General features: G+C 38.9%; 7 protein-coding genes across 12 annotated transcripts; 3 read left to right on the top strand and 4 right to left on the bottom strand.

Moving 5' to 3' along the window:
• Positions 1-2406: 2406 nt before the first annotated feature.
• Positions 2407-14887, bottom strand: eif4a2 (eukaryotic translation initiation factor 4A2). Its single transcript, XM_079614373.1, has 11 exons — positions 14788-14887; positions 13972-14029; positions 11184-11316; positions 10798-10937; positions 10157-10325; positions 9833-9942; positions 9294-9437; positions 8867-9004; positions 8518-8607; positions 3159-3238; positions 2407-3076 (listed from the first exon to the last, which is right to left on the bottom strand). Exons 1-11 carry the CDS (start codon positions 14814-14816, stop codon positions 2932-2934), a joined length of 1236 nt encoding a protein of 411 aa, XP_079470499.1. The 5' UTR covers positions 14817-14887; the 3' UTR covers positions 2407-2931.
• A 1069-nt stretch (positions 14888-15956) lies between these two features.
• dcun1d1 (DCN1, defective in cullin neddylation 1, domain containing 1) lies at positions 15957-26399 on the top strand. 3 transcript variants are annotated; one of them, XM_079614374.1, is made up of 7 exons: positions 15957-16065; positions 16704-16917; positions 18164-18332; positions 18419-18549; positions 18641-18723; positions 19337-19433; positions 24890-26399. In XM_079614374.1, exons 1-7 carry the CDS (start codon positions 15988-15990, stop codon positions 24964-24966), a joined length of 849 nt encoding a protein of 282 aa, XP_079470500.1. In that variant the 5' UTR covers positions 15957-15987; the 3' UTR covers positions 24967-26399. The 3 variants fall into 3 exon arrangements, with proteins under 3 accessions (XP_079470500.1, XP_079470502.1, XP_079470501.1); XM_079614376.1 differs by having other exon boundaries at positions 16013-16165; positions 24890-26062; XM_079614375.1 differs by having other exon boundaries at positions 16057-16362; positions 24890-26275.
• A 984-nt stretch (positions 26400-27383) lies between these two features.
• Positions 27384-48619, top strand: ccdc39 (coiled-coil domain 39 molecular ruler complex subunit). Of its 3 annotated transcripts, XM_079614172.1 has the most exons (25): positions 27384-27674; positions 27779-27898; positions 28011-28157; positions 29175-29333; positions 30224-30316; positions 30442-30570; positions 30677-30868; positions 31461-31564; positions 31650-31782; positions 32659-32853; positions 32964-33128; positions 34805-34942; positions 35282-35490; positions 35679-35802; positions 36642-36801; positions 37177-37283; positions 39799-39939; positions 40544-40723; positions 41768-41856; positions 42038-42206; positions 43372-43559; positions 43746-43826; positions 44323-44403; positions 45961-46058; positions 48086-48619. In XM_079614172.1, the coding sequence occupies exons 1-20, from the start codon at positions 27582-27584 to the stop codon at positions 42201-42203; spliced, it is 2844 nt and encodes a 947-aa protein (XP_079470298.1). In that variant the 5' UTR covers positions 27384-27581; the 3' UTR covers positions 42204-42206; positions 43372-43559; positions 43746-43826; positions 44323-44403; positions 45961-46058; positions 48086-48619. The 3 variants fall into 3 exon arrangements, with proteins under 3 accessions (XP_079470298.1, XP_079470297.1, XP_079470299.1); XM_079614171.1 differs by having other exon boundaries at positions 42038-43559; XM_079614173.1 differs by lacking the exons at positions 27384-27674; positions 27779-27898; positions 28011-28157; ... (11 more) ...; positions 36642-36801; positions 37177-37283 and adding an exon at positions 37984-39202 and having other exon boundaries at positions 42038-43559.
• Positions 48620-48731: 112 nt separating this feature from the next.
• Positions 48732-56536, bottom strand: LOC306999474 (uncharacterized protein). The gene is made up of 5 exons (XM_079614174.1): positions 56192-56536; positions 51850-51958; positions 51523-51639; positions 49301-49379; positions 48732-49217 (listed from the first exon to the last, which is right to left on the bottom strand). The coding sequence occupies exons 1-5, from the start codon at positions 56287-56289 to the stop codon at positions 49126-49128; spliced, it is 495 nt and encodes a 164-aa protein (XP_079470300.1). The 5' UTR covers positions 56290-56536; the 3' UTR covers positions 48732-49125.
• A 3544-nt stretch (positions 56537-60080) lies between these two features.
• Positions 60081-74335, bottom strand: LOC306998384 (Y+L amino acid transporter 2). Its single transcript, XM_079612411.1, has 10 exons — positions 74141-74335; positions 72814-73322; positions 68337-68462; positions 67579-67723; positions 64669-64792; positions 64458-64561; positions 64276-64372; positions 63616-63765; positions 63324-63507; positions 60081-61684 (listed from the first exon to the last, which is right to left on the bottom strand). The coding sequence occupies exons 2-10, from the start codon at positions 73319-73321 to the stop codon at positions 61590-61592; spliced, it is 1533 nt and encodes a 510-aa protein (XP_079468537.1). The 5' UTR covers position 73322; positions 74141-74335; the 3' UTR covers positions 60081-61589.
• A 1956-nt stretch (positions 74336-76291) lies between these two features.
• On the bottom strand, positions 76292-100053 carry ripk2 (receptor-interacting serine-threonine kinase 2). Its single transcript, XM_079612410.1, has 11 exons — positions 98907-100053; positions 94874-95027; positions 94563-94718; positions 93412-93569; positions 90327-90376; positions 87476-87637; positions 82533-82618; positions 82263-82355; positions 82058-82157; positions 80675-80893; positions 76292-79753 (listed from the first exon to the last, which is right to left on the bottom strand). The coding sequence occupies exons 1-11, from the start codon at positions 99095-99097 to the stop codon at positions 79377-79379; spliced, it is 1746 nt and encodes a 581-aa protein (XP_079468536.1). The 5' UTR covers positions 99098-100053; the 3' UTR covers positions 76292-79376.
• Positions 100054-103662: 3609 nt separating this feature from the next.
• On the top strand, positions 103663-110099 carry LOC306998795 (sorting nexin-16). 2 transcript variants are annotated; one of them, XM_079613134.1, is made up of 7 exons: positions 103663-103955; positions 104597-104683; positions 104800-104945; positions 107952-108021; positions 108144-108280; positions 108941-109042; positions 109201-110099. In XM_079613134.1, exons 1-7 carry the CDS (start codon positions 103719-103721, stop codon positions 109304-109306), a joined length of 885 nt encoding a protein of 294 aa, XP_079469260.1. In that variant the 5' UTR covers positions 103663-103718; the 3' UTR covers positions 109307-110099. The 2 variants fall into 2 exon arrangements, with proteins under 2 accessions (XP_079469260.1, XP_079469261.1); XM_079613135.1 differs by having other exon boundaries at positions 109222-109996.
• Positions 110100-129176: the final 19077 nt, after the last annotated feature.

Below are 129176 nucleotides of genomic sequence, written 5' to 3' on the forward strand. Positions count from 1 at the left end.
TAATAAAGATATTTAATATTTTATGGGTTGAGTATTATAAGTTGTGTAATACTTTGGGTCGTAGGGTTTTTCTTAGATTGACAGCATCCAGTTGAACCAAATCCATTCCTGGCTTGAATGAATAGCCAATCTATTGCAGGACTAATTGAAAACAGAAAAAAGAAAGTAATGTTCTCTCAATTTCAACTGCTTATATTTCCAGACAGTTTTTTAACATACAAGTATGAAGTAAAAATATTCAACAACAGACCAAGTTTCACAGACATTTGATGAACCGAATGGATGAACGAAAGTAGCGGCGAGTGTGCCACCAGATGCTCTACAGTGAATTTCATTCTCACAATCTTCTGTCTATCCGGTCTCCCTGTCTCTGTGTAGGCGTCTTACATTAGTTCATTGCTCTGTTCACATCTGCATTCCTTATGTCTCCTACATCACGGATCGTTCTCCTGTTTGTCAGAGTCAGTAAGAAGGTCTCTTTCTTTAGTGTCCTAAGTTATTGTAGCTGCGACCTTAACTGCCTACTGCCTGTAAACTCTCTAACGGACTGTTCCACGGTTTAACCCTTGTGCATTGTTCAAATTCCCATCCTTTCGTTATGTTCGTGGCTGAAAACAGCCACTACTTTAAACTGCTGTAAAAATTGACCAGATAAATATTTTTTTGCCATTTTTTTTGCATAAATCTATTAATCAACATCAGTCCTGTTCAAAACTACTAAATGTTTTTAAAAAAATCAAGATTTTAACTCTTTAATTGCCAAATTACAAACACACGATGTTATACAGCATGAGTGTTTTAGAAATTACCCTAAAACTTTCCATCATGCCACATTACGCTCTCTTGAGGCTCACGCCAGTCTGTCCTCCCATGCATCATTCTTCTGCTAATCATTAAACAGTTACTTCCAAGGTGTGGTTATGCATAATTTACAGGGAGCAGAATACATTGCTGTGCTGCTTATTTCATGCTTGTGTATATATAGAATACAGCTTGTATAAATATTTAGTTAATTTGTTTGGCATAAGGGACTGGTGTAAAAGTCCAGTCACACCCCTTTAGACATAAGGGGTGTTAATAGTTATCAATGACAATATTTATATCTAGGGATCATGGTGTGTTTATAACGGATCATATCAAGATCAATGGACTTGATTGCAAACATGAACAGGCAATCCATCTAAACGCTGGCATTTGATTTGAATGAGGTGAGCGGCAGGCAAAGTCAGTGTCAACAGTAAGTTTTGATTGCATGCTTTTCATATTTCAGAGATAATTTGCTGTCCTTCTAGTGGATTACTTTTGCTTACTGGACACTTGAAAGCTCAAGACTTTGTGACATGTCCTCTGTAACCACACACAACAAATGGGCTTATTTGCTATTCAAATGTGTTCAACAGGATGCGCTTCAACTTGAAGGAACTAAAGATTCCCGAAGAACATAAATCCCATTGTTATCAGGCGAGTGATTTATGCACATAGACATTACATGGCCAACAGTATTTTATACACCTAATCACAAAATCCCAATAGTTTTTTATCTTTTGGATTGCATAAAATATCATGATAATCTTGACCAATAAACAATTTCTATGAATGCAAGCCTAAATACAATCAGCAGAATGAAAAAAGCTCGAGGATATTAATTACAGCAGTCTCATGACAGCTCTTCAAGACAATGGAACAGGAAGTGCCAAAATGCTTACTCGTTTGTGGATTTGGGCCAACAAGAATATTCAAACCGGTTTGTCTCTGCCCCGATTCCAGAACGAAAGACTGAAAGTGCCCGGAGCATGTTAGTACATGACAGGAAACCAGGCTCACATACCCAAAATATCCAACCACAAATGAGGAAATCACTCACGGAAAGTTCCCAGAAGCGGAAGTGTAAGGTGTGGGCATCCACATACCTCGACAGAATGTGGATCTGTGTGTTGAGCAGCCCTCTGTAGTGATGCAGGGATTACACCAAAACACGGTAGATTTCCCTAGAGTGTTTTTCCAATGTATGAGTAAAATAAGGTATTTAATTATCACAAGTTGATGATACTTTGACGATTTGGTCTACAAAGTAAATTAAACAGTTTGTCGCAGTACACTAAAAAATGCTGGGTTGTTTTATCCCAAATTTGTGTCAAATATGGACGAACCCAACCATTGTTTTATAACATTTAATAACCCAGCATTTTGAACGAAGTGTAGGACAAAAAGTATCAAGTTGTTTACCACAGGCTTTATTTTACTCACAAATTGAAAACCCCCATAGGAAAACCTTGAAGTAACCAGCAGCAAATTAGTCTTCCGGGTTCTGACGTCATCCCTGCACCACTATTAATCCAAGCAGAAATGAGGTTCAAAATAGCAGTGATTTCTCAAGATTCAAAAGACATGGAAAAACGATTCATGGACAGAATAATCATCCTCTTTATTGTCAAATGGGTCAAACACTATGAAACATCGAGTGAAGGTGTTGAGACCCACCTTTGAAGAGGACTTCACAAAAAGTAGTACTTTATAAACAATATACATTTATATTAATACATTCCACAGAACTAAAAAAAATGCCTTTATATTACTAAAAAAGGTTGGTATGTGAACCGTTTAAACTGCACACATATGTTAGCATAACATAATTAGCAGACTTAATGCAGCACTTATATCTTTTAGTCCACAAGTAAATTACTAAACGATGAAGAACATCTAATACATACATTTTAAGCGTACTAGGGAAAAAATACCTGAAAAAGAATACATGTAAACCCATGTTTTGTAAACGCCACCACCAGCAAATACTGATATGGTTGGAGTCTACAACCGTCCACACAGAGAGTCAATGTCACGTATCGAATTCGTAAGTTTTCTGTCTTCCAATAAAATAAGCGTAAATGGAAGTGATCATTCAACAGCTATCCGCATTCAAATCTCCAAAGTTTAAATCAGGTCGGCGACGTTCATGGGCATCTCCTCAACAGTTGTGTTGTAAAACGTCTCAATGTCTCGAAGAATCCTTTTGTCTTCTTCAGTCACGAAATTGATGGCTACGCCTTTCCTGCCAAACCGACCTCCACGGCCAATCCTGAGGGGGAACGATTACAGCGTAAGAATCAACATTACGTGCAGTCAGAGAGAAAGACGTCAACACCTGCAGGTTTACTCACCTATGGATGTAGTTCTCTCTATTAGTTGGCAAGTCATAGTTGATAACAAGAGAAACTTGTTGAACATCAATTCCACGAGCCTATGGAACAGATTTTAGGATTACTAAAATGGACAAATTTCAGATGCACAAAACTCTTGATTGAAGGTTTAAGCCTATAGGTGATGATACACGGGGCAACTTTGAGCAATGTTGCTTGGACACTTTTCCCATTGAGTACGGGCAACACATTTCTACCTGATAGGCCGTGGGCCGTCTAATACCTGGTTGCCCGTTGACGGCAACATTGCTCAAAAAGATGACCTGTGCATCAATCTTATGACATTTTCTACAGCCATTTTCATGGTAAAATCTAGGTTAAAAAAAGAAACCTATGAGTAGTCAAAGTCATTTATAAGTTGAACACCAAGTTTAATTCTGGAATGACTGTTAACCTTCAAGAATATTAACCTGAGAAAAATATTTTATCCTGCTGTCTAGAAATAAATAAGTCCTTAAATGTCATTACGCAACACTTAGTTCATTAATCACTTTGTAATAGGGGTGTTGAAATTAATTGTTGCATCGACACAGTAATAGACCATAGTCTACTGACGCATCTCCGACATCATTCGCCACATAGGCGTTTCTCACACTTGCGTAAAATGGCGGAGGTAGGCGAAACACAAAAGAGAGTAATAAATGCACCCACTAATTTGATATTTAAAGCATGAGGCTGCAAGTGTGGGCGAGTGTGTATGAGCGAGTTTCATGCGCTTTTAGTGTTATTCTAAATGATCCTGTCGTCTGCTGTGTTCAGACTAAAGTTGGGTTTGATTTGTGCTACAATCACGAAGTGTAGCGCAAGTGTTGAGTGTCAAAATGTCAGCTACGAGCTGAAGAGGTCTTTGCAACAAAAGGTGTTGCATATCTAATCGACAACCTGCCATTTCTTAGAAATGGTCCCGCTTTCTCTGGCCAAAAGAATAAGACGATAAAAATGTCCTTATATGGCATAGAGCTTTCTTATAAACATAACAGGAAAACAGCAGAGTAGGGTGTGAGTGAGGTGTAAAAAGGCAGCCTGCACTAAGTAAGGTCGTCTCACAACCACAATAATTTTCACAACAGTTCCTGTGTGAGGACCAGTGTTGGGTGTAACGCGTTACTGTAATAATATTACTTTTTTCAGTAACTAGTAGTGTAAGGCATTACTCGTCTGAAAATGGTAATATTATTACAGTTTTCCCGAGCTAGTTACTTGCGTTACATTTGCCAGTAGCACCATCACACACAAGGCACACAACACAGAGAACAGAAGGGAAAGGGGGGAGGAGGGCGTGAATGGAACAGTGATTGGTCTGGGTTTGGCACGAGGAATCATTTACCATCACCGATTGGTCGACACCCGGCAGCCAGCCGCAGAGCGGCACCCTCAAAGACAGATAGGGGAAAATGCGTCAACAACGGCAAGCTCTTTTCAGAGGAAGGTTCCCAGCAACAGAAAGCTAGTTTCGACGGGTGGAGATTCAGTAATTATTTTGAATATGTTCAACGGAAAGAAAATAACTTGACGGTGAAGTGCACACTCTGCCCGGGGAGAAAGCTGCTCTCCACCGCTTCCGACAGCACGGACACATCAAGCTCGTTGCGAAGCCCCACAAGCAGCAAAAAGTTTGGACGTGTTATCCCATACGGAAATGTAATATATGCACATATATGAAATATATACCATATATATGCCCATATGTAAAACCTATTCGAAAATGGAACAATTGACAAAACCAGCCCATATATTTTATGTATGTATAATAGTGTTTTTTTTACATACATGTCACATATACAATCATCAGTTTTCAAATAGAATTTGTGTAGTATTTGTTTTGTTTTTATGAGCTGGTCAAGAAGAGGTAAAATAATAAATACATTATTTATAAAAGATTCGAAAATGAAATGTGGATATGTAGACTTGATCTGTAGACTTGAAATAAATAGTTAAATAGTAAATAGTTTGGCATATATAATAATTTAACATTTCCGTATGGGATAAATTGACAATCAAATTTATTGATTGTTTGCACCAGACGGTGTTTGTTAAACATTGAGGAAATTAATACTTGTTTTTTGTACTTGATTGATTGCACAAGTACAGTTGTTTGTAGTTATTTGTGCTAGACAGTGCCAGTCTGTTGTTGGCGTAATAAAGACCCTTAAGAACACTCCTCCTTTGTATGTTCTCCCTCCATCTGATGCGTCTCAGGCAATTATAAAGTAATTAAGAAAAAAAGAAATGTAACTAGTAATATAACAAGTTACTTTCTCCAGGGAGTAATAAAGTAAAGGCATTACTATTTTTGAGAGTAATATGTAATATATAATATTACTTTTTTGAGTAACTAGCCCCAACACTGGTGAGGACGGGTGCTAAGATAACATCATCACTAGCAAAGTCATTACAAACTGTTTATGGGCTTATGTTTCTTTACATGGAGTTATTGATGGTTTTGTGTTTCTGTTGACTATGGTGCAGTCCCTTATGATATCGCTTCTTTTAGTAGGATGAAAATAATCTTATTTAAATTGTGAATAAATATAGGGAAAGCGATCAAAGAGCAATCTTTCCACGCAGCGCGAGTTTCTGGACACTTGCCAAACTCGTTATGAAATCAATGACGCTGTTACACTGCACAACGAAGCTCTTACTGTATTTACATCATCGTGTTTGCATTGGTGAAAGCAGAGAGAGTGCAGAAACTGCGTTGCAATAAGATCTTCATTCTCGCGATCAACAACAGACTGTCATCTGCTCAATGATCACCACGGCAACATTTTATGTGATGGGAATAGATCTAAATACTTAAACTTCTGACGATTCGTTTATCTCGATAGCTGTAATAGTAAAAACGTATAATAGCTGTAGTAGAAGTATTCGAGAGAGTTTCACATGTAATAAGTAGCCATTTCATATGCAAGCATGTCAGCCAATCACAGCAGTGGCGGGTTACATTGAATCTCACAGACACGCCCCTTCAAACAGAGCGTTCAAATCAGAGGCTAAAATCAAGCTAGGAAAAATGCCTTTAATTTATAAAGGACTATTTTTTAATCTAAAAAACAAACATTATAAGGGCAACCCAGGAAACATTATAAAATAATAAAATAACACCATGTCATGGGACATTTAAGTCATTTACATTTTAGACGATATTGACTTGTTTTTGTTCCGTTTCAGCAGCGAAAAAAGTAGAGGTCGACCGATTCATTGGTTTTGTCGGCAAATCCAGACCGTTTTTCCTGGTTGCGTCCGTTGCTGAAGCGGCTGAGAAGTGTGCGCAGTCTTTACGCAGAACGAGCGCTGAGAAGAAACTGCTGGCATTATACAGAGCGAGAGCGGCCTCTAGAGAACAAATAAACTATCACTGGCTGGCTGAGTTATTCATGTTAACACATGAGGTAGCGCACAGCACGGAGATTACAAGCTGCACGGAGAGCGCTGACACTTCAGATGCGCTTTTAAAACACAGACAGCGAAACGGTAAGAATACAGAACACTAAAGTACATATTGCCATATCATTATAAAGTAATTCATTTGTTGACTAGATGCTGCATTAGCAGAGAAAGAACAGAAGTATGTTTGTCATCGAGTCTGAGAGGAATAACATTAGAAACGGCTACCTCAAGCGATTACAGCAATGTGACAAAAACACACGGAAACCTGACCCAAATGTTTTATGTCGCAATTGTTACCATCTATTTCCATTAGTTTATATCCAGCTGGTCACTTATGCATTCATTAGCCGGCGAAGTTAAAGCTAGTGACGTGATTGCTTTCTCAACATTGATATGTTCATGCAGTCGACAGAAACAAACAAATCAGAGACGCAACCGATTTCAGAACTTTATCACTACAATACTTTGTTATTTTAATTAGATAATCATCAAGTATTCTAAAATCTAAGCAAATAAAGTGAGAGACTATAGCCTACATGTAATATAGGTCTACATTTATGTAATTTTAATGCTCTGGGCTTTGCAGATATTTAAATATGGCCATCTTTAAGCATGAAATGGTAACACTTTACAATAAGATTACAATTTTAGAATTAACTAAGGTTAATAAATGTTGTAGAAGTATCATTCATTGTTAGTTTGTTAATTGCAACATTTACTTATACATTTTAAATTTAGTTTAAATTTTTATTTTATCTAATACCTTAGTTAATGTACTATGAACTAACATGAATGATCAAGGTACAATTGTATTGCTCAAATATTACTACATGCAGTAAAAATGTATATTGCATAATGCATATAGTTCATGAAAGCTAGTTAACAAATGGGACTTCCAAAGTGTTACCTATGAAATTTACATAGGCTATGTTGCTATGTTTCTAGGTTATAGCATTTATAACAAATAAAATAAAAATACACATTTGACCTGTAATATTTAAATTATTTTCTTTAGAGTTCGTTCTGTACAACTTCTCATTTTAAAACATTCACATTTATATATTTCTTTCATTTAGCACATTTCAGTTCAGCACTGTTTTACTTGGTGATATGTTTGTTTTTAATCCCAGTATCCATTTAAAAAAATATCGGTTGAATAATCGGTTATCGGCATGTACGGTCAAACCTAAATATCAGTAAAATCCACTATCCGTCAACCTCTAGACAAAAAGTTCAAAATAAAGATCACAGCAGAGCCATAATGCATTTCACAGCAACACTCAACCATGTTTCATTACTGAATGATTCAGTTTTGAACGAAGCGGGTGAGTCAAAGATTCAATGACCCATTCATAAACATTTGAACGATTCTTTTGAATGAATGACTCAATGAATCACTCATTAAGACGGTCTCCTGCCACCCCACCTAGTGGTGGTTTAGTGTTATGTTTAAAAGTATCCATTTCTTATTTGTATATTCAAAAAAATCTTATAACATTTAATGCAGTTGTAATTTTTCAGTGCAAATGATTTAATGATCATGCCCAACCAAGGGTAACAGCCCTATAGTGTCTTATTCTAATTGAATGAATTGATCAAATTTAGGAATTTAAAATGAAAGATGAAGCATACATTTAAGATTAGGGGGAGGGGAAATGCCCTTTAAACGGTGTATATATGACAATATGCAGGTTTAAATATATCAAAGCTGATTGAACACGGATGAGAATATTGCTTTAGACTACAACTTTGGTACAACTTTTTTACTCTGACAAGTTAAGAAAGATGTATTTGTACGAAGGACAAGCACATGAAAAGGCTTAATGTCAAGCCCTGATATCATATCATTACATCATCATACTGTAATAACTCAATTCATGAAGCCTAGATTGACAAACGTGAAATTGTGAAGATAAAAAGGCCTACTCACCAGCAAATCTGTGGTTATGAGCACTCTGCTGGAGCCAGACCTGAACTCTCTCATGATTATGTCTCGCTCCTTCTGATCCATGTCTCCATGCTGGAAGACACAAAGACTTTAACTTGGACGAGCCAGCATAAATGCCACGCTTGGTTACAAGATATGGATAAGTATGATCAGTTGTTTTTAAAAGTGTCTCCATAAGAGGTCAGTCCCGAAAGATGATGAACATCATTTCATACTTAATCCAGCATTAAACAATGTGCCAATATCTAAGCTCAAATCACTGGCCTACAATTAACTGCTTAAATTATTATTTTTTTGATTAAAACAATGTGCATGTACTTCTTGGACCTACCAGAGCAGACACAGTGAAATCTCTAGCATGCATCTTCTCGGTCAGCCAGTCAACCTTTCTTCTCGTGTTCAAGAAGATAACAGCCTGGGTGATCGTGAGGGTCTCGTAGAGGTCACACAGTGTGTCCAACTTCCACTCCTACAGGAGTAGTGAATTAACATTAGCAGAGCAACAGTGCGAGGAATCATCTACATCAATATCCTGAGGTTCATGACGTTTGTGGCACAAAATCTCGAGACCTTGGACACCGGACATTAAGAAAGAGGTCCTTCCTAGACTCGTTTCCGACCGTGTGCTTTTTCTCTACCTTCTTTGTGATTAACCAGTACTAGCATAAACACCAGAGCGAGACCCGAAGGCCTTGGGCTGGTGATTTTAGCATGGTGCTTTTTAAAAGAAGGGACATTAGAGACAACCAGTGCCTCACCTCTCGTTCTACATTGATGTAAAACTGCTTAATACCCTCCAAAGTCAGCTCCTCCTTTTTCACCAGGATGCGGACAGGTTCACGCATGAACTTGGTGGTCACCTCCAGCACATCAGCAGGCATGGTGGCCGAAAGCAGCACAACCTGACAACACAAGCAAGCAGTTATAGCATGAACAAAAAAACCTATATACAGTAGTGCAATAAATGAAAGATTATTCTACATTTAATATAATTGGTACATTTTATTATCAGCAATACATTTTTATTTATTTTTAATCCACATGGTAAAAAAAAAAAGTTGTATTATTTCCAGTTGAAAATGGATGTATTGTCGCACTGGACCTTGAAACATAAGCCACTGGACATTAAGAAAGAGGTCCGACTCAGTTTCATTTCCGGCGCAGGGCTACTGCTCTTCTTCCACATGATACTCTGCTAGCATCATTGCATAAACCAGGAGAACCTGGACTCTGCAATTTTAGCACAGTTCTTTTGAGCGGAAGACATTCAGAGTCGGACATCAGGGCAGTGACTTACTTGTATGTTTGTGCTTAATTTCTGGAAAATCTCATAGATTTGATCCTTGAAACCACGGCTCAGCATTTCATCTGCTTCATCAAGAACAAACATCTTGATCCATTTGGGAGCTGTTAACGTAAAAAACAGACAAAAATAAAACTCTTGTTTCTGACTGTAATTCAAACTTTTAATAAAAGCATTACATGGCTCGCAACCATGTTGGTGAAATGTATGATCAGTTGTAAAGTTGTAAATATCTCCATAATAGGTCAGTCCCGAAAGATGGTAAGCATCACTTCATACATCATGCATGTTTTAGCTTAATTAGCCTTCGCTACTTACACAGGTACCTCCTGTTCAGCATGTCAAACACTCGTCCTGGCGTGCCAACAACGATGTGCGGAGCCTCCGCCTGGAGTTTCTGCATTTCGTTCCGCACGTTGGTGCCTCCAATGCAGGCATGGCAAGAGGCGCCCATGTAGTCACCCAAGGCCAGGATAACCTTCTGAATCTAGCGACAAACACGGATAGGGTTTAAATAAAAGAACCGCTTTATATCTGTACTGACGTGAGTCAGTGTGCACTAATGATGCCAAACAGTGGACAAGTATGATCAGTTGAAAAGGTCATCTCCATAACAGGTCAGTCCCGAAAGATGAAAGCATCATCTCATGCTTGTCCATAGCTTGTTCCCAGTGAAATCACCTGGCAGTCTAACAACATTAACTAAAAATCTTACAGTAAACACTCCTGGCCATTACAGAAAGATTGATGAAACATACTGGCTGAAGCACTAGCTAGACAAATACTTCCTGCCGAATAGTTCATCAATTTGAGCAATTATAAAATAATAAAAACCCACATTTCATTATTTTTGTAGCAGGAAGAACAGCAAAAGTGTACCTTGAATCGGGCTACTGCCAGAATATGCCGCCTTGGTCTGAGACACACTTAAGTTTATGGTGACCTCAGGTACAGCATACCTGCTGAGCGAGCTCTCGGGTTGGTGCCAGGATCAGAGCCTGAGTTTCTTTCTGCTCAATCTCCAGCTGCTGCAGGATGGAAATGGCAAACGTGGCAGTTTTACCAGTCCCTGACTGGGCTTGAGCGATAACATCATAACCTAACGGAGAAACAAATATATAAAGAAATCACGCTAATGCATAACGCACCAATTTAGCACACTAGAATTTGACTACTAGACAAGTGCAGTGGTGGGGGTCCACAGGACATGTTTGGGAAGCACTGGTCTAGACCACAAAGAGATGAGCACTACGCAAATTGTAATGTGCACATGCACTTTGTGTTTTTTGAAAAAGCATGTTAAGCAAATGTCAAGTGTAATTGATTCTCATGAACTTGTTTGTACCTTTTATGCAAGGGATTATGGCTCTCTGCTGGATTGCCGAGGGTTTCTCAAAACCATAGGCGTAAATTCCACGGAGAAGAGTTTCCTTCAGGCTCATGTCATCAAAATTGTCCGTAATCTCGTTCCAGTTGCTCTGTAAAATAATGAGAAGGAGATTTCAGTTACAGCCATTACACACATCTAAAGTGGCAAAAAGCTCATTGTTCCTACTGTAACCTGAAAGGACAGGGGCAATATGCTGCCTTAAACACAAACACATTAAACAATAGGAGCACATGAAAAGTGGGATTTTATTTAAGACCCAACTTTCTGTTTTAGGGTATATTCATTAAAGAATTGGTCACAAGTCTTAAATGGGAACCAGCTTGATGTTTGCTGCCTTTAAGTACTCAGAAATGTCCTACTACCTAGAAGTCATAATTATGAGTCTGTCGCATTCAAGTGCTTTAGGCTGTGCCTGAAATTGCCTCCTAAATAGGCCACTATTTGAGGGGACAGCCATTTGTTGCGTCCGAAACCATTAGTGGACTTTGAGTGCACTACTTCAATCCCACAATGCTCAATGGTCAAAGAATACCCATAATGCACTGTAGGGCTGTCACTTTTGAGAAAAATCAAATTCGAACGGATATCAAATACCAGCCTATGTATTCGAATATCTATTCCCATCCGCAGCCCCCCCCCCCCCCCCCCCGCGCGTGCAAAAAAAAAAAAAAAAACGTCAATCGAAACTTTACTAACAGTTTGACAGTCATAAACAGGACTCCCAAAATTACACTTATAGGACTCATATCTGCAAATAAACCTTGCCTTTACATGTGCATCTGCACGGTGCCGACCGGTTGTGCAGGAAAGTATGCAGTCATACGATGTTGGACGCCGGGCGATGCTCTGGCCGTCTGCTGCGTTTCTGGGGCTGTTTAAACCTGGCCACTTCATGAGTTTTCTCAGATCGGATAGCTATCAAAACGATTCCATTTACACCTGGTCACATAGGCCTAAATGTGGTTTAAACCGGATATAAATCCGATCTTCAATTCCCGCGCTATATGCAGATTTAATGGATTTAATGTCACCGAAAGCAACATATGAGCTGCATTTTATTGATCATCAGCTAACATCAAAGACTGCAATAAGAGAGAGCGGCAGCCCTGGTAAGATCATTTCGTTTCTTTACTTTTAATGAAGATTATTATTATTGTGTGTTAAAGTGTCTGCGACTTACTTTCACTTTGATTTGCGATAGTTTGCACATTGGCTTGGCGCTTGATGAATAGATCATCTGCGGTGATAACGTTACGTGTTGCAGCGCGCCGTTATATCTGACTATAACATAGTCACACGCTTTCAAAATAACACGCTTTTTTAAAATAAAAAGCAAACGGTCTTATCATAGACTGTAAAAAATGCGCTAGACATGGCACTTTAAAAACCGAATAGTTTATTTGAAGTTCGATTACGGTTATTTCACGTCATGTTCGAATGCATATTCGAATATCGAATAAAAATTGACAGCCCTAATGCACTGAATGAATTCCCACTTCTGACCAGAAGATGCATCATCCATCCACTGGTCCAAATGTGGTTACAGCGTGATATACAGGTAGCCTATACCTTGTTTTAATGAATAAATTGTCTAAGGTTATAGTTACCATGACACAGTTCAAGATTTTAACCGCAAACACAAACTATGCAAAGCGGCAGCCCTTCGGCACACTCAGTGTTCGAATTCACTCACTCTCTCAAGTGAACTATATTAGTGGAGTAGTGTAGGGAACAGGGAACGCGGGGCGATTTCGAACACAGCCTTAGTGTCGGAAAGAACAATAATAAAAGGACACCAGGTTCATTCTAGCCTATTTCTTGGGGAAATTAAGTGCTTTCACACTAGCACTTTTGGTACGCACCCGGGTTTGACTGTCATCAGAGTTTGGTTCACTTGGATGTGAACAGTTTTGTGAACTCGGGTGTGCACCAACGAACCTTTCCAGAGTCCACATCTGGGGTGTGGTTTAGTAGGAACTCTGAGGTGACTTAACCCGCGGACAGGGGACGTCGTGATCAGAGCTGCGTTTTTGTTGTGTCGTGGGTTTCATGATAACCGAGATAGAATGTAGACATACAAGTTTTGTGATGGAAAGAGCAAAAAGGAGGGCTAAGAGACAAAATATCCAACTTGTGTTGATGCATATCGAGGCTAAGACAAGAACACAACAGCGCAGACAAAGGTGACAGCTAAATGCCGTTAACATTAGCTTTTTAAAAATGGCGGGTACGGTTTCGTATGGTATACGTTCGACTAATCAGCATACAGTTACTTCAATGACAGTTCCTATAGTGCAGGATTTGAGCCTACTCTGAAGTAGGATAATTTAGTTCCCCCAAAAGACGTTCCTATAAATTCATTCCCAGGTCCTGCGGTGAGAACGTGTCAAAAAGTGGGTACTTCCGCCATTAGTTCCTGGAACCATGAAAAGGTTCCTCCAGTGAGAAAGCCGCTAATGTTTCGCTCCTCTGACCTGATTAAACCGCTCTAGTTTGAATTTACTTTTACGGTGTTTAATGAATATTTTGAAAGTGTCAGTTTTGGATGAATGGACTTTTAATGGAGAAACAGCTTAAAATATTGTTGTTTTCAATTTGAAATGAGTAATTGATGATAATTTCCTTTTTGGGGTTAACTACATACCCCTTTAAGGTAGCAAAATGTAATGATTAGTTCAAAAGCTTTATATCAGCCAGCCCAGATATTTATCCACCCCTCCAGACTTCACTAAATTGTACAAACCTCGATGATACCATCAGGCTCCATTCCTTCAGGCCCCCCATGGTCTCGATCTCGTGAGCTATAAGAAAAAACAGCATTGATTATTACCAGCGGTTACTGGAGCTGACAGTATTGAACAGCTCGAACCTCGCGCGCGCCGCTGAGCGCACGTGGCTCGGAGTTAACGGTCAAAGCTACACATAACTAACGTTACTTTAGAGAATAATCGGTAGTTTTCCGTGATAACGACTCGTTCATGGTCTCCCTTAAATCCTACGCCCAAATTTGGTCTTATTTATTTGCTTACAGTACAGTGCTCGTCAGCTTTAATGCGTTAAGAGCAGCCCATACTCGTAACGTTACCAATTATTTACCTCCTGATAATAAAATGGCTAAAACAAATACAATAACGTTACATCGCCATTACAGAGTCTTATGACAAAATGTTAAGGAATTGAACGCAGTGAGAATCCAAGGCCTCAAGCATGGAGGCCACGAGTTAGGCTAGATTTCAGGGTGGGTGTGAAGCCTAACTAAGGTGAGGCGTTTTGATCCTTAATAACGCCACGTATGTGGATGTACATATTCATACTTCAACAATGAAGTGTGAATAATAACCATTTTTGTCACGTGAACACTGAATACCTGAGAATAAGTTACGCATAACGTTAGTAGTAAAGGCGGTAGTTCGCTGTGCGGCCTGCTTAATAATATCACACGGGCCGTGTCAAAATTCACAGCACCAGCGCAATAACTAACTCGAAACCCCTACATTTCAACAATGCACACATTTATGAACATAAAATGCATAAAGACTGGGTTTTAGAAGGAGTTTACCTGTTGTAATCAGCAGAACCGGTAGACATGGTCCGTTCGCGACTTCGGCCTTCACTCGGAAAGGAAGAGCATGCGTATCTCTGGCTATTTTATCTAACCGGAACCTCTTTTTATACATTTACAGTGAAACTACCAGAACACTAAATCAGCTACAGCTCATTTACGTTTTATCGACGCCGACACGAGATGCAATTCGAGTGGAATAAGTGTTAATATTAGAAGTGTTTATCTGTGTTATGTCGAAGTTTATCGGGGACTATATGAAGAAGCGCAAGGATATTGCACCATTGATAGGGTGTAGTAGAGTCGCTACGGGGTCTCCACATTTCTGGTCTTAATATGGGACTGACTTAAAGGGATAGTTCACTCTAAAATTAAAGTTCTTTCATCATTTATTCACCCTCAAATGGTTCCAAACCTGTATGATTTTTTCTTCTTCTTCCGTAGGACACAAAAGGAGGTTTTAGGCACTGACATCACTTTCATTGTATGAAAAAAAGCTAGTAGTAGGCTACAGGTTTAAAAAAAACATAAGAGGTGAGTAAGTTAATGGTGACATAATTTTATTTAATCTTAACTATGCCTTTTTAGTCCACTTTGTACTTACTATTATTATTATTATTTTACTATTTCCTCTCTCTCCAAATGCATCGAACAACAGTGACTAGACCCGTTTTAAAACTTAAGCCATTTTACTTGTAAATGTCTCTGTGTGCTGAAAATGTGCATTCACATATCATTTTATGGATTATTTTACCTCCACCAAACAAAGAAGTCATGGACAAAAAAGGGGGATAAATCAATGGTTTCATTTTCATATGATGTGATAAAAGAAATCAACCCACTGGTCATTATTGCTGCACTATTTTGAAACACATGACTGTTATTTAGCTCAGATTATATTATACTTATTATAATTATTGTATTATACATCTATATTTAAATATAGAAAATTAAAAGAAAGAAAGAAAGAAAGAAAGAAAAGTCTGCTGAGTAAAGTTCAGAATTTAGTTCAGTCGCCTATCTAGAGAACAATATCAAATATTCTGTTTATTCATCTAGGCCTGTATATAACATTACAGTTCAATTTCACATCGGTGGATGTAATGTTTAACTTCTGCAGATTTCTGATTATGAAAGCAGTATTTGGTGTCTGACCCAATGCGGTGTCTCTATGGGGAACAGCTGACTGCGGTACAAATGTCACTGCGCATGAGCGGAAGTAGTTGCAGGGTAGAGAGGGATAGCGGAAGAGGGAGTCTGGAAATCACAAACATGGTAAATGTAAAAAAAAAAAAAATACAAAAATCAAAAAACTATTATTTTACTAATTTGCGTTACAGTCACAAAATACCTATAAGCCGCTGCTACGAATCCAGTTGAGTTATTATGATATTTTGACGACGACATTCCTTCAAATGTACCTTGCAGGATAGTTGGTTTATTGATGAATTAATTTTTAGACAGCTCTGCAGAGCAGGTAACGTTAGCTTTGAAGCTAGCGAGGTCAAAGCTGTTGGCCAGCAGAGATGTCAAGATCACGTAATAAATGAGAAGCCGGACAAGTGGACCACAGTAAAGGATTATTCGTTTTTTAATCGCTTACAAAACCTTGTGCAAACAGTGTGAAATGCTGCTTAAAAAGCAGTTAAGGAGACAAGCGTCTTCGTAGAAGTATTCGTTGCGTATATATATTTATACACTTGTCAGTATAGAGCAAATAAATAATTTAAATTACCCTCGATTAAATATAGAATTATAGGGGAAGATATGCCATGTGTGATCCATATGCCATTGTGACATTGACTCTGATTGTGTGTGTACATAACATTAGGATATGCTGCTGTTCTAGTCACTGTTGATTTACAATGTCTAACTGAATCTACTTTTATTCTTCTCCTCTACCCCTATTACAGAACAAGCTGAAATCCTCTCAGAAGGATAAAGTTCGCCAGTTCATGATCTTTACCCAGTCAAATGAGAAAACCGCTTTGAATTGTTTGTCTCAAAATGATTGGAAACTAGACGTTGCTACAGACAACTTTTTCCAAAATCCCGACCTCTACGTACAGAATCTAAAGGGAACACTAGACCGGAAAAAGTTAGAACAGCTCTACAATCGGTACAGAGGTAAGAATATAGCAGAACATGTGTGTGTTTTTAAATATAGCCTCTTAATATCACCAAGGCTGCATTTATTTGATTAAAAATACAGTAAAAACTGTAAAACTGTGAAATAGTATTACAATTTAAATTAAGTGGTTTTTGTTGTAATTTATTTTTAAATGTAATTTATTCCTGCGATGTCAAAGCTGGATTTTTCAGTCTTCACACTTCAGTGTCACATGATCCTTCATTATAATATGCTGATTTAAGGATCAAGAAACATTTCTTATTATTGTCAATATTAAACACAGTTGTGCTGCTTAATATTTTTGTGAAAACTGATTTTTTTCAGTATTCTTTGATTAATAGAAATGTCAAAAGAACAGCATTTATTTAAAAAAAAATCGTAACATCTATTGATTTCATAAATGTCTTTACTGTCATTTTTATCAATTATATGAGCCTTTGCTGAATAAAACTATGATTTTTTTTGGTTCCACTTTTTTCGATAGTCCACTTTAGACATTCTACTAACTATAAGTAACTTTTCAACTACGGTATATGTCAACTAACTCTCATTAGAGTATTAGTAGACTGTCAGTAGACTGTTAGGTTATGGTTAGGTGTTAGGGTTCGGGTCAGGAGAATAAGTTGACTTGTAGTTGCCAAGTTACTTATAGTCAGTATAAGTCTGGTCATCTGTTGGGGGAGCATCAAAATGAAGTTTTAGCAGATATTAAGCATACAGTCTATTAATAATCTAATGACAGTTAGTTGACATGTAGTTGCAAAAAAATGCTGGGTTGTTTCAACCCAATTTTGGGTCAAATATGGACACACCCAGTCGTTGGGTTACATTTTTAAATTACATTTTAACCCAACGTTTGGGTTTGTCCATATTTGACCCAAAATTGGGTTGAAACAACCCAGCATTTTTTAGAGTGTAGTAGAATGTCTGAAGTGGACTATCGAAATAAAGTGTTACCATTTTTTTTTTTTTAAATCTTACTTACCCCAAACTTTTAAATGGCACTGTAACATGATTTCAACAAAAACATTTTTATAACACTGATATAACACTGAAGACTGGAGTAATGTTGCTGAAAATTCAGCTTTGATGACAGGAATAAACTACATTTTAAAATATATTACAACAGAAACCAGTTAATTTAATTTAAGAAACTTATCAATAACATTAAAAACCCATAATGTTTTTGACCGTGTGTGTGTGAATATAGTATTGTATTTAATCTTGTATTAATTTTTACAGACCCTCAAGATGACAACAAGATCGGTATAGATGGAATCCAGCAGTTCTGTGATGACTTGGGACTTGATCCCGCCAGTATAAGTGTACTGCTAATCGCTTGGAAGTTTCGGGCAGCAACACAATGCGAGTTCTCCAAACAAGAGTTCATGGAGGGAATGGCTGAGCAAGGGTATTTTTTTTTTAAATCACATCAGCGCTCTCTAAATCATTCTTACCATTCACTGCATCAACTGACTTTGTCATTGTCTTGTGAAGGTGTGACAGCATAGAGAAACTCAAAGCACAGCTGCCTAGGATGGAGCAAGAGTTGAAGGACCAAGGGAAATATAAAGACTTCTATCAGTTCACATTCAACTTTGCTAAGAATCCGGGACAAAAGGGCTTAGGCATGTTTTTGGGTTCATTCTCATTTGTTACTTTAATTTTTTGCATAGTTATCTAGTGTTTTTTCAGTTTTATTGTTTTGTTTTTCTCTAGACCTAGAAATGGCAATTGCATACTGGAATTTAATATTGGCTGGGCGTTTTAAATTTCTAGATCTATGGAACAAATTTTTATTGGTGAGTATCGTTCTGTTCCTGGCTGTAAGTTGACTTTATAAACCTGAAATGTGTATTTTTTGCCCCACTGGCATCACCAAACTAAAATATATATATATATATATAGATAGTCTTGCACTAAAATCACTACAATGATGTTCGTTAGGATATTTCAATAATGACATTCCTTAATTATACCTTGATTAATTAATTAATTCATTGTTAGACAAAAAAAGTTAAATCTGTGATTGTGTCTGAAGGCTAGAATACAGTACTCGACTTTTATAATCTGAACAGATTACGAACTCACGAAACATGCGCTGCATTGCTAGGAGACACAAGACAATTGAAAACAATATGTATAGTCTGAAGATTAAAAAAATTGGAGTTTGAGCCCAGCATGCACTATGCAATTTTCTGTGAAATCTGTCGACTCTTGACTACCAAAAATAGACAGACTGGCTCTGACTTCCAGAAACTACCGTTGACGCGTCCAGACTGAACATGGGGGCAAAGATCTGGGCAAAATTTGTGTAGTGTATTCCAGCCTTTAGGCTACTAGTAAATAAATAATGTGTTTAATCACTAAAAACTGGATGATAACTCTTTGTGTGCTTTGCTTTTCCATTTGCAGGAGCATCATAAGCGATCCATTCCCAAAGACACATGGAACCTTTTGTTAGATTTCAGCACGATGATCACAGACGATATGTCAAACTATGATGAGGAGGGTTAGTTGGAACTTTTTTTTTCCACAAATTTAATCTGTGTTTTCTTTTGTTTAGATAACTAGTTAGCATTCTCATGCCTGGTTTCACAGACAGGGCTTAGATTAAGCCAGGATTAGGCCTTAGTTCAATTAGGACATTTAAGTAGATTTTATAAATGTGCCTTAGAAAAAAAACATTACTGGTGTGCATCTTGAGACAAAACAATTGTACTGACATATTTTAACTAATGTCAGTGCAAGTTGCTGTCAGTTAAAACAGCTCAAACATGCATTTTAGACTGGGACTAAGTTTAGAGGGATAGTTCACCTAAAAATGAAAATTCTTGATATCAAAAATATAATTTCACGTTTGAGCTTCAGCAAGAACCAATGAGGTTCATTCTCGTGTTACGCAGCACGTTTGAGCTTCTGCAAGAAGCAATGAGGTTCATTCTCGTGTTACGCAGCACGTTTGAGCTTCTGCAAGAACCAATGAGGTTCATTCTCGTGTTACGCAGCACGTTTGAGCTTCTGCAAGAACCAATGAGGTTCATTCTCGTGTTACGCAGCACGTTTGAGCTCCAGCAAGAACCAATGAGGTTCATTCTCGTGTTACGCAGCACGTTTGAGCTCCAGCTAGAACCAATGAGGTTCATTCTCGTGTTACACAGCACGTTTGAGCTCCAGCTAGAACCAATGAGGTTCATTCTCGTGTTACGCAGCACGTTTGAGCTTCTGCAAGAAGCAATGAGGTTCATTCTCGTGTTACGCAGCACGTTTGAGCTTCTGCAAGAACCAATGAGGTTCATTCTCGTGTTACGCAGCACGTTTGAGCTTCTGCAAGAACCAATGAGGTTCATTCTCGTGTTATGCAGCACGTTTGAGCTCCAGCTAGAACCAATGAGGTTCATTCTCGTGTTACGCAGCACGTTTGAGCTTCTGCAAGAACCAATGAGGTTCATTCTCGTGTTACACAGCACGTTTGAGCTCCAGCTAGAACCAATGAGGTTCATTCTCGTGTTACGCAGCACGTTTGAGCTCCAGCTAGAACCAATGAGGTTCATTCTCGTGTTACGCAGCACGTTTGAGCTTCTGCAAGAACCAATGAGGTTCATTCTCGTGTTACGCAGCACGTTTGAGCTTCTGCAAGAACCAATGAGGTTCATTCTCGTGTTACACAGCACGTTTGAGCTCCAGCTAGAACCAATGAGGTTCATTCTCGTGTTACACAGCACGTTTGAGCTTCTGCAAGAACCAATGAGGTTCATTCTCGTGTTACACAGCACGTTTGAGCTTCAGCAAGAACCAATGAGGTTCATTCTCGTGTTACACAGCACGTTTGCGCTTCAGCAAGAACCAATGAGGTTCATTCTCGTGTTACGCAGCACGTTTGCGCTTCAGCAAGAACCAATGAGGTTCATTCTCGTGTTACACAGCACGTTTGCGCTTCAGCAAGAACCAATGAGGTTCATTCTCGTGTTACGCAGCACGTTTGCGCTTCAGCAAGAGCCAATGAGGTTCATTCTCGTGTTACACAGCACGTTTGAGCTTCAGCAAGAGCCAATGAGGTTCATTCTCGTGTTACACAGCACGTTTGCGCTTCAGCAAGAGCCAATGAGGTTCATTCTCGTGTTACACAGCACGTTTGAGCTTCAGCAAGAGCCAATGAGGTTCATTCTCGTGTTACGCAGCACGTTTGAGCTTCTGCAAGAGCCAATGAGGTTCATTCTCGTGTTACACAGCACGTTTGAGCTTCAGCAAGAGCCAATGAGGTTCATTCTCGTGTTACACAGCACGTTTGAGCTTCAGCAAGAGCCAATGAGGTTCATTCTCGTGTTACGCAGCACGTTTGAGCTCCAGCAAGAGCCAATGAGGTTCATTCTCGTGTTACGCAGCACGTTTGAGCTTCAGCAAGAGCCAATGAGGTTCATTCTCGTGTTACACAGCACGTTTGAGCTTCAGCAAGAGCCAATGAGGTTCATTCTCGTGTTACGCAGCACGTTTGAGCTTCAGCAAGAGCCAATGAGGTTCATTCTCGTGTTACACAGCACGTTTGCGCTTCAGCAAGAACCAATGAGGTTCTTTCTCATGTTACGCAGCACATTTTAGCTTCTGCAAGAGCCAATGAGGTTCATTCTCGTGTTACACAGCACGTTTGAGCTTCAGCAAGAGCCAATGAGGTTCATTCTCGTGTTACACAGCACGTTTGAGCTTCAGCAAGAGCCAATGAGGTTCATTCTCGTGTTACGCAGCACGTTTGAGCTTCAGCAAGAGCCAATGAGGTTCATTCTCGTGTTACGCAGCACGTTTGCGCTTCTGCAAGAACCAATGAGGTTCTTTCTCATGTTACGCAGCACATTTTAGCTTCTGCAAGAGCCAATGAGGTTCATTCTCGTGTTACACAGCACGTTTGAGCTTCAGCAAGAGCCAATGAGGTTCATTCTCGTGTTACGCAGCACGTTTGAGCTTCTGCAAGAGCCAATGAGGTTCATTCTCGTGTTACACAGCACGTTTGAGCTTCAGCAAGAGCCAATGAGGTTCATTCTCGTGTTACACAGCACGTTTGAGCTTCAGCAAAAGCCAATGAGGTTCATTCTCGTGTTACGCAGCACGTTTGCGCTTCTGCAAGAACCAATGAGGTTCATTCTCATGTTACGCAGCACATTTTAGCTTCTGCAAGAGCCAATGAGGTTCATTCTCGTGTTACGCAGCACGTTTGAGCTCCAGCTAGAACCAATGAGGTTCATTTTTGTGTTACGCAGCACGTTTTAGCTTCTGCAAGAACCAATGAGGTTAATTCTCATGTTACGCAGCACATTTTAGCTTCTGCAAGAGCCAATGAGGTTCATTCTCGTGTTACGCTGCACGTTTGCGCTTCAGCAAGAACCAATGAGGTTCATTCTCGTGTTACACAGCACGTTTGCGCTTCAGCAAGAACCAATGAGGTTCATTCTCGTGTTACACAGCACGTTTGAGCTTCAGCAAGAGCCAATGAGGTTCATTCTCGTGTTACGCAGCACGTTTGCGCTTCAGCAAGAACCAATGAGGTTCATTCTCGTGTTACACAGCACGTTTGAGCTTCAGCAAGAGCCAATGAGGTTCATTCTCGTGTTACACAGCACGTTTGAGCTTCAGCAAGAGCCAATGAGGTTCATTCTCGTGTTACGCAGCACGTTTGCGCTTCAGCAAGAACCAATGAGGTTCATTCTCGTGTTACACAGCACGTTTGAGCTTCAGCAAGAGCCAATGAGGTTCATTCTCGTGTTACACAGCACGTTTGAGCTTCAGCAAGAGCCAATGAGGTTCATTCTCGTGTTAAGCAGCACGTTTGAGCTTCTGCAAGAACCAATGAGGTTCATTCACGTGTTACGCTGCACGTTTGAGCTTCAGCAAGAACCAATGAGGTTCATTCTTGTGTTATGCTGCGCGTTTGAGCTTCAGCAAGAACCAATGAGGTTCATTCACGTGTTACGCAGCACGTTTGAGCTCCAGCAAGAACCAATGAGGTTCATTCTTGTGTTACGCAGCACGTTTGCGCTTCAGCAAGAACCAATGAGGTTCATTCTTGTGTTACGCTGCGCGTTTGAGCTTCAGCAAGAACCAATGAGGTTCATTCACGTGTTACGCAGCACGTTTGAGCTTCAGCAAGAACCAATGAGGTTCATTCACGTGTTACGCAGCACGTTTGAGCTTCTGCAAGAACCAATGAGGTTCATTCTTGTGTTACGCAGCACGTTTGCGCTTCAGCAAGAACCAATGAGGTTCATTCTTGTGTTACGCTGCGCGTTTGAGCTTCAGCAAGAACCAATGAGGTTCATTCACGTGTTACGCTGCACGTTTGCGCTTCAGCAAGAACCAATGAGGTTCATTCTCGTGTTACGCTGCACGTTTGAGCTTCTGCAAGAGCCAATGAGGTTCATTCTCGTGTTACGCAGCACGTTTGCGCTTCAGCAAGAACCAATGAGGTTCATTCACGTGTTACACAGCACGTTTGCGCTTCAGCAAGAACCAATGAGGTTAATTCTCGTGTTACGCAGCACGTTTGCGCTTCAGCAAGAACCAATGAGGTTCATTCTCGTGTTACACAGCACGTTTGAGCTTCAGCAAGAGCCAATGAGGTTCATTCTCGTGTTACACAGCACGTTTGAGCTTCAGCAAGAGCCAATGAGGTTCATTCTCGTGTTACGCAGCACGTTTGCGCTTCAGCAAGAATCAATGAGGTTCATTCTCGTGTTACACAGCACGTTTGAGCTTCAGCAAGAGCCAATGAGGTTCATTCTCGTGTTACGCAGCACGTTTGCGCTTCAGCAAGAACCAATGAGGTTCATTCTTGTGTTACGCAGCACGTTTGAGCTTCAGCAAGAACCAATGAGGTTCATTCTCGTGTTACGCTGCACGTTTGAGCTTCAGCAAGAACCAATGAGGTTCATTCTTGTGTTATGCTGCGCGTTTGAGCTTCAGCAAGAACCAATGAGGTTCATTCACGTGTTACGCAGCACGTTTGAGCTCCAGCAAGAACCAATGAGGTTCATTCTTGTGTTACGCTGCGCTTTGAGCTTCAGCAAGAACCAATGAGGTTCATTCACGTGTTACGCAGCACGTTTGAGCTTCAGCAAGAACCAATAAGGTTCATTCACGTGTTACGCAGCACGTTTGAGCTTCTGCAAGAACCAATGAGGTTCATTCTTGTGTTACGCAGCACGTTTGCGCTTCAGCAAGAACCAATGAGGTTCATTCTTGTGTTACGCTGCGCGTTTGAGCTTCAGCAAGAACCAATGAGGTTCATTCACGTGTTACGCTGCACGTTTGCGCTTCAGCAAGAACCAATGAGGTTCATTCTCGTGTTACGCTGCACGTTTTAGCTTCAGCAAGAACCAATGAGGTTCATTCTTGTGTTACGCAGCACGTTTGAGCTCCAGCAAGAACCAATGAGGTTCATTCTCGTGTTACGCAGCACGTTTGAGCTTCTGCAAGAGGTTTGTTTTCGCCTGTCAAGCAGTTTCGGTTGAGCTTCTGTTTATGTTCGCTGATCAATGTTTATATGTGAATAAAAGCCTAAATTGAATCTGTTCATCATATAAAGTGATCGAGTCTCATCGGAAAATATGGCTAAACTGCTCAATTCATATGGATTAGTTTTACGATCTCTTTATGAACTTTCTGAAGCGTCAAAGTGATAGTTGCGTAGTAGACTGTCAATGAAGGGACTGAAAGCTCTCAGATTTTATTAAAAATATCTTCATTTGTGTTTCGAAGACAAATGAAAGTTTTACGAGTTTGGAATGACATGAGAGTGAGTAAATAATGATAGAATTGTAAATTTTGGGTGAACTAAGCCTTTAAGCCTTGTCTAAACCAGGGGACAAAGTGTAATGTTTATGGCTTCTTTTAATCCAAATTTTAATCATGCGAGCAATGTTCAAATGAAAATGAATCTCCTATTAATGGTATATCTGATTTTTCCCATTTTTTTTTTAGGAGCATGGCCAGTTCTTATTGATGATTTTGTGGAGTTTGCGCGGCCGTACATTGGCACCAAAAGTACAGCTGTATAAGTACATTCCTTCTGAGGGCCGCCTGGACCTCACAGAAAACAAACAGCTTCTGCTGAGCACAGAGGACTGAACGGAGATCTGCATTGCCTTTTCCAAGCCCTCAGGACTGAGACATTTATACAAACCAGAGACATTAAAGGCATCTTTTCTCTTCAGGCTTCAGTTAATGGTGGTTTGGGCTTTTATCTTTTTGGGGCCATTTTTGTTGTTTTGTTTCGACTTCATACAGGATCTTATTCAATCTCTGGGACTTCAGCGGTCTCATCCAGATGAAGCAGTTTGTCGAACAAGCTGTCACAGATACAGTTAGGAAAAGTCAAAAATCTTAATTTTAATACTCCACGTGCATTCTTGCTTTGAATGTTTGTTTCTTTCCATTTGGTTTTTATGAAAATTATACGTTAACGTTCTTTAATTGTTCTCTCTATTTTTTTATAAAACAGTAGCTGGTGTCTTGAGAGCCAGTCACATTTGCTTTCTTTTTGTGTTTTATTGTGACTCAATGTACTTTTTCTGTTGATATCCAGACAGTGATGATTTCACTTTGCTTGTTTGGTTTCGATTAAATCAATAGGTCATAATAACTGAGAATATTATATTTTACAATCCTAGTAATAATATTAATTTGAACATTACCTCAGTTGTTCTCCTGATCACTGACTCCATTTGATGTATTGATATGCTGTGTTTGCAGTTCATTCAGCACTTTGATAAGTCACATAATCCATACAATAAAATCAGGTTATAGTTGATGAATAAAGTCAGATGGCCTTGACAATATTTTTTGTGTGTGTAGTTGTCAGCGAATGTTGAAAAATGAATGGCTTTCATTCTTTTGTGGACTTATCTCTAACCCTACAAAAGATTGCACTGAAGAATATTGGTAACCAAACTGACTGGATTAAAAAACATTTAAAGGAATTTATTTTCTTTTATAAGAAAGAAACTCATGCAGGTTAAAAAACACTGTTTTCACTGTTAAAAAACACCATCACTTCTGGATTTAAATCAGTGTCTATTTTGATATTTCATAGCTTGTTTCTGCCACTGAATAAAAAAAGGTAATTGGCACTTTTTTTCTTGCCATTCTGACTTTTTTCAGAATTGCATGATATAAACTCGCCACTGCGTGTTATAAATTTTAAAAAAAATAATCTGAATTGGACTTTATAACTGGGTCATTGGTATTCTGTGCCTTTTGGCCATCATAAGATGTAGAAAATCAAATTTTAAAATAATATGTTTGTGATGATAGGGTGATGTAAAATGCATTTTTTATTGAATTATTTGCTGACTTTATGAAATTATTGATTGTTAAACTGATAATAGGGTGGTTAAAATAATAACAGGTGGACAAGTGGTATAAAGATGTTTCCAATCTCTCGCATACAACCAGTTACAATTTTACCTTGTTTTGAACTGGATTTAGATGGAAAACAATATGTAAAACATTCCCAACGAACTTTAAATGCACTACATCAACTTTAAACATTACTTTCACAATCACTATATGTACGCTCTCAGTGTCTACTCTGTTAGCTCTCCAGGTAAAACATGTGGACACTAACAGTGAACATTCTGACATAAAAATCAGTCACTGCACCATGTCTGAGCAAAAAGAAGCTAACATATAAGGTTTATCTAATAAAAACTGTATTTTTAAAAGGGTGGAGGTAAGGTTGACCACATCAAATTTGAAAGATAAAATTAGTAAAAAAAAAAATATAATAAAAAATCTCACTAACTTGCCCAAGTTGTTTTACCTTCAAAGAAGTGATGACTGCTTTATTATGTGATGTCATTTATTTTTTTACAACTTTCATTTAAAGGGAAAGTAGTCAAAAACTACAGGGTGGAGTGGTCAATAAATTTAAGGATAATCTAAAAACCTCAATTATAATTGTTAAAATAAATGTAATAATTTAAATATATATATACATTAGAGAGAAACGTTACTGATATACCCGACAATGAATGTAAAGAAATTAGGAAAAAATCATGTAAAGTAAGTGTTGTATTTATCATGAAAATAGGATACATTACACAGGCCTAACTGTGGGCATAAGAAAATATGTGGTGGTTCAAAATGCAGTAAAATATTATATTTTTTAATCAACTAACGTTAAACGCTTAGAGCTCAGATTGTGTTATTCATTCACAGGTTTAAAATGTATATTGTTCAACATTTTAAGTCAGTAAAATCATGATCTTTACTGGGGACAACAAAGCACCGAAGTCTTAAATCTTCAATAGGGGCTTTTAATATGGAAGCTCGTTTCCACCATTGAACAAAAATAAAAAAGGTAATTCTGACCTTTCCACCAGTCTGACTTTTAACCAGTCCACAATTCTGAGTAAACAAAGTGAGAATTGTGAGATAAAAATTTACAATTATCTTTTCTCTTTTTTTATTCCGTGACGGTAACAAGCTAAAAAAAAAACTGCTGCATTAGTTTGGCGTCACCTGTAGGTTGAATGCGGCACATCTATAGTTGGTTTCGTTGCTATGAAACGAATCTGGTAAACACAACGATAAACCACGGCGTTCGTAAACGTCTGGTAATCTCATCGAGCCGTTTGCGTTTTGTTCCTGAACGTCTCTGAAACAGAGCAAAATGTCTAACGCCCTGTTGTTAGCAGAAGTTGGTTGGGACACGGGTTTCGCCCTCCCTGTAGCAAATGCAGAGAATAAAGCATTACAGGAGGAGGTGAGTAAGAGGTGTAACTGATAAATGACATGTCTGAATAACTGATTGTAAGAGGTGTGTGTGTACCTAAATTTCATTTTCTTAATTTCTTCTTCTCTCTACAGCTTCAAATGAAGCAAAAGGAGCAATTGAATCTTGAGAACAAACTGAATAAATACAAAGATGTTATAAATGCTTTGACCGAACATCTCAAAAATCTAAACCAAGAGCTTTCTCACACTCAGGTAACTTATGAGATAATGGCAGTAGAGGAAGTTGATTCTTCCTGTATTTTCTGGTTTTGAACAGTAAGGCTGAATGTGTAATGCTTGAGCGGGATTGTTCGCATGTGTTCAGGCTTTGTGCAAAGCCAGAGAGAAGGAGACTGAATCTGAGGAGCATTTCAGAGCGCTGGCGGAGAGAGAGACAGGTCGCTTGAAGCAGGAGATCACTGAGCTGGAGAATCAACTGAAAACACTGAATGAGAAGAAGAACGCACAAGAGGTTACAGCCGACCCACACCTCATCCATAATACATGACCTGTGCTTACGCATAAACAGTCTCAAAGCAACCATATAAAGAAACCATCATTCATTGGTGTTTCACAAACTACAAATGTAAACATGTTTACACACACTACAGTTCAAAAAGTCTGGGGTCATTAAGATTTTTCAAAAAGAAAGTACCGGTAATACTGATATCCAGCAAGCACCCATTAAATTAATCAAAAGTGACACATTTATAATGTTACAAAAGATTTCTATTTCAAATGAATTATGTTCTTGTGAGCTTTCTTTTCACCAAAGATACAGTTAAAAGTAGCACTGTTTCCACAAAAATAGTAAAGGTAGGGTTGGCAATTTTCAAAGATGCTAGCAATAGCGAGCTAGCTTTAAAGCTAGCATAAGATCCCACCCTCCCTTCAGAGCGTCTCCAAAAGTCACGCCTCCTTCAAAACACATGAACACGTACAGCAGGGAGCAAACAAAAGCGGTGTGAGAGACGACGTTAAACTACCTCATGTCTCAAAGCACACAACATTACAATAATAATGAACATAAACAACTTAAAGAGCACTTACCTGTACCACCTGACTGCTGCAGCTTCATTTCGCCGTTGATGGTGTCGGACCAAATGCAATGATTGGGCGAACATTTTATGGTCCTACGCCTTACAATACATTTAGACCACTTAATTTAGTGATTGCAGTCAGGATATGACAACACTTTCAACCAGCATAACAAAAAATGTGTCTGGAACAAATCTCTGACCCTGCCTTTAAGCAACACAACGTTGCTGATAATAAGAAATGTTTTCTGAGCAGCAAATCAGCCAATGAAAATGATTTCTGAAGGACAAGGAAGACTGGAGTAATGATGCTGAAAATTCAGCGTTGCCATCATAGCAATGAAATACACTTTAAAATATATTTAAAAAGAAAACAGTTTCATTTTGAATTATTGTTATTATTTTTTAGAAAGGAACACAATCCTAATGTAATTCTGTCAATATGTGCACAGAACAGCATCTTTAAAGCCACTCAGAAGCTGGAGGAACTGAAGAGTCAGCTGAACTGGGACCAGCAGACCCTGGAGGCCTGGCTGCAGGAATCGGCACACAAGGATGAAGACACCATGGCCATCATCAAGTACGCCAAGCAAGACGAGAGCAGGATTCGAGTGAGTCTGTAGTACCAGCTGTTTGAGTTGGGTCACTTTGAAAGCCAATACTGAGCTGTCATAAGGAAAATGTAAAAGTACCTTGGTGAATCTCACAAGTCCTGCCAAGAACATGTTTGTATCATATCTCGCCCTGGACGAACAAGTGAGCACAGTTGAGCGACAATTGCCAAGGACCAGATGATCTTTAATTTGTACATTATGATAATTAAAATTTAGGGGACAAATGTTCTTAATTGTAAAATGTGATATTGTCACAATAAGCTTTAGTTATAATATATTTAATATCAAATATTTAATTAAAATAAAATGAAATGTATAACATTAATTGTATACAATTATCATTGATATACTATTATAGCTTTTTTTAATATTTTGAATTTGAATTACATTTTATTGTACATTTTTATTTTAGTATCATTGAAATACTATTTATGGCTTTTTATATATTCTTTTTATATTTATATTTTAGGTTAAAAAAGTTGTGTTGTGTTTTTGACATTTGTATTAGTTTTTAAAAAGATATGTCTATATAGTTTGTATTATTGTTTTATTTTTGAATTTTAGTTAATTTAGTTATATTGGTTATTTTAGTACTTCAACTTAAAATAAATGAAAATGAAAAATGTTGCCTTGGCAACTAGCTGAAATAAAATAAGTTTAAAAAAAAATATTTAATATATTTTTATTTCAGTTCATTTTAATATTCATGGTTTTAGTTAAAGACGCTAATATCATATTTTAATTAAAATTCTAATTTTTCATGAAGATTCACTCACTTGTATGGCAAGTATTTTAGAAAGACTTGAAAAGCAGTATGCTAAGCTACAGTTTGTATTGCAGAATAACTGCCATGTCTGTGCTGATATAATATCTGCTGTCTTCATCAGGAGCTGACACTGAGCATTGAGAAGTTGACTCTTGAAGCCAACCAGAAGAGAAAGACCCTGAACAGTGAAATCACTGAGTCGGTTACAGCACAGGTGATGGATATTTTTCTGTGCTCCCTTACATTTCTCCGTCGTCAGAGGACATTTTTGTGCTTTGAGCATGCCATCATTCTCATAGGCTTTGGTCTTTGCAAATGCACTTGTATTTTGGGATCCAGATCGCTTTGGACAAGACAGCCGAGAGCTTTCGTCAGGCTCACATTGAGAGGCAAGAGATGATCGACCAGTGGGAGAACACCATTGAACAAATGAGGAAAAGAGACCAGGAGATACAGCAGTGTGCCATGGTAACCTGAAGATGGCGCCCTTTTAATACTAAGACATCATTACTATATATCTACCATTCTGAAAATGGTTTATTCAACTTTGATTGTAAATCACTCTATCTTCTAGTTGCAAGCGGAGGTGAACCAAACGATAAGAGAGAAGAATGATTTGGTCAAGGAGAGGAAGGACTTCATGGAGCGCGAGATAGAGAACAATAAAGAGCTGGAGAGGAATATAGGCACGGCTGAACGTCAGGCGCTTCGACTCAGACAGCATCTCCAGGAAGAGGAGAGGAACGATAGACGTCTGCAGGATGAGGTGAGTCCATTTTTATACCAGAGTTCCCTCAAAAATGAAAATCCATAATTTACTCACCCTCAAGTTGTTCTAAACCTGTATGAGTTTCTTTCTTCTGTTAAACACAAAAGAAGATAGTAGTTGGTAACCAGACATTTTCTGGTCCACATTGACTTCCATAGTCGTTTTTTTTTTTTACTATGGAAGTCAATGTGGTCCAACAATGGGCTGTTTGGTTACCCATATTCTTCAAAAATATCCCCTTTACAGAAGAAAGAAACTCATATAGGTTTAGAACAACCTAAGGCTAATGGTGAGTAAATTATGACAATCCCTTTAAAGACAAAAAGGTTGAGATCCACTGATCTAGCCCCATCATACCAATGCTGTTTTGGTACCTTAACAAAATGTATATGTTTTGTTCTTCAAAAACAATGGGTTACTACCATACCACAGTAGATTATATGGTTATCATGGACATTATACCATTACTGTACTAGGGTACACAGCCACAGTACATCTTTGTAAGGGTAGGGATTTTTTTCATGTTAATCAAATGCAAATAAAGATATGAATTTGGCGAAACCAATCAAATGTGGTGTTTTGCTCTCAGGTGGAGGTTCTGAAGGGAACCTTAGAACGAACAGCCACAGATGTGGAGACCACCAGATCTCAGCTAACCAGCATGAAAAAGAACATTCAGAACAAAACAGCAAAGTAATGCTTTTTCTTTTCTCAGACGACTGCTCGGTCTTCAAATATCCAATTGATTGTAGTAATATATAAAGTTCTGTTGTTATAGGGTTGCAGAGGTAAAGCTGCACATTGCTGCTCTGAAGGAGAAGCTGCTGGTGGTGATGGAGGCAGTGCTGGATGGTGAAGAGCAAGCAGCACAGATGGAGGAACTGCGCAAAGACCAGGAACAGAACATTAAAGTGAGTTTGACTCTGACTCTCTTTGACTTCACAGCGATTCACTGGCAATCTGGGCATCAGACATCTTCTGTTTTGCTATACACTACTATACTCTATTTAGTATTAGTATAGTTTCAGAAATGTTAGTATATGTATTGACCACTCAGTGTCCAGGAGAATTATCTTATTGAAGTATTATTTTAGTATTATTTATATACTATTATAGTTTTATTAATTTTGAGTTAGCTTGTATTTTTATTTGTAGTTAAATTTTTAGCAATTTTGTTATGTGCTTTTGTCATTTTTTTATTCTTTTTTAAATATACATTTTTATTTAGGTTAAATTTATTTTTAGTTCAGTTTTGTTTAGTGAGCGTTTCAGCTCATATTTATATTTTATTTTATTTGACCTTAATTTCAATTAATCAAACTGTTTTTAATAGTTGTATTTGACGATAGTAACCCTGGTTCACAGTTTTGGACAAACAAGACACGTGATTTACTGTTATGGCCAATAGCTCATAAATACCAGATATTAAAATTCTGTGCTATTTTGTCAGTAAGTTAATAAAACACTAAAAACTCAAATGAATTTGCAGAATTATAATGCACAGTATGGAAAATGGATATTCATTTAGATAGCCTATTTATTAAAGATTACATTTAACCACTATAGTGCTATTATGACATTAACAAAGTGAGCGTTATATTTAAAAATAGGGGAAATGAGAATTACAATTGATTAATGCGCAATTAAATGTCCAATATCAACCCATACCTATATTCTTAAAAAAAAAAAAAAAAAAAAAGATTTGTTAAGCCCGTTTGTGATTGACTTGTTAATGAAAGTTATTATAATCTGTCTGTACTTGGATTAATAAAGCGTTAATTGTGTAGGAGATCGATGCTCAGCTGCTCCGGCAGAGAGAGCTCATGTTCAGGAAGAGTCAGGAGTTGCAAGGGCTGCGTGAAAAAGAGAAGAACGTCACAGCTGAGATCTGCGCCACCCGGGCCGCTCTCTCCAGCCTGGAGAGCAGACTCAGCAAACTGGACCAGAGCTTTCTCAAACAGCAGATGATCATCTCCAACCAGGCAAGAGAACAAATACTTATCATCTAATTCAATTTGTCAGCATGCAAGCGGGATGGTTGTTTTCTGGAAGCTGACAGATGACTCGAGTGTCGTTCTTTGGTTTGGTCTAGGACTTTCAGATCCAGATGCTGGAGAGGAAGACTTTACACTTGCAGGGGAAGGTGAACACAAAGGAGAAGGAAGCTCTGGAGAAGAGGGCTTCTGATCTGGCTGAAGCTCTAGAGGAGAAGAAGAGGACGGCCGCCACACTCAACACACAGCTGAAGAAACTCCAGGTGAGAGTGTGTGTCTCTGCTGTTATATTGATTTCTCAGAGCTCTCCTCAGCGCTGGAGAACAGCTGTTTTCAGTAGGCACACAGGTCCGATTCACAGGTGATATGTCATAAATGTGTTTATTGATTGATTACTGATTTCTGTTTTTTGGTATTCTGCCCTTTGAGTTGTTGCAATTAAAAACAATGCACCTTATTTCTATTTCTCTCAATCTTACATTTCCTGCTGTCCTTTATGCAATATAAATATCTGGTTCAGTCATGAAACTCTAGTGGGCGCAGGATGATGGGTCCTTTACATGCATCTGCAAGCAATCACATCATTACCGCATGGCACAAGCTGATTGGCCTCTGCTGATCCTGCAGCCAATGAGATTGCTTGCTCAACATTTAAATAGTCTGGTTCAGTGTTTGCTGTAGGCTAGTCCTGTATCGTGCTATCAGAGTTCCTCTGAAACCCTCCACCTCCCCCAGCTCCACCTGTCTGGATCTGTTACGGGGTTTATGTCTATATACGCAGCAGCGCACCAGCAGATCTTACATTCTCACACCAGCGAGTCTGTGTATCTATTATCAGCAGCAAGTCCATACTTGCTCTGCAGCAGCATCAGCAACATAGCAGATCTAGTCTGCCAAGATAAAATACGTTAATATTGCCATATTCAATAACATGCTAAACCTATTCAGAGTTGTCATGATTGAAATATAAAGTTGCATATAACTAAGCATAGTGAACTACTGACCTAACAGATTTAAAGTAGTATGGCAGGTGTTATTTGTGATATTTCAAGACAAAATAAAAAAATAAGAAGAGATAGATTATTTAAAGCTGATTAAACCTATTTTAGGAACATAAACAGTTTGATTTGCATTGCACCTTTATTTAACAATTAAGCAAAATGTCTAAATATGTCTTATTTAAATGAGTAATTACTGATTATATATATATATATATATATAATCAGTAATTAGTACTCATTTAAATAATAAATATTTAGAAATTTTGCTTAATTGTTAAATAAAGGTGCAATGCAAAAAAAAGAGACATTTATAATGTTACAAAAGATTTATATTTCAAATAAATGCTTTTCTTTTCTACAACTTTAATAAATTGTATTTAAAATATATTAAAATAGAAAACAGATATTTGAAATTATAATATTTCACAATATCACAGTCTTTGCTGCATTTTTCATGAAAGAAAATGCATCCTTGGTAAAGGAACACGCCGAGTTTTTGGTACTTAAGCTTATTCACCGTATCCCCCAGAGTTAGATAAGCCCATACATACCCTTCTCATCTCCGTGCGTGCCGTAACTCTGTCTGACGCACCCACCGCTAGCCTAGCTTAGCACAAAGACTGGATGTAAATGGCTCCAGCTAGCATACTGCTCCCAATAAGTGACAAAATAACGCCAACATTTTCCTATTTACATGTTGTGATTTGTATAGTCACAGCGTGTACAAATAACAAGGTCACATGAGACACGCCATCTTCTAACCGTATACAATACTGGGAACTATATTCTCAGAAGGCGGAGCACTGCTACTTCTGCGGAGTGATTTGAACAAAACTTTTGAACTGTCTGTTGCACATTTATTCTTTTGATTTTGGGGTGGAACGTGACCTGTTTTTGGACCTGTGTATGGATGCTTTTAATGGTGCATATATTCTCAGGATGATATCCGCTGCATTAGGAAAGACGCAGAGAAGAGCGAAGCAGAGAAGAGAGATCTGACCTCCAAGATCCACGAGCTGGAACTCTTCATCGACATCTCTGAGAAAGACCAGAAAAAACTCAGGCTCAATAAACAGGTCAATAACTTGAATGTCCATCACTGATAAATCCACCAAGTATCTGTACCAGGCCACAGTATTTCACTAAATTCAAACACTCGTATGAATGTGAATTTCTCTACTTGCCAGTTTGCATGCATTCAAATATTTCTCATTTAACACATTTAATGGAATTTCCATTCAACAATTTCCCCCCTACCATCAGCACTTGCTATCAGCACAACTTATCAATTTTGAGATACATTATTTATCTATTAATCTATCAAAAGCAGTTTATAAAATATCAGCAGTAAACAATGGTAGAGAACAAAACGTTTGCTCTGTTGCACTCGTGTGGACGTCGTCTTCCTCCATCAGGACAGTATGGTGGAGAAAGGTCTCCTGAAGATGGAGGTTCAGCGGCTGAGAGGCCTGCTGTATGACAGAGCAGATGGAGTGCTGACTCTGGAGAAGAGACGTCTACAGCTGCAAGCGGCCATGAAAGAGAGAGAGGAGGAGATCCGTGTGTACCGAGAGATGCTGGTTAAACAGGTCAAGCTCACCGAGCAGGAGAGACAAGGGCTCAGGTAAAAAACACACTAGCCAATGATAAATTTAGATTTCATTACTTAGTGTGGCTTTGAAGATACATTTAAACTATATATATATAAACATTGAAATAAATGAATAACATGAGTTGATCTACACTGATGCCATATGCAGTATTTGACTCAGCATTTTTCTGCACTCTGTTGGTTGTGACAAATGGGCTCAGTAATGCGGTGAACGAGAGAATGTTCAAAATTGACAAGATGAGGAAGAGGTATGAGATCCTGACTGTTTCCATGGCTGCACCAGAGGGAGAGGAGGATAAATCCCAGGCCTACTTCATCATAAAGGTATCATACCACTATTGTTAATAACATTGATTATTGTGCACAAGGTAGAATCACAGTAAAATAAGTAATATTATTTCATGCATCAGAATCCCAGATCCCTTTTTTAATAATAAAAAACATTCTTTAATGCTTTATTTTTATGTAGTGTTATTTCACATAAAAAACAGTATACATTATCATTTAAAAGTTAGGGGTCAATAAGATTTAATTTTTTAAAGAAATGTATACTTTTAGCAAGGAAGCATTAAATATATCAAAAGTGACAACGAAGACACTTATAATGTTACAAATGATTTCTATTTCAAATAAATGTTGTTCTTTTGTATTCTCTAATCATAAAAGAATCCTGATTTTTTTATTTTTTTTTGGTTTCCACAAAAATATTAGGCAGCACAACTGTTTTCAACATTGATAATAATAAGAAATATTCCTTGAGCACTAAATTATTCTTCATATTAGACTGATTTCTGAAGGATCATGTGACACTGAAGACTGGAGTAATGATGCTGAAAACTCAGCTTTGATCACAGGAATAAATTACATTTGAAAATACATTAAAACGGAAATGTTATTTTAAAGTACAACACTATTTCACAATATTACTGTTTTTACTGTATATTGTTGATCAAATAAATGCAGCTTTGGTGAGCACAAGATACTTCTTTCAAAAGCATTAACATTTAAACATGGTTTCATCAAAAACAAAGAAGTGGAGCTTGGGTTTTTGCATTCAAAGCATTCCCAACTCCTGACTACTCTATCATTTTTACTATATCTGAATGAACATTACAACTCCATATATGTCACAATAACTAATAAACTCTGTACTTTTTCTGAAGGCAGCTCAAGAGAAAGAAGAACTCCAGCGTCAGGGGGATGTCTTGGACGCCCAAATCCGCAAGGCAGAGAAAGAGATCCACGCTTTGGAGAACACACTGCAAGTTGTCAGCAGCTGCAATACAACCTACCGCAAAACCCTGACCAAAGTCACAGAGACCAGTAAGTATTTCTATATTAAACCCCAAAACATAGTCTTACTCAAACACTTGAACAGCTTTTTAAAACATTCTTCATCGCTAATGTCACCATGTTATTCTAATTTTAAAGTGGTCTGTTAAGTTTGTTTGGTTACCTGAAGTATGAGGAAAATAACAGCTGTAGCTATGCACGAGCAACATTGATATTATCTGGTACAGGTACATGTTATCAGATTCAATATTTTCAGCTTATACAAGCAAACGTCACTTTTTCGTGGTATACTGTAGATGTACTCTGTAGGTTTTATTTGGCATGTAAACAATATCTGTGATGTTGCAGTGTATATAATCGAACAGAATTTAGTTGTGAGCTGAGCAAGTGAACCTCTCGCTGTAGGTCCCGCACACCAGGAGAAACTCAAGCTGGAGGAGCAGAGGCGAGCAGCCGAGGACAAATACAAATTCAAGAAACGGCAAATCCGAGAACTGCAGGAGGATGTCGAAGTAAATATGTGTTGACGTAAACATTCTTCAAGACAGACAATGCGGACAAAACATCTATATAAATATGTGAAGTATAATCTCTCATGATACAAAAATATATTTCCTAACATTAGTTAATTGATCTATTAGGTATCATGGAACTAAAAAAAAAAAAAAAATTATAATTATATTTTTAAAAAAATTGTTGTTGTTTCGTTTTTATAATTGGGTCATTCCTGCAGTTAGTTTGGTCGGAGCAGGTTTGGTGAAAAAAAGAAGAAGTTAAAATTCAATGAGATGTTTAATCTCATTGAATTTTAAGAGTAAAAATGCAGTATAAATGGACACACCAGGGTGACCATGTTGTGTTTGATGCTATTAGATAAATATTCTAAAAATTAGGAAACTAGAAAAGTTTATGACTTAACACTTTGTTCTTGAAGTTGCTTTCCCTCCAAGGAAATTATGTCACTTCTAGCAAGTCATGTGATTTAGGCCATATACTGTATGGACTAGGGTTTTAGAGACAAACTAATTTAACGGTTTACGCCTTTAAAAAAAAACTTATGTATCACAATACATATATAAATATTTTATGTCAAAGAGAATATGTAAATGTATATACTAATATATATATATAAACTTTTTATATTCCTGGATACTAATCATGATTTTTGTGTGGGTGTGAACAATTGTTTTTATTGAACAATCAGTTAGTTAATATTAAATACACAAGAAGGCTAATCAATAGAACTAGAGACAGGTCTTCATTACAGCAAGATGGTCTTTCTGCTGGGCCTTAAGCATGTCGCACCTCCAACGGTGCCTTAGGTGGACTATGCATGGCAGAGGCGTCCTTTTCTCTGAGGCAGGCCTAAACCTGACCGCATACCACACGATTTTGCTGCAGGGTCTTCAGCTGGGGACCACCGCTCATTGACGTTTCGCCCCTTAACCCAGAACGTCTCATGGTGGCGGGGCAGTGAACAGGGACGTCTCCCTGACACCCCCTGCAGCAAAACCTAATTTGATATTACTCCCCAAGCCTTGTCTCGTCGTTTCAGCCAGAGCCAGTGGCTTGCTTTCTCCGCTTCCTCAGAGAGCTCTTTGGTGGATCTGCTCAGTGTGGCTCCCCGTAGTCCCAGGTCCTTGAGCAGACGTGATATTGATCTGCCCACAAAGCCTCTGGCTCCCACCTCCACCGGATACAGCCTCACACTCCATCCACTTTCCCTGCACTCCGCAACCAGGTCTGCATACTTCGCCTTCTTTCTCTCATAGGCAGCTTCCAGTCCCTCCTCCCATGGAACTGTCAGCTCGATCAGTATTACTAACTTCACAGCTTCAGACCACAGCACCACGTCTGGTCTTAAGGTGGTGCTGCATATCTCCTGTGGGAACTGGAGCTGCCTTCCCAAGTCTATTTCCATCTTCCACCCCGCCCCTGGTGTTAAAAGCTTGGCAGGTTGTCTCTTGCTGGTATGCATTGCGTGTTCCCCCTGCCTAATGAAGTGGATCCTGCATCGACTCTCTGATGGACTATGGTTGTTTGCCTCCTGTCGACTTTTCTCCAGCACCTCTGCCAGTTTTCTGAGCACTTGGTCGTGCCGCCATCTGAGCCGCCCCTGTGTCAGTGCTGTTTTGCAGCCCGACAGAATATGCTGGAGTGAGGCATTGATGGTCCCGCAAATGTCACAGGATTGCTCTGTTCCAAGCCATTGGTGGAGATTTTTAGGGCTCGGGAGAGTGTCGTACGTTGCCCTAATGCGCAACATAATCAGTAACCATAGAAACAAACAAGGATCAGGAACAACACAGTCAAACAGAATAGAACCAAACCAAAAGACAATATGACTAACATACTTGTGACAGGGGACAGGCAAAACCTATGCAATCATTTCCAATGGATCATCTGATGATTTGTGATTTTTGAGGATAATGTAATTGTCTCCCAAACTTGATCAGAAAAAAATAACTTGTATATCACCAGTGATGTCCTTAGACCAAGTAGTTGCTATGGAAAGTAGTTTGTGTGAGTTTTTTTATGAGAGTGGAGTAAATAAATGAAGCAGAGGTAATAGAGTTTTCAGATGGAAGGATTGGCTTTCGTAAAGGATGCACGGGCAATTGTGGATTATTTGTGTGTCATTATTTACTGAAGCTTTTTATAGTTTCTTGTTATTAGTTTAGTAATTCATTACAGGGATGTGTAATAATATGTGTTACACAAAGACTGGAAAAAGCGTTTCTGTGAAGAGTTATCAGAACTGTAAAGTGTTACGAGTTGTAACCAGCATATGGAAATAGACAGTATTTGTATGTACCCTATAATTCAAAGTGTGTACTTTCACTTTAATATTTATGTTACTAGGTGACACAAATATTGTTTGAAAAACATCATTCACATCGGGTCTAACAAGTTTCTGTAAACCTGTTCTGTAAAAATTTAAAAACATGTTAATTAGCTAGGTCAGCTTGATTCAGTAATGTTAAATAAAATAAAATCATTGATGATGGCACACTTTTCACATTTCAGAGCATGTCCAGGACATTGGAGGGCCTTCTTCAAGAGGAAGCCGATCAGAACGAGAGCATCGAGAGGAACCAAACACATGTTCTTTCTCTCAACAAAGACATCCTCTCTCAGGAGGAGAAACTCAATAGAGCCGCCAAACAGGTCTGCCATACGCCCTCACATACCCTACAATCATCCAGCTTTATCTTTTCAGATCCAATAGTAATTAAGTTTATAATAGTCAAGTCACCTTTAACACTTACAAATCCGATTGTTTACTCTATACTGTTTGACAACATGTCCTGCTAAGTACAAAGTGTGACAACTAACTCTGGTCTATCCTATACAAGGTTCTGTCATGAAACTCATGGCGCAGGCTGATTGGTCATTTATCGGCAGCCCTCATTTATACATTTTAATTCATTTATATTATTGGCAGCCAATGAGTTTCAACTTTCAAATACTTGGTCAGCATATTTTGTAGCAGTTGCAGCGCCCTTTCACAAACCCTCCTCCTTCCCCAGCTCCACCTGTATAGATAAAGGATCACATCTATTAACATATTAACATGATATGACCAAACATATTAACATGGCCATACCCATTACCATGACAAACACTCTGTGAGTTGTCATGACGGGAATATATTTTTATATGAAATGTATATATGGCCAGTAATGACGGATTATACCCATATTATTGTTATTATCCAATATAAGACAGAGAGCGCCTGATCTCATAATCTCATCCTATTTTTGCCTCACAGTGTGCCAAATATACCAGGGAAATTCGGTCTGCTAAGAACACCAAAGAGAAGACGTTTGAGGAACGCGACATAGAGCTACGAGAACTCAGAGACTTTAATAAAAGCCTTAATAAGATGCTCCTAGAAGCCATGGAGGAGGATCAGGACCTGGCAGCTACAGTACAGATACGTTTTATGCAGGTACAGCTTGAATGGAAAAATTACCCATCGTGATCTATAAGCAACATGTAGTCATTGAAAAAAATAAGTGAAAAAACATGTAATTCATTACAAATCGAAAAATGTAATTAATGCTTTGTCTAAGTGATACAAAGTGGCAGTAAGTTCAAGCTAGGATAAGTTAACTGCACTTTTCAAATTCTTTGAATTACCTCATGTTGAGTAAAGTTAAAGGGTAACTGCTGCCAAAATGGAACCTAGGCTCTTTTTGTTTATCTACCCGAGTCAAACATAATTAGAATGGAAACGCCACTTTTAAGATTGACCGTATTTTCATTCTAGGTCAAAATGCCTTATGAATGGGAGTGCATGGATCACTTCTATGATAGCATCAAAATCGCTATTTTTAAAACACTAAGAAGGCTCGACACAACATGAAACTGTGCTCGAAGTATCACCAGGGGCTCTACACATGAACTCCAGCATTGAATTCATTGTTTGTGTACACAAAGCGATTTTGATGCTATCATAGAAGAGCCCCATGCACTCCCATTCAAAAGGCATTTTGACCGAAAACAAAAATACGGTCAATCTTAAAAGTGGCGTTTCCATTCTAATTATGCTTTTACACAAAAGTTTGACTCGGGTAGATAAACAAGAGCCTAGGTTCAATTTTGGTAACAGTTACCCTAAAAATATAAATTTTTGAAATGATTGTGATAAGTTCCATCTACACTACTGTTCAAAAGTTTGGGGTTGGTTGGTCATTGAACATTTTGGGGTTGAACATTGCTAATTAAACCATTCGTTAAATGAATTTTAATATGTTGCAATATTACAGTTTCCTGTATTTTTGATCAAATAAATCCAGCCTCTGTGAGCCTAAGAGACTTCTTTCAGAAACATGAAACAAATCTTACTGACCCCAATTGTTTGAACAGTAGTGCATTTTTACAGTGGGGTCAATTATCAGAGGAATTCTTGAGATTATTTTACTCATTACTTGCTTTGTTGCATCTAAAAGAAGCTTCTATTGAACTGTAATGGTTGTGTTCCTCATTGCAGGCTGGCCTGACACTTCCCTCTCCTGCTTCCACTCCATCCAGCCGTCTGAGCTCAAAGATCAGCTCAGCGCGCAGTTCTGCTTCACATCGGTATTCACATAATCATGCTTTTAACCGCAAACTATTGCGATTTATATTCCACGCGTACAGTACGTCTGCTGCTATTACAGCATATTTATCCAGTCAAGTGTGACCGTTTATACCAAACAATTGTGCATGACGTGGAAAGAAGTCCTGAATGTTGTCTTATGTTGCCCCACATGCGTTTCAGATCCTCAAATCTTTCGGCCTGCAGTAGTGCCAGAAGCCAATCTGTCCCGTCCACCCCAGTGAAGACAGTGGATCTGGGATTGGGCCTGTCCGTCACGTCCCCGCAGGGATCTCTGCCGCCCAGCGCTGCCAGCAGCAGCAGGAGCAGCAAGTGCAAGAGCCCTTAGACTGTGAGGAACACCGTGTGTCTGTCAACCAGGAAGTTATTGTTTTTAATTATACCACCGTTATCGTTATTCCAGTTTTACCCCAATGTTTAATTTATTCCACTCAATGTTATCGTTAAAATGACTTTGGCTGTTTAAAATTCACTTTTGTGTGTGTGTGTGTGTGTGTGTGTGTGTGGTGTGTGTGGTGTGGTGTGTGTGTGTGTGTGTGTGTGTGTGTGTGTGTGTGTGTGTGTGTGTGTGTGTGTGTGTGTGTGTGTGTGTGTGTGTGTGTGTGTGTTTTATTTTTTTCCTAAATTTGTTAATACTTCAGACTTTACTGTTGGTTATACACTACCGGTCAAAAGTTTGAAATAATTAAGACTTTTGTAATTAATGATTTTTTTTTAAAGTCTCTTATGCTCTCACCAAGGATGTATTTATTAAAAAAATATCGTAAAAACAGCGTTATTGTGAAATATAATTACAATTTTAAAGAACTGTTTAATACTTTAATGTATATAGATTTTTAATAATTAATAAATAATTATTTATTATTATTAACTTGAATTAATATAAAATAATGTATGGTAAAATGTAATTTATTCCTGTGATGTCAAAAGCTGAGTTTTCAGCATCATTACTCCAGTCTTCAGTGTCACATGATCCTTCAGAAATCATTCTAATATGAGGATTCGCTGCTCTGTCGTTGTTGTTGTTGTTATTATTATACAATGGTACATAAATAATCATCATATTAGAGTGATTTCTGAATGATCATGTGACACTGAAGACTGGAGTAATGATGCTGAAAATTCAGCTTTGATCACAGCAATACAATTCATACAAAACAAAGTTAAATAAAGTTTTTTAAAATTGTAATTATATTTCACATTATTACTATTTTTACTGTATTTTTGACCAAATAAAATGCAGCCAAATAGACTTCTTTCTAAAACATTAAAGTCTTAATCATTCCAAACTTTTGACCAGGATTGTAGACTTTTTTTACTTCATGGAATTGCAACTGCAGGTCTTGTGATTGTGTTATGTGGCAGCAACAAAGAAAGAAACAATAAAACTCTACATTCATTAAATGTTTTGGCCCACGATGAATTGAATTAAAAGAGCGAATAACTTCCTTCTACGGCCTATTGTGTTTGTGTCGGCAATGCTGGGGTGTGTCCAGTCTAAGTAGAAACCCGTGAGACCGACACTTCAATCGACGCCCTCATACAGCCTAAACCTGAAGAGTCACTGACCGTATCCATACACACTCTTCCAAAAGGATCATTTGCAGAACCAAGGAGAAAATGTTCCACCTCATCTTGTTGGTTGGATTTCTGTGTTTTTCTGTGGGAGAGTCGACCACTACTGGTAAGTGACTGATCAAACTCTTACACCTTCTCAAAATGACAAAAATACTGGAGAATTAGGCTACTCATACATTCTGCTCATTTTGCTGGCAAAGTCATATATGTTTGTATATAAAGTCGTATATATTCACTCAAACCTGTTCTGTTTGATTAATGTCGGTTATTGTGTGTTTAATGGCACTCACAGGTGCTCCTATAACCACGGAATTGACTGCAGACACGACAGAAAGCTGGACAATGACTTCTGCGCCATCAACACAGCAGCCTGGTACAATGCCATATTTTGCTAGCCTTGTTTGTTTAATACAGGGGTTTTCAAAGTGTGGGTCCACTGACAGTTTAAACCAGGCCTAGCTGCACTTTTGATGATTTGTGCACAAACAATGATAAAAGTGAGGAGTTAAGAGTATGACATTAGTGTGTGTGTGTGTGTGTGTGTGTGTGTGTGTGTGTGTGTGTGTGTGTGTGTGTGTGTGTGTGTGTGTGTGTGTGTGTGTGTGTGTGTGTGTGTGTGTGTGTGTGTGTGTGTGTGTGTGTGTGTGTGTGTGTGTGTGTGTGTGTGTGTGTGTGTGTGTGTGTGTGTGTGTGTGTGTGAGTGGGGTGGGGGCAAGTTATGTCAAAAGGGAGGCCTGCTGTCTTAGACTTTGTAAACCCCTAGTTTGATATAAAAAAAAAAACATTTGAATCAGACTACATTGTGTCAGTTGACTCAGCTGTGGATTTAAAGTAACTTTTTAATTTTGTGTGTTTAATGGAACTCACAGGTGCTCCTATAACCACGGAATTGACTGCAGACACGACAGAAAACTGGACAATGACTTCTGCGCCATCAACACAGCAGCCTGGTATTTCACATAAACTTGTTACTAGTGAACTTTAGTTTAAAGGGATAGTTCAACCAGAAAAAAAAGTGTCATTTACTCACTGTGGAACACAAGAAATTAAAGGCCACCTATTATGACATTTAAAATGTTCCTAATGTTGTTTAGGGAGTCCCCAACAACAGTTTTACGTGCATGCAATGTCAAAAAACACTTTTGTTGTCGTATAATATGCATTTATTTTTACCTGATTTGCTCACCGACTCCCAAATGATTCGTTCAACGACTCGTTTTTCCAAACCCCGCCTTTGCGCGACGCTAATCTGCGTTGATTGGTCAGATGACCCAGCAGTGTTTACAGAGATAATACTTATTGTTTAACACGGAGTACAATGATGCTTTTATCAATTAAATCGTGTTATAATAATGATTATAGTCCACTGCTTTGTAGTTTGTAGTAAAAAACTAAAAATAAGATAAATAATTTAATGTTACGTTAGCGAGCATAGCCCAGAGTTCATATTGTAAAAGCACAATCAGTCTTTGTTTGCATTAGCCCGATGCATAAACATAACGTTTTTACACACAAAAAATGCAGTTACGTTACTACGAGGTATTACTCTATTCTTTAGACAACTCCGAAAACAACGACAAACACTTCACATATCTCAATACAATTGTCATTGAAGACCTAGAAGCTAAACGGTGCTTACACAACAAACAAAATAATAATTAAGCATGCTACATAAAACATAAAAGCAACAATTATTAATAACACTTACAGGTTGTGATACGGAGGAGGAAGCTGATGCAAATACACTTGGAACTGAACCTTCCTTCAATATCAGCCGGCTCGCGAATCCAAGTTTGATTGCATTTAAAAAGCAATCGTCTTCAAAATGACGCGAACAAAGCACAAGGCTCGGACTAAACTTCTGTGGTATAGTTATATGAATTGTAGCCACTTAGTCTTCAAATGCTCCTCCTTGGACAGATGAAAAAAGTTGGCTTTTGAGTCGCACTTCAGAACACAGCGTCTCGTCGCCCTGATGTTTTCAAGTTTTCCCTGGCCTTGGAGCGCAATAAGTGGGCGTATCGTATTCAAATAACTTGACAAGTTGACGTCATCTAGTCAGAGAAAAAGCTTCGGTCTTCTAACGATTCATAAAAATGACTCAGAGTCGACTCTCACTTTTGAAAGACAATAACTTTATATACGGTGCACTTTCATATTTCAAACTTTGCAGGATGTTTTTGTTCACTTAGATCTATGTTACACACTACATGAAAGGTAAATTTCAAAATTCCATAATAGGTGCCCTTTAAGAAAAATTATAAACTGTTTAATAAAAGTCTATGAGGTCCTAAACAAGACTGACTTTGAAACAAAGTCATACAGATTTGGAATGACATTAAGTTAACATTATGACATTAACATATGACATTATGTTAATGACATTAACATTACTATATTAAATTATGATAGAACTTTCATTTTTTTTGGGTGAAATATTGCTTTATTGCAATTTGGAGATTAGTTACATTTGTAATATATGACGTTGTCAATTTTCTCATATACAGGCCCTTCAATAATTACTGGTTTGAGGTTAGCCGTCAAATCTGTGGTTGATCTGTCCAATAACCCTTATTCACTTGAGATGGAGCTCATCGTGCGTCAGGTAATTCTTTAGTTTCTTCACCTTTATAAAAGTAGGCTATAATCTATAGAATATAAAGTATTACAGTCAGTGGCCCAGAATTATTTTTACACATGAAGGGGACGGTTAAAATTTCCAGCCCAAAAGTTCACCAAAACCCTGCCCACTCCAAGAATAAAAACGCCCAAAATGTAGCTGCCAAAATAATGTAATTTTATTGCCATGTTATGAGGTTGATAAGCACCATTTTATCTCCTTAAAATAAAATTATTTTTTTTTCTCAATTTCCCAGCAAAACGTATCAAAACCGGGCAATAATTAAGGAGAATGAGCAAATATGACTAAAATGTCCAGGTGGACACTGTCAAAACGGCAATCAAGAAATGAACCGATGACTTAAACCCTTTTTACCCGCACAATCAAATTCAAAACCGCCCAATCTGGCAACACTGCTGAGGGGGGTGTCTTCCGGCGGGAAAGTGGCGTCAATACATATATCCTCTATATTCCATAAAACATGGAAGTGTCAATTTTGATTTCATGGTGACTTTAAAGGTGAGTCACATTAGTGAAAATTGACAGGGGAAAAAAAGTGTGTCGATGTATGAAGCATCGCCCACACAAAAGTCACTTTCAACCCAAGTAGCTTTCTGTTGGTCAACTCGGCATACTTGATTCTGATGCAAAAGTCAGCACGGGGAAATCTCTCACCCTCACGCAAAATTCCTGATCGCACAGATTTCTATTGAAATTACTTAATTTCGGTCCGTGCACCTTTGGATAATTTAACGGTTTCTTCATTATTCCGTTTTGAATCCCGTCAATGTATCACATATTCAGCCATTCTTGTGAACATAAACTAATCTCGTAATTATTTATATTTTTATTTTTGTTTTCATCACACTTTGTTAATTTGACAAATGGAAATGCAACAAATCCAAAACGGATTTTACAGCTTGAATATAGGGGGTTTTCACTACACGTCATCAATCTGGAAGTCGGCCATTTTGGAGGCACTGAACGTAAACAATGCCACTGAACTGAACAGACTCGCAAATTTGGCTGATTATTGCTGCTGAAAAATTGTCGAGTTTTGGTCTGTACTAATCGGTCGCATCGGGAAAAAACATTTCGAGTTCTATAGACGGTCAAAAGTTAAAGAGAAGAGTGCAAAAAACTGATAAAAGAAGCCGTTTGTGGTTGAGAGAGGTACTGTGGTACAGCATCAGTCACATGTGTAAATAAAGCGTTGACTATGGCTAAAATGTTGACTATGGCTACATTCACACCATCAGTCCAAATCCGATCATCTTTGTATCCGATTGGAATTTGATCTAAAATTATGTCCACGCTGTGTATCGCAACTGTTCAGATGCGATGTGTGTGTCCATGCAGCTCTTTGGCAATATGGCAATGACGTTGCGTTGATGGAGGGGTTTGCATTTGCAATAGAGATGTTGTCTTATTTAAATTTGACAACATGGAAATGTGTATCTGCTGCGCTGGACTACTGTGTCTTAGTTAAACCTGCGGCAGAACTGTAGAAGGCTGGTATGTACAGCTTTTTTTCCGCGCTTTTGTCTGCGCCGGTTTCAAAAATAATAATTTTCTGCTCGTCCAGCACTTCGGGTTACCGCCCAGAACCCGAAAACCCTCTATTCAATCTCTACATGGGCAGGAATGAAACGCCCCTTTCCGCTGGTTGGTCAACCAAACATCAAACCGTGAATGAAAGATAGCACATTTGAAAACAAAACATTTCACAAAAAGACATTAATTAGTCACATCTCTCGGGCATTTAGAAGAGAACTGACTTTATAGCCTACATCAGCTAAATATCACAAATACACCGGTTATTAAGCCTACTTTTGAATGGCTCATTATATTAAATAAAATATTTTTTATTTGTACTGTACAAATAGTTCATTGTACAAAAAATAGTACTGTACAAACACTTCATTGTTTTAAGTGTTTGCACTGATATGAATAGGCTATTAAACATCAAATTAGGCCTCAATAAAGTTCTGTAATGCTCTCTGTCCTTTCAGATCGAAAGTTTCATTCCTCCTCAACAAAGAGCAACGACGTCCATCACAGTGAGAAAAGTCCAGAGAGGCTCCTCGAAACACGATTAATATTGTCAGCTATAGTGCTATAGTATTCAAATTGTTAGTAAGGTAAAGTTATAACTATCGTTTTGTTCTTTGTGTATATGTCTTTTAATCGTGTGTCATTTTAAATATGTAAGATATGCTGTTGTGAATCAAATCTCTCTCTGGACAGCAAATAAACAGTTTTGTTTCAGATAACACATTTTATTTTTGTTTTTATATTTTTTTATTTTTTTATTAGATCTGTCTTATTTGATCATAATTTGATTTCTATGTATTTCTCACATTTACATTAATTTACTGAAAAAACAAACTTGCCACCATGATGCTAAAGTGTTCTATGTGGTTGCCAGGGTGTTTCTCTGTGGTTGCTAAGCAAATTTAAGTTGCTAGGGTATTGTGGGTGGTAACTAGGGAGTTGCTCGGTAGTTGTTTACAGGCCAAATCAAAATCCAACCTGCAAGTCCCTTATAAACCTCCCTCCTATACTGATATTGGATATTTTATTGGAGACACTTCCTAAACCCGATGCGCCTTACGATCATGTTGTAAAATATCAAATAAAATTACAATGACAATGGAGAAATTTGGAACAAAAACAATGTTTATTTGACGTTTTGTGTGCTCATTCCACACACCCTAATTGGGCTCAGGTGCAAGACAACAGAAGTAACAATAATAGAAAAAAGAAGCGTGATGTCGGCACACTGAATTGACAACTCAAAAAGCAACTTTTATTGAAAGCGCAACGTTTCGACCGTCAGATATCATCAGGCACAATGATGGCACAATTATTTGCCTTTAAAACAATAATGCATTTGGCTGATCCGTCAAGCATTGGTAACAACAAATAGCTGTAGAACTGTATAGGAGAGATTGCAGAAATGCTAAAAGCTTCACTTGGAGAATAAAGAGCCATTCATAAATGTTCCGTGGTCTTCGTCAGTGTATTAACTCGTAACAAAGACCGACAGATCTCAGTAGATGGTGCAGTTGGCGGTCGAGTACTCCAGACAGATCCATTCATTGGTGTACATCTTATAGCCCTCAGCGTCCACCAGCCCGCTGCCTGCAAATGCACACACAACACTGCATGACTGCACAAGAAAAAGCTAGATTAAAAGCCGTCATAGCATGAAGTCTCAGTCTCACCCTCCACGAGGTTGTAGAGGGTGCAGTAGGTTGTGCCGTTGTCTTCCAGCCTGGCCCACGCCTTTGAGATCGCATATGCCTGTGGCAGTGGCAAAGAGGAGAGAAAACAGGAAGTCAAAAGTATGAAAATCCTTGAGAAGGAATAGTTACTTTGTGCTTCAGCAGTTTTCAAAAGCGAGAAAAGAGCTGACATCAACATAATAATAGAATATACAGATTCAGTGGCAAGAAACCCAAACTCCATTAGGTGACAGAATGGAGAGAAAAAAACCTTGGGAGAAACCAGGCGCAGTTCTCTGGCCAATGAACAATCACGGTGTCATTGTGATTCAGGCTGCATCCATTCAGGGATCGGGAGCATTCAAATATCTATTGGAGGTACTAAAATCTGAGCGGGTTGCAAAATCGTCAGAACATCTGTATGGACATATACTGCCTAAATCAGGGTTCCTCAAATACGGTCCTGGAGGATTTGAGGAACCAATTGAGGATCGGTCCAAACCCTGCCCTGCAGAGTTTAGCTCAAGCCCTGATCAAACTCTTCAACCTGTGATTTCCTAATGATCCCGGAGACCTTGATTAGCTTGTTCATGTGTTTGATCGGGGTTGGAGCTAAACTCTGGAAGATTTGAGGAACTCTGGCCTAAATTTTTTTTGAAGATACCAGAATTTTACCTCAAACATTTTGAGCGCTGTTGAAGGGATTCTTAAACACCTCTGATTGGCCATTGTGTTGATGCGCTCAAAATATATGTCTGTGATTGGCCATTGTGTTCACGCACTCAACATATATGTCTGTGATTGGCCATTGTGTTCACGCACTCAACATATATGTCTGTGATTGGCCATTGTGTTCACGCGCTCAACATATATGTCTGTGATTGGCCATTGTGTTGACGCGTTCAACATATATGTCTGTGATTGGCCATTGTGTTCATGCACTCAACATATATGTCTGTGATTGGCCATTGTGTTCACGCGCTCAACATATATGTCTGTGATTGGCCATTGTGTTGACGCGTTCAACATATATGTCTGTGATTGGCCATTGTGTTCACGCACTCAACATATATATCTGTGATTGGCCATTGTGTTCACGCACTCAACATATATGTCTGTGATTGGCCATTGTGTTCACACACTCAATATATATGTCTGTGATTGGCCATTGTGTTCACGCGCTCAACATATATGTCTGTGATTGGCCATTGTGTTCACGCGCTCAACATATATGTCTGTGATTGGCCATTGTGTTGACGCGTTCAACATATATATCTGTGATTGGCCATTGTGTTCACGCACTCAATATATATGTCTGTGATTGGCCATTGTGTTCACGCACTCAACATATATATCTGTGATTGGCCATTGTGTTCACGCACTCAACATATATGTCTGTGATTGGCCATTGTGTTCACGCACTCAACATATATGTCTGTGATTGGCCATTGTGTTGACGCGCTCAAGATATATGTCTGTGATTGGCCATTGTGTTGACGCGTTCAACATATATGTCTCTGATTGGCCATTGTGTTCACGCACTCAACATATATGTCTGTGATTGGCCATTGTGTTCACGCACTCAACATATATGTCTCTGATTGGCCATTGTGTTCACGCACTCAACATATATGTCTGTGATTGGCCATTGTGTTCACGCACTCAACATATATGTCTGTGATTGGCCATTGTGTTCACGCACTCAACATATATGTCTGTGATTGGCCATTGTGTTCACGCACTCAACATATATGTCTGTGATTGGCCATTGTGTTCACGCACTCAACATATATGTCTGTGATTGGCCATTGTGTTGATGTTGAGCGCGTCAACACAATGGCCAACCAGATGTGTTTAAGAATTCGTAAGGGAGATTCTAGTATCTTCACATTTGAAACATTTCAGAAAACTTTTGCGTTTTACTGTTTTTTGTTAAAATAAATTCCACATTGAGCACAAGCCTTCTTTCAAAAAACAAAGAGCTAATGATTTTTTACACAAAAAAAGTGTTTTTGCTAGCTAAAGTACTTTTAATCTAGCAACAAATGTCTTTGTGCCAAAGCAAATTTGTTTTGGCACAAAATTACATAAATGTCATTGGGAATGTCGAGTTTTTGCGTGACCAGACAAGCTTTACAATACATATTTATTGTTATTAACCCCACTATCTCCCATTTGTTCTTGATGTTGTGAAATGAAACATTGGCAGCAGAGCATTTTACCGTCACTCGACAGACAGATTCTTCGGTCGCCACTAGGTGAAAGGTCAGGTCCTGCTTGCTGGTCCACTGTCTGGAGGTGTGTTTGGCTACGATGTGGAAAGGTGTGGCAGAAACCAGCTGAAGAAGACAACAGTTCACTATATTTGTATATAGTTCTTGTGCATACACAAATCTCACTGAATTATTACAATAAATGGCAAAAAGATCAAAAACAATTGGATGTTTTTGTGAAAACACTTGCATGCCTAAGCCTTTTGCATACTCAACCTGTACATGTCAATACAAGTTTAATACTTAGGATTAAATATAGCAAACAGATGCTCTTACTTCATACAGGCATCTCTGTCCAACAGTCATACAGCCAGACATGCCCCTCCACTCCTTGATCTGGTTCACCAGACTCACAAAAACGTCCTGGCACGGGATCCCGAAGAGCCTGACGAATAACCAGAGAGCTTTCAATGCAATGTCATGTGTTTCTAGGTGGCGTGAATTTGTAAATTGGATTGTGGATCTGGTGCGTGACTAAAAGGACAGAATTCAGACATACTACTTGCATCATGCATATCAAATGATCTTTATGAAAGTGTACAGTATGTGGAGGGTCAGTCACTGAATAATTTGCATGGTGGATGATAGAGATAAAAGATCAAAGCCTTGTGATGCTAGTCATAAGTTTACGATTTGTCTTGGTTTTTATGCAGCTCAATCATCATAAGAGTGTTGATTTGTCTTAGTAAGAGTGTGATTAAACTTTTTTTTTTATTCCAAACATCATCAACAATGTAAAATTAACTGGAATCTGCAGGAAAAAAAACATTTCAGAAAGACTTTTACTCAACTTCATTTTAAACCCCTTGTGAAATATTTGCTTGAAAAATGTGCTTGTGTATAAAAACAAAATGTATTGTAGATTTTGTTATATGGTGCATATGGTTCATTCATTCTGAAGCATAAGTGTCCAAATACTTTTTGTCACTGTATAAAATATATCTATATATGCTATTGTTAGTCAGTATATAGCTAAAAACAACATTCTCAGATCATGAAGTACTTTAGACTCCAAAATAAAAAAAATCAATACAGAACAACATGATTGAAATACAACAGGAGTGTAAAATGTGCCTCATAATAACAGCGTCTGTGTATACTTAACATTAAAGTTTTCCCCCCTGGAATCACAGCCCTAAAACGATAGGACAAAAAATCCAGTGATATTTTAGTATTATTTTAATATGTCGAATAATATTTTTAATGAGCTTTTATTTTTATATTTTCATTTTTAGTTTGTTTTAGTAATTTTGCTGTAAGTTTTTTATGTCCTTGTTACAGTGTAATTATACAATTAAGAACTAAGTAATATTAATTAATTATAAAATTAAGTATTGAGTAATATTAATCAAAAGCGTGTACCATAGGGTTAGAGTTAAGAATGTGCTTTGGTTTGGGGTTAAGTTTTGGGTGTAATTCTGCACAATTTTGTGTTAAGTGTAACAAGGACACTGAAGTAGTGTTATCATTTAAAAATCTATATATTTAAGACATTTATGTACTTCATCTTAAACTTCGATTTTCATCTAATATTTATATATTTTTTATTTCAGTAATCAAAAATATTTTTAGGTAACAATAGATATATGCCTATTGTGATAGTATTGTACATTAAGTTTACTGAGGTTACATTTATTACGTGTTAGACTATATCAGAGGTGGACAGTAACAAAATACATTTACTTAAGTACTGTACTTAAGTACACTTTTTGAGTATCTGTACTTTACTTGAGTATTATTTTTTCTGGAAACTTTTACTTTAACTTCACTACATTTGAAAGACAAACATCATACTTTTTACTCCACTACATTTCTGTCAAGGTCCTTGAGTAGAAAGTAGTAACGTCAGGGATGATTTTTTTTAAGTACTTTTAAAAATGAGTACTTCTGTACTTTTACTTAAGTAAACGCCGGTCTTTACAACTTTTACTTGTAACGGCGTAATATTTGACCAGTATCTGTACTTTTACTCAAGTAAGGAAGTTGTGTACTTTGTCCACCTCTGGACTATATTTATACTGGGTAGCTGTTCCCCATGCATTTGAGACAGGGGTAGCTGCAGCTTGGAGTAATGGGCGTGGCAAGAGGTAGGGGCGTGGCAAGAGGTAGGGGCGTAGTAAGAGGTTTCTCATTGGTCAAAAGAGTTTCCTCCTGGCAACTGCGTTGGCCAATCAGCAGTAACCATAGTTATACGTCATTTCCTTTAGCTAAAAAAAAGGGGGTCTTCACTGCGTTCTATGTTCTATTCTGACAAAGAGTTTGATGGCTTCTGTTCTATGGACTGCTACTACAGTATGAATCAGTGAAGGAATGAGTTTTGACTTATAACACAAGCCTTTGATGACATTCTATTGACTTTTCAAAAAATGAATTGTAAAAATGACAACTGAATAAATGTATTTTGTATAAAATGGTGTTTGTTTTGCTTAATTGATTAATGTCACTTAATAGTTTATTAAACTGTTTTAACTTCATTTTATAATTATATGGTGAGTGTTTGATCAAACATGTACAGTATATATGCCTTTATACTGCAAAAACATTTGCTGTACCATTATTATAAAAAATAACATTACTTTTAGTTTGTATGTACTTTAAATGAAAGTTCAAAACTAGTATGACTTTAATCGTGTCCGGAGATATTTTATCTTTAAAATAATAATTTAATTAGTTTTTTAATTATATTTTCATTTGATTATTTAGTTCAAGTACAGACATTTCAAGTATAATGCAATAAAAAAAAAGATTAATACAAGGCATTGTAAATACAGCTCAAAATGTGTAAACCAGAGAATAACAGTAAGTATAAAATGCACATAATATAAATAAATGCAAAAATAAAAGTCTATAATATCAAGGTATTATAGATATTTTCAAAAACTTTGTTTTGTGATCTCATGTTTGAAAGGCTTTCAAAGTATACTGTGTGATGATCAGTGTTATAAAAGGTAAAAGGGTTTCTTTTATTTTTGTCTTATGAATATAAAACTTCGCCAAAATAATTGAATTATATAATTTAGTTTTTCAGAAAAATATGGGTTTTGGAAACAAAGTAAAATGTCATGAGGTTCTCAATTAAGACAAATATGTTTCTCAAATCTATTTTAAAGTCAGTCCAAAAAGAAATAGAAAAACGGCAATACAAAAATAAATGTTCAATATCTTCAAGTGATGTGTTACAAACATAGGTTACAAAAAGTGCATTTATCACACACAGTATGGATGTTTTTTAATGATTGATCCTATAAAAAGTCGCGGTGGTGATGACGTCATGTAACCCGCGCCATACAGAAGGTTTCTTAACGTACTTTTGAATGTATTCTTAATATCATTATTGCTATTTTTACAGTGAAAGAAATGTATTTGGTCTTGTATAATTATTTGTGTAATTATAGTGATTAAGTTTATGGCTCGCTTTTATGCGGATCAGGAAGCTTTTTGTGTCCAATTGAAAATACCGTACGGCACGCCCCATTCCTCATGGCACGCCCATTGCTCCAGCCTGCAGTTACCTCTTACTTGATGCATTTACCGGTATGTACTTATTACAGTAATTGCAATGAGTAATAAGGTACTAACCCTGAACCTACCCATAAACCTAACCTTAACCCCCGCAGTTACCTTATATTACCAGCATTCTTAGGTAAGTAGTGTACCGGTAATACAAGTAAGTCGATGTGCAATTACACATGCAGAAGGAGCATGTGAGACCCGAGGGCAGGTTCCAGCAGACCAATCATTTTTGGAGAGGTACATGTCAGGGTACGCCGTGGTATGCGTGCTACACACACCCTACGAGCGTGAGTTCGATACAGAGGTATAAATTAGGCTTACAACTGATAACCACACATACAAATCTTAAATCCCGGTCACACCACGGACGATAATGATAAAGATGTAGTTCTAAAAATCGTTCTACGTTAAAGAATAGCAGCTGTCCAAACTACAATAACCAAAATAGCCCAGAGAAACGATATCGTTGGAATCACTCTTATTCCCAGACAGTGGGAAAAATAAAAATATTGAGAGCCAATCAGAATCCACCAGACTTGAAAGAGCGCGAGCATTTAAAGTGACAGACGACAAAACTGCTCGCACACTTAGAATAAACAGAACGTTTTGTCTGCATGTGTGGATGCTAATATAGACCTTTATTCAGAGCAGCGCCATGACAGGTATGCATGCGAGGCTGTAAAAAGCTGTGTAAAGCTCCTAGATTACTTATTTCCCATAGCTCATATTATCTGTTTTTTGTTTTTTTTTTGTCTACTGAAATTCCTTTGAAAGATATTTTGTAGTGTTTCGTCAGCAGAATAAGTCAAAAACACATTAAATAACAGTACAACCCGCTGAAGAGATGTATGTCTATCCCTCACATGCAGCCTCGCTTTAATTCCCGGTAAAAATCAAAGATGGCGCTGCAGTGAATAAGGTCTAGTTATTGTCATAGTCACCACTCTTGGTGTGAACGGGCCATGTGACTGACAAGGAATGACCCACTTACTTTATATTACACCTCTATGAGTGCAAATACACTGACAGCAGCTGAAACAATCTTTTCAATATATGTGCACAAAGGAAAAATAAATAAAATAAAACTCGTCAAGCGGCATCTTACCATATGATTCTGCACTGAGCGTGGAGCGGCTCCCCGGTTGCCATCAGACTGAACCCCAGGGTCAGGGTGAGAGCCAGCAGCAACGTTCTTGTTTGCATGGTGAAGATTTCTCAGAGGTCTGTGCGTCCTGGCGATGAACAGACAGAGACGTGCTTGAGTTTTATAGCGGGGTCTGATCAGAACTGTCATGTGGGCTCAGATGGGAAGTGGAGCCACAGCATCGATTAGCCAAGGCCACGTCTCGTGAGCTCCAGAATCTGAAGTGTTTGGCCATTAAATGTGGGCCCTTCTGTCTAATTAGAGATGCCACACATGTGTTAGTCTGTTGTAAGTCAGCTGATCTGTGTTTGACACAGATTTGTGCTCAGAATGAGTGTGTTTAGTAATATGTGTAACTTCTGAGGGATGATATGCCTTTTATTTATGCTGTACACATAAAGACAGACACAAACAGCCATTCATATCTATGAACTATTTGAAACAGTAAGATATTCATATAGTAATTTCAAAAAGATTCTTGGTGTAGACAGCAACAACTGAACAAATCTCTTTGTATCAAATATGAGCTGTAAATGTATTCAGTGTGTACTGTTCAAAGAGGTTTGTGGTCGGTATGTTTTTATTTTTAAAGGATAATTCCGGTATTTAACACCTTGAGTCTATATTGTAGTTTGTTTTGGATGAACAAGAGTGGTGGACAACATTTTTTTGACAATGGTTCCTCTCTCGAGTTTTTGACTATAAAAGAATTGGCCATGGACCCATTTAACATTGGAGTCAATGGGCATGTCCGAAAATGTAATTAAAACAGCCAATAACGTTCGTTTACAAAACTGTGCAACTCACCGAGTGGTTAGTGGTGTTCGTTGATGTTCCAGAAACAAAAAGTGTTGCGAAATACAGTTACTGTCGTGTTTTATTCGTCATTTTGTAAAATCCCATTGAATTCTGTTGAAGGACTGAGTGCTCGTTAATATAAATGCGCTACTGGAAACGGAAAGGGGGCTGTTTACATTTGGTCGATGTAGTCTTTTTGCTCGCTTCCGTTTCTCATAAGGCTAGCGAGCAGAGCAACTGTGCTCCGGGAGAGTAAGCGAAATAAACAAACAAAACCTTCATTAATTGTTACTTGTAATATGAAGTTGAACTCGACTGTGACCGTGAGTGTCCCGCGAGACATAAACATCGGTTATCGCCATCAAGTGGTCGGGAGTGTGCTAACGCTTCAGATTCAAATATTGAGCGGAAGTTACACGGTTGTGAAGTGTCTGAAAAAATAGTTCCACTATAGCAAAATAAACGGATTGGAATCATATATTGCGACGATATATTGTTTATAATCTTCAACGAACACCACTAACCACTCGGTGAGTTTAACAGTTTTGTAAACGAACATTATTGTCTGTTTTAATGACATTTTCGGACATGCCCATTGACTCCAATGTTAAATGGGTCCATGGCCAATTCTATTATAGTCAAAAACTCGAGAGAGGAACCATTGTCAAAAAAAATGTTGTCCACCACTCTTGTTCATCCAACACAAACTACAATATAGACTCAAGGTGTTAAATACCGGAATTATCCTTTAAGAAATTAATAATTTTATTCAGCAAGGATGCATGCATTGATCTAAAGTGACATTTTAAAGGCATTTATAATGTTACAAAAGATTTCTATTTAAGTTCATTCTGTTCTTTTTAACTTTCTGTTCATCAAAGAATCCTGATTTTTTTTTTATTCACAAACATTAAGTGGCACAATTGATTTCAACATAGATGATAATAATTAGAAATGTTTTTTTTTGGCAGCAAATCATCATATAATAATGATTTCTGAAGGATCATGTGACACTAAAGACTAAAGTAATGATGCTGAAAATTGAATAAATTACATTATTAAATATATTAAACTGAAAAGATTTTAAAATAACTAGTAATATCTCACAATATTACTGTCAAATAAATGCAGCCGTAGTTAGCATACAGTAAGAGGCAAACATTGAACGATCTTACCAACCCCAAACCTTTGAACGGTAGTCTATGAATACAAATATATAGTCCTATATGCATTTTTTACATGCAGTTACATAAAAGGTACATATTACCGCAAAAGAGGTGGTAATTTGATTGGATGTCATTTATTTGAGCTTTTACTGCAATACCGTTTTCCTGTATTTACACTAGAGGATATGTATTCTGCCATGCTAGGTTTTAAAGCTCAGCATTTTGTTCATGTACACCCTCTGTCACCCCATGAACGTGATTTCACCAAATAAAACATGTTCCTGGATCAACATTCCAATCAACCGATCAGGTTTGAGGAACAAGTTTACAGCTTGTGTGAAGTAATCAAGGTTTTTTACATCAGTTTATTGCCCTATTATTTCCCTCCCAACAAAATATGTTGATCCAGGAATATGTCTGTCTTGACCCGCCTCACGTGCCCCCAGGGCCAGGGGTAAAGCTACCCTTACAAGAAAATGTGATTCATGAGACCAGGCACGTGAGTGAGCCCTGGGCGCCCGTGACCCTGTTCAATGATGCCGGTCCAACGGTTGTTCTTCCTTGCACACTTTTGGTAGGTACTAACCACTACATACACTCTAAAAAATGCTTTGGTTGTTTCAAACCATGTTTGGACATGTAAATACGGACAAACCCAACCGTTGGTTACAATTTTTTTAATTACATTGTTAAACCCAACAGTTGGGTTTGTCCATATTTGACACAAACCGTCGTCTAGCTCAGTGGTTTTCAGTCCTGGTCGTGGAGATCCACCGCTCTGCACATTTTGTGTGTCTCTCTTAAGGCAAGCTCACAATACACGACTTCTGGCTAGATTTTACTGTTTGAGATAGATTTACAAGGTCTGTGACAACAACCCCAAACCGGTGCTCGTTGCGGTCGCTGATGCTCGTCAAATACTAGCATGTTGATGCGATCTGATTCTGTCTCGTGCAGTCACGGACGCTGCAATATTTTCAAACCAGTTTGATATTATCACCACGTGATCTAGTCGAGTGAGCGATTAAACAACTTGGTAAACTGCTCTAATGAAATCATGCACTTTAATGTACATGAATGCAAGGCAACAATTTGATCATACTTGTGAATAGTAATATACTAACAAGAAATAATATTTTAAAAATGTAAATAAGTGGGCTTTGCGCTATACTTAAAGATTATGATCAATTTATTTACTATCAGTTTTTGCTGAACTGACATGATGGACAGCTTATTTTCTGCCCAATCTTTTTTTCTGCACAGACTTGGAGCGTGAGCAGGAAATAAAAAGGTTTTCCATTGTTGGTTTGGCCACCAGGCCAATGATCTTGTAGTTTGTGGACCTTATCGGCATTGTGTATTATGAGCGCTCCTAATGCCCGGTACACATTGCAGGATTTTGGGAAGTCCCAGACGAAAGATGACCAATCGTGTAGATTTCTGTGGGCTCCTAAACTTTGGTCCTGCGTCATACAGTGAGAGAGGTTCAAAGATGGCCGTTGTCACGGTCTTGCGAGCAAAAATAGCCTGCGATAATTTTCTGACATTGTCAGAAATATAGCATTATCATCTCAAAGTGTGTTTGCTGCTACGACCTACATCTACAAACTAGCCAATAAAAATGCGTAAACGCGTCATGGCGCTAACACTTAAAACTACTTACCTCGAGCTCCATTTGCAAAATTGGCCTCTTTTCCCAAACTATGACCGCGTCCATATTCTCCTCTTTCGCTTCTTCCTCTTTTTTTTCAGCACACATAAAACCACAATTGCCAAAGTGCAATTCATCGCTCTATTTGTTAACTATGCTGATGATGTTTTATTCTATATACTATCTTGCGTTGTAGACTACGATTCAATAGGTGTCATCATCGTACAGCCTTCATATATATCATACCCAAGTTTATTAGATCCATATCATACAGTGTGATTTGTAATGATTTTAAAGGATTGCCAAAGTCTGTAGGCACAAGACGACAAACGACAAGTTTGTTGTGTAGTTTGATCACCACTGCGATTCATGTAGTCTTATAGCTCTGTAGTGTGAGCTTGGTCTAGCCATCACTATTTGGCCTTTGTCAAAGTCACTCAGATCTTTATGCTTGTCCGTTGTCCTACTTCCAACGCGTGGAATTCAAGAACCGACTGTTTACTTGCTGGCTATGTCCCACACATTGACAGTTGCCACTGTAACATAACCAATATTATTCACTTAACCTGTAAGTCATTTTAATATTCTGGCAAATCAGTGTAAATTCCCACTGAATTCAGAAGTATAAAACAGTCACTGCGAGGGATTTTTCACATTATCACATCTGCGATTAAAAGGACAAAACTGTTTGAAATGATCTTGAGGTGAATTCTGAAGGCACAATTGAAGGGATAATTGAAAAGCGTGGATAGTATAAATGGATGAAAGTCGAACATACACTGGCAGAGGTGTGAGACAGGTGGAAATGAGACAATTTCCTAAAAGGTTTGGATTGTCTCATGTTGTTCTGCATTGTGCGACTGCGTCAGAGGCTAAACTCATCTCTCACAATCACCACCCTGACATCTGACACTGGAGCTCCCATACTGCCATAGTTTTCTCTATTTTTAGCTCTAGCCATCTGGAAAAAACACCAAGTCATGGTGTGCCGAGCACAACGTTTTTCAAAATCATCCTAACATTACAACCTTTAAGGTTTCAAATGAAACCTGTAAGGCAGAAAAGCAGATCAAAGCAGATCACGGTCTCATAAACTATACGCGAACCCTCGGGACATGTTGTTCAGTCATGTCTAAGTGATACTTCCTTCTTTCAATTTCAAATCAAGGGACATCAAATACAGACAGTGTAGTTATCATACAGAAAAAAAGCGCAACGAAATCAAATCAATCATATTGAAATTCTTCCGTTTCGTACACAGAGAAATGTGCATTTTTATTAAAAGAAAGTCCCACCAGTCTCTGTCGTCTCAAAACAGTTTAGGTGAGTTAACTATCCAGTTGTCCAGTTCGTCTTCATATTCCAGCTCTTTCTCCTATTTTTTCTGGTCAAGACTCAAATCAAAAGCAGTCCCAATGTCTCCCAGAATCAAGCACAATCCTCTTCAGTCCGCGGCGCACAAGGAGCTTCACTGAGACCTTGACAGAGTGGCAGACATAATTCATTTTGATTCGCAGTTATTAGTGATCCTTGAAGAAACACTGAAATAGAATAAATCACACATTGTGCTTTTCAGTTACACTGAGCAAAAGAGGTATCTCTGAGATATCGGTGGAATTTGATCTCTACGAGTACTAGAAGTTTTATAAATCCATGAGGTATTTGCTTTTGACAAATAGTTTTTCTCTGTCCCTGTGATGCAGAGATGGAAACCATGCTCCAGGCACATCCTCTTGAGATATGGTTATTGAGTCTTCGGTTCTGCCAACTTCTCTGGCTCCATATCCAAGTCGGTTAAGCAGCAGTAGCACATGATCTGAGCATATTTGGTGAAAGAATCTGTCACAGAGGAAAGAGAGAGAAACATGTTTGTGGGGATAAAGAAGCAATAGAATCACACGAAGAAAATGTTTTATATATATATATATATACACATAATAACAGTAAACATGATATGTCAGTCACATAGCCTGCCTTCTTTCAGACTAGAACATTTTGTGATGGTACGATCTCATAAAACATTTCAACGAGTCTGTATTTGAGGTCCGTCTTCAGGCCAAAGGAAAACATCCATAACCTCTCTTTGGTTTTCATTTAAATAATAGATTCACACACAAAAAAATAATATTAATTAAGCAGAACTGTGAACTTGCATGAACAATAGTCACATGTTTGTGTTGGTGAAGTGGTGGCTGGTATGGTTGTAATTTTTTACCACATGACTATATGAAGAGGAAAAAAAACAGTACAACACTGTAAAAGAGCTGGCATGCTTCTACTGCGTCTTTATATTCAGTTACTAAACTAAACATTTTTTTTAAAGATATTAGCAGAAAAGTATTTGTGTCTTTATCTGATCTGTGCCATTATAACAGTAAAAAAAAATTCCACTTGTTGTGCTTGTTGTCATGTTAAAGTCAAACTTTAATGAAGGTAAATTTTAAAACAATCAAGGTACTTGGTTTTCTGACACATATTCAGAGTTTCTCTATAAGGAATAATTGTTTTTTGGCACCAACATGTGCCGAATGTCTGCACTTCCTAAGACTTACACTCTTAAGTTGACAATGACAATGATGCCAATGAATACAACATGTACTCTTGACCCTATCCCAACATTTATTCTTACGGGGTGTCTGTAATCAAGTACTCCCTTCATTTTTGAATATTGTGAACACCTCCCTTACAGATATTATTCCAAAAGCCCTTAAGGTTGCAGATATTACACCACTCCTTAAACAGCCTGGAAGTGACAAGTCTGACCTATCAAATTACAAGCCTCTCTCAAATCTTCCCTTTCTCACTAAGGTTTTGAAACGTGTCGGTGTGGCACAACTCCATTCACACTTGTCATTCAACAAGCTTTTTGAACCTTTTCAATCTGGGTTTAGAAAGGGACACAGTACAGAGACCGCCTTGGTTTGAGATATGAAAGACCTGCTTGTCTCAGCTGACTCGGCAGCCTCTATATTGGTGTTGTTAGACTGAGTTCAGCATGTGACACATTGTGTGTCACTCCATTCTGCTCAATAAGAGAGTTGGTTTGGTATCTATGGTACTGTGCTTAAATGATTGAAATCCTATACCTTACTGATCGTTCCGTTTGTTGTCTTGGGAAGCAAGAAATCTTACATTGGACAAGTGTTCCTCAGGGATCTATCTTGGGTCCTATACTTTTAGTATTTATATGCTTCCTCAGTGACAAATCATTATAGGAAATACGGCTTAGGGTCTCACTTCTATACTGATGATTAGGTTTAATAAATGTTTTGGTAACACTTTATTTTACAGTCCTTATTACATGTGTTACATGTACCCACTGTAGTAATAACAGTAAGTTATGCATAATTACATGCAAGTAAGTAGCCTATATGTAGTTAAATACTATCCCACAGTACTTAACTGTGTAAATACACTGTACACCTTATTACTTTTTTATCACCTCATGTGAATCAATGTGTAATATGATTATCCTCACCATTGAGTTTACTGATCCATTTTGGCCTTTTCTCTTTGGGCAAGTAGATACACAGGTAATAAACAGGCACTCCAGACAGTGCGATGGAAACTCCTATGAGGGAGTTAATGGTGTCGCTGTACAGAGGCACGATCACGAGGAACACACTGCACAGGCAGTAGACGAAGGGAAAGAACAATGAGAGCTAAAGAAGAAAACACAACATAGTCAACAAACACATATGTAAGACATGGGGTTTTATTCAAACGAATAAGCAGATGTGAATGCTTGAGCGCTGTATGGATCTAGTTACCTTGACGGGTCTGTGTCTGTCGGGCTGAGTGAAGCGCAGGTAAATGAGTCCAGCCACGGACAGACCCACATACAGCCAGTAACTGAAGCTGAAGTAGTTGATGAGTTGAAACACATCCTCCACACACAGGAAGATCAGACCCATCACGCCCTACGAAGACCCACAAATCCAATGCTTATCATTGCCTATTCAGCAAGACGACTGCCACATTGGTCAGCGCAACAAAATAATGCACTTTTAAACATTTAAAAGCAGAAAAATTATTGTTTAATTATAAAGGCATTAGAAATACATCACTAGGGGTGTCGACTTGTGTTGTTTCCGGGTGCAAGCGGGTAACCATTGAACATTTTAGAAAACAAAGTTTGCAAAGTTTTCGTCACTAAGGGTAAATCACTAGACCCTCTCATTCTTGAACCCCTCCCTTCAAAGCACCCATCACATAGGCCACGATCAAAGCAATTTATAATAGATAAAGACCTTACATACATTTCCCCCCCCCCCATATACTGTACATTATACATCCAATTACATAAGTTCAATGGGTCGTGAACACCATTTCATGTGGACTTTACCAAATGATTATATTGTAGTGTATTATCATGGATAATCTGGTCCAGATAATGTACTGATACTTGGAGAAAAAGGCAAAATACTCACATTAAAGAGGAGTGCGGGTACGGGAGTGTAGCGCTCAGCGTGGATCAGACTTAAGCTGATGGGAAGGTGGCCTTCTCTCGCCCCCACAAAAAACAATCTAACACAAAGGTACGCAACATTTACTATATGCCTATATTATTACTTGAAAGTCATTTTTGTTTTAACTGGAACCAAAGTTTTACCTGGAGGCGGCAATGATGGAGGCATTGAGTCCTCCATAGCAAGACATGGCCACAGCAATGGGAACGATCCAGCTAAAGGGACCTAGCACCTGATTCCCAAATGTCTACAGATGGGGACACAAACTAGATGGTTTAATCATGATGGTGTAATTAATACAATAAACTCATTAAGACTAAAGATCACACGTTTGGTACTCTGAAAGATCCTTACTACAGCCACTGCATCACTACCCATGAAAGAAGGCATGTCCAGAACTACGTAGTAGGCCACGTTGGTCAGCAGGTAGATGATTGTCACTATTGGCATGGAGATGGCGATAGCGATGGGAAGGTTCCTGTGAACGATCAAGAAGAAAGATTAAACACTTAAAGCCTTGATATACTTCAAACAAAATCGAAGAACAAACTGATGTGACGTCATTTCGAATAAAATCAAAATCGAGTTCATTTGGAGTTCGTTTTGGGAGTTTGAAACAGATTTCAAGAGGGAATTTGATACTTGGCGATTACATAATAGGTAAGTATGCGAAGACAGATGTTCGATAACACTACATCGCTGGTCACGTATTTCGAACTTTGTTTTACCCCTAAACGAAGAACGAAAAAGAACTTCAATGTGAGTATATCGGGGCCTTTAGGATGAATAACATTATTAGGGACAGGATGTATTATTTTTTTATGTAGCTTTGGATAACAGTGTCTTCTAAATGAATAAATGTTCATGTAAATTGTAAATGCAGCCCAATGTGTTAGTCTTATAATGATTCCACTGGTCATGAAGTTATTCACCAACAGGACCAGATGGGATCTACTGACATTTGCATTAGCTGAGCTCATTTTGGAACCTCAGAGTACTTTTTTTGTCCGCCAGCTTGGTCTAAATATGTTCACCTTGTTCTACTTCTGCACATAATAAAGAGTATAAACTATATAAAATCACATTTTAGAAAGACATACAAGTCAACATTTGAACAGCTTTACATACATTTATTTTTTACATTTGTATCATTAGATATTATAGTAAGTTGAAACCCAATACTTGCATTTAAAAGTTTAATTCGGCAATGTCTCTCAAAAAACGGGCGCGCAATGAATTCTGGGGTAGACTATCTGTTGTATCCTTCATTGCCTGGGAAACGAAAGACGCATTTCGAGGCTCAGTTTGAAGGAGCCTTTGAAATGGGACAGAATTTGTTGCGTCGCTGTGACGCAGTCTGCCTTCGGATGAGCCCTAGAAGGATGCAGCTTCTGAATTAGGTTATAAGCAGCTTCTGCAGCTTATAAGAGGTTATTGTAGGAAAGTTTTGAACCCTTCCATGAAAGTCAATGGGAATTTGGGAATGTTTGGAAGACCGATACAGGAATTTCGTGAGTCGGATCAGTTAGAAAAGATATAGCAACCTGAGTCAGAACAGTCTGAAGGTCTGACCCGAGTTTGGTGGTTCTAGCTTTAAATCTCTAGGTGGAGATACTGTTTAAATGTAGTCTCAGAAATGTCGGGACGGGTGAACGGAGGACTCAAAAGCAGAGGGTTCATGAAACATAGATTAATTGAACACTTCAGGGAATAAACAACCTCCAAAGTGTAGTAACACATGTGAAAAAAGGGAGCTCCAGAGCCGTCCGTACAGACACCTGCGGACACACAGGCTGTGGTAACCAGCGCCCAACGGGACGGGGAGCGAGACGAGACAGAGAACAGCAAGCGCACGACCATCTGTATCACTCCTCACCTAAGCGTCCTGGGTACAGCAGCGAACAGAGGTACAACACACAGCACAGATCCAAAAGCACATGAGACGATGCACACTAAAATCTACTGACTACAAGAGGCAGACAGAGCAGAGAATATAAGGGAAAAGGGAACAAGCCACAGGTGAGGGCAATGAGCTGCAGAAAATGACAGGAGAACAGGGAAAGACGATGGTGCACCCTGAACCGTGACAACAATGAAGAAGAAGAAGAAATAGCAAGCAAATCAGTATTTTAGTTTTGTCAAGCCAACATAATTAAAGGGGTTTCCAATTATGTGGCATCCCCTGTATAGAACTGTATAGAACAGCTAACGTTTGATTTGGTCCCAAATATAAACTAAATATAACAGTTACAAAATATTTAATTATTATATATATGATATATATAGGATGCAAAATTATCATTAGATTTATGCCAGGTGCACTCGCACATACATTTTTTCTTACCTTCGTTTGAGGTTCATGAATCTGAATTATTCTAAATGAGGAAGCACATGCCCACTGCTGTAATTTGCATAAAACACACCCAAACCAAGTCCATATAAGAACTCGTGCACTCACGCCTGAGAGCATGTGCAGCACGATCTTTAGAGTAAAGTGTGCCATTCTCAAAACCAGCTAAAACACAATAAAGAACTTATAGACACTCACTGGCCACTTTATTAGGTACACCCTGTTCAACTGAGAGTTAACGCAAATATCTAATCAGCCAATCACATTGCAGGAACTCAATGCGTTTAGGCATTTAGACATGGTCAGGATGATCTGCTGAAGTTCAAACTGAGCATCAGAATGGGGAAGAAAGGTGATTTAAGTGACGAACCTTGAATCAGATGGCCTTCAAATCATCATCTCAAACTTGTTTCTTGACCATGACAGCGTGTCACTAAACTCAAATGGTCTCTGCAGTCACCAGATATCTGGGATGTGACGGAACGGGAAGTTCTCATAATGGATGTGCAGTCGATAAATCTGCAGCAACTGCGTGATGCTATCATGTTAATATGGATCTAAATCTCTGAGGAATGTTTCCAGCATCTTGTCAAATCTACGCTAGGAAGAACTACGGCAGTTGTGGAGGGCAAAAGGGGCACGGTACTACACTGTAAAAAGTGATCAGTTGATTTAAGCCTTAAAATTAAGTAAATAAACTTCATGCGTAATTGAAAAAAAAAAGTGCCATTGTTAAGTTCACTTAATTTCTCAAGTTAAGTCAACTGATCACTTTTTACAGTGTACCTAATAAAGTGGCCATTGAGTGTATATAGGCCTAGATGTACAGTTAATGGAAAAGAGCCAATTTTACTGTAACAACATCCAGATAAATGCATTGAATATGGAAACCATGAAAAGGGAAATGCCGACACCTCTCCGGATTCTTGATCTCCTCAGTAACGAAGTTGAGCGTGTCCCAGCCAGAGTAGGAGAACAGAGCCGAATAAAGAGCGAGAGCGATGCTGCCCGCCTCCGTGGAGGAACCCTCAAATGGATTATCAAAGTTCTTTGTCTCTCCTGTGACGCACATGAAGTATGAGGAACAGAAAACGAAAATTATTAAGGTTGAGCAGTACATTAAACACCTCGAGTCTTTTCAAACAACAATGTGTAGGTGCAACCTGAGCTTTAAATAAGACAAAGTCACTGGAATGCAAGCATGCAACCTTTAGCCAAAAAAGCGTAGCGGCTAACACTCACTTTGGCGGTAAACAGTTTTTGTGAGGAAAAAGCTTATCAATATAATAATGAAAACGCTTTTTATTGAATGAAGGTAAACACAATATAAAGATTTTAATAAATAAATGTATTCTTTCTATGGCTTCCAGATTGCAACACTGCTATGCCCAATAAGGCCGAGGTGCGTCACGTCATCCAGGTTAGCCATTATGCTTTTTCCAATGGTAAGAGATACAGACAATCTCCCAATAACAAGACAATCTCTGATTAAGAGCTACTTCCTTGTTCATGCAATCCCAGACAGCAACATAGTGTCGGCCCAGATCCGGGCCACATCTGGTACATATGGATTCCACACGTACCAGAGGTGGGCCGGGTCTAGGCCGACAAACTTGTTTATGGCGACAAATCCACCTAAAAACATCAGTATCCCCTTAAAAAGTATTTTTACCGTTAATTATGTTGATGATGCCCATTGTGATGACGAGGAGCAGAGACATGATCTTGGTGTAGGTGAAAACATCTTGAACCAAAGTGCCCCACTTTACATAAGCACAGTTTATGAAGATCAGAATACCTGGGGAAAGAGGAGGAACGGATTAAATACATTTTTAAATCAGTTGATTGAGGATCAGAACACTTAATATTAATGTTTTAATCAGAAGACGACTCACAAGATATTACGTAAGAGGCCTGTTCTTTGTTTTAGTCTATATTTCTCAGAAACCACAGCGGGCACTTTCCATGAATACAGTACAGTTTGGTGTCCCAATTCGTAATGCCTTTTAAATGAGAACTATTCAGTAGGTCAGATATTATACAACATAAGATTAAGCATGAAAGTAGGTCGTCCAAAACAAATCAAATCAAATGTTGATTTTGGCCTGTCCCACCTCAGGGTCTTGTCATAATTTTGACAATCATATTATTGATTATTCAATCCTCATTGTATTGTGATAAAAAAAAAAAAATCATTATCACAAACGTTGTTTAGCTTTGTCCCACATTTTACGTGTAATCCTGTTACACGGCAGCATGATTTTATTATAGTTTTATTCATATTTAGAATTAGCTTTTAGTTTTATATTTTTACTTTCATGTTTCATTTTTAGTAATTTCGCTATGTTCTTTTGTCATTTTATTCATATTTTTATTTAATGTTTCTATTTAGGGTTTTACTTTTTAGGTTTTTACTTTTTTTTAGGTTTTTAATTTACTTTTATGTCAGTTTTATTTATTTATTTATTTCCAGTTAATAATTGTAGTGCTTCAACTAAACTGAACTTAATTGAATTTAACTATTGGATTATTGTCAAAGCAGCATTGAAAATGTTTGTTCATTTGAACACACACACACACACACACACACACACACACACACACACACACACACACACACACACACACACACACACACACACACACACACACACACACAAACAAACACACACACACACACACACACACACACACACACACACACACACACACACACACACACACACACACACACACACACACACACACACACACACACACACACGTTATGACAACATGTATTTTTTACATTGCTTTAACTAATAATAAAGACTTTTTTTATAATTTATACGAGATTCAATTCATTTTATTATTTCAGTTTAATGCAATTTAAGTTGAAATGACTTAAACATCCAGGTTGATTGTACTTCATTTAATGTAGCAACTTTTTGTATATACAGTTTAAAATCAGCTCCTTCCTTTTATATTATATTCTGCAGGTTCAGTAATAATTCTGTTCTTGGAAAGTGCCAGGTCCGATCTCAGCTAGCTCATGAATTGTGTGTGTCGTTACAGTCTGTCCTCATGCACTGAGTGGATCATGTCCATGCTTTCTGAGAACTTGTTTAGCTCTGACTGGAAACTGTGTGAAGGCAACAGCTGCCAAGAAGAAAAGAGAAAGAAAAACATCTCTTGTGTGTCGTGTATTAGAGCAGCGGACATTGTGCATTCATCCCTGCTTCGGGTTTCACTTTCCTCAAACTCTGTTTAGCTTAGAATACAAGAACCAAAAGGAACATGTATAGATTTGTAGTTTTGAACAGTTATCAATTAAACTGTTAAATACCCTCAGGTTTAGACAACACGAGCCATCAACAACAAAAAATACTATCATGGCTTTGGACTATAGCTGACCATGGTATTTGTTGAAGTACCTTGGAGTATCTTGTAAATATAATGGTGTGTGAAGATGGTAATCATTCAGTATCATTGTATTACTGTACTTCTTTGTAAGACGTACACTAGGATGTATTGTTGATTTTTCACCCAAATACCAGTGTCTGCAACAGTCACGCCAGCTCAGTCACAGAACAGACTACTAAAATAGTTTGGTCTGGTTCACAGGCTCCACAGCAAGTGCCAACATTCAGCATTATTAAGATAATCGATGCAGATACTGTCTGGACTACAGTAGGATCAACAACTTATGTGTTGCCAGATCCTCTTTGTATGCTTTTTGCTAATAACATCTTTCTCATAGTACAGGCCATACATTCTCTTTTTCATGCAGGTAACTATTATGTTAGTTGTGTGTAACTCAATGGTGTTCATAATCTTTCATTTACTTCAATAGCCCGACTCACTTCTGAAACAAGGCTTGTTGGTTCATTCTGGCATGGAATGTGTCTCATGGAAATTTAGCGAAGTGATGAAAGAAAGGGTTTCGTGAGTAGTGAAGTGAAAGACAGCAGAAGGGAAAATTATTCTCATACACTGCTGAAAACTCCTTCCTTAAAGGTGCAGTAAGTGATTTCTGAGTATCATTGTTTGAACACTGTTGATATTTGAAATTAACCCAAACAAACACACCCCTCCCTTTATTGCTCCGCCCCTACAATGCACGAACGAGCAATGCATCAGTGTTGCCAAGTCCACGGTTTTCCCACAGAATTGGGCCACTTTTAGCTTGGTTGACACCAGACCCTTCTCAGTTGTAACTGAGAGTGGGTCTGGTGAAGGTTCATTCACAGCCCATTTCCAAAGGGGCGTCACCAAGGGATGTCGCTCAAATGCCTATGGGCGCAATTGGATAGACCTAAAACCAATCAGAAGGTTTTATCCAATCACGTCATCGTGTAAAGCCCGCCTCAACGTTTGTGATTGGTGCCTCGATTTGGAAAAATTGGAAATGGACTTGAATGGGCTCTTGGCCAGACAGACTTGCAGCAAATCTCAAATTTGTTAGAAGTTCGTCAGGGTTTTCCTAGACTTCCACTTTTACACTGTTGCCTCGGATTGTTTTTTTTTTTTAGCAATTGGGCTGGTTTTGTTTTGCTAACCTGGCAACCCTGGAGTGGATGTCTCTTTATCATAGCACAAGTGAAGCAAAATAAAGCTAAGATCATGAACGAATGAATGACAAGGAAGAACCAAAATGAACATGCAGTACACGAGTGTATACAAGCAAGAGTTTGTTGTTAGTCGCCAGCAGCACACACTCAAAATCAATGTTTCTCATGTATGGGCAGAAACAACGCAAACTCTGCGTCCGTTTTCAGGCCTTCCCGCTTGGGTCTCTACAGCGACTGAAAAGCTTTTGAAAGCTTTTCTAATATTAATCCGGGTCCTAAATCAAATCTTGATCATAACCCTTCTTTTTCCAGTGATATTCCTATGACCTTTTCTCTTTTGTAATGTCTCTCAGCCATCTCTCTTTCTACAGTCTTTCTTCAAATCTCCCCTTTGCTCACTCTCTCTCCTCCCCAATCATAAGTGGACACGCCCCTTACTGTTGATTGGCTACAAGTGTGTTGTGGTGCTCGGCCTGATCCACTTTCAACAGCGTTGAAAATTCTCAGAAATTGCTTAATACACCTTTAATGCCGGAACAAAAATATATCGTGTCATTTTGATTTCATCAAGTGCAACATATTCCTGGATCAACATGTGTGTTACATTCCAATCAAAAAAAATCTGATTTGAGGGACAAGTTTACTGTTTATGTCAAGTTTAGTCTTATAACCAGGGTTAAGTGCTTACATCAGTATTATTTACCTACCATTTCCCTCCGATTTTAGGGATAAGTAATGGGTAGGGTTAGGTTAAGGGGTAGGGATTGGGTTAGGACTACATTTTTGGACAGGAATGTTGTTCCCGGATCAACAAAATATGTCGATCCAGGAACATGTCTTACTTGGCAAAATCACAGTGACCCAAAAACATGTTATTGTGATTTCTTGTTTCAACTTAAGGGAAAGTTCTGTCATCATTTCCGTCTAAACCTGTATGACTTACTTTCTTCTGTGGAACACAATAGAAGATATTTTGAAGAAAGCAAGGAACCAAAACAACATCGGAGTCAATTCATGTGGACTTCCATTGTGGACAAAACAACACAGAGACATTTCTCAAATATCTTCTTTTGTGTTTCACAGAAGATATAAGTCATCCAATTTTGGAACGACATGAGCATGAGTAAATGAAAGATTTGGGTGAACTATCTTATTCAAAAGAGCTTTTTTGTTGTTTTTTAAAGAGTTAACGCAATGCTAAGCAAAAACACAAAGAAAGAGAAGTTTCAATTGAAAATGGTTAACTTTGGTTAAAATTGACATTTATGTTTGAATTATGTTTCATGTGTTTCAAAAATACACCATAAAGGGATCTTATGTCAATTCTAATCAGGAACTGACTTGGGTACACATGAAGAGGTCTTAGCCAATAGAATACTTTCATATGGAAAGGTCACAGGAACCCTCTCAACAATAGGCTGACTGGAATCAACCGAAAAGAAATGTCGCTTCAGAGGTGACATTGCATTGCAATTACATTGCAATTACAGATTGCAAAACCTATATATTTCTTTGGAACAACTCAAATGGTAAGACCAGGAATGTGTAAGTAAGCAAGCAAGACTTGACACGCTGAGAGAAATGGCCCTGCGGACTCACAGAGACAAGCCGCTGCTATGAGTCTCACAGCGTCGTACGGAGGCTGACAGGTGGGGTAGAACGCTTCCACCAGGTAGTTGGCAAACGTCAGCGAGATGATAGCCTGACTGGCCGGCTCCACCAGCAGGATGGACGTCCACAGGCGGATGAAAGCAAGGAAACCCCCAAAGGCCTCCAGGATGTACGCGTAACTAGCGCCAGACTTCGTAATAGTGGTTCCAAGTTCTGCGTAACACAGCGCGCCAAACACGGAGAATATGCCACCGAGAGCCCAGATGACCAGCGAAAGGCCGTAGGAGCCGCTGTACATCAACACGCCCTTGGGCGACACGAAAATGCCCGAGCCAATCATGTTGCCCACAATTAAGCAGATGCCATTGGTGAGGGAGATCTCCCTCCTCATGATCATCTTGTCCTCCTGTAGGTCTGGGCCATTGCTGGCTCCAGCTGGTTTCTTCAGGTCCGGGTCCCCCCGAGACCCCGGACACAGTTCCTTCAGTTTCTTCATGCTGGAGGAAACAAAGGTCAACAGGTATTACAGCTGTAATTTGTGATTGGCATAATATATTAAATAATATAACAAGCAAAATGTTCAGGTGACACTTCACAGAAAGGTCCTATTAGTTGACGTTAGCATTAGCAATGAGCAATACATTTGTCATGGGATTCATTTATCTTTGTTGACGCTAGTTAATGAAAATACTGGTAACACTTTACAATAAGGTTCATTAGTTAACATTCATTCTTAGTTCATGTTAACCAAGGTAGTTAACTACAGCATTTATTAATCTTAGTTATCTTAGTTTATTAATAATAACATTAATAAATACTGTATGGAAAGTATTTTGCATGTAACATTGTTAGTTAATACATGTTAACTAATGAACCTTATTGTAAAGTGTTACCAAAATACTATTCAAATCTGTTCATTAGCAAGTCCATTAAATATTAGACACTTTTAGAAATCAAATATTTTAAATAATGTTAGTAAATGTTAAACTTAGCTAACTGATTAATAAATGTTTTAGAAGTATTTTCAATGTTAACAAAGAGAAAGTGATTGAATTCCGCTGTATTTAAAGTTGTCTTAAAGCATTCAGCATTAGAAATGAGTTTATAGGACAGTTCCCAGTCAAACACAGCTTCAAGTTAATGCCATTTTGTAAATAGTTTGTTCAAATGAGCCAACACTATTACTACTCCTAAAGAAATGACGTCAGACTTCAATATTTCACAGGCAACAAAACAGCCGCTTTGGGGCCAATAGTTCCGGGTCCTATGTAACTCTTTGAGTTTGCAGTGCCACAAACAAACTGGTGTACTTTACCTTTAATCATGTTAGAAGCAACGCTGTGGGGAAAAATAAAATCATACGATTGGATTGTGGAGAGGAAGAGCGTACAGATGAGTTACGCAAGTTTCCAGAGTGGTGGTGATCCTGGTCAGAATGAAGAAAACTAGACTATCAGGGTCAACAGGATGAGTGCTGTCGCAATCCCAGACCGCAGAGAGACCCTGATGTGTTTTTCCACCGGAGGCGAGATGGGTTCTTGAGTTGCCCTGGCTATTTTAGGAGGTTTGTACTGAGAGAGAGAGAGAGGGAGAGAGAGAATGCCTGTCCCCTCCTATTGATTGTAAAAGTAGCTCAGTAAAACCCAGTTGAACTAAAGAAAGTCTTTGTTATCGGATCTGTTTCAGCTCTGCCTCTAGAACTCAGTTTAAAGACAGACAGCTTTCCCTTTACTAGAGGTGTTTGCGAATTACTATTGCACATTACGAACCCTCTGACTGCAAGTATTAATCTTGCGCAACTCGTTCTTCAGTTCACGCGACGACACCTCAACTTGTGGATCTTGTTGAGGAGATACTTATTCAACTAACCCACCAGTAGCACTTTTCCCTGACCGATGAGAAAACTGGTGAAAAATCCCATAGATTTACAATACAGGAGACGTATTTAGTGACCAGGGCCTGTATTCAGGATTTATCACCTCATGATTAGTTCTCAGAAGAGGACTTCTTCAAACCGGTTTACAAAGCTGCTAAGAAATGTTTTACTCAGGAAAACGGGGACATCGTATGGTAAGAGGTGGAGGCAGAGCTCCAGTTGACCTCGCATTCAGTGAACACACTTTATTCCCCCGCAAAAACTGATTGGTTGACAAAGAACCACTATTTGTCACCAGATTCACACACAACGAGAAGTGCAGGCCTATATACTTAGACACCACTGTTTAAGGTCAGTAAGATTGTTTTTTAAGAAGTTAATTCAGCAAAGATGCATTAAATCAATCAAAAAGACTGTAAATATAGAAATTGATAGACACTTCAGGTATAAAATCATAGTTTTCATTCAAATATTAAGCAGCATAACTGTTTCCAACACTGATAATAAGAAATGTTCTTGAGCATCAAATCATGATATTAGAATGATTTCTGAAGGATCATGTGACACTGAAGACTGGAGTAATGATGCTGAAAATTCAGCTTTGAATCACATTTTAATATATTAAAATAGAAAAGTTATTTTAAATTGTAATATTTCACAATATTACAGTTTGCACTGTAGTTTTAATCACATGAATGCAACCTTGGTGAGCATAAGAGACAAATATATATATTACTGACACCAAACTTTTAAACAGTGATATATATTTTGTTAGTAAAGCAATCCATTACATTACACATTTTAGGTAATATAATCATACCAAATTTTGATGACTTTTGACCTTACTCGTTTATTACATAGAATTGATTGGGATAATACCGTACCATTATTGATATAACATACAGACAGAAAGAAAATAAATTATTTTCTTTATCATCAACAACATGTGCATTAGCCTACATTATATCAGGGTTTCCCAAACCGGGGTTCGACGAATTAAATAAACCATAATACATTTTTAATAAATATTTAAAAATGACAAGTTATAAAAATAATATAAATGTTTGAAAGAAAAATAAAACCTTGCAAAAAAAAAAAAAAAAAGAAGAGCAATACAGGGTTAATTGATTCACTGAGCGATAATTCGAATAATAAATGTGTTTGTCAGGAGTTTTCCGATATGCAGTTGCTAAAATAATAAACATGTTTCATGTTAAAACATGAAAAATAATTAAGGAGTGTAATTAGGGATCATGTAATCAAAAATAGCAACTGTAATAGGATTATCAGCATTTTAAAATGTAATATAATCAAATTACAAGTATATAAATATATATCGTACACAGTTCTCTATTGGGCTTTTACCTGCATCTGCATTATTTAATCTTTATCGAGTGTTTTTTAGGTTGTTATGGTAGTCGCCTTACACCGCACACCTGGTTTCTATGATATCTGGCGTTATATTCACAAATTAGAAATATAAATTGTGAACCTGTGAAATTTAGGAGCCTACTAACTCTTACAATTTTTCGGAGTTTCACTCCTTATTTTAGGACTCTTCAGAAACACAAACAAGAAAACCCACACATTCAGGAAATTCAACACATTTTAATAACACTTTAAAATTTCCCATTTTTTATGGAAGTTCCTCATATAGTAGCTACTATAGCACAGACGTATGCTACATACACTGCTACATACACCTATACATTATTGTCATTGTATATTTGATGACAAGACATTTAGGTTCCCAAGTCTCCGAGGCAAAAATGAACATTGATGGAGAACAGCAATAGTCATTTCAAATGAATCCCCAGCCTGTGTGGTTTAAATAACAATTGTAAATGTTCTATGAATGAAATGGCAACATTTTCTATACCCAAAACAGGCCATTAGGCAATACAGTATTTGGCTGATATATTGCTGAGATGTGTGCTAAAGTATATTCAGCATAATCTAAAGATGCATTCAGCCTCATAGCATCACTGGATTGGCACAGCACTTAGAAAAAAAAAGTAAGATTTTCAAAACTATATAAAAAAAAGAACACAACAACCCATTACAAACGACTTAAGATGCATGTAAAATATCACTAAAGATTAGTGATGACTATAAATAAATACAAAACAATAGCAGGACATACATACTCTTTATATAGTAAATGGTCCCAAACCCTGGAAGAGTCAACGTAAAAATCAAACGATTACCGTACTAAAAAACTGATTCTTGCATTGAAAAGGAGTGTCAAACACCAACTTATCAAGACTGGTTTCGCACTTTGACTCAATTTCTAAATCAGCGAGGTCTTTATCCGACACCCACCAAAACCAAAACTAGTCCAAAACTAAAGCGTGACCGATTTAGAGAAGGAAACACGAAAAAAAAACATCCAATTCCAGGGACACACGATGTAATCAGTCTAATCAGGGGAAATACATCACTGCGACGACAAGGCCTCCAAAACAATGTCTATTTGCACAGAGGGGAAGTTACAGCGCGGACACATGCAAAACCCAACAGCTCAGGAACTCAATGACTCAAAAAAAAAAAAAGAGAACAGTGGAATACAAAACATTTATAAAATGCTTCATGTATCATCAAGCTCATGGGTCACGCAAAAAAAAAAAGTCAATGATAAAAGCATTGCCACAAATTGAATTCAGTATCAAGAATGTCTGTGTTCTGCTTGAAGAGCCCATATTTACAGTGCTAACTCTTGGCATTCCCTTTGGTTAAGTTTCTAAATAACTTTAAACTTATAACACTGCACCTGAAGCATATTCATTTTGGAAATCAAATCTTCAAAAGACATGGAGGAAAAACTGCTGATCTAAACTGGCAATGTTTGTATAAGCAGTCACTTGATATCATTTGTTTCTTGATAAAAGCATCTTGCCAGTTGTAGCTTTCCTCAAAATCTATCCAGCTGTGATGTAAGCATCAGTATATTTAATAGTTACTTCATACTTGAGCCTGTTTTATGAACTGAAAGTGCTGTAAAAGGTTCCACGTCTGCTGCTACATCTGGTGTCAATGGTAACCAGTGCAAACCAGGCTACATACTGCAGATGGCACAATATTTACTGAGAAGTAACTAATCCAAGACACTTTGGGCCGCATATGGTTGGATAAGCCACCGATTATTAGATCTCTTAATATTGAGTTAATGATCTTGACTGACATGCTATGCCGTAACGGAGAAGTTGACTTTTGGGAAAGTTTGTATGAACTCAATTACAGACTCTAGTGTGCTGCCTTATTCTGCCTGGGTTGCGTCTTCATCGTATGTGCGGTCTAATATTGCTTGTGAACAGGATGCTACAGGACTCACAATACAAAAGTAAAGGGCGTGAAAGAACGTCACCTTATTGGTTCCAAAAAAGAAAAAAAAAAAGTCTGGTAAGGGTCTGTTATTGGCGTCTGGGCAAAAAAACAATCAATTCTACAAATTCTTGAAAGACCACAAAAATCAGGATTTTTTTTTTAAAGCTAACTTGTTGGCACCCTGTATCATTTTAAAAGGCATAGTTCACTCCAAAATTAAAATTAGTTTATCACTTACTCGCCTCATTTAGCTCCAAACCGGTGTCACTATTAAAGAATCATTTTAAAGATTTTTATTTTTTTTTGTCTATACGATTAATTTAGATAGAGCCCAATGGTTTTGGTTTTGATCATTTGACTCATTGGAAAGACAAAACATTACTCAGTCATGTTTGGAATGGCATGAGGGCGAGTAAAGGATAACAGATCTTTCACTTTTGAAACTGAACCCTTTAAGGCCAAACCATTAAACCTTTGGTGTGCAAATTGATTTTAGTTTTCGTAGACTCAACTTAATCTGATCACGTTCAAGGTTCAAGGTCACATCTAATTCTTAAGACTGATTTTTTTTTTCAATCTATAACCCATTGAACACACAGTATCATCCTTTCCTCGCAGCGTCAACCCTGTGATATTACATCTACCCTGACTAAAGTCTAGATCTGCAAAACGTCCACCACATGGCAGACTTACCCTGACAGCATTAAACGCATGGCGAAACAACCATCACTGACTGCAAGTACCACTGTGGGAAGAACAAGCACTGGTTTACCAAAAGGAAGACCGAAACTGCTGATTCACACAACTTTTTTTATCATCAAGTCCGGACGTGTAACGGTGCAGTAATGTGTATGAAAACAAAAGAGCATAACAGGAGGGTGCGTCTTTCTTGACAACTTCATTCAAGTCTTCTATTTTGCTGAAGGTGCAAATGACAAGATAGGACCGATTGCTTGGATGTTTTACTGTTTTTTTCTTTCGATGGCTGGAATAAAGGTTTAAACGTGACGTTGTGAAACCACTGCTTGGGTTCAGGTCCCTTTCAGTTTCATCAAGAATTTAGGCATTGAGTCAGTGATTCAACAACCACCATGTAAGAAATCAATATGTGCCAAATCATTATTTTGACCAAAGTCGGTCTTGTACGATGCGTGTAAAGCAACTGCTGATACCAAACAAAGTGCGTCATAGGCACCTACACCTTAACCACCGAGGCAAAAGCACTTGTCCAGGCACACAAAGTATCGGCCAAGCAGCACAAGCAAAATGCAAGAGCGTGTGAACAGGAACCATCCTTAACTGAAAGGAGGACTCACAGAGGTCCGGTTCAAGAGCAGTGACTGGGAGACGGTCAGAAGTTTGGTGTGTTGTTGAAGGAGTTGGTGATGAGGGGGGCGGTATACGGTGGTGGAGGAGTAGGGCTGGTGGTGCTGAGTTCAGGGAAAGGCTGCAGGCCCATCTGTTTATTGTCCTGGAGCTTCCTCACCACCACACGGCAGAACTCCTCGCTGTGCCGCTCGCACGTGTCCAGAAGCTTCCGCACTTTGGCGGTGCGTGTGGCTTGGTTCACGACCAGTTCGTAGTCCTCGCGCATCAGCAGCTCACGAGACAGCAGAGCGTCTAAACTCTGATTGAGGCACGCCTCCGTCATCTGCCGCACAACCTCCTCCCTTCGAGCAGCGATCCAGCGAGCCGCCGGCCCTTGAAAGTCCAATGCTGTGGCAAAATCTGCAAAGACAAGTCAGGAGCAGGACATTAAGATGAGCCCGAATCAAGGGATGTCTAAAGTACTGGTACTCTGTACTAGGGCTGGGCGAGAAGTAGTATCGCCTTTAAAAACGTCGCAATATCTGATATATCAGGGATAAAAAGGGAAGTGTTTGTTCGGAGCAAAAGACAGTAAGCTATTTTTAATTTCGGCTCCAGAGGTCTTCTTTCAAAAGGTTACTGGTTAGAACGAAATAACACTTCTGCTTTATTTATTCAGAAAAAGAAGAACTAGACTCGCATACGGCCGTTACCGGAAGCCAGCGATTATCGTTTATAAAGTAAAAAAATATGGATACTTTTCTTACAAAAACGCATCGCTCTGCTTCAGAAGGCCTTTATTAACCCCCTGGAGTCGAATGGATTACTTTTATGATGGATGGATGCACTTTTTCGGCCTTCAAAATCTTAGTTAATATTCACTCCCGTTATAAAGCTTGGAAGAGCCAGGATATTTTTTTATATAACTCCGACTGTGCTTGGCTAAAAGAAGAAAGTCATATACACCTAGGATGGCTTGAGTTTGAGTAAATTATGGGATGATTTAAATTTTTTGGTGAACTAACCCTTTAACTGACTAACTAACCTTGTAATATCGCCCAGCCCTACTCTGAAACAAGTTGATACACTCTCAGAAAAAAAGGGTACAAGAGCTCTCACTGGGTCAGTAGTACCCTTTAAAAAAGGTTCTGATATGTACTATTTAGGTTATATGTACACTTTTGGTACCTTTGAGGTACTAATATGCACTCTTTAGGTAAAAATGTGTACGTTTTGGGGTGACCGCTTTTGAATATTTTTGTCAGAGAATGCAGCAACTTAAAAAAAAGACACTGCAGATGCCTCAGACCCGGATAGGTTGTGGCTAACAGGTGTGGTTACCTTGTGGGTATAGCTGCAGGGGTTGTATGATAAGAGCCAGATCGCTTTCACTCGGAGGCGCATGTGGTTTAAAAGGTATGTTGAAGTCGGACACGGGCTGTGCCGTCGGGTTTTCAGCGCTGAGGTTGTTTCGGGAGAAGTGGTCCATGAGAGGTTTTGGAGGATCAAGTGGAAGGGATATTAACGATGACGGCGGACCAGCCTGAGCACCTGACACACCTGATGATGATGATATAAAAACAGCTACAATAAACAAACCAATTAAAACAAAAAATACAAAAAGCAGAATATAAAGAGAATCAACCCTAATATTTTGTCATCATTTACTCGTTAGGATTTTTCACACTGTGCCTAACCCTGGGTTATTGTCATTCTAAACAATACACCTTTTCTGTTGTTCAAATGTTAAGGCTAGATGCTTCACAACCAACAGCCAATCTCGTGCTTCATATTCAAGTGTTATTTCATATTCACGTGACTAGCCTATTACATTTTTACAATCAATGACACTGACAAAGCAAACAGGCAAATAATAATGTTAACCCAGGATTTAGGAATGTAGAGAGGGAAATTTGAGTTTTTAGAGAATTAGTTCACCCAAAAAATTTTATTCTGTCATTAATTACACACCCTCATCTCGTTTAAAAACCCGTAAGACTTTTGGTCATCTTCAGAACACAAATGAAGATCTTTTAAAGAAATCTGAGAGCTTTCGGTCTCTCCATTGACCGCTACGCAACTACCACTTTGAAATACTTAATAAAGAGATCATAAAACGAATCCATATGAATTGATGGGTTTGTAAGCAGGTTTGGTTGAGCTTCTGTTTATGTTCGCTGATCAATGTTTATATGTGAATAAAATCCTAAATTCAATCTGTTCCTCATATAAAGTGATTGAGTCTCTTCAGAAAGTTTGGACAAAACTGCTAAAGTTAATCTCTTTATGAACTTTTTGAAGAGTCAAAGAGTCAGTTGCGTAGCTGTCAATGGAGGGACAGAAATCTCTCAGATTTCATCAAAAAGATCTTCATTTGTGCTCCAAAGACGAACGAAAGTCTTACGGGTTTAGAACGACATTATGGCGAGTAATTAGTGACAATTTTCCTTTTTGGGTGAACTATCCTTTTAAGAATAGTCAGGAATAACTGTTAACCCAGGTTAAGTATGAGCAATGTGAAGCAAGACAACCCAGGATTCCAGTTACCCGGAGTTTAAAATGATCCAGGTTTAACCATGTCAAGTGTGAAAAGCCCTATTGTGACGTTTTTTTGTATTCCATGGAAGAAATTAAGTGATCCAAGTGGGGAACAGCATGAAGGCGAGTAAATGATGGCAGACTATCACTTCTATCACTATCCCTTTTAGAAGAAATGAGTCCTGCCTTGAGAGGGATTTGATATGGTAAGGAAGCCCGGATGGGAGATTTCTGCTTCCTGGGAAGAGCAAGAGCAAGAGCCTGATCCAGATGTGGAACTGTTGTCCTGTCATAGAAGAAAATGAAGACACTCATTCGACTGTTCTCATCTCTGGTTATATTCTGAATCAACAACAACACAGCACTTACATACATATATACAGGAACTTACTGGCCAAGGGACGTTTTGCTCCTTCACACTTTTTTCCTCAATTCTTTTCCCATATGTTTGAGTTGATGAGCAACCGCTTGATGGCCTCATATACTGATGGAAAGAAGGAAAGAAAAAATGACAATACATTCAATAGTTTTGACCTCACAACCTGAAGATACAAATCAAACTAATTCCACTAACTAAATCCAGACTAATACAGTCAGGAATGAACAAAAATAGTCCTGGCATTATACATCCATGGTCAGTCTAAACCCATTAAAGACTCACCTTTGTTCGTTTGACTTCCAACACCGCTTCCAAGACATCAATCTCATCAAATTTTCTCAACATGGGCTCCAGTTCAATAAGACAACCTGTAAGGTACAGACAAAGCAGCTATTCAGCTACAGCCAATAAAAAAAACTGCATGAGTCTTGCAGAAGAACACTGAATCCAGAGTTTCTACAGTTATCTTTATTTCCATCAGTTCATTGTGTTCAGTGTGTTTTTTCCCCTGTGTCTCTTCTATCTGTTTATGTATATGACGCGTCACGCTGGTACTGGGTTATTGTGGCGCTGCACATGCGGCGACTCGCAGCTACAACAGGATATTACAAGCAGAAAATTGGGGTAATTGTGTTATTGCCTTTGATCCACTGGAGTCTGTGCTAGAACAAATTACCTCAGGACTTGGCAAGAATTCAATATTCACGGTAGTTTCTATTAAGCCCCGTTCACACCACCAGCGGCACGCAGTGACACGATCCCATTCATTTCAAAGGAGCGGGGCCATTCAGTGACAGTGACCGTTGGCGACAGAATGTGGGCGTGTCAAGCGACGCGAGACAAAAGTTCAGAAATTTCAACTTTATGCAAATGAGAAGCGATTTTCGCAAGGGACAACCAATAGGAAAGAAGACTTTTAGTGGAGCTCACGTCACCGTCTCGAGGGCAGGCAAGACAGAAGAGTTCGAATGCGATTTCACCGTTTTATATGATTTGACTGTAACCACATACATGGATATAATAAAATGATGCATGGAAAAGAAACTGTCGACAGTCTCAGTGAGTTTAATTCATACATTTATAGTTTGAGTGTTGTAATTTTATGATGCATGTTTCCCCTGCATTATGTTGACTATTAGGGACAAGAAACTATTTTTTTTTTTGTCGAATTCGAATGACGTTTTAGTAATTTATGACAGTATGAGTGAGTTTAATTTGTTGATTGATCGATCGATAATCTAGTAAATGATTTAATCCACTGAACACTGCTGTGGTAAAATAAAAACACTCTCCCAACAGCATACTGTTCCTTTTGAGCCTAATTCCTAGTCAAATTAAATTCAAATAGTTGTATACATCACACATGATGGTATGTGCGACTCGCAGTACAGACACTAGCGACATACAACGACAAAGTCACTGGCGGTGTGAATGGGGCTTTCCAATGGTACAAGCCCTACAGACTCAATGCATGGTCAATGGAATGGGTGTGGAGTATGCTGGGCAGTTGAAGTATTTGAGTACTACTTTAGATAATAAATAGTATTTTCTCCAAATACCAAAGCACTGTGTAAGAGGTGTCTGCAGAGATACAACTGCTTGAGGAAACTAAGGTCATGTGTATGTTTTACAGATCCTATAACTCGCTTTTATCTTTTTCATGGTTGTGCTGGTTGAATTTAATAAACGTGAAAAATAAGAACTGTCTTGGAAGAATTGTAAGTCAGGAAAGAAAAATAACTGGGAAGCAGCAGATGAGTATGGCCCATTTGTATCAATGTGTTGGGAAAAGCCCAGAGTATATTGTTAGAGGATTCCCACCCCAAGCACCACTAGTTTCACCTCCGGCCCTCTGGTACTCGTTTTAAAAACTCCTATTAGTAAAACAAGTTAGTTTAGACGTTCATCTCCTCGGCTTTCAATTTTTTGGGTAATTTGTTTGTGAAAACATGCATTTTGTATGGGATTGTCTTATGCTTGTATGCTGCAACCAAATTTCCCTTGGGAAATTATTAGAGGACCTGAACTGAACTACTCTGCAGCGCTTGGCATCCCCCCGGTCTAAAATAGCCTGAATATAAACACTTTATTATAGACAAACCACAGTGATTCAGGTTAAGACAAAAACATTGTTTGAAAGATGCCTTCATGATGTATTCGCTCATATAAAAAGAAAGTTCAAATCGAGTACCACCATTTTGTCCCTTTGGCTGCTGTCAATTCATTACAACAGATGTGAAGAATGTGAGCTGCTCTCTGACAGCAATTTAATGAGAGCAAGTCTCATTACACTTTAGTAAGTGTGAATTTATACACCAAGCATTCACAAACTTTTTTGTCAGCTGAACCTCCCTTGTCCTAAAATATTTACCTTCTGAGTGTTTGAGTTATCTTTCAATAATTTAACTGTTTTTTGTTTCTCTGACTATCAACAGTGGTTCACTTCCAGTTGTGCATGTGTGACGTCATTTTGTAGGTCAAATCCAAGAAAAAACAAGATTTTAACACATTTTAAGTGTGTTTAAGGTTTTACTTGACTTAAAGGCAGTTGGTAAAGTCCCCCGTAGTAAATAATTGTATTCCTTAAAGCTGCAGTCGGCAAGAATTTTTTGATCATATTCATTGCAACCGACACTATGCTCTGACAGAACAACATATATCAGCCGGTTCTAAAAAAAAAAGAAAAAAAAAAGCGCGCTTCTACCTCCACCTGGAGCCTGTTATTTGTTTTGCAAAAATCCACCGCTCCCGGTTCTTCTGGTCCAGTCAGCGCAGGGCTGTGTGAGATCTGACTGTCAATCACAGTTTGTGCACACGCCACAGATCCCCCCTCGCGCATGTTACAGCGTACAGGGGCAGCATACCTCCGAGTACTCCATGGTGTTGATCGATGCTGAAGAGACGGGCACGTTCACAGAAAATCTGGTGCACACGCACTGACGAGCACAAACTTGATGGCAGGGTGCTCTGTGATAGTGGGGGAGGGGCATGAAAGTTGTAAACATTCAAAATTTGGCCTAGTCCACTCAATCTGCCAGACCTGCAGCTTTAATACTCATCTTTGATCACCAAAACTACACATGTAAAAAAATTATTATTCATGCCTTGAAATGTACAGTAACTACACCCTTGCTCCATTAAGTATACGCAGCTCCATTAAGTATACGCAGAGCCATGAATATGCAAATTAGCCCCGCCTCCACTCACTCAAGCTCAGAGAGCCAATCGCTCGGCCAACTTACTGAGGTAAACGCTGCACAATAGTATCGCTCTTTACAACGTCCGACGAAGTTAATTAATATGATTAGCATTTTGCTTGGCGGTTTGTATAACATTAGCAACACATCATTAGCTGTTTGATAATGTTCCCGTTTGCATCTCAGAGACAGAGAGCTACTTTCTTACAATCATCAGAAACGCTTTGAACAACTCAGAATGTCAGTGGAGAAAGGCATATACTTCATCATAACATCGTGATATTCATCATACACCTGCTCTATTGCTAAAATCTACCAGATTTTTTATTTCAACAAAAAATATACTGTAATAACCTGGCTTCTCAGACTCCTCTGCTTTGCAGCAGTTAATGATATGCTAAAGCCCGCCCCCCTCGTGATTGGTTACAAGGTAGTTTGTGACCTAAGAAACCGTTTTTGAGACTGTCTTTAGATCACTGCAGTTTTAAGGAGAAAATACTCAGCAATGGTGTTGACTTATGAATTTGCACATGGTTTGTCTTAAAGCGTATTAAACACACCACATAGACATATAAACAACATTAAACACTTGATTTGAACACAGGGGGTCTTTTAACAAGTAAATGGGACGATAGAGGTTGTCGGGGGCATTAAACGTCATGCCGAACAGGAAAACTCATCTACTCACTAGTCTGCTTTCACAGCCTCGTTGCGTTTATAATCGTGCTCTAGCAAACTTTTCTAACTAACTATCAGGGAAATATTTTGAAACAAAGACTTAAAGAGCTGTCGGAAGATTAGTGATGGTGACGTTGAAGTCTTGCGACTGTGTAGTTCATTTATAGCCCACGTTTAGCTTTTTACTTCTGACGATTGCATTTAGACTTCAAATTTCATAAAAGTTGTAGTGTAGGAAGAGTGTAGGAATCATAAACCGGTATTGATCACAGAGCTTATTTTCTGCAATAATCCGATAGCAAATGGAAAATTGTGTTTTTGTCCAGGGAAACAGGGTGACGCTAACTTCTCGGTTGGCCTACAGAAATATGTTGTCACTGCAGCGCTCTATTGTGAACCATATCAGAACAGTGATTACAGTGATACGGAAAACACGGACGGACGTAACATTTGATGGATACAAAAAAAAGCATGTCAGTACACTTAAATCAAATAGCGATATAGACCAGTGTCTGTGAATATTAAAAAGCAAAACGATTTTTAAATATGAATCCTGGATATTCTGCGTCTCTGTACCATTAAATGGAATCTAGAAAACTTAAAACAGAAAACACTGAATTTAAGGGGAAAACAACGCATTTCATAGGGTCCTAAACGTAATGTCATTTTTGTTCAACGTTTAATAAATTGTTGTTAAATTGTATACGTTTCATGATTTCAGTTAATTAGACATGCTTTTTGATTACTAAAATTTAATTGAACCATTAAATAAAAAACAAACAGATTTCATAGGGCCCTAACACATATTTAAGAGTTTAAGAGTGTAACACCACTTTCACACCAAAACTATTGACCTCAAACGAACTCAGGTCAGCGTCAAAAGCTCTTACTCAACATTGCCTAGAGTTTATCAGGAAGTAAAATGTCTATTGTTAATAGGGCATGTTGAGAAATAAAACATCAATGCCTAAATCTAGATATTAGACCTTCACATTGTTTGATGTGATTACCATTTTATTAAACCATATCTGGTTAAATGATCATTCTATTTGAATAAATGACATGAAGATGACCCCACTGCTCTCTCTGTCTGGCACGGTCATTTCCTCATTCCCCTGATCTGTAGCAGGGTTTGCAAAAGAGACATCGTCAGAAGAAAACTGAAATGACTCAACATTTTAAAACACAAACAAAACTGCCGGTAAAGACCAATGACAGAATTGTGGTTGGACGTTTCAAATATTTTACACACCACAAGAACAGGTCACCCTTTTGGATTGTGACAGCATGAGTTAAGCAGGGATTGTGAAAAGCAGAGGAAAGGTCAAAGGTCGACAGGCTGACACTCACTGAGAAAGGAGGGGCGTTCGTCTGGGTTGGCGGTCCAGCCGCAGGTCATGAGGTTAATGAGGGTCTCTCGACTGGGAATGTCCGCCGGCAGAGTGTCCAGGCCTGTGTCGGGCCGAGATCCTCGGAGGACGCCGAACATGATCTGCATGGGATTGGTGGCGTCTGCTCACACAGTGAACAAAAGGACAATGTCAGGATGTTGAACGTTGCCTGGATAGATGACCGCTGCAGTTTATCAAATGGAGAAGGAAGTGATCATGAGGGGAACTCTGTGTCATGGTTTTGCATCAAAAACATGACCGCATAATCTGCTTAGTACCGAGTAGGGCTGCACAATGAATCTGAATTTGATGCTATTATACACTGCCTGGCCCAAAAAGAAGAAGTCGCTGTTTGGATTTAAATAGGCAAATGCTTAAGAGTCTATGATTGGATCTTTATAATATTGCAGTGGTTATTATTTTTATAGCATGTTATATTTATGGCAATAATTCTTCTAAGCCTAATTGATGGAGTGTGTAGATTTTCATTTCTTAAACAACCATGTAGAAGACACATCATGGCCATATTCCAGGATCACAATGTCAAGATTCTTCAGGTTCAAATTGCCAAAAATGTATGCACCTCTTGATGGAAATATCATCCCCTCATTTATTTCCATCAAGTGCAGCATTCGTTTTTGGTCAAGATCTTGTATTGACAATGCAAGAGTCCAGCACTCTGTAAAGTCTCCTCCAGCAAATCCCAAAGACTAGCAAAGAATTTGAGAGGAGTCGATTCATGTGAGAAAATGATTCTTCATGCTCCCTCCCAACCACGCTTTCACAATTTGATCCTGATGAATCTTCACATTGTGATACTGCAATATGGCCAGGATGTGTCTTCCTACATGGTTGTTTAAAAAATGAAGCGCTACACACTCCATCAATTAGGGTTAGAAGAACTGCTGCCAAACATATAACGTTTCACACAGCACGTGTTTTCCAAGAATGCAGTCGCGAGTACTGAAATTTGCACGGGTGCGAGTTTGGTTATAGAATGAGGTGGTCACTCCCGTAAATAACTGAACTATGGGTGAACGTAACAGTATTAAAGACTCAAACACAGAACTGCTGCTGTGTGAACATGGCCTTACAAACAATCACAGAAATTTCTATTTTATGCATGAATTCAATGGCGAATCATGAGTTTAAATTAGTCTATAAGCCCACAAGCAATGTCAGGTATTAGTCTGACAGGTTAAGCAGTCTGACTGACATTCATTATTAGAGGCACTGTTTCAGTGGCATAATACAGCCTTTCAAACGGTCTAATAAAACCATATGTAGACACATGGTGTTGTTTATTATGCCCTTTTATTAAAGTTAATTAGGGTGGTTATTGCAGTCTCGTGTGCTCCAGTTCTAATTTGTTTGTTGCTTCCACTCTAATTGAGATTAGCGTTCATGGTATATTACTGTATGTATATTAATATTCACATTCAGAGCTCATTCAGAGGACATTACAGTTCTGTACCAAAACCACACACACACACAGTAAAACACAAATGATGTAATATATAGCGCTTTTCCACCGTCGGACCAAACCGCTCTCTTTGCATAACCGTTCAATTCCGTGCCGATCCAACTTAATTTTCCAATGAGTACTATATAAAATCTTTAAATTTTTGGTTACGTCACTCAAATAGCATGCTTTACCAGCTACAGAGAAGTGACCGATCCTGATTGGCGACGTCACTTCACAAATTCTACCAGCACGGTTAGACTGCCGTGCCGAGAATTACGGGCAAGAACGGTTTGTAATCGTGCCGTGCCGTACCAGGCTCACCTGGAAACATAACTGGAACCGTTCTTAGATCCTTTCGGCCAGGCGGTGGAAAAGTGGCTTATGTTTTGTTGTCTTAAGCACACAAAGAAATTAAACTACTCTTAAAATCAACAGATTCCGCTCAAAATAACAACGTGATGTCAAACTCAAATATTTGCACTAATAACAAATCTAAAATTAGCCTACATCTCTAGAATGAAATTAATAAATTATTGTTATTAAAATAAACTTTTTTTCATGTGACTGTTGATAAAAATATCATACGATAGTTTCCAGTTTATTAAAGTCCCTGTAAAGGCAATTCTAAAATAAAATTCTAAACGCATTATAAATGTTAGAAATGTATTGCTAAAACAAATTACAAAGACTGTGAAATGGCCCGAAAAAATGACCATATCAAGAAGAGGTGGATTAGTTTTGTGAAGAGCCACCTTGATGGAGAGCTGAGGATCACCTCCAACACTCTGCTCTGTAGTGATCATTTTACACGGGATAGTTTTATAAACTTTCGTCGGAGACAACTGGGATTCACTGATAATCCGCTGTTACTGGTGAATGCGGCCGAACCGACTATCTCCCGCCTCGGCCTTCATCCTCCCGTCCCGTGGTTTCAGCGCAGCCATTTATCAAAATTTTGATAGCTTATTTTATTTACTTGGCAACTTTTTTTTATCATTCAAATTTGGCTAGGTGGCTAATAACACATTTTCCTGTGGTGTGACAAACTCAGAACACATACTTAATTTTGACTTTACAGGGACTTTAAGAAACACTCGGGCTGACTCCTTGTTAACCCAAGAATCGCTGAAACCAATTCAATCAGAATTGTGAATGTTTTTTGGAAAATTTGAAAACTAGATTAATTTAAAAGATCTGATCCAAAAGAATGACTCCATTATTTTAATGAGGTTTAAAAGACAACAAAAACAGATTAAGGCCACATTCAAGTGTGGAAAAATTTAGCCTAACAAAATACGTCATGAAATTCACTGGTCCACTTCTCTATCACTCAACGGACCCTTACCTTCAAATGGTATCCGTCTCGAAAGCACTTCCCACATGATGATGGCGTAACTGAAAGAGGAAGCATAGAACAGATGAGTGAATGGTTTCACTGTTGCCATGCAGTCTCTAAACTACATCTGGCAATCCCCTTTGGAGATAAAACACTGTCCAATCAGCCCAGGGATTTCAACATGCCCTATGACTAATCACAAAACCCCAGGCCTGTTGGCAGGTTGACATTTAGCTCCTAAATCACTTCCTTTTTTTGACCAGCACAGTAGATGAATAAAATAAAGGCCTCTTTTGCAAGTAGTATTGGTGAACTATGAGTGAATCCAGAAACTGGTTTATGATTAATTTCCAAGTTTCCCCTTATCTTTCTCTGTTATATAATTTCCCCAGTTTTCCAAAACAGCACCCAAAATTTCCAATATCCTACACTGGCTGCTACATTCCTCTCTCCCACTCAAAAAAACTGGGTTGCATATCGGACGACCAATAGATTTTCTTCTTTTTTTTCCATTCATTTGTGACTTGGATTATTTTATAGATTTCTAGCCAAAGGTGTAATGAAACCCTCCTGTTTAAACACTTGCAGTTCATGCCTCAGATTTAAAGAAGACTCAAGAAATGGGAGTGTAAAACTGTGGAAAAGTGAGAGTATAAAAGGAAAGAAAACAACCTGTGTGTAATGAATATTAAAATGTGACTGGAGAAAAAACCCTGACAAATAACAGATTTTGGGGCACTTTGATGCATTTTAAAAATGTAACCCTACGACAAAAATAATCGCATCATTTGAGACTACTGACAACTTATGAACACATCAGTTTAACACAGAAAGAATAAAGGCATAGTTACTTTTTTTTTTTTTTTTTTTCATTCTTCATTGAATTTCTGATTTCCATTAGTGTGTTCTATATCTGAATAATCATTGTGTCATTGCATTCATGTTCAGACATACCACTGTATCAGTGGCATAAGGAGACACGATTGAGTGTGTGCATACACAGTGCTGGTTCATATTTGGAGCATATTAAATGTATATAGACACGTCTATGAAGAAACCCTGCTCCGGTTCACATATCACCCGTTTCACACGTGATCTGTTTGCAGAACGTATGAGGAGCAAAGGCCTCATTATAATTTATTTTACATAATATGATCAACAGCTTTATACCAAAAATACTATTAGCTATTATTTCTAATTATTTTGATTTCAAACCCAAATGCACTGGGAATAAAAAAAAAATTCAAATAAAAGACTAATTTTAAATACAGCACACAGCAAAAATGGCTTGCCTTGAATATGACAATAGTGGTCAGCTGAATAGTGCAGCATAGTGTGAAATCAAGGGTTTCAATTGTGTCGATCGTGCGTCTTCAGTGAAGCCGAACTCTCCTCCTGTCAGCACTTCAATTCACACAGACCGACCGTTACACACAGAGTAGCACGCGTTCATGCAGGCTACACACACTTTAGAAGATCTCAGAGCTGGATTTGACAACATCTGAAAGGTTTGGAAATTAAGTGTTTTATTAGATATTCAAAGAGTTGTTTAAATTATATAAATGCATATTTGTTGAAGGCGGTGTTTGCCTTTTTATTACTAATGATATATTAGAGAAGTGTTACAATACTTTTTCGTATACCGTTTACTTCATTTAAAGCCCCCCGTGGTGAAAATCCAGCTTTTAAATGTTGTTTTTATGTCTCTATGGAAGATCGTTTCCGTAACAGTTTATAAAAACTAAATGAAAAGGTAATTACGACTTTTTTCTAACAATTGCGTGACAAAGTCGCAATAGCAAGTTATAAAGTCAGAATTGTGAGAAACTTTAGACTTTCATTAGAATTGGACTTTATATCTCGCAATTGCGAGTTTATATCTTGCAATTCTGAGAAAAGTCGCAATTATCTTTTAAAATGTTTTATTCTGTGGTGGAAACAAGCTTCCATAGGTGTTTTTAATATGCTTTAAGACAAACCATGTGCAAATTCAATTCATATCAACACCGCCGCTGAGTATTTTCTCTTTAAAACGGCAGTGAACCTGAAAGACAGTCTCAAAAATGCGGTTTGAAATCGCTGGTGTTTCTGACGCCACAAACTACCTTGTAACCAATCAGGTCAACGTGCGATCTCTGAGCTGGTGTGAGTGGAGGCGGGGCTGATTTGCATATTCATAGAACTAAATGAGTTACATTTAAGCTATTTCAAGGCATGAAGACATTTTTGTCAGGAAAAAAACATTTACATTTGTAATTTTTGTGATCAAAGATGAGTTCTAAGGGATAAAATTATTGACTACAGGGGGATCTATGTAATAATGTGTTAGACAGAACTGTTAAACAGAGGCCATAAACTAAAGAAAACGGAGAATGGGAGCGCCGTGCGCTCACCGCTGGCGTTCAGTCGTCAAAATAAAAATCCTGTGTCCAAACAAACAGATAAGCTAATATCAATATTTAAAATACTGGCTGATATATTGGACGACCACTGCCATCACTTAATTCTGCACGTGTAGCACGGCAAAAATAAAGACTTGGTGTTGGAAATCGATGCACTGCTCCTACACACGGACTGCATACGTACTACAAATGGATCATATTTGAAATGGGCGTAATACAACGCAGTGATTAAAAAAGTTGAACCAACATCAAGAAATGTGAGGTATAAGTGTATAAGATATGAGCTTTTGTCCAAAGCAGAAGTGGCAATGAAAGTGGCTTCCCCCTTATTAATAAACAATGAGTGCATTGTTTTCAGTGGTGTGCCACCAGTACATATCGGTTAACATCTCAAAAAATGTGTTTTAGGGTTTCAATTTTAAAATGGAAATCACCATTTTAAAATCACCACAGAGACTCTGAAGAATGAGGGTGAGACATGTCCCTAATCTGACAGGAATTTTGATGAGTCAGCAACAGACTGGTGCCATGGTGCACTGAGAACAGCTGAACGTCTAAAAGGGCTACCCAAAAAATATGGGAACTGAGAGAGCAGTAGGTAAAAATCCTGTAGTAGGAATCATTGAAAACTCAGGAGGAAGTTCACTCATCCAGGCCAAACTGGACGCTTCACAGAATCTACAGAAACTGACCTGTACACGTCATATTTGACATCTGTCCTGCGGTTCTTGGAAGGTTCGTACTCCTCGGGTGGCATATAGATGACCGTGCCTCCCATCTCGGCAGGTTTGGAGCCGGACCCTTTAGTGATTGAGAGCTGACGCCATTTAGACAAGCCAAAATCTGCTATCTATCCACAAACACAGACATACAAGACACACTTCAGATCAGAAAGTTCACTGTGAAGTTACAACAAAATATACTTAAATAAAATATTTTAAAAATGTATACTGACTAATGTTTGACTTAAATTAACCAATATGGGTTTTCAATGGCCACTCTAGATATCCAAAGAAGTTGTGTCAGTCAAGATCCAAAATTACAACAACAAAAAATAAAAGCACCATTGTGCTACATTCATCTTGGTTTTTTTTTTAACAAACTTACTGGGATTTCTTTTCCATTTTCCAGTCACAATGAAAAGAAACTGGGACTTTTAACAGCTGGATGTGAATAATGACTAAAAAGTTTGAATGAAAAGCTATTATATGTCTTTAGAAGTCTTAACATAGTACACAAAACAAAGCACTTTCATGATACTTTTATGGTGTTTTTTTGGTGTCATTTTTGACGTGTCAGCATAAAGTAGAAAAGTGACCAGTAACTTATTCAAAATATGTCCTTCCATGTTCCACTGAAGAAAGTCAAACAAGTTTGAAATTATATGAGGGGGAGTAAATTATGACACAATGTTTGGTTGTACTATCACTTTAAATTAGTGAACTAATCATTTAATAGGTTATAGCTGATGTCCAATGAACAAGTATTCACTTATTGCGTTCAAAGGGGCAGTGGTAAGACTAAAACTGGGGAAGAAATATGAAACTTTCAACAACAAAAAAAGATGTAAATGATAAGATTAAACAAGATACAGACACTGATAACATTCAGACAAATATAGATATCGGCACATTTTAACAATGACTTGCATTCCAATAGGGGTTACGTGCAAAAAGATCAACGGTTGGTTGATCACCTTGGCTTTAAAATAGCTCAGGAACTGCGAGCAGGACACACATTTACACATGATGCATCTGAATGCACATGCGAAAAAAGAAAAAGAAAAAACAGGTTTGGAAACATCTTGAACAAATCTCATATCCAATTGTCTGAACGCACAAACCTTAGCATGGTACTCCCCATCCATCAGGATGTTCTGAGTTTTGAGATCATGGTGTAGAAGGGGTGGTGTCATATTGTGGAGGAAGTTGACCCCTAGAGCGATCTCATAAAGAATACGAAGCCTCAATGGCCATGCCACCATTGGGTACATATCTTTCTGTAACGCAATACAAGAACACAGAAATGAACATTCAAGAACCTGTGTGCCACAAAGGGGAAAGTGAAACTGTGCATTACTCAAACGCATTGGGCTAATACGACAAGACTAAACAAAGCGTGCCATGTAAAGGAATGCTGTTCGTACGGTTGTACCTCGTGCAGGATCTCATCCAGTGAGCCGTTGGTCATGTACTCCGTCACAATGCAGAAGAACTCCGGCTCATTGCACACCCCAAAGATCTGGATGATGTAGTTAAACCGAGCTTTGTGAAGCACCTCAGCTTCCTTCAATAAGCAATTCCTTTCCCTGAGAAAAAAAGAAAAAGAGAGGTTAATGACTATACAAGGGCTAGTAGGGTTTCTCTACCACCACACAATATTATGCGTTTGAAGAGTGTCAGGGTTTCCACAACTTTTAACCATTATTCATGATTTGTTCTTGTATAACTTTCATTTCATTCAATGAAAACCTTGATAATCTTGACTATTTGGTACAGGTCCAACTTAAATTTGAACTAAAATTCAGGCGATACTGATAAGCTTATAACTATTTTCATATTATGGATGAATGATATTCAAATTCTGTTCTGAATTGGTCTAAACAAATGAATAAACTAAACAAAAAAAACTGCAAACTAAAATCAATCGTTTAAAAACCTAGTTAAGATGAGGCATTCCAACATTATAATACACAATGAAAAATTATATTAGCTACTCCGGGAATTTGCTAAAGATTACTAAAAATTAGTGTTCGGGTCATTTTGGGAGAGGATTTATTTATTTATTTTTACTTGGGGGGATTTCTTTCACCTTGTTTCACTCGGTGTTCCCGGATTCAGCGTCTTATGGATTTGGAACTACATCATGGTGAGTAATTGATGAAAGAACTAACTTTTTAAGTTTTAACTTTTTTTCAGGATTCATTGATGAATAAGAAGTTCAAGAGAACAGCATTTATTCAAAATATAAATTTTCACTATAACTTTTTTACAGCAGGGGATCAATCTTCAGCTGGCTGGCAGGAGCTGCCACTGGCATGTCATGTGACCCGTCAGTGGCTGGCTAGTTGTCTGACTCTGGCAAGTTTCAGAAACCATTGATTTTTGGCAGTTTTTGTCTTCTTCCCTCTCTAGCTCATTTATCACACATCTGTTGATATGATTATGCTCTTTTGCATAATTGGCGTTTTAGAAAATTGTATCCCAAATAAACCAATCAAATGGCCGTGATCAGACTGATTGCTTAGTGACGCTTTGCTGGAAGTCCAATCCAGTCAGCCGCGACGGAACTGTTGCCTGACACTCTCGCTGTAAGGAAAAACATTGTTTTCTTTTTATGAATGTAATCTCATGCATCTAGCTATTCTTTAGGTATGAGTGATGTTTTTGAGAATTGTATCCCAATTAAACCAGTCAAATGGCCATGATCAGACGTGATCAACATCCTTGCTGAACAAAAGTATTAATTTCTTTCAAAAGAAAGAAAGAAAATAAATTACTGACCCCAAACATTTGAATGGCAGAGTATATTATTACAAAAGATTTCTATTTTGAACAAACCCTGGTCTTTTTAAAAACGTTTTATTCATCAGAGAATCTAGAAAAATTTATAATAGGTTATAAAAAATATATATTAAGCAGCACAACTGTTTCCAACATTGATAATAAATCAGCATATTAGAATGATTTCTGAAGGATCATGTGACACTGAAGACTGGAGTAATGATGATACTGTACAGCTTCAGAAATAAATTATATTTTAAAGTAAAGACCATTATTTTTATGTGTATATATATACACATGTATAGTATACACACAGATAGTTGGGAGGGTTAAGCTACTTAAATTATTCCATTACAGTTACAATTTTGTAAATATAATAAATTATATTTTAAAGTAAAGTCCATTATTTTTAATTGTAATAATATTTCACAATATTACTGTATTTGTTATCAAAAAAGGCTTGATGCGCATAAGCGACTTCTTTCAAAAACATAATTTTTTTAAATTTCCATACTTTTGACCAGTACATATATATATGACATACATGTATAACCCATTATTTTTAATTGTAATATTTCACAATATTACTGTATTTTTTATAAATAAAATAAAAAAGGCTTGATGCGCATAAGCGACTTCTTTCAAAAACATAATTTTTAATTTCCATACTTTTGACCAGTTCATATAAGTTACACATGTATAGTATACACACAGAGAGTTGGGAGATTTAGCCTACTTAAATTATTCCATTACAGCTACAAATTGCTTAATTAACAACCCTCAGACGGTCTTCGGTCATTTATGACCGGAAAATTTTCTGTTTTGAATTTCTAAAAATCACAGCTTCATCGGAATGTTATGAAACTTGGTGACTTTTATGGCATTAGGTATGTGAATACAAAAAAAAATTGAGGTCATGATCCGAGCATGTTAAGTGGTCGTGAAAAAAATAGTCACACTTGTGGTCTTCGGTCAAAAATGACCGACCCATAGGAAATGAATGGGAAATTTACAAAAATTCTAAAATTCTCCGCATTTTTGTGTGTACAATCCACAAATCGGACACAATCCTAAAAAAAAGTACACCGCAGGAAAGGGGGGAAACTCTACAACATCAGGAGTGCAAAACAGACACACCCACCCACACACACACACATACAAACACACTTTTAGACACATACACACCAATAAATTCAGATTACAAAAAATATGTTTTGAATTTTTAAAAATCACAGCTTCATCGGAATGTTACGAAACTTGGTGACGTTTATGGCATCATGTATGTGAACACACAAAAAAATTGAGGTCATGATCCGAGCATGTTAAGTGGTCATAAAAAAAATAGTTACACTTGTGGTCTTTGGTCAAAAATGACCCCCATAGGAAATGAATGGGAAATTGACAAAAACACAAAAATTCACCCCAAAAAATTTTTACATTTTTTTTAAGTACACAGCATTAAAGGGGTGACACTCTAAAACATCTAGAGAAAAAAAAAATTAAAAAAAAAATTAAAAAAAAAATTAAAAAAATAATTTTTCATAATTTTTTTAATTTTTTTTATATATATTAAAAAAATATATATTTATATTTATATTAAACATCATTATATCACTAAGCCATGATGACATATTAGGTGGATTGTGTGATTTCCACTCTAGGATAATTTTTCTAGGCTTTCTAACACAATGTTTAGGTTTGACTAATCATAATGCAAAAACTAACACTTTAAATCACTATTTCAAAAATAGTGTAGTTATAGTTTTTGAGATTGTTTAAATATATATTCAAATCCACAAAAAAAAAAAAAAGTAAATGTGTCCATTAAACAGCTGGGGAATTCACATGCCTCTCCATAGAGTGCTGTTTATGCCATCTAGTGGTTACAACATGGTTCTACGCTTTCTCTCCATACTCTCACCAGATGGCGCTAATCTGCTTCAACCATTTTTTTTTGAAGGCCTAGACTCTATATTAAACTAAAATACTGCATTAAAAAAAAAAAAAAAAAAAAAATTTAAAAAAATTGTATTATTTTCAATGGCAAAAATAGACCATAAATATTGCATAAATATTAATAAATTCAATCAAATTCTCTCAAAATACAAAATTAAAAAGAAAAAATATTATAGAACAAAAATAAATTGCATTGGTTTTACTGGGATGGAGGAAATTGAATTTTTAGGTGTCCGGTCACTTCTGACCGGGAAGGCCCAGGAGGTGACTCCGAAACGAAGACCGTCTGAGGGTTAAAAAGTATTCAGTAACGTAATCCAAGCATACCGTAATGTAATCTGATTACTGTTTTTGATATAACAATTTAGAGTGTACAGAGTATCAGGATAAAGTAACGCCGTTACATTACATGTATCCCGTTACTCCTCAACTCTGTAAAAACTCTTGAACACAAAGTCCTGTATAACAATGCTGTCTGACCGCATACCCATGCACGTAAATTCTGTATTAGTTTAGATCAGTGACCAGATTTGCACAGCATTTCTTTCCTAAACACCTGCAACAACCAGCATGTATGTTCCTATCAGACTGAAGCCATCAAGGCACACAGAACAAGCCCCAACAGTCTGATCACTACAAAATCAGATGTTGACAGTGTTTTTTTAGGGACAGTGCATTTGAGGTAACAAGGCAGCAGATCACAACACAAGTGTACTGAGTGAACTCACCTCTCACCAACCGGAGAATCCAGTTTCAAGCACTTGATGGCCACGGTGGTGCGCCAGTCGCTGTGCAGCGCCCTGAACACCGTCCCGAAGCCGCCTTTACTGATGAAGTGCAGGTCCGTTAGTTTCCGATACGGGATCACCGGTAACGTGCTGGTGAGACTGCAGATGTTGACGCAGCCGGCGTGCTCCATGTTTCAGGATATTGTGAGATGAAACGGGCCCGGTCAGCTTCAACAGAAAGGGGAACCGAGAACGCGCTGCTACTGCTGAAAACCCTCACAGAGAGAGGAAAGAGCGCGCATGTTCTGGTAGTCTGCGTACTAGATCACCCAGAGATCGGGGCATCTGCTTGACTAAATTATTATAGCTCCTTGTTAAAAGTGTCACTGAATAAGATGGGAAGAAATTAGTCCTAAAGCTCGCGCTTGGAGACACGCCCCCAGTCCAAACAACGCAATTCACAGCACGCCATAAAACAAACTGGAAATTAACCACAAAAATCAGTGGTATTTTAGATTTAACGGTGACGAAACGAGGTTATAGTGTGGGAATGCGCTCGTAAAATGTTTCGCAGGTGTGTGAACTATGAGTGGGTCGGACTAAAACCGCGACGCTAATGTTTTTTTTTTTGGGTAACCACCCGTCTAGTCCCGCCCTTGACCTGAATGACAGATCAACTGTCCAATCGCAGACGTCGTATACATCGCTTACAGCCAATCCTGTCGCAGAGGGCGGGACTTCTCGGGATACAGGTGGTGAGGGAATAATCAACGCCGATCACACGATGCACACGACTGTGACCTCAGCTTCCGGGTGTCAGACGGTTCACATTTAATTGGATTTGATTATTATAAAAACATTTTTTGACACATACACTAGACAGCGTGTGCCGTGAAGTAGCCTAATCAGTTTTTTTTTGTATATTTTAAGCGTAGGCTATTAAAAGGGATAGTTCAGTCCAAAAATGTAAATGTTGTCATTAACTCAACCTACTGTTCCAAACCTGTATGAGTTTCTTTCTTCTGCTGAACACAAAATAATATATCTTAAAAGAATGTTGGTAACTAGACAGTTGAAGGCATGACTTCCATAGGTAGCTGCTACTGATGTTTTGCCAACCACGTTTTTAAAACGGCTATTTGAACGTGATCCAACGCAACGCAAAGACGTCATTCTGACGTTTGTGAGGTTCATGTTTTGATTACATTATTTTGTAAGGAGGGAATTCCCAAGAGTTTTTCCCCCTCACAAACATACGCCCCTGCATTCAGTTTATAAAAAAGAAACTTTAAAGAAATGTATGCTGACATGCAACACAAATTCACTCCTGAGATACATCTGTGGTTCTGGGTTTCAGTAATGATAACAATAACAACAAACTGTCATGCAGAGGATGGAGATGATTGTCTTGCTAATTTGAAGCGTTTTGCTCCTGGCACTAAGTGAGGAATTGTTTCTTATTCTGTAAAAGTCACCATGAAATAAAAATTTACTATTTTGGAATATTGCAGTATTTATTATAAATGTTTTATCCGTGCATTATCTTTTTTTATCATGTGCCCCTATAATCTTTAATCAAAATAACTTCTCCCTTTTGTAGCTCACCTCTTCTCTTCTCTTCTCTGATGATGTGTTTAATGGCGCGAGGGCGGGACAACCTGTCAATCACATGACATCACAGCAAAAGCAAACCACAACCATCCCCATGGACAAAATCAAGTCACGCCCCACATTTGTTCTCCGGGAAGCCGTTTTCACAACAGAAGAACACATCGCAATTTCAGTTTCATGCCTTATCTGGATATCATTTAGCAATATCATTCATTGCCTAAATCATTATTTCCTTTTCAAAAACAGACTCACCAAGAGGCAAGCATATTCTATGATATTAATGCAATGTGTAGGCCACATCACACATTATTTTGTTTTCTTTCATTAAAAAGTAACTGGAAAAAACAATAAGATAAAGAAAACATTATTAGATTATGGTCATTTTTTACAGGTTTAACGAAGCAAAATAGAAATCTTTCCAAGCCCCTGTACCTGCATAAAAATGTTTCGAGAACTAAATTCCTTCTATTCACAGAAAAAATAAAACCCCTACAGACCAATTCCATGTCATATATTTCAAAGAAGCATTTGTCCATTGTGAAATCAGGTACATAATGCTAACTATTGTAATTATGTAAACGATAATATACATTTGTATTACTACACCAGCTGTATCCATATCATACATACTACTGACTTTCAATGGTCAACATATCATATGATAAAACAAATCTAAAATTAATTGAATTAAATTAAAATAACTTTTCTTCTCAAGCAAAAGGGCATGACAATGACATTTCTCGTTTAGGCAACATTTTGACTTAATATGAACAGAAATAGCCTACATTTATATATAAAACATGAATAGGATTTTTTTTTTAAAGAACTCACTACCATCTGCTGGTGAATTTAATAAACCACCTCAAGTCTTAATTGCGCCATCTAGTGCCGCAGTGGGATCTCTCTTAGCCATTTGGGGGAAAAGTACGTTTCAGGTGTTGTGAAATTAGTGCTAAAGTCATTACATTGCAGGGAGGAAAAATATAGGCATATTTAATTCCACATTAATAAAAGGCCTAACTATGTCACAAAGTCTTATTTTGATACTTTATTATTGTTTTTCTTAAAAAAATGCTAAAAAAAATTGTGCTAAAGTAGATACATTTACACTCTAACAAGGAATAGGGGACTTTTTACCACACCTCTCCGTGACTGCGGATTAACATGACCCTTAAATAATGATTTTTACACACTAAAAAACAATGGGTTAAAAACAACCCAATTTTCAACCCAAGGCCTGGGTAAATAGGACAGGACACATGTTGGGTTAATTTTACCCAGCAAATTAGGTTGTTTATTTAACCCAGCGTATGGGTTGCTTAATTTTGACTGTAATTCTAGCTTATTTTTTACTTCACATGAATTTTTTTTAAATACTCCGCAACCACTGATTTGCATGATAACATGATAATTCCTTTTTTTTAATCATATTTTACAGTGTAGCATATTTTATATAATTTTTAATGTGTATTGCCTTGATTCAAGCTTGTTTAACAAATAGAAGTAAATTAAACATTTATAAGTAATTCAAGTGTGATTTTTAATTTATTCTTAAAATATTACGACTTTTATCTCGTATTGCGACGACTTTATTCTCGTTATCTTAGTTTTTTTTTGTTACTTCTGTAAAATATGGCAATTTATCTGTTTAATAAAATGCCTTACTCACCGGTTGACAAATGCAATCTACATGTCGCTTTTACAACATTTCCAATCCTTCAGTTCTCGCCATCTCTGAAAAGCCAAGCCAATGTTGATTCTTGTTTTATTACAAGCTCTGTCGCGTTCTCCTTTTGCCAGCAGACTCTCCTCTTTTCTGCGTTTTTTTTTTTAAACGGGTGATTCCCGGGAGGATCGAGATTTAGCTGCTTCATATCATAATTTCTTACTCATTGTGACAACTAACTATGCCACTCCAACACCATACATGCGTCAAAGTAGCCAGATAAACTTTTCTCTATTTACGAATATAACAAGACGCGCACAGGCGAGGGGCGCATGTTGTAGGCCTACGCAATTTCCCACAAAAACCATCCCAACAGGTTATAACAGGCTTACCATAATGAATCAGGGTAAGTCAAAACACATTTTGGAAGACGGATTGGTGATGTATTGACTAAATGAAAATTTTTATCATTTTGAATAAAAAAGTGAATCTTTAAATAAATGCATGATTGGAAGTTAAAACTTCTAATTTATTGGTTCAAGTAGCAAACATTATTTTGCTAAGTTGTTGATATAATAATGCATGATCTGTCTTTGATTATTTCAAAAGTAATTTCATAATGAAATTGCCTTAACTTTAAAAACAGTGAATTTCTGGTTCCCAGCATGCTTTGCATGACTGGAAGAATACATGTTGAAATTAAGTGAATAATAAATGTTATTTAATTGTATGTGTTTTAGTAAAGGGAAAAGCTTAGCGTTTAATGCTGTTTGACATTTAAAAAAGTTTCTCATATGCATGTTGTGATATTTCTGTTTAATATTTTGTGGTTATATGCTTTGCTGAAGAGAAGTGCTTGTGGTTTGTGGATGGTTTAGGAACAACTTTTTGAGAAATCAATGTTTAAAAAAAAGAAAGAAAGAAAAAAACATATTACAGTGTTTATGCTTCAAATGATTAAGTTCCTGTAACTCAGTTAAGTTTGTTGGTTTAACATATTTCATTAAGTTGTCATAACTCAAAAAGATTAATTTTGGGGTGTAAATGAAAGAGAACACATCTCCAAACATTTAATGTATAAAATGGCAGATTTTTTTATGGGTTCTGCATTCATACAAAGGTAATTTAATCTTAATTTGTGTATGGTGTGTTTGGGTAGACCTGCCACATAATGACTTGAAATTTGATCAAAGAAGAAGAAGGTGTGGTTTGGTTGGTTGTGTCTCATTTGTGAATATCTGACTCACTTCTCTTAATAGTAAGGAATGCAGAAGATGACAACCAGTCGACTTCTGCTAACACTAGATTTAGGATTCTTTCTTTTCACCAGCTCCCAAACCAGACAAAACACCCAAACAGATTATCAAGCTTCTTTGGGTAAGAGAGAAAACAATTCTTATGTATCATACCATGATGTGGTGTTAGATGCTTGTGAGCATACTTGAAATAAGTCTAATGCTGTATGAATGCTGTAGTAAAATTGAATCTGTGATGTTTCTTATAACCATTGATTATTTTAAACAATCTCTTGAGAAATGAATGTGCTTTTTTTTATCTGCATCCTTTATTTCAGCTCGTTCTTTTCTGAGAGCATTGGGTTTAACATAGCAGAAGATAGCATGTTTTACCAGAGCCACAGTCCAGAAGTTGTAAGGAGAGGGAATGGGATGGAGTATTACAGCGATGGATTTTGTAGAGGGAGCAATGAAGAGAAGACGCTCAAGGTCACCCTGCTTGGCTATAAGGTTATGGAGGAAAAGACAAAGTTCACAGTAAGGAGCTACAGTACTTACTGTATGCATGTATATGCATATACAATGTATTTTAGTCTGTTGTTGCTATTTTAATTATTTAATACTTACTTTTTTAAGAGATATACTTCACCCCAAAATGAACATTCTGTCATCTATTACTCACCATCATGTTGCTCCAAACTTGAAGGACTTTGTTTCTTTCGTGGAACACAAAAGGAGAAATTCTTAATAATGTGCTATTTTTTTGGCACGCAATTTAAAAGAATGTGGCATCATGTACTCACCCTCAAGACAAGTTGTTAAAGACTTTTGTTTATCTTTGAAACACAATTAAAGATAGTTCTTTTATTAAATACCCTAGAGATTTCCGCCATTGAAAAACCTCATTGAATAAGCAAAACCAGTTCAAAAAGTTCTTATAAACATTGTAAACATAATCCATATGAATCGAGTCGTTGCTTGGCAAAAACGAGGGTGAGTAAATGAAGACAGAATTTCTGTTTTTGGGTGAAATATCCCTTTATAGAGACACACAAGGATGAATAAGATACATTGAATCTTATATGGGAACAAATAGAAAATTACACTGTATCTGTTATGAGTCAAAGGCAGTTTTTAGTGATAAAGAGGACATGATGTTCTCTCTCTGCACATTTTAGGTCTACAAGATCTTAGTGAGGCGAGCGCCTGACGAGAGCTGGCACATTTTTAGACGGTTCGCAGACTTCTCTCGACTACATGACAAGGTCAGGCACAGGTGACTCATGTCAGCTGACCAGGCGATGTCGGAGATTTGCTCACTTTTTCCTCAGTATTTCCTTCTTTTAGATACGAGTGACTTTGTCTTTATGTGTATCTTCAGCTGAAGGAGATTTTTCCTGTGTTTAACTTTGTCCTACCACCCAAGCGTTGGTTCAATAACTTCAATGCTGAATTTCTAGAAGAGAGACAACTGGGCCTACAAGACTTTCTACAGCACCTGGTTGGTCAACAATACATGAGAAATAGGTACTAATGACATTATGCTTTGTTTAGAAACAGCCTTCAAAACAATTGTCATAATTTACTCACCCTCATGTTGTCACGGTCACCTGTTATTCACCGTCTTCACTGCATGTCCCATCATCCTCTCCGGCTCACACCTGCACTCTCTTCACCATTACCCGCACCTGCCAGATTCCTATTTTCATCTGTGTATTTAAGTTCCTCATTGTTCTCTGTTTAATGCTGGTTCTTGTCAACACTTGTGTTGTAGTTTTGGTATGTGTCTGTTTATGTTAAATTCTTGTTGTCATGTCGTCTGAGTCTGCTTCGACGTGCCTCACACATCCTAAAGAGTGACAGAAGTACCGACCTAAAAGAAAACAGAATGGGTGTTCTCCTCACCCCTTCTGATCCCGTCACTCGCCTGGTGTCCTGCTTCCAGGAGGGCTGCCAGATCGAGGAATTTGTCGCCGAGTTCCTGGAGATTTCTCATGGGGTAAGCTGGGCAGATGAAACCCTAAAAAAATTATTTTGGGGTGGATTGGACGCGCATCTGTACCAGCAAACTCCAGCGGCGGCAATTCCAGGCACGTTTGCCCAATATCTGGACCACGTGCTATTGTTGAGTGGCTCAGCCTTCACTGTGAGTGAGGCTGATGATGACCTAGCCGCTCAACCACCATCACCTGCCCTCCTCATCACTACCCCGCCTGCAGATCGTGATGTCCAGCCTGATCTTCTCATCATCCTTGACCAACCTGATCTCCACATGCCTGAGCCCTTGTCTCCGGCCAATATGGCCGCTGCCACAACGCCTGGACCCTCAACCAAGAGGGACCCCCGAGTCGGCATGAGTCGGTCCCCCGAGTCGGCATGAGTCGGTCCCCCGAGTCGGCATGAGTCGGTCCCCCGAGTCGGCATAAGTCCGTTCCAATAACTAGGACGCATGAGGACGCACCTTTCGGGAGGGGGGAGTACAGTCACCTGTTAGTCACCGTCTTCACTACATGTCCCATCTTCTCCTGCACTCACTTCACCATTACCTACACCTGCCAGCGATCATCATCACTCACCATGTTCAGCTGTCGTCACCTTGTCTTCCTATTTTCATCTGTGTATTTAAGTTCCTCATTGTTCTCTGTTTACTGTCGGTTCTCGTCAACACGTGTCTGTTTATATTAAATTCCTGTGGCTTCGACATGCCTCACACATCCTAAAGCGTGACGCATGTCCTTCTAAACCTGTCTGCAGAACAGAATATATATTTAAAAAAAAAATGTTTTGTCCCTATAATGCAAGTGAAAGTCAGAAGGGTCCATTGTTATGTTGGGCCTATAGGCGTTTATTGTATGGACAAAAACATGTGAAATATTATTCAAAATATCTTATTTTCTGTTCCACAGAAGAAAGAAAATCATACAGGTTTGCAATACATTTCCACAGTATGTGTAAACCGAAAAAGAAAAAAAAATTAAACATTTTGTTATAAAAATTTGACTGATTTTTGCACTCTCATAAAACTTTTGCATTCCCTCAAGAAATGTTGCATTTGCTCTCAAACCTTTTGTGATTTGAGGTGGGAGGAAAAGCTGAAGATTCAGCACTTTTGTAACCGAATGCAATTTTGCAAGAGAACGCAAATGTTTAATGAGCAGACAGAAAAATATATTTATAACCGATAACTTGTATTTGTTAACAACCAAAATAATCTTAGACTATATCCCTTTACTGTTTATATTTTTCATAATATAAATACAACTTGAATAGTTGATGCCATGCTGACTAGTTTAATTAAATCATGTTTCACCTCAAATTCGCATTTAAAATTGCTTCTATAACTCTGAAAAGACTAACATGGATTTGGATTAAGCGTGGATTAAACATGGACTACAGATAAAGCTTTTGTCGGGATAATTTCGGTTTCGTGTATCTACCCTGACGTGATAAAATTCTGTTTTTTTTAATTTTAAGGCCAGACAAGTTTTAAGGCTTGGTTTGTAGGGAATAACAAACCTGCGCACATATATTCAAATTAATTCTTCATAACTATAGAATTAATTCTTGATGCGCACGTGAGCGCCATCAGAGAGAACGGTGTCGTCTTAGCGGCCCCTAATTTAATAACTAATGATCGTTGCGACGGAAGTGAATCAATCAAAACTGACTTTAGCTGGAAAATATCTTTATTCAGGAACCGCTATAAAGCCAAAACAATCTCTGTAACCTTAAATTATCCGTTTATCTCTGTAAAGCTGCTTTGAAACAATCTACATTGTTAAAAGCGCTATATAAATGAAGATGACTTGACTTGACTAAACTGTGGAACTCACTTCCCCTCACTATTAGAGAAGCATAGTCTTAGCAACTAGTTCACCCAAAAATGAAAATTATCCCATTAAGCCATATACGACTTTCTTCTTTTAGCCGAACACAATTGCCGTTATTTTAAATAATATCCTATGTCAGAGGATTTCGATAAGAGAAGAGGAGCTACGTCCTATGAATGCGAACGCACACACGGCTGTTGCCGTAAGCCAGTGATTATAGTTTATAAAGTTTTAAATATGGATATTTTTCTTACAAAAACCCATCGCCATGCTTCAGAAGGCTCCATTAACCCACTGGAGTCGAATGGATTACTTTTATGATGGATGGATTAACTTTTTAGAGCTTCGAAAACACACCATTCAATGCCATTACGAAGCTGGTGAGAGCCAGTATATTTAATATAAATTGTTTTGATTGTTTTCGGCTGAAAGATGAAAATCATATTCACCTATGGCTGGAAAGTGAGTAAATTATGGGATAATTTTCACTTTTTGGTGAACTATGAATTTAAAATCTGCATATGGGTACAAAAGATAAATAAAATAACATTTTAAAAAATGAAAAAAAAATGCTAAAATCTTGCTAAATTCAGTCAACACTACAATAAAACTGTTATTGAGAATTATGTGAAAATGAGTTGGTGTCATGTAACACTTTGAGAAACTCAATTGCTGAGTGTCAATTGCTTTCTCTCTACTGAAGTGAAGCTGTCAGAGAATTCTTATGTCTGGATGACCCACCTACTGCTATTGGCGACATTAGAGAGAGATGGGTAAGCTCGCTCAGTTACTGTACTGTAATACTTTTCCATTCAGCCAAATGTGATGCACCCAGACGCCATTTATCTCGAAAGATACATGAACTTATCCATTTATCCCTCTGTTCCGACTGAAGGCCTTCTGTGAGACGCTGGAAGGGACCAACTGTTGCCTTCAGAGAGATGTAATGGACGACGGGAGAGAGACTGAGTCCCTGAGAAATGTTCTGCTGCACAAAGAGCTCCAAATTAGCCAGCCTGAAAGAACAAAAAAGTAATGTAGCAACGTGATGTATTTGTGGGTTGCTTTGGAAACAGGGACAAAGAGGTGGATTTCGTCTTCTGGCTGAAACGAATGACTCCAAAATGATTATTCTGCTCAAGGAAATTCAATCTAATTGGATTAAGTGCTACACTAAATGCTCTGAGCCCACAGCCTGTCAGCAACGCTAATTGCTTTTAGCAGGACAGAAGTGTCATGCTCGTGATTTCACCAAGTACAGCATGTTCTTGGATCAGCATCTTTGTTCATTCCAGTCAACCAATCAGATTTTAGGGACAAATTTACAGTTTATGTCAAGTTTAGGCTTACAATCAGGGTTAGGTGCTTCCACATCAGTGTTATTCACCATCATTTTCCTCTGATTTTAGGGATAACGTACGGTCGGGATATAGGTTTTCAGACAGAAATGTTGTTTCAGGCTCAAACAAATGTTTTACTTGACAAAATCACAGTGACTAGAAGTGTCATAATTATTACCGTACATTTTTAAATGCATTTTTTTGTTTGCATTAGATTTTTAATGCCTCGTTCAAAATGTTATCTTTTTACCCTGTAAAGCCTGACAAATAATAGTCAAAGTAAGTTGAGTTAAGTATGAATTAAGTTGCATGATTATTGTATGTTAACTTTTTCCTGTTCAACCCCATACAGTGGCATGTATAGAATCCAAGAAGAGTTGAACAAAGAGACGGGAGACTTTTTAACAGAGCAGGAATATAAAGAAGTGGAGAGAGACAAACTCAGGAAACCAAGGTATATAATTGATGTATTTTCCACTTACTCCCTTTGGAATGAATCCTAGTTGAGCATTATTTATATAAACATTCCTTAATCTTACTGAGGAAAAACACGTGTCTTGGGAGAATGGGGAGACCATTTTGTCTTATTAAACTGCTTTTATCTCACTTCAGTTCTGAATTGCGGTTTGTAAGGAGTCATGGAGCGTGCTGGTGTGGATCGGCAACTGACAGTCCCGAAAAGTACAGTTCTGGAGGACCATTCCAAGAACGCCATTAAATAAATTAAAACAAAGGAAATCAACACCACATCCAAAGCACTTTCTTCAAAACGTCTATTTGTTCTTATTCCATAATACGAACAGAATGCCTGGATTTTGGATGAATCAAAACCGCTTGGTTTTGAACACTTTTAATGACCAAACTGAAAGTTTAATGATGCGTGAGAGTCCATGTGTGATTTTATCAGTTTGTTTAATGGAGATTTTATAGGACATCTGTGTCAAACTCACACTAGACTATAGCAGTCAATGACACAACGTCACCATCTTGTGTACATTCTCTGTTCTAGAAACGTTATACCCAGATTTTTGACTTCTGTTTTGGATTACTCTCATTATGATTTGGATACCGTCTTCGTGATTTGGATTGCGGAGTAAATTGATACACCCAGATCCTTCTGATTCATCCAAGAGACATGATCACAGATGGGTCATCAAGCCAGAAACTGAAAAACTTCTTGGAAAAAGTAAAGGGGGGAAAGAATATGTATTGTTTGTGGTAGAGATTTTATTTAATAATTGAATCATCTGTTCTAGTACAACTAGTTCCTCACAGCTCTTACCAGCTGGCCTCTATTACACTATTATCTCTGTAGAAAAGGCAGGTTGACCAGCATGATCTTTAGCTGGTTTACCTATAGTTAAGAAACCTGTTTGGAACACCATGCAGCATCCAGAACTCAACATGAACTTACCACCATTAAATTGAAATAAAATATATTTGATTTACTGTGATTTACTGTTTTGTGCAAATTAGGTAGTGCCATTGTGAAAAATAAAATGAGCTTGCCCACTTGGTGGAGTCGTAAACTTATTTTCTCAGCCTGATTTGTGTTTAAAAAGGTCTAATGTGTTCACCACATCTACATGTTTTCGGTTTGTAAGATGCATTGCCTGCATTATAATTGTGTATAAACATAATAAAGACAATAACTGCAATGTGCTTTCACTTCAAAAAGTGTCTGCAGAGGAAATAGGTACGTGCGCTAAACCAACAGGGGTCAAGCGCGGGCATATCAATTGGAGACAGATTTAGGGCGTTACTCACAGTTTCACACAGTTGACAGCTGCTAGCATTTCATCTACAGTCTGGGTGTAACAGTTTTCCTGTTGCTGTCGTTGTAGCCTTCTCAGTGCAGCACTGTCATTATTCCCCTGGGCATTAGAGGGCGCTCTGTCCGAGAGATGCATGAATTCACCAATTTAAAGGAGTAGAGAAGGAGGAAGTTAATTCTTTACCCTCATGGAGAGGCTTTCCTCATTAGCTGCATCCTTCGAAGGCCGCATTTGAAGTTTGATTGCGTCAATGCGGTGCGACGAAGGTATTGGGTTTCAACTTAATAATATTTCAACTGAAATATCGAATGATTTAAATGTTGACTTATATATCTTGCTTATATGTGATTATATAGTTTATACTCTTTTACATACAGAAATGGACCATGGTGATCATTATTGGACAGTTTGTGAACCCTGTTTTTTTATTTTATTTTTATATTTTATATGCCACATGGTGGTGACCCCTACTGGTCAAAGCAGTGTAAATGCAACAAAAAAAAATCAGGCCAAACATGCATAAAAAACCCTTTTACCGGGCATGCAGAGAGTTCATAGATGGCCTCTGTGGCCTTGACAGGGCAGGCAGAGAGTTCATAGATGGCCTCTGTGGCCTTGACAGGGCAGGCAGAGAGTTCATAGATGGCCTCCGTGGCCTTGACAGGGCATGCAGAGAGTTCATAGATGGCCTCCGTGGCCTTGACAGGGCAGGCAGAGAGTTCATAGATGGCCCCAGTGGCCTTGACAGGGCAGGCAGAGAGTTCATAGATGGCCTCCGTGGCCTTGAAAGGGCAGGCAGAGAGTTCATAGATGGCCTCCTTGGCCAGGACAGGGCAGACAAAGTTCGGGAACGGCCTCTTTGGTCATGACAGAGTCAACAGGGAGCACAGGTTAAAAACAAAGAAATCACAAGCGCACACCGCTGCCTCGAGAAGAGCTGAATCGGTTGACACCGCCTAAGGAGGATCAGTAGCGGTCGCCGCTGCCTCGGGAGGAGCTGTAGCAGTGTGTGTGGCCCAAAAACACAAGATGGCTGTAGCCAACACAGACGATAGTGTCAGTAACTCTGTAAACACCGGACTTGGAAACTCTGAGACCACTGGACTTGATCTGCTCGCCTCTCGCAATGACCACAGTTGTGGATTTATAAATGTAACCTACTATCAGTCTTCTTCGTCACAAAATTGATCCAGTGATCGAGGGGATTTGTAGCAAACCATGCTCCACGGCCAAGGCTCCAAGGCAAAATTGATGTATTGAGCAAGGGAGTAGGAATGGGGAGGGTTGGGGAAAGACCTGGCGACCTACCTCAAGAAAAAACATTGAAAATAAAATTCATAGTCAGTTGTGTGGCTAGCAGTCGTCCGCTAGGGGCTGCTGGCCTATACTTTCATTTTTGTACTTGTTTATTTATTTATTAAAAGTGTTGAATGTTTGCCGGTTCCCGCCCATAACATCTGACCTTGCTACACTGGTGCCAAATCCCGGGAGGAAGGAGGAACACGCTGTCGGAGAGCCCTCGCTGCTTAGGGGGATCGCGGTGCTGAGGAGATCGGGCAGAACGAGGGAGCGATGGTCGTCGATTGCTGCCCGAGACGATGGTGCTGGAGCGATGGAAGATCAGGTGGGACGGAGAGGTCGCTGCCGTGCTCCTGGGTTGAGGAGGGGTGGCTGCCGTCCGAGAGGGAGCGGAGTCGTCGTTCCCGTTCGCCGTATGCCGGAGCCTGTTGCCGACGGCCATAATGGGGGCAGAGCAGGGAACGGGAGACTCACTGCCGGCTTCCCTTAACCGGAGGACCCATCGCCGTCCGCCAGGAGGCGGAGGAAAGTCGAGCCGTCCCCCAACGGATGTCTAGTGTCACATAGCACCGCGAGTGAGTCTCTCAATCGTTTTTTTTCTCTCTCTGTCCACTCTCTCGTCTCTGTCGCTCCTCGTGCTTCCGTCTCCTTTTCTCTCGCCTCGTCTATCCGTACCCCCAGGTACCGCAGCCACCGTGTCCGGTCCTGACCTTGTTACACCTATAAGGTTGTTTCACTGATGTATCGTATCGCAGTGTAATTATGCTCCGTAAATAATTATGCTCCGTAAATAATTAGTCAATTGTAATGAGCCTTGCATGATATTAAAATAATTAAAATATCTTAATTAAAATTCTGTTACTTCATTCAAATCAATTTAAATAATTCCATCGGCTTGATTAATAACACCAAATGGTGCAATGGATACAATAATTAACCTTCTGCAAGGAAAATGTAAACTCAGACCAAAAAGTATCATATCTTCCCATATCTGAGTTATCATAATCATATCTGAGTTTTATGAAGGGAAGAATGAGTTGGTCCAAAATAAAAAAAATAAAAAACTTAGTTTAGACATTTAATGTGAACATGCCTTGAAGGGTTTAGTGATTTCTGGCCACTGTAACTGCGGTGGAAAGCAAACACACTGTCATCTGCAATCAGTGGATGACAAATAACTCAGCCATAAGTGAATATGGGCCAGTCAGCAATTCCTCTTATCCCTGAGGATAAAGCTATCAGATTTTATTTCCCGGACACTATTACACTCAGTGACTCCCTTGCTTTACACTCTTTGTGCGCTCCATAGATCAACAGAATATCTGGAGATATGCAGCAATAGTGAAATACACAACACAATGGCTACATGAAGGCTACATGTTGGGGGCCTGATAAACATCACCAACTATCACTCGGTCAAGTTTTGGTTTTGTAAAATGAGCAAGACGACCTGTGAGCTGAAGGGATCATGTTGTGTGTCTCAAAAAATTAGCAACAGCCAAAACCTGGACTTGTTTAAGTTTTGCCATCAGTGTTGCTTTACAGTTAAGCAGGCATTCTTCAACAGTAACTCACTTACACAATCAATCTTGGTTAATCATGGGAAGAATAAAGGCAAGCAAATCCATATTAGACCATATTAGATTGTACCCGGATTTCCTTTTGGCAAAAACATCAAAGAGGTCTCATTTTCTAGTTTATCCACAGTTCATCATAATACAGTAAAAGTCCATATCTGCTCGCATGAATGGTGCATGTGTTTAAGACACTGTGATCTAATACACCACCAATATCTTATTTATAAGCTTGCTTTAGATCAGTTTAGATCAGTGAACCTGGGCATATTCACAAGAAATCCTTGCGTCACAGCAAACCCCTAGTTCTTATCTCTTTGCTTCGTGTTAAACCACAATTGGTCTCAAAACATTAAATGGAGAGAAACGGCACAAAACATGCCATTGATTAGCAGCAAGCAAATGTGGTAATCGATCGCATATGTGCAGGACTCAAAGATGCGAGAGTCATTTTTGCTTCCAGTCATTTTCCTTGGATCTTATGGCACATACACCATACTGTGTTATTGTCGACATCTGTACATTAAACCATGTGCTGCACATTTAGCCCCAGCAGGAGGCAGGGATATGCCACCATGGGCTCAAAAAGTAAATAAGGAGGAGATGTATTAATTTATTATGAGGAGGAACTTTTCTATCCACATGCACTGTGTCCATCTGCTGAGTGGGAAAGAAGATCACATCCTCGCGCAATATAGAAGGAACACAATGTACTGGACATGCATCGCTCTCTCACGCTCGTAGCGGCTGTGCTTGTAAGATAATGCACTGCACATTGCAGACTCCTGTAGTTTCATGCATCTTTACACAAGAGCATTATGCATCTGGACAGATGTAGAGAGAGTATCACAAACTGCAAAATGGTACTTAAATGCTCCCAGAAGATATGAGAGATCTCTTGCTTTGCAGTCTTTCAGTTTGCTTTTATGGATCAGCCAACACAATCTCAATTCATAATTGTTTTACATTTTGCTGAATTGGTGGCTAATCCGTACGTACCTTTTTTTCTTCTTAACACCACCTCGTAATATATGTTCTCTTACGTAGAGTTCTCTCCTACTGCGTCGAAAGACGCTACGGGAAAGATATTTCTTTTTCGAGATTGAAGCCTAAAAATTAATCCTTAATTTTGTAATAATATGTAAAACGCTTTTCTGTAGCATACAACCTTAGGCGGAGCAAATCACGCGCCCATTGGCTGCTCCGCCAGAAAAGCACAGCCTATGCGAGGCCAGTGACGCTGACCAATGATTACGCTTCGCGCCCTCTGCGTCACCTCCCGCCTTCAGCCGCCGTTCCCTGCTGCACTTCTCCGGCGTGGAATATCCTTTCATTCTTTGTGTGTGTTTTGTGTGTGTGTTCGCCACCGCGTCACACATTTTTTTCTCACAGAAAGAGCAACGAGTGTCTTTCTAAAGATGCCTCGTGTTTCCTGCGGCTCCTGCCGAGCCGCGATCATCGACGGGGACCACCACGTGCTGTGTGTTTCCTGCTTGGGCGAGGAACATGCAGCTATCGCTCTCGGTGATGGCGGCTGCCATCACTGTGACATGATGCCCATCGCGACTCTGCGGACTCGCCTTGCATCATTCACGGAAGCTGCTCTTCCACCCCCTGTAGCGCCGCGCCGTAAAAAGCGCCGCGCTCAGCGGGTCCCGGAACCTCCCTCCACGAGGAGCTCGCCGCCGCTAGCTCCTCTCACCGCGTCGTTGGAGTCGCTCTCCGACGGACAACGGCCGCAGCCCGCCGCCTTGTCCGTCATGGACGATGACCAGCAAGCCGTATCTGAGGGGGATGACGACTGCTGTTCGCTTCTCGCTTCGGGAAGTGAGGGATGGGCGAGCTCCGTGGACCTCCCCTCCCCCGCTGTTCCGGAACGCCGAGGAGGGAAGAAAAGCATCGAGGCAGAGCTGATGCGTCTGCTCTCACAGGCCGTGTCGAGCCTCGGCCTCGATTGGTCGACGCCCGAAGAGCCTGCTTTCAACCGGCTGGATGGCTGCTTCCTCTCTGGAGACCGCGCTTCGCCCCCCTCCAGGCACGCCCCGTTTCTTCCTGAGCTTCATGAAGAGGTGGCGAAATCATGGAAGGCGCCTTTTTCAGCCAGGGTACGTACCTCTGCCTCGCCAGCATTCTCCGTTGTTCTCCGTCTTCGTGCTACAAAGTCCGCCGCACACGCCATCAGTAGGATTATGGCCTCAGCAACTGTTTCCGAGAGACATTTGTGGTTGACGCTCTCTGAAATGGCGGAGTCAGAGCGCTCTGCGTTCCTCGACGCTCCCGTTTCAGCGACTGGCCTCTTCGGATCGTCCGTCAAAGACTTCGCGGACCGATTCGCTGAGGTACAGAAGACATCGCAGGCCATGAAACATTTCCTGCCGAAGCGCTCCAGTTCCGCAACAGGCCGCTGTGATGACGGGTACTAGGATGACGTCATCACTGCCAAAGTCATCACAAACTGTTTATGGGCTTATGTTTCTTTACATTTGTTATTTATGGTTTTGTGTTTGTTGACTATGGTGCAGTCCCTTAGGTTCATTATTCTATAACATTAATTTATAATAAGTTTAAGATATGCTGTTTGAGTTGATTGCATATAGGTGCACATATCAGCGGTCATCACATGTTAGGTCTACTATAGTTTTCCTTTGTTTTTCTCATTAACCACACAGAGACAAGTTTGTAGGTATACGTTTTGGTATTTATTATTTCAAATCTGTAGTTATTGCCACATGGCAAACTGTTACCCCACATGTTGTCTACTCACCATTTCCTGTTCCTGTGTCTCCTCAAAGGAGGGGGCGGGACCACAGCTTTCCCTTTTCTTGTGTTGGGGCAAACCATCTCTAATAATAGGGAATGGGACTTAATCCTTGGTAATGTAGGCATGGGGAAATGCCTTATGGTGTTTACATTTAGTTTAAGTTGCTGAATGAGTTTATTTAAATTATTGTTGGAAGTTATTTTTGGAAGTTATTTTGCTACAAAGGTTTTTGTATTGATGCCCCTGCAGTTGGTACGGTCTTGAGGGTAATGAGCCTGTCCTAGGCTATATAAGACAGTCTAAACTGAACCTTTGGAGGTAAAGATGGGGTCATATTGCTGAATGTACTCCTGAAGATTATGCTGCCTGTAGGAATTTGTTTTTCCTTTGGTTGATACATCAAAGTTTGCACTGAGTTAAGTGTATATTTATTTTTGTTTAATTTTGTAATTTTTTTTTCTTATTTGAGACATCACTTCGAATATGTTAACCCCTACTTATCCACTGGCATTTAATACAAATCCTCTTTGCATGATGTCTGAGTCCTGAGCCTATCTACCACCTCCCCTTGACCTTCACGGGACACGTTATGACAGCCGCCCTAAACAGCCGTCTCTCCGAACTCAGCAGCGCCCCGCGCCCGCCGCGCCAGCCCAGCAGCAACAGGTCCGAGAGAGACCACGGTCTCGCTCCGCCGGACGGCGCCCGCCGCCGCGTGGTCCTCGGCCTAAGATCACACTCAAGCCCGAGGCCTCGGCGCCATCCTAGCCCTGCTAGGAAAAAGACGGTGTTTGGGTCCCGCTGCGGCCGGACTTCCACCAAAGATTCCCGCTTGTACAGCCCTAAGTTCCGTGTTTGTACCAGTGTATTCAGCAGCCAACAAACCGGCCGTAAAGCCTGTTTGCCTGCACACAAACGCCGTTTTCACGGCGACCCAGATAAATCTAAAAAAGAGTTTAATTTCTGGTGTTCCGGCCACAGCCGATGGTGTAATGTGTGTAACTGCAATGCCCACCCAGTGCCCATTCATTCACACAAGCACAGCCCTGTACAACATAGGGTTTGCACACATAAAATCGACTCATGACGATTGTGCTTTACATGTAGTGAGCGTGCCCACTGTCCAGTGCCCACAACCACTACACACTGCACGTTCCGCGGTTTCTGTAAAAACAAAACCAACGAACGGTCAGTCAGTTCACAAACACAGTATTCCCGGTGTTATAAATGTGCCCGCTTCCACGCGCCCACATTTATTCACAAATAAAACGAGCCCTACGGGGCTCGCCCCGCGCGCTCTCTCTCAACTCAGAGAGTCGAGCGCGCGCGGGATGCACACTGTGTTAAACATGCCCCCCGCCTCAGACGCCACGGCGTCCATGTTACAGCACACGGTTGCTCTCATGTCGCCGCCATTTCGCGACCAGGGCCCAGATTACATTCAACCCCTAGTCACGCGTGCAGATGCATGGGAAAGACTTCCCGGGGTCTCAGAATGGGTGCTAGAGACTATAAAAGAGGCTATTCGCTACAGTTTTATCGACGCCCTCCCCGTTACACGGAGAGAGTCGAAACAACGGTGAAAACAGAAGTAGCACATCTACTTCGAGCCGAAATAGCGAAGCTATTGAGCAAAGGGGCCATAGAGCCTTTATCTCAAGCTCAGAGCGAAGGGGGTCTGTACAGCAGATATTTCCTGGTACAGAAGAAAGACGGGGGTCTCAGACCCATTTTAGATCTGAGGCATCTGAACAAAGCGCTAACAAAGCGAAAGTTCAGAATGCTCACGACCAGAAAAATCCTCGCGCAGATTCGCCGAGGAGACTGGTTTATGGCAATAGATCTGAAAGACGCGTATTTTCACATACAAATTGCGTCACGTGACGTCACAGGCGATTTTTGAGATTCGCCTTCGAGGGCCGGGCATATCAGTACACAGTCCTGCCATTCGGCCTGTCTCTAGCACCTCGTACATTTACAGTGTGCATGGACGCGGCGCTGGCACCCCTGAGACTCCGGGGCGTTCGAATTCTGAATTATTTGGACGATTGGCTGATTCTGGCTCAATCGCCTTCAGAACTCACTCGCCACAAGACCCTAATACTCAATCACCTCGAGTGTTTAGGTCTGAGAGTCAATTCACCTTTGGCTAAGCCCCGCCCCCCTTAGTTACTGTTGCTACCTCCGACAACTTCATCTGGGCTCTGGTTTGGTATCAACATGGCTTATGCTGTGACAGCTCTTCCTGCGGAAATTTTATCAAACTTTTATAAAGCAGCAAATAAAGTGTCCGATAGAAGTAGGCAAAAGTGTCTGCAGTGTGCGTTTGAAGGCTTTATTCAAGACAAACGGTGAAACGCAAGCAACAACAAGGCATCCAAATAGAGGCAAAAGCATAACGGTCACAGTCAAAACATGAACCACAGCATATCCTAATGGAGACGGAGGCTGTGACTAACAATATCAGGAGAAACACTGTCATGCAAAGCTGGGTAGGTCTCTATTCACTTCTATAATCGTTATTATTTACAAAGCAAACGGACTACGCGAGTATAAAGTTGTATTTATTAGCAGCGTGTGCTAGCGTATCAACAATTAGGGCAGAGAACCGAAATCATGACCTAAACCAGCATAAAACTGTCTAACTAGTATAACTTCACAGTAAGGTTAAAAGCTAAATGTATCTTAGAGCACAAAAGTGTGCTTGTTGATCCTTGAGGGGTTTCGCTGACTGTGAGGACGTCCACAAAGTTTAATCCAAAGACGACACTTGTCAGTATTTAACTTCGGTTTTGGGAAGGGGAAAAAACGGACACCCCCTCCAACCTCTCTGGGAAACGCGTATCTGTGTTACAAATGCCCCAGGCACAACGTTTAACCATATTTTTTATAAAACGACGACGTAATAGCCTGCCGAGGTCAAAAATATGAGCCGCCTGCGTTGAAGTCAATGGAGCGCCGTGAAAAAGTGTCGGAGCCTCTGTGGGAGCTCGTTCTTGGCTGCGCTGTGATTGGTCAATCTACATTCTAGGGCGTGGCTTAGCCAAAGGCGAATTGGGAGAAAAGTTCACTGTTTCCCAGTCAAAGGATCTCCTTTTTAGGACTGGATCTGAACTCACTCTCTATGACAGCGCGGCTGTCATCACAGCGCAGGCGAAACATCCTGCAAGTGGCGAAATCCTTCCGCAGCGGTCATATAGTGCCGCTCAGGAGATTTAAAAAAATGCTAGGCCTCATGGCCTCAGCCTCGGCGGTACTACAGTTGGGCCTGCTGCGCATGCGCCCACTCCAGTTCTGGCTGAGAGCGCGCGTATCGCGCCGAGCATGGGTTCACGGTCGTTATCGCCTCAAGGTCAATCAGGAATGCTTTTCAGCCCTGACACCATGGAGAGCGTCAGACTGGTACCGGTCAGGTGTAAGCCTGGGGACTTCCTCGAGCCTGAAGGTGGTGTCCACGGACGCGTCCACCTCAGGCTGGGGAGCGCTGCTCGAGGGCAGACCGTTCTTTGGCCAGTGGGCAGAACGAGTTGAACTACCGCACATAAACTGCCTGGAAATGATGGCGGTGGACTTTGCGCTGAGGCGCTTTCGTCCTCGGATAAAAGGGCACCACCCTGGTTCCCAGTTTTGATGCGACTGAAGAGTACTGCTCCATGGCCGATCCCAGTGAGGAGGGACCTCCTCTTGCAGGCCAAGGGCTCGATTTTGCATCCTCGCCCGGATCTATGGTCCCTACATGTGTGGGCCATAAACGGGTACCCGCTAACCTCCCAAAGGGAGTATTAGACACGATCGAGCAGGCTAGGGCCCCGTCTACCAGACGGCTCTACGCTTCCAAATGGTCGGTGTTTTCTGGCTGGTGTTCACCTTCAGTGCGGGGAAACAGAGATTTTCTCCTTCCTGCAGGAGCTATTGGATAAGAGTAGGACCCCATCCACGCTCAAAGTCTATGTGGCAGCCATATCAGCGTTCGTTAATCCAACGCTTGGCCGTTCACTGGGCAGAAACGACCTGGTGGTCCGTTTCCTTAGAGGAGCCAGGAGGTTAAATCCTCCAAGGCCTCCTTCAGTCCCCGTTTGGGACCTTTCTACGGTGTTAAACGCTATGAAAGGGGCCCCTTTCGAGCCTATTCACTCAGTTGACATGAAGCACCTGTCTTTCAAGACCGTGTTTCTTTTGGCTCTCGCTTCAGTGAAGCGTGTGGAGGATTTGCAAGCGCTCTCAGTCAGCCTCTTGCATGGAATTCGGGCCTAACGACTCTGTAGTCGTGTTGAAACCGAAGCATGGGTACGTACCTAAGTCCCTCAACACACCGTTCAGGGCTCAGGTCATCTCCCTGTCGGCTCTGCCGGCCTCTGAGGACGGAAACAGCTCCCTTTGCCCAGTCAGGGCATTAAGAGCTTATGTGTCCCGCTCCGCTGTTTTTCGACAGACGGAGCAGCTCTTTGTTTCGTTCGGCGGGCGCTCTAAAGGGCGAGCTGTGACGAAACAGAGTCTGTCTCGATGGGTAGTGGACGCCATTGCGCTAGCCTACGCTTCTAGAGGTTTGGAATGCCCTCTGGGCATCAGAGCACATTCTACGAGAGGCATGGCCTCTTCGTGGGCTTGGTACAGTGGGATCTCGTTACAAGATATCTGTATGGTGGCAGGCTGGGCCTCCCCGTCTACATTTATAAGGTTCTATAACCTAGAGGTTCCTGCGTTGCAGGCTAAACTGCTCTCGGTCTCGATGACTATGTATGGTGTTCCTGCCCCGCGCTGCGGCCCAGGTCACTCCAATGTTTTAAGCATCACTCACTGACAGTGTGTCTCATGAGCATGCTATGACCCCTCATATATATTTAATATTTATAATATATATGTTATTATGCCCTTAGGGGCACTATTATAAAGGGATGATGCTAATTCTAGCCGCTCTCCCTATACATTCTTGGTGTAGGCGCTTGTATGCCAGGGTGCGCGCGCCCTTGGGTGTCTGTGTCGGTCCAAGAGCACGCACAGCGTGTTACAGGGGTTCCCGTAGCGTCTTTCGACGCATTAGGAGAGAACTCTACGTAAGAGAACGTACTCGGTTACTAACGTAACCTCGGTTCTCTCTAGGAGAGGGAACGAGTACTGCGTCTCAGGCCGTGCGTGCCCACGCTGCGTCGCTTCAGTGACGAAAATCAGAGTGGGAGACAGCTATGCTCGTACTTATAGGCCTAGACCACGCCCGTTTCGGCGGGAGGTGACGCAGAGGGCGTGAAGCGTCCTCATTGGTCAGCGTCACTGGCCTCGCATAGGCTGTGCTTTTCTGGCGGAGCAGCCAATGGGCGCGTGATTTGCTCCGCCTAAGGTTTAACATATTATTACAAAATTAAGGATTAATTTTTAGGCTTCAATCTCGAAAAAGAAATATCTTTCCCGTAGCGTCTTTCGACGCAGTACTCGTTTCCTCTCCTAGAGAGAACCGAGGTTACGTTAGTTTTCACATGGAAAGTTTGAAAAGTTTACAAAACTTTTGGGAGTAAGTAAAACTAAAAAAAAAAAGCTCATGCAACACAGCAACAAAATATGGAAGTTCTCTTGTTATATGTAATAACTGCATTATGAAATAGCACAAAATTCCATAAAAAAAAAACTTAGCCAGTGCAGCTGAATTCAGCCAGTATTTTATTGCTTAGTAGTTGCTCTTTCATAGATTTAATGGAGTGATGAAACACGTTTTAGAGACAGTCTTAACATTCCATAAGAGATATAATGCTTCCACTTTAAGGTGACGTAGTTACATTGTACTTACTCCAAAAGTACTGAGAAATATTAATTCACGAGTTCACACTTACAAATAAGTCAGATGGAATAAAAGTGTATTTGGCGACGGCGTGCTGTCCGAGGAGAGGGCTCCGGGCTCGGTATTCGGCCCGAACTCAGAGTACTCCCCCTGTATTCCTGGCTGTAAAAGAAAGAGCCAAGAGTGAGGAGTCGGGGTGGTGGAGGGATGCTGAAAAACTGTCAAGGAATGTTAGGTAAGTTGACAGAGGGGGTATATATATATATATGCTTCTTGTCATGCTGATTAGGGAAGACATAATTGTTTGATGACAAGTAGATTGGATTGGTTATCTGAACGTGCTCCCGAACTTTGTTTATAAAACATAATTTAACTACATGTACAGTACTTACTATAGAGTCACGGTTAGAGTTTGGTTTAGGCTTAGTTACTTGTAATTATGCATAATTTACTAAGTACACATAGTATAACTATGTCACCTTAAAATAAAGTGTTACCAAAATAATAATTTTTGACATACATAAATGGCTGTGTACATGATTGTAGGAGAATACGACTCAAATAGTCTTTTAATCCAAGGGAAAACTCAGGAAAACAGATATTATTATACCATTCAACATTGATGGCACCGAACAATGAACTCATTAAAGAACGAGGAGAACTAATGAGATGATTAACTGGACAGATAAACAGAATCAGTAGCCGAGGGAACAAACTGGAAACCAGATCAAAACATGACCTTGAGACAAAACAGAACTGAAACAAAACACACTGAACAGAACCATGAATCTGACAACTATAAGGTCAAATTGTGTTCTTGGAAGAACTTGATAAGAGATTTGAGGTCCGATTGAAATCTCTGACTTTAGGCCAATCCCTCGGAGCTGTTGTTTGCCATCTTTTCTTTTCTTTTTGTTTCACATGTCAACTCAAAAGCCCTGGTGTATAATGAATTGCACTGTCATTTACCTCAGCACAATATGAATAGCATCAGTGTGCTGCCAGATTAACCAAGTCTTGACTCATTTAGGAAACCATTCAGGATTTTTTGGGGGGTTTTTGGCGAATGGTCTGTGAGCAATTCTTGGTAGATTAATATTTCATTTCTTCTTTACACAGAGCATGAAATAAATACACCCCAATGCCCTTGAAAGCTGCAATCCCCTTTTTGAGGCTTACTTGAAAAGTTCTTCTCAAATTGGCAGAGGAGTGTTGTGAGACCAGAAGCATATTCAAGGCAACTTCTGCAGTAGTCTTCTTGTACTCGTGAACACTGCACTCAATATGGATCATGAATCAATTCAATGTATCATGTTTATAATTAATATCAGAGTTGATTAATGTCTATGTCCTGGATGTGTTGATCGGCCACGTGTCTAGCCTGTGATACAATGTCACATGCAATTTACAAACGCATGCATTGAATGTAACAAATCGTCATCCATTCCCCCACAACATGAAAAACGAAAGAAGAAAAAAACTACAATTTGAAAAAATGCATTCGATTTCAGGTTACTGATAGTCCAATCATGAGATTTTCTGAACGTTATTGCAAACTTTAAGTCAGTAGAATGTCTGTTGAAAATAAAGTCTCAACAGATATTAGGCAGACAGTCTAGACAGCTCCAAATTACACTTCTTCGGGATATCTGGAAACAAAAACATGAGAAACAGAACAACCACTTATAAGAGATGAGATCTGAAAAAGAAAGAAACAAACATGGGGCTAATACACAGAAACACTTGGGACTAAACAAGATTATTAACTAGACGTGAGACACATTTTATTTTATTTATTTTATTAGTTTATTTGTCAGGGACAATGTACAAAATGCGTTAATCTTACGAAAAGATGTTTTGTTCCAGAGTTAGCAAATGCTAATTTCCATCTGCAGTCCCCGAAGGCAAAACATGAGGGCAAAACAAAAAAACGATGGCAACATGGTAAGCAAGGCGGGGCCGAGGGCCGTGAGAACAGTGAGAACTCATTGATAATGACTACGGTGGAGCTCATGGTGGAGCTTACTTACTTGTAATACTTTATTGTCCCATTTCTGGGAAATTTGTCTTGGACAACATGACGGCCAGTACACAACTTCGATCACACACAACACAGTACATACAGTAGCGTACAATAATTATAATATAACAACATTCCAACATACCTTGCTACAGACTGGTATAGCGCCCAAAACGCTACTATTGTGTAAATAAACTACCAAAATGCATGAAAAGTTTTCAGTTTTTAGTTGAAAATGGTGTCATGTAAACGCCCCCGTAGTCGCAAAGTTACTTATAGTTATAAGAGTGTCTAAAGCTAAATATAACTTATTTATCAACATATATTAGATATTGTCTAATATTGCCCATCACATTAATCTGACATCGCTAGCTTTTATCTAAATCGCTATCGCTAGCACAATACGCTAGCCTGTTAACCTGCCATCCGTGCCTGTCGTCCTTTTTTTTCGCTCGCACTCGCGCCTTTTACACGTCTATTAAACAACTGTGGTAAGTAGGACCAGCCAACAAACACAGTGAGTAATGTCTTTTCCTGTTATTGTCACTTGCACTTCGTGTCACATGTATAATACAGCCTTCTCTGTCAGCGGTGAGGGCTTCACATGTGATAAATGCAGGGAGATGGTCAGGGTGACGGAGATTTCAGAACTAGAGACACGCATCCAAACTTTAATCGAGGATAGTAAGAACGCAAGGGCTTTAGATACTGCTTTGGCTGCGACTAGCTTAGTGAACTCTGTACATTGTTCGGTTCTGGCTGTAGAGCCCGTGCAGCAGGGCAACTGGGTGACCGTGAGACGCTGTAGTCGCGGGACAAAACACTGCTCTTCCGTTTCGATTGCAACATTAAACAGGTCCTCCCCACTCAGTGAAACACCCACTGAATGTGCCCTAGTTATTGGCGATTCTATTACACGGAACATGAAAATAGAGACACCAGCCACCATAGTCACGTTCTCTGGAAGCTAAAGCGCCTGACATCAAAGAAAATTTAAAAGTGCTGGCTAATGCTAATCGTAAATACTCTAAGATTATTATTCACGTCGGCACTAATGATGTGCGACTTCGCCAGTCGGAGATCATTAAAATTAACGTTAAAGAGGTGTGTGATCTCGCAATTACGATGTCAGGTACTGTAATTTACTCTGGCCCCCTTCCTGTTCGCCGGAGTGGTGAGATACTTAGTAAACTGTCCTCACTCAATGACTGGCTGTCTAAGTGGTGTCCGCAAAATAATATAGGGTTCATAGACAATTGGAAAAGTGTTTGGGGCAGACCTGAGCTGTTGAAAAGAGATGGTATTCATCCCTCCTGGGATGGTGCTGCTCTTCTTTCTAGTAATATGGCACATAGTCTTAGAGCTCAAACATGACGATTTGGGGCTCAGGTCAGGAAGGAGACAGACTGGCTAAACCGACCGTCTGCTATCTGTCTCACGTCACAGAGGTCAGATAATTCCCATCACATAGATACTCTTTCACCTAGATATCACCATATAGAGACTGTGTCTGTTCACTGAATTAGGAAATACAAAAAACTCCCAAAGTCTAGTTTCAAAAATAAATATTTTGAAGTGTTGTTGCGTAATGTAACACTATCTAGTGTAAATTATAAAGTGTGCTTGACATTTGTGCTAGCTACTTTATACAGGCCACCAGGACACCATACAGACTTTGTCAAAGATTTTGCTGATTTTTAGATTTAGTTTAAATCTAAACTAAAAACACATCTCTTTAACCTGGCATATACATAGAAAATCATACATTACTATTATTCAAATCAGTTAAATGATTATTAGGCTGCATAGATTAGGACAGCTGGAACCGGGCACACTTCCTATAACACCCGATGTACTCGTTACATCATAAGAAGAATGGCATCTACGCTAATGTTAGTCTTTCTGTTTATTCCGAGGTTTACTGTAATCAGCCGGATCCAAATCAGATGGAGGACCTGCTCCTAGACACGACCACAACGCATCCCTGAAGTGTCAGCAGAGGTTGTCAACTAGACTCTCCCCTGTGAAGCCCTCATCAACACGACAGCCATCGGGACTGATCCTCAACAAACCCGTCTCCTTACAGGCGTGACTCCAATCTTCAACCAGATGTAACTGATAATATTCTGATTATTCTGACTTGTAATGCTGTCTGAATCATAATCATACACATGTTTGTTCGTTGGCCAGAGGAGAGCTGGCCCCCCCGACTGAGCCTGGTTTCTCCCAAGTTTTTTTTTTCTCCATTCTGTCACCTGATGGAGCTTTGGTTCCTTGCCACTGTCGTCTTTTTCGCCTTTTTTCACATTTTGGCTTGCTTAGTTAGGGGCATTAAATTTAACATTTTATTTAATATTCAATAATATATTATTGATCTGCCTGCATTGACACCATTATATGAGAACAGAACTGAGCTGGACGATGACATCGCGGGTTTCTCTAGAACGGCTATATACATATAAATGAACTAAACTAATAACTTTTTTACAACAAAAATGAAACATGACTGAACTTACTTAAGCTGGACTGTGATGCTATTTTCTTCTGGAAACAAACTTTGTTGCATTATTTTCCTGTTATCTCTGTAAATCTGCTTTGAAACTATCTGTATTGTAAAAAGCGCTATATAAATAATTGTGACGTGATGTGACTTCACTTGACTAAAGTTGACTATTGAAATAAAGTGTTACAGACAAAATATTGAGATTTTTTTTTTTTTTAAGAATACAAAATGAAGATAATACTTAATAAAATATTATTTAAAAAAAAACATTTAACATTAAACATTGTGTATTCTACTGACAGCCCAGTAGTTGGCTCACTGATAGTCATCTCTGCAAATATTTGGGGGAAAGTATTTCAACATTGAAAAAAATAACACACATCAGCTCTACAAATAAACAGAGCAATTCAGTTCTATAAAGGCAATTTCTTCTGTGGCAGGTCTGTTTCATATTATGTGCAGTAATGCAACAACAAAATGTAACAAATACATCAAGCACGATCGATGTTAACGTAGAATGAACAGAAGCATGAATTCAGGGACAGTATGCAAGGAATATTCTATATCCATAAATATGTTTTCTATTTTCTTCACTTTACTTGGTTTTATATTATAATCTTTCATTTATGACCATCTTGTTTGCAACGTGTGATATTTAGCTGTTGTCCAACTCCTGAGCTTTTTTTTTCCAGTGTGAAAAGGCTAGTTGCTTAGTAACGCAATAAGGAGAAAAATAACAATGTGTAAAAATGCATCTCAAGAAACTGGCCACAAAAAATTTCACACCAACCTGTTCTGGACCATTTGCTGTTTCCTCTGGCATAATATGGGCAAACAAAAAGCGAAGCTAAATTCTAAACCCAAGACAATTTCTTTCCATATTTCCTTATTCATAAACAAGAAACCTATCTGTCCACGAATGACCCAAGTCATGGTACGAATCAAGAATCAAATCAAACCGAGGAAACATTAAAGGGTGGATTGAGCAGCATGGAAATTTGGATGATGTCTCCATTCACATTACACACCTGTCAAGTCAGATTGAATGTTTGGACACAACATTCATAACATTCACAAGGCTAAATATGTTCTCATGAATGTACTAGTTTGACTTGTATATGCCAAATGTAAAACATATTCTAGGGGACGCTTTACAGCCGCACTGAGGAGCTCTATTAATTACAGAATAAAACTAGACAAAAGACAATCGGCTCCAGTCATCTGTTTAACCTTAACGTTAGCTGTCACCAAACGTCTCATGCTGAGTTGTGAGTGCGTGTTTGTCAGATAGTGTATGTAGATCGTGTGTGCAGGCGTGGAATGTAACACTTTTAGGCATTGAATGGACCATTGCAGTGGGTAATGATTTAATATCTACTGATGCCTAAGGGAGAAGACTGAGTTTTATTAGGGCGCATATGCGCTGAAAAAGAACATACTGTAGGATCTCAAGGTCAGCAGAAAGGCCTGACAATCAGCTTGATAAATGTGAGCGCCTGAGCATATAATATGTTCCTGGAAAAGGTCTGAGGCTACAAAAAACACAAATTGCCGAGCAGTACGAAGATGTCTGATAGGCTGTGATAAAGGACTTAAACTTCGTGGCATTTTCTGCCATTGTGATGTTGCACTAGCCAATTAATTTCAATCAGTATATGTTTGTCTAAACATCCTTAAAACAAGATACATTTACTTAAGAAGCCAAATTGTTTTATAAAATAAGACATGGCATATCTTAAATTAACCCTCTGGTGCTGTCCAGACATTTTTGACCCCACATTTTTTATTTCATCGGAATGGGCCGAAACTTGGTAAAGGTTTTTGTTGTAAACTCACAATTGTGAGAAAAAAAAGAGTCAGAATTGTGCAATAAAAAAAAATCGCAATTACCTTTTTTATTTTTTATTCTGTGGCAGAAACAAGCTTCCATAGTATCCATAGCCAAGTGCAGTTTTTAAAGGGTAACTAAACCCCAAAACAACTTTTTTTTAGTTAATGATCTGTAAGACTGGGCTTTATTAAAGAGGTTCATTAATTCAAGTAATTTTTTTGACATTTGGGTATAAAGTGTTGTAATTCTACAATATATGGTGTAAAAACGTCTGAGTGCTGCCCTCTTCAGGTTGAACGGTGGCTACTGCAGTTGAATTTTCCTATTGGATTTTGTGGGGCCCTGTGACGTAAGAGGGTACCAGCTAACCACACCCTTGCTTACAGAGAGACGGGTCTCAGGTGCGCGTCTCAGGTTGAAATCGACCCCACACACATATATAGTGCATATTTGAGAGAACAGCCTTGTTCATTATCAATTGCAATTCAATAATGCACCGGCATGTCAAGTGTATACAACCAACAAAGACTTTGCACTGCCTACATTGGAAAAACAATCCTGTGGCGAAATTTCAGCAAGATTATATTTCATGCTTTTTCACGGTAAGTGAAATGTCCTGAAAGTGGTGCAAAAAGTGTCATCAGTTTTATCCAAAACAGATGAACATCAATATGGAAACATTTTATTATGCTGATTGTACATATTGCATTCACGACATTGATAGACTGCAATAATGAACTGAATCGCACTTAACGACTCGCACCAAAAGAATTACCACATCTCACCAGAAGGTTATCTCTTGTGTCCGATTTGCTTGCTTGTTTTCATTCACTCCTTCAAATGGACTTTATAAGTGGAGTAATGTAGGGAATAGTAAATGAGAGTATGTTAGTTGACAAAGCAAAAATAATACTGGCAACACAGTCTAAAATGTAGTTACTCTATTTGGTCCCACTTTATATTAAGTGGCTTTAAGTACTATGTACTTACATCGAAAAATAAGTACAATGTACTTATTGTGTTCATGTTGTACTGTAAAATACTTTTGCTGCTAT

The sequence above is a fragment of the Phoxinus phoxinus genome (assembly GCF_949152265.1).
Source record: "Phoxinus phoxinus genome assembly, chromosome: 5".
Classification (NCBI taxonomy): Eukaryota; Metazoa; Chordata; class Actinopteri; order Cypriniformes; family Leuciscidae; genus Phoxinus; species Phoxinus phoxinus.

Excerpts from the sequence above, each read along its gene's own strand:
- eif4a2 (XM_079614373.1), bottom strand. The coding sequence starts at position 14,816 with ATGTCTACCGGTTCTGCTGATTACAACAG. Across the intron at positions 10,326-10,797 it reads CCCGAGAGCTCGCTCAGCAG|ATTCAGAAGGTTATCCTGGC; the intron begins GTATGCTGTACC and ends GTTTGTCGCTAG. Across the intron at positions 3,239-8,517 it reads TCATAACCACAGATTTGCTG|GCTCGTGGAATTGATGTTCA; the intron begins GTGAGTAGGCCT and ends TCTGTTCCATAG.
- dcun1d1 (XM_079614374.1), top strand. The coding sequence starts at position 15,988 with ATGTCACTGCGCATGAGCGGAAGTAGTTGCAGGGTAGAGAGGGATAGC. Across the intron at positions 16,066-16,703 it reads GTCTGGAAATCACAAACATG|AACAAGCTGAAATCCTCTCA; the intron begins GTAAATGTAAAA and ends CCCCTATTACAG. Across the intron at positions 18,550-18,640 it reads TCCGGGACAAAAGGGCTTAG|ACCTAGAAATGGCAATTGCA; the intron begins GCATGTTTTTGG and ends GTTTTTCTCTAG.
- ccdc39 (XM_079614171.1), top strand. The coding sequence starts at position 27,582 with ATGTCTAACGCCCTGTTGTTAGCAGAAGTTGGTTGGGACACGGGTTTC. Across the intron at positions 31,565-31,649 it reads ATTCAGAACAAAACAGCAAA|GGTTGCAGAGGTAAAGCTGC; the intron begins GTAATGCTTTTT and ends CTGTTGTTATAG. Across the intron at positions 35,803-36,641 it reads AGGCCTACTTCATCATAAAG|GCAGCTCAAGAGAAAGAAGA; the intron begins GTATCATACCAC and ends CTTTTTCTGAAG.
- LOC306999474 (XM_079614174.1), bottom strand. The coding sequence starts at position 56,289 with ATGCAAACAAGAACGTTGCTGCTGGCTCTCACCCTGACCCTGGGGTTC. Across the intron at positions 51,640-51,849 it reads GACAGAGATGCCTGTATGAA|CTGGTTTCTGCCACACCTTT; the intron begins GTAAGAGCATCT and ends TGTCTTCTTCAG. Across the intron at positions 49,218-49,300 it reads CCTCTACAACCTCGTGGAGG|GCAGCGGGCTGGTGGACGCT; the intron begins GTGAGACTGAGA and ends GTGCATTTGCAG.
- LOC306998384 (XM_079612411.1), bottom strand. The coding sequence starts at position 73,321 with ATGAAGAAACTGAAGGAACTGTGTCCGGGGTCTCGGGGGGACCCGGAC. Across the intron at positions 63,766-64,275 it reads TACCCGCACTCCTCTTTAAT|GGCGTGATGGGTCTGATCTT; the intron begins GTGAGTATTTTG and ends GGGTCTTCGTAG. Across the intron at positions 61,685-63,323 it reads ATGGATCAGTAAACTCAATG|ATTCTTTCACCAAATATGCT; the intron begins GTGAGGATAATC and ends CCTCTGTGACAG.
- ripk2 (XM_079612410.1), bottom strand. The coding sequence starts at position 99,097 with ATGGAGCACGCCGGCTGCGTCAACATCTGCAGTCTCACCAGCACGTTA. Across the intron at positions 82,158-82,262 it reads AGCAAAACGTCCCTTGGCCA|GACAACAGTTCCACATCTGG; the intron begins GTAAGTTCCTGT and ends CTTCTATGACAG. Across the intron at positions 79,754-80,674 it reads CCTGCAGCTATACCCACAAG|ATTTTGCCACAGCATTGGAC; the intron begins GTAACCACACCT and ends TTGTCTTTGCAG.
- LOC306998795 (XM_079613134.1), top strand. The coding sequence starts at position 103,719 with ATGAATGTGCTTTTTTTTATCTGCATCCTTTATTTCAGCTCGTTCTTT. Across the intron at positions 103,956-104,596 it reads AGGAAAAGACAAAGTTCACA|GTCTACAAGATCTTAGTGAG; the intron begins GTAAGGAGCTAC and ends TGCACATTTTAG. Across the intron at positions 104,946-107,951 it reads CAACAATACATGAGAAATAG|TGAAGCTGTCAGAGAATTCT; the intron begins GTACTAATGACA and ends TCTCTACTGAAG.